The sequence below is a fragment of the Platalea leucorodia genome, assembly GCF_965183815.1.
Source record: "Platalea leucorodia genome assembly, chromosome: 2".
In the NCBI taxonomy this organism is placed as follows: Eukaryota; Metazoa; Chordata; class Aves; order Pelecaniformes; family Threskiornithidae; genus Platalea; species Platalea leucorodia.
Window position 1 is genome coordinate 120,021,006 of NC_138824.1, and position 144,179 is coordinate 120,165,184.

General features: G+C 40.2%; 3 protein-coding genes across 4 annotated transcripts; 2 read left to right on the forward strand and 1 right to left on the reverse strand.

The window, feature by feature from the left end:
• Window positions 1–3,226: 3,226 nt before the first annotated feature.
• GUCA1C (guanylate cyclase activator 1C) lies at window positions 3,227–38,302 on the forward strand (the record flags this gene model as incomplete). Its single annotated transcript, XM_082333868.1, has 4 exons — window positions 3,227–3,430; window positions 32,195–32,344; window positions 35,104–35,191; window positions 38,172–38,302. 4 exons carry the CDS (start codon window positions 3,227–3,229, stop codon window positions 38,300–38,302), a joined length of 573 nt encoding a protein of 190 aa, XP_082189994.1.
• Window positions 38,303–55,433: 17,131 nt separating this feature from the next.
• HJURP (Holliday junction recognition protein) lies at window positions 55,434–79,150 on the forward strand. Its single transcript, XM_082336544.1, has 9 exons — window positions 55,434–55,516; window positions 56,799–56,865; window positions 69,764–69,825; window positions 70,964–71,062; window positions 71,818–71,878; window positions 72,836–74,418; window positions 74,978–75,035; window positions 76,259–76,346; window positions 78,441–79,150. Exons 1-9 carry the CDS (start codon window positions 55,439–55,441, stop codon window positions 78,565–78,567), a joined length of 2,223 nt encoding a protein of 740 aa, XP_082192670.1. The 5' UTR covers window positions 55,434–55,438; the 3' UTR covers window positions 78,568–79,150.
• Window positions 79,151–81,596: 2,446 nt separating this feature from the next.
• On the reverse strand, window positions 81,597–93,379 carry TRAT1 (T cell receptor associated transmembrane adaptor 1). 2 transcript variants are annotated; one of them, XM_082303960.1, is made up of 7 exons: window positions 93,294–93,379; window positions 89,321–89,428; window positions 87,359–87,469; window positions 85,779–85,815; window positions 84,796–84,857; window positions 83,457–83,515; window positions 81,597–82,232 (listed from the first exon to the last, which is right to left on the reverse strand). In XM_082303960.1, the coding sequence occupies exons 3-7, from the start codon at window positions 87,459–87,461 to the stop codon at window positions 81,969–81,971; spliced, it is 525 nt and encodes a 174-aa protein (XP_082160086.1). In that variant the 5' UTR covers window positions 87,462–87,469; window positions 89,321–89,428; window positions 93,294–93,379; the 3' UTR covers window positions 81,597–81,968. The 2 variants fall into 2 exon arrangements, with proteins under 2 accessions (XP_082160086.1, XP_082160087.1); XM_082303961.1 differs by lacking the exon at window positions 89,321–89,428 and having other exon boundaries at window positions 93,294–93,373.
• Window positions 93,380–144,179: the final 50,800 nt, after the last annotated feature.

Below are 144,179 nucleotides of genomic sequence, written 5' to 3' on the forward strand. Positions count from 1 at the left end.
CAAGTTCAATAAATGGGTTTAACGGGCTTTTCCTCCATGAAATTGCCTAATTGCTTTTTGAACTCATATTTACTTTTAGCCTCCATACCACCTTGTGGTAATCAGTTCCACAGTATAATTACACAAACGTTCTTTTTTGAAGAAATCTGAGTGATCCTTTCTCAAATTATTTTGCAGGAATATTTCAAAGAATTCCAGAAAGGTTGTCTTGAGGTCAAAGGAAAATAAGACTTTTCAGTTTGGTGATTTTTACAGCCACAGTTAAGATCATTGCCTATCACCGTAGCAAAGGGATCAGATAAAAATTCTAAATGGCGCTGTCTTCCTGTATCCTTAAAGTCCAAGCATCTTATTCCTGTGGATTAGCAGAGACTGATGGGGCTAATACATAACACTGAGAGAGACGTAGTGAGAATTTCGCTATGGGGAAAAAGCTGGAGTCAGAGTTTACTCCCTTGAAGCCTCTCCATAAAATAGTTGTTGATTTCTCTGTCCTGATATTGTTGTCCTCATTGTCTGCGGTTTTTCTTTCAAATGCTTCATTACATTTTCCCCTATATTTCACATCATCATGCATAGAAAACTTGAAATTTCCCAGATACAGTTTATCAGAGCCTCAAGGGTCTTTATTTCATAACCTGTGTTAGTAGCTTTGAGTCACTTCCATTACACAGGAAGGTCTAAGTGCAGGTGCCATCTAGTACAGTGCTCAGAGGCTCCAGGTGACCTGGCTTTTTTTTTCCAGTCATATTCAGAGGAAATTAAGCGTATATATTTGATGCAGGCACTACTCGGGCAATAGGTTTCTGTGTAATACTGGTGATGCTGGATTTAAGCCTTTGGAATTAAATTCTGGTTTTCACTCTGATGAATAAGTTCAGCTTCTTCTTTCCAAGCCTCACACTCCTTTTATAGCAGAATTTTATGTATTTTTTTCATCCTTTCTTTGAAGTGCCTTACATTCTGAAAGTCCTGTCAGTCTATCTGCTAGGTGTTTCTTTTCCTCTTCTAGCTGCTTTCCCTCCCCTTTGCAGTACATTGCCTGCAGACCTACAATGCAAGTTCTTTCCTGCTTCTGCGCTCTCCCTCATTCTACTTCTGGACTTTGCCTGTGGGGTCATACACATGAAGAAATATAATCCCCAACTAACCTGGATGTGCAGATACAATAAGTCTGAGAAAACTGTGCTTTAACTAGAGAAGTATCTTTTCCTCAGAGTGAAAGCGAGGATAGTATTAAACTGCTAAAAAGAACAGTGTTGCCAGCACAGCCCTTCTAATCTGCGTGTACTTCATCACTATAATCCCCCAGTAAAGATATCCTAACAGGAACATGGCCTACACGAACTCCTTTAAAAGCAGTTTCTTCTCCTACTTGCATTTAATTCTAGCTTCCGTGTTTCCATTTTATTCTGGGCTACTGCACTGCTTCTTCAAGTCTTCTGGGTGTTCTCTCTTATTCCTTTTTTAATTATGACCTTTGCTGATAAGCATGTCGCGCTTGTTCATATGCTTATTTTGTCAAATGCTGCAGTGTAAAATTTAAGTTTCTTTCAGATTCCTCAAATAGATAATTTAGAACAGCTTGATGATTATCTCGAAGAGTTACTTAAATAAAATGTGGATTTCTCTGGTGTTTTAACCTTGTCTTCTGTAAGGACAAACAGAACAGAGATAGGAGAGTCTTCCATGCCATATGAAAGAAATATGCATGTTTTCACGGACTGAGATGGCTTAGTCTTTCATACTCACACTTATGCTGTCACTTTTTTCAGAAGCACATTTGAAAATGAAAATGTACAAAAAATGATTGTAGACTCCTGTATTTACAAAAAACCTAATTGTCTATGGCTTGTGAAACCTATGGTTGAAAGCTTTGGTTTTTTCCTTTGAATACTGCTGTTATTTCTGATAAAAAATTAAAGTCTGAGTAACATTCGAGTTTTAAAACACTTCCTCTTTTGGTTGAACAAGAAATTTGGTAGGTATACACTTGGAAAATTCTGTGTTGGCATTTCCAATTACTAGCTATTGAAAATTTAGATTTGATGAACAAAGATAAAAGAAAAAAGATTGCTACTTCAAGCTACCTTTCTTTTGCTTGCTGCTCTTGGTTATTATAAATACAGCATTCTTGCCTGCTAGTGGTATTTTCAAGTGGAGTATTTCCAAATGCCACTTCACACATTTCAGATTTATTTTGGTTTTATTCAGTATTTTACATAGGTAATCCCTGCTGCTTCTCAGTATTGAAAGCCCTGATGCTATAACTGACAGCATGTTAGCGGACAGCTATTGTTGCTCTGGGGAGACTGTTGAAAGCGGTGCAAAGAAAGGCTAGAGATTAGAAAAATCACCTTTCAATGATAGTTACATGTCGCTATTGAAGTCCTCCAGGCATCCAGGTGTGCTTTTTTCACCCTTCTCTCCCTTCTCAGCAGCATTGCCCTGACTGGCTGTAGACTCTGGTTTATGCAATGTAGTTATAAATATGTGCTGAAAGCCTGTTCCAGTCACAGGCCAGCTTGTTCCAGACCTGTCACCTTTTGCAGTGAAGGCTTGTACCTATTTCTGAGAAATATTTTGCAATTCTCATCTTACGTGATTAGTGTGTCTCAGGTCTTTATTTGCCTAAAGAATTAAACAGAGTTCAAAATACTGGATGACTACGTGAACCTGTATGCTGTGACATAGAGCCTGCCCTAAACCTTCTGCTGCAGGAGCAGCTCGCCCAGGTTCGGGGACAGTATATACAGAAGTAATAAAAATGGAAAGTCAGTTGCTACAAGGCAGCTGCACAAAAGGTATCCAAATATTAAAATGGGGCTGAAGGTTTAGTTAAAACCTTGTGAATTGTTAAAACAAAGGTTTAGAAACTACCCTCAAAGTCCCTGTGTGTTACTTATTCAATATTTATCCAGTTTTCGTAGCTTTAGCACCACAGATGCCAACGCAAGATAAGAATCAGCATAATCAGTCCTTGTGCCCTGCTGAGGCTCTGTAAACTGACTGTGCACAAAGACCGTAATCAGCTGATAAAACCATGGTGCACTAAAACTGGGCGCCAGTAATCTTGCTAGGGTGCTATATTTACTTGGTCTATATTGGTAGTGATCTGTAAGAGGTTTAAAGTAGCTCTCAAAGGCAGAGTTGGTGTTTGAATGATCGTTGTTGGGAAGCAAGAATGAACATTTGTATGAACAAATACTGAAAAAGGTCACCTGGTATGTTTGATGCTATGGGTGCCGCTGGATCAGCGGATGACATTAATGCTATGGAAATTCACCATTGGTACACAAAATTTATGAAGGAGTGCCCATCTGGACAACTTTGTCTGCATGAGTTTAAATACGTCCTGGATCTACACGGACTTACTCCCGAAGCTAACAGCTACGTTGAACAAGTATTTCACACGTTTGACATGAATAAGGTAAGAACTCATTCTTAACTTGTTGGCTTTCTTATGGCTGTATCATTTGATGTACTCAGCGCCACGTTTCAGAGGGCTGGCAATGCTGACCATTCAGAGGTAGTGGCAGTGATTCAGAGGTGATTCAATAGAAAACTATGGGCAAATAAGCGTGAGTGGCAGGCAAAAAATTTTGAGTGCTCTGTTCCCCGTACATTTTGCCATTTTGAAAATTGCATACAGTCATTCTAATACATGTTGAATAGCTTCCCATCTTTGAAACCTGGATTTTTATTATTATTTTCAGTGTGTGTTAATAATTGGAAGTTTTATTTATATAAGTCTGCTTGAAAAATCTTTTTTAAAGCAGTAAGTGTTTGGCTGGGTCCATAGGTATTCATGCTTTAAGAATAGGCAACATAGACACAATGTGACTCCTTCTGTCACCACATAAAATATTGCTGGAATCATTCCAAGCACCTTCTGTGGCTTAGTTTGGTATTGGTCAATCCCCCTTTTCCAAAGACACATCTGTCTGGTTTTGATCCATCATCCCGATTTTATTGTTTAACATCCTAGGTCATCCCAAAAGCATCAACGAGGCTGTTAATTGCATTGCTGTCTTACGTTCTTCCAACTCGGTGTTCATACAGGTTCCTTCTAGCCATAAGACCCATCCAGAAGACAGTGCCTTGTTATTTTCCCCTTAAGCCAAAATAACACTTTCTATCAAATGCTACAAAAGCAGTGGAGAGTCATCTGTAATTCCTACAAAAGTGTTTGTCCTTGACTGAAATAAGGTGTAGGCTAAATTGTCAATACTACATAACCCAAGTCTGCTTCCAGCTAATAGAACGGATGGGCCTATCATGGTATAAAAATTTATTTGAAAAAAAACAAAAAAGCATTAGTGTTTTCTACCCACGTTATTGATCTCCATGAATTCAGAGATGTAATGAAAAACGTGTTATTACATTACCTGAATGACTTCAGTGGCAGGTTAAAACCGGTCCAAATTGTAGCCAGCACTACTCCAGACAGTTTCAATTTCCAGAAATGGCCTTTCTGTTCTTTATTATGAAATGAATTATATTTGTTTCAGAAGATGCTGAGAGTATAGCATGAGTAAGCATGTAAATAAGTTTGTGTGTTTTTACATCCAATCTTTCATTTCTTGTATGGTGCCCAGTAGACTAAGAATTCCCAGAGTCAGTACCTTTGTTACACCTCCAATTCCGCTTGCTTTTTTGGTATCGTGTAATTCTTTCTTACACAATCTTCAAGTACTGCTCCTGTAAAATCAGGCTCACTGCATGCTCTTTTCTTCCCCCTGCCAATTACCAGATGATTAAATATACTGATTAGAGTACCATCACCTAACTCAATAAATGTGCTAATTACAGATGATGAGCAAAATTCTAGTCCATAAACATGGAATTTGACTGGCAGAAATTGTCGGTTTACTGTGTTCTTTTCAATGAATAAATAGATGCATTATGTTCCCCAGTAAAGCTTTATCAATGCTAACTTTCTTGGGTAACACGCATGGACAGTGTCTGAGCTCATCCAAGGGCTTTTTCAGTTTAGCTTTAATGTGTACTGCAAAAAGCCCTTGATATTTCAGTGCTCTTGAAAAATATTTGGAAATATTTCCAAAATTTCTTTTAGACAAATACTTTCAAAGCACCTAGTGACTTGAGGATATTTCAGAAAATTGAGCCTGCAGCTGGTTTTAGTCACTTTCCAGAAAACTGGAACGTGAAATAAACAATTCCTGAAAATCAGGCTTCTGTCAAGATGATAGCATACCAGTGCAGGACCAACCACAGGCATAGGGAAACTGAGCGTTTGCCCTGAGATTACTGAGGGTGTGGGGAGGGAAGAAGAAAGTACCCTTCAAATAGTTTTGCGCCAACAGAAATGCCTAGGAGAACTTGCCACTACTGCTGATATTGATCCATATATTTGAAAATATCTATTTGAAAATATCGGTAAATGGTGCATCCAGTCCAGACAGAGAGTACAGAATAAATTAGATACAAACTTTCAGGGCACAGTTGCTCTTTACCACCTTACCCCATTCAGCTTTCTCTACTATTTGTAGTCTCTGTAATACCACATGTAATCAAATCTGTAAGAGTTTTCTTCACTTATTACTTATAGTATTGAGAATGTGCATATAGACACTGACATTTGCTTTTTATATACTTCAAGCATTACAATCCAACATGTTAACAGTTGTGAAGAATACTTTTCTATACCTATTTACAGTACCTTTCTGTAAGGAAAAAATAATTTGCAAAAGTAGCTAGTCATTTTGTATGAACACAAGCCTTAAATGAACCTGGAACCTGTCTAAACAGGGAAAGAGTCCCAAACCAAAAAGGTGGGGAGATTTTTGGGTTGTTTTGTGGTTTTGGGGGGTTTTTTTGGTTGTTTTTTTTGGTGGATTTTTTTTTGTTTTGTTTATTTTTAGGGAGGGGGGTGCACATGTCTTTCGGTTGGTTGTTTTTTTTATCGAGTTACTAATCACAGGGCCTCCCTCCCACTACAAACAGCTCAAGTTATCTGATGAATATTAAGACGTATGCCTTAAACTTGTCAGGTTATATGCACATCAGAGTTTGACTGTTACATAGTCCTATCCATCAATCTCTGATCCCCTTCTCCTGTGTCCCCATAACTTTTTAATCAATTGGCATATCTCAGTGAAATTTCAAAGAACAGGCATTCCAGCTAATCAGTTCCTGAAGTTTTCATAAAAATTGGTAGCTGGGTAGCAGGGACACACCCAGAGTGAATGCTCCACTCATGCAGAATTCAGCTTTTAGTCATCGTTTAAGACAACAGCTGGCTGGCAAAATAATCAGGCACTTGTTTCCTTTTGCCTGGTGAGGGTACCGGGTGGAGCTAGGGTACCGGGGTGTGGAGATTTAGGGGACAAAAGACAGAGTCTGTACAAATCTAGGCTTCTGTTTTGCTGTTCCCAGAAGAGCTTGTTTAATTAATGTTCCATGTTAGGCAGAAAAAGATGTTTCAATGTTTCATCCGTTTGGAAGTCTTCCCCCCATTTTAATGAAATTAAACAACGACTTGGCCTTTAGGGCTTCATAAAATCCACTATAAAACTGCTTATGCTAGGCTTATAACTTCATTATTTAATAATGAGCTCCCGCTAAAGACCTGATATTCATTTCCAGTTCTGCAAGATGTTGTAACAATCCTTCATTAGCTACTGTAATCTAAGGCATAGATTTTATTGTATATTTTCTTAATTGAGCTGTTGCAGCAATTGGCTCAGGAAAAGTTATTTATAAAGCAGGACTGGAACAGCACATTTAGAATAGTCATATACCTGGGACTGTATAGACTGTATCCTTTTGCAGCTGGAAATAATATGAAGAATGTGGCATATTCCAGATAAAGGAATAAAGATAAAGGGCTGGCAAGTTTTATTCCTTGTGAAATCTAGTTGTATAATTTAGTGACTGGAAAGGCTTAAACACTTAGAGAAATGAATCAAATGAACCAGAATGTTTTACCTGAATGTTTTATTTTTTTCCATTTTAATAATAGGAAAAAAAATCATCTATTTTTAATGAAATAGCAACAGTACAATTTTTAATGAAACGGCAACAGTATAGCTACAAGATTCAGGTACAACACACAGTATTTAGATAAGCTGTAGCTCAGTTTTATTTTTCTCTTGCCTTGAATAAAGTCTTGTGAGAACCTCACTGAAAAAAGTCTGTGGTAAATGAGGACCAGGACCTCTCAAGCCACAGGCCAGGATTTCATAAGCTTCCCCTTTGGGATTGACACCACGTTTGTTTAGTTTGATATGATGTGTATATTTATCTGTTGTAATGTATGTCTCCTGTGAAGTCACTCTATGGGCCTGCAGGCTGGCTTAGGGAACCAATCTATGATGTAAGAAGAAGAATGAACTGTTGGCGTACCGACTTGCCAAGACCAACACATGGGATTTTTATGGCTTGGCACCGGCTTTCTCAGTAACAGTAACCTCATACTGTTCTTGATCATTCTGACTATATCGACACTTCTCTAACAAGAGCATGACTTATGTGTAGTACAATCAAAATGCATTTGTCTTCTGGATTCTGGTCTTAACACAGAAATCCAGCTCAAGACTGCTTTCCACGCTTAGCAGAGCTGAAAGATCTTATTTCAAGATGACTCAGCTCTTCGCAGGTTAGATGAACCAAGTCTCTTCACCCTCCCTTATACTTCAGTGGAATAACAACCCGACTGATTCGGTCAGTGGAAACTATTTAACCCCTTCTTAACAGAATAAGCAGATATAATTTTTTTGTGAAAGAAACTACACATAAGTCAAGGTTCTGAAGTGTTATAACATCTTGCCCACTGCAATGCAATTATATTTTGAAGTTGAAAATTGCAGGGTTAGTTTTCTTTTTTACTTCTGAAGTCTATATGGTTTTTTTCTTCTGTTAGAGGATCAGATTTTGTCTACTGCCATGATGGTAAAAATCACTGCTGATCTTTGACATTACTGAATGAGGAAAAGAATTTGGGATTTAATCTCTTGCAGCGTTTATTTGGCATTTCGGAAGTGAGATTTCAAGCAAATAGCAGACTTTGGTGTGCTGCAGGCTTCTCCTTGAACCTGAAATTGCTGAAGGTGCTTCTATCAGCTTCCAGTTTCTATGACACTGAAAGTGCTACATTTTAAATATTCAAATTTCTATCACTGTATTATCTGAAAACCCATCACTAAGACTGTGTGAACAGAATGTGTGTGTTAAGTGGATTATGCAAATGAAGCAATATGATTACTTTTTAGTGCCTCCCCACACTCTTACTGTTTCAGAATTATATAAATAAGGACATGTTCCTAGGTCTTTTTACCTTAAGATTATTTGAAAAGTATTTATCACATGCTTGGTTTAGAGGGGATGTTAAGTCAAATTCAAAGTATGTACTTTTAATTGGAGAGTCATGAAGAGTCTGCCTTCAGTTAAAAAGTCCCCTTACTGAATTTCACTAGCTCTGATTTAGATCCTTTCTTCAGGTTCGGATGTGTGAATTTTACCAGGTTTTGTATTTAAATAACCTCGTTTCCTGTGAGAGATTATCAGAACGTTTGTTTTCAGTGCTAATGTTATGATACCGTATGGCCTGTTCATATATTATCTTCCTTCAGCTGGATGAACACTTACTGGCACACACAGAGTCAACATGCACATCATTAGTATTTTGCAGGATTTATGATTCTCCCTGTTTTCCAAGGGGCTGAATGCAAAGCCCTTCAAGGAAAGCACAGCAACACCATTTCACAGTTTGTGAAGGATTCAAAGTCACTTTAGCCAGCGCATTTTTAGTGCAAAGCATTGTAAGTTTAGCAAGAGTACCAAGGCTGCAAACCTGACGCAGGACCCTGCACAATGTGAGCATCAATTTCATGTTTTGTCTTCAAGAGAGACCCTGCAGAAGCAGGTTGAGCCCTGGGAACACGTCGAGGTGTTGAGGTAGCTCTGGCCAGAGAGAAGCACTCACTATTGACAAGCCTACTTGTGTTCAAACAAGTCACGAAGGAAGATCCCATGGAGTTTCTATTTTTGCCTAATCCAGATCTGCAGGGAACTTTAAGATGTTTACGGTAGCTTTATAGCTCCTGGTTTGCTGGTGAATTCTAGCTGGAGGTGAGCCAGGGAGCATAGGAGCACTGTGCAAAGGCAAACTGTGCGGTGTGGATAAAGAGGAAGGGCAGAGGGTGCTATGGGTGCCGGGCAATCAGCTGATGATTTTGCTGCAACAGAAAACAGTAAATGGTACCAGAAATTTATGAACCATTGCCCCTCTGGGCAACTTACTCTCCATGAGTTTAAGACAGTACTGGGTTTACCTGATATGAACCCCCAGGCGAACAAGTATGTTGAGCAGGTGTTTCAAATCTTTGACAAGAATCAGGTAAGAAATTTTCTTGGACTACTTTCATCATGAAATGTATGTGTTAGCATGAACAATAGAGGATTTTGGCCTAGTGATACCCAATAAGAAGCGTTAGGTAACCAGGAATTCGTTTTTTTTCTCCTTAATTTCTAGCAGCTGTGCAGCATTACCTTAAACTGAGAAAACTGGATTTGTTGGACTCTTTTCAATGTCATTTAGATTGTTTAAGAGAAGAGCTCTCCAAAAATCTACTAAACAAGTTTTGTAGGTGGGGCTGGATGAGAGTCTTAAAACCCTCATGTTCCCCCCTTTCCCTACTGGAAGGTTGCGTGAATATTTGTGTCTTCACTCTCCTCTTAAAAAAATTATTTTCCCCACCATTTCCAAAGCACAGTCTCTTCATATCTATTGAGCTGCATCTTTGGACAGTTATAATGAATCTAATTTTTTTTTTCTTTATTTTATTACCACCATTTTTATTCTTATTTGGAAACTTTGTAAAAGAGTAATATAGCTAGTTTTACTTCCCTCCCCACCCCTTAAAAAAAGCAACATTTAAAGCTGAGCAGTGGAAGGAAGGTAGACTTGAATTATTGCATAGATCAGAAATCAGAAGACTGTGTTACTTCTTCTAAAAGATAAATGGAAAGAATCAAAAAATGCAGTGGAAAAAGTACAGTGAAAAAGCAGGAATAGGCAGAAATAAGATAAGTAGATACCAGCCTTCCAGGAAGGGGAAGAAATAAGTGAAATGTAAAACAACAAAAAAACCAAACCAAACCAAAAAAACCCAACCAAACAAAAAGTCAAATTAACAAAATTAAGGCACAAGTATAAAGTGATGGAAATAAATGTTCAACAAGTGGAAGGAGGAAACAGTGTCTCATCCCTTTTTCTTACATTAACTGAAACCCCCATGGAACTGAAATGCAAGCTGTTGGGAAAAAGTGTTGAAAAGATAGGTAAAATCTTAGAAAGAGATAAATTTTCGATCCAAAATGGAGCTGATACTTGGACAAAAACAAGATATGAGAATAAATGTGGTAGTTTGCAGCTGCAGCAAGAGGGAGAAGCAAAGGCTGGCAATGGCAGCCACAAGATCCAGCCCCTCGGGGTTTCTCTGCGCAGGACCTGCCTCTCCCCCTGGCCCAGAAAAGCACTTGGACAGGAATTACTAGATAGAAATAACGCCGTGCTCTTCAGCAACCACAACAAACCCTTGCCTTGCTAACCGGAGCCACTAGGAGATGCAAGTTGCTCAGTGTCTGCTCGGTTTGGGAAAGACTTCAGGCACCAAGGAGAACATCTCCAATCAAAACAACGGTACCTAATTAGGGAAGACAGCCTCTCCTTTTAATTAAATGTTTACGGATCTCTCTCTCTATTGGCTCGGTTTTCCCTCTTCCAAAATGCCGAACTCAGTGGATTTTATTGCTGGTGGGAAACGAAGAAAAAAAAAAAAAAGAAAGAAAAATAATACTTTAATATCCAAAGTTCTTCCAAATAGCTGTGCTGTGTAGGCAGAGAAAAACAGGAAGCCAGGATTTAGAATTGTCTATATGTAACATTATTAACTGGAAAAATCCAATTTGCCTAAGCTGAAATCCTTCATGAAAACAGCCTGTGGCATCAAAATGTTGTTGAGGTGGGGGTTGATCCAGAGATATTACCCTTAACACAAAGATTTGGGGGGCTTTTGAGGACCGTTCAAGCCTTCTTACTCGTATGCCACATTTGGAAGTATATGATATTAAACTTAACGATGTCCTTGTGGAGAAAGCTGTAGCATAGCCCGTTAGGAGTACGGGAGTCATTCTCAAAAACTGACCTGATCCTATTGATTGCTCTCTGGCTTAAGCTGCACTGGAGAGAGGTTGCCGTTTTTCATGAGGCACTCAGCACCTCACAGGACTCTGCTCTTTAACCCCACTGTGTGATTATAAATGAAAAGGATAAGTGAGTGGGAGTGTCTTGTTCCTGCATCTCATACATCCTATAGTTTTACGCTGGTATTTATAGCTCCAAACTTGTCCGTGCTATAATAATGCTCCTGAGCCGCTCATCTCCTTGTATAGAAGCTAATCAGTACATAAGTATTATCGATATCTAACCCCTTCCCTGCCCTTACAGAGGAAGAAGAAATTCAGCTCCTGAAAGCTTTAAAATAAAAAGCAGGACTACAGCACTGACCAACAGCAAGGAATCTTGTATTTAATTCACTTGACTCTTGTTAAAGGAGTTACTGTAAAAGATTCCTCTTCTGCTCAGGTTCTGTCACGAGGCTGGTGACCAAAACTGTGTGTTTTATCAGGCGACCTATGCTGAGAGGGGGGAAATAGGGTGCAATTGCACACAAATACAAGATACCACACAGCATCTTCCTGATAAGAAGTGCCTCAAGGAGGAGTCCTAAGGGCTCTGTCTTTAGGAAGGCTTAATCCACCTACAATGGAGAGAATGTAATGATGGGCATGTCTGTTTGTACTCTCAACTTTTTCCATCCTTATTTCCAGCATAAATTGTAGCTATTCCTTACAGTCAATCCAGGATTAGACTTCGACATGTTGATAATGGTCTGCATATAATTCAAAGTCAATCACTTTGAGGATCTCCTCATTTTTCTTTTTCTAATATGCATGTCTGTAGTCAGTGGGAGAGCCTGGATTTTCATGAACTATAATTTGAGCATGGCTCTCTTTACTTCTACTTTAGCCACATTCTGAAATCCCACCTGGTTTAGAACTGGGCTTTAAAGGTAATCTCACATGAGTACAGATAATCACTAAATAAAAATAGAAACTTACACTGTAAGAGGCTAACCGTGGCCATTTAAATGCAGTATTTGTCTGAGTTCTGGTCATGAGCAAGACTCTCTGAACCTCAGAGATATAAATGTGAATAGGGAAAAAAAAAAGACACTTTCTGCATAGTAACATGGGTGCCAACGAGTCATTACCAGGTGATGGCCATGCCCCAGAGATGCACCACTATTACAGCAAATTTATGAGAGAATGCCCATCTGGGCAACTTAGTCTGCATGAATTCAAGAAACTCCTGGGTCTGCAAGGGCTGGATCCACAGGGAGATATATACATTAAACGAGTGTTTGATATCTTTGATCTGAACCAGGTAAACTTTCTTTTCTTTATCTCTTTAGTCTCATAATATTGTTTTGTTTGTGAGTTGTAGCCTGCAGGCTCCTCTTTGTGCTCTGCTCACAAAACCACTATTGTGGACAGGGTTGCCATTATGGTGCACTAGAGGTGAAGAAGTGGGACTGTGCTTTGAGGGCTTTGAGTAGGACTCTTGTTAGTACTTTCCAGCGGCACTTAAAAAATGTCAAGAAACAATTCTGAAAATGAGATTAATTTGCAGTTCACTGGTTATTCTTCTATCCTTTGCTTGTCCTGCGCTTGTATGTAAGCATATGAAAACATTGGTATGCTCAAACACAAAGTTAGTACATTTTTACAGCAATGTTAGACAGAGAGGAAAATATGGTCTGCACTTAACCAATGATGAAGTGCAGCACAGATAAATGGATTTATCCAAAGTGCTGTACCGAACCTGTGGCAGAGAGGAAAAAGTGACTCAGATGAGGAGATCACACACAGAGCCCAAATTATAAGACCAAACAGACTACCGAATAAAGAGGTGAAGCATCTTCTCCAGGCTAATTTACACTCCCTGCTACTGCAATAACTGCTTGTCATTGCAATCAGCTCTCTGTGATGCAGCTGGCTCCCAGACAGACAATATATATATTTTCTTTAGGTGTACAGACAAGGACGAAGCCATGGTCATCTGATACTCATGTGTAGCACCCTTCCTGAGGTGTAGAAGACCTTCGACCATGTGGTTGTGGAGGAAGAGGGCAAAAGATAGAGACTCTAACAACCGACAGACTGGCAGACAAGCGTGGGCTGTTTTCTAGGTCTGTCTTGAGCACTGCCTCACGCTCATAAGGTCCTGGAGCTGGCCACTTTGAGCCCTCCACTCATTGCAATGCTGGAGTATCACTGCCTGTCAGCACATGCTCTGCAGATTTGTGAGACCTTCAGATTCTGGATTAATGTAAAACTGAAGAGAGCGGAATAAAAGCAAGTTTCAGAAAGAGCATTTGCTCATCTTTAGTTGCTGTGGCAGTGGCCAAACACACTTAAAACAAAATGGGAACCCTCTGCTAATTGTTGCTTCTCTATCTGGTGTTTCAGAGTTGTGTCACCCTGTTCTGCAGGCTGTCATCACTCCTGTATATGGAGTGGTCAAGTTGCCAGATAGGAAAGCAACTTTTCCCGTAAGCAGTAGAGGGCAGATGCTTGGGGGGATTTCATAGGTGTATTTTAAATGGAGAGGGACAATATGTATAGCGTGGAGGACAGAGAGGTAGGAGGAGCTGCATCAGGATTGTCAGCTGAAGAACATGCTGTCTTTTCAGCATGGCTTTCAGGATCACCATCCTGAAAGATCTCAGCTGCTTCATCTGTGTGACTGAACTTCCTCTTTTACCAGGAACTTTCTTGCTGCTTCTTTCTGAACTTTACTTTATCATTGTCTTCATCCTCATATTCCTCAGATGAACCAAGATCAATCAAGGCTAAAGGATGGAAAAATAGGGCAATGGCCAGGAATTCAGTCTCTCGAAAAACTGCTTCATCACCCATCATATAGCAATATCATGCGTATAGCATATAGCTAACCATCACACCTTTCAGGAACATATCCCTGGGGGACAGCAGGGTATGGCTGTAGAGTCAATACAAGAGAAAGCATTTCCCCCTGCTGTCTTCTCCCATGTCTCTATTTTGTAATGCTCGGGGTCACAGATACCAGACCAACAAGGGGTGGCCTGCTTGATTACAGCAAACTGGGTGGGTTGGAACAGCAGTCCCTCCGCCAGAGGTGGTCGTCTGTGTCCAGCATCTCACTATCTGCCAAACAGGGACTGGACCACTCAAGTATAGCAAATCTACGCATTTGTCAGCCTTCACGGCTAAGGTCTTTTCCAAACTATCACATGTATGGCCATTGACAGAAACTGTGATCCTTGAACACCTCTTGGAGGGTCTTAGCATGGCACCTCCACCAGTCCCTATAGATATCCTTTTTTTTATTCAGATGTCTCATACCTAGGTTTGCTGAAAATTTCAGCTCTCTGTGTAATGTGGAGCTGAGCTGTGGTTACAGCGAGGAGATCCCAACCTGTAGATTAGCTTCCAAGCTAAAAGAAAAATGAGTGAAAAAAAAAAAAAGGGAAAAAGAATGTGGAGCTGAGCTGTGGTTACAGCAAGGAGATCCCAACCTGTAGATTAGCTTCCAAGCTAAAAGAAAAATGAGTAAAAAAAAAAAAAAAAAGGAAAAAGAAAAACAAAGTAGAGGAATGGGTATTAAAAAATACACCAGCTGGGAATCAAGCTAGAGTGTACCAAAGCTCAGAAATCTATGCTGATCCAGTAGCCTATGAGCATTTGTAAAGGTATGTTGGGTATTGAGAGGATCAACCTTGCTAGGGAAGGATGTCAGGCAAACAAAACTAAATCTGGCATATTTGAGACCAGCAGAGATTTTTAATCAGAATAAAAATGGAAAGGAACAATTTAAGATGTAAGATATATATCCTGAGCCCATGACAACTTTCTACAGAGCTTTAGAGATTTGTTGTATTTTAATTTCTATTCAGTGTAATGATTGCATTTCTGTTACCATAGAGCCTTTTTTTCCTTGTTCTAACATTAACAGCATTCTGTTTTCATAAGTTTAATTATATTTTTTTTCCTTTATTACCAAGACAAATGACCACTATTTTTAAGGTATACTTTTAGAAATAACAAGCATCAATCACTTTTCAAGTACATGGTTATGATGCTTTTTATGTGGTTAAGCTGGGAATAAAGTGGCAACAGACCAGCCTCTCAGGGCAGGAGAAAGAAATATTGTATGTTATTGATGAGGGAAAATAAGAGGATCTCCTTATTCCCTACGCTCACTTTTTGTCCTATACCCTTTCTACAGCTTTTTCTCCTCCCCGGGGTTTTTGGCAGAAATGTAGGCTTTGATCCTGAAAAGTGCTTTTAGTTAAGTACAGATGTGTGAAGAGTGGTCAATGGGTGGCTGACTGGGAGTATGACACTGTCGGCTCTGAAATGGCAGCTATGATTGTACAAATAAGGGGTCATTATCCTTCCATGACATTATGTAGAACATTTAGGCACTGTGCAATATTAAACAGATGATAATCTTTCATCTCCAAGGCACAGAAGTTAATGCATGCAAGTGATTGCATGCATAACCCACGAATTCAGAAATAATTTGCTCCTTTGAGTTTTTGCTTACATTCAGTTTCCTTCAGTATTATAGCAACTTCTCAGGTTTGTAGATCAAAGTTTTATTTCCTTTGCTATTGTATTCTTGTCTGGTTGTTGCTTTCTAATAAAGGGGCCATTATCCCAGTGAAGTATACAAAACTTCTTGATAAAAATTATTTCCTTTCTCTTAATAGTACCCTTTCTATAGAAGTGCTGTTTAGCTAGACAGCTAGCAAACTTGAACCTTCTCCCATGCTTCCCCCAGCTGACTTTTATAGATATATGACCTGATTTTTTCCTTATCTAGCTTTTTGTGGCCAGACAATACCATGGTTTAATAGTGGGGCTTTTACAGTTTAAAATTGTTATGACTTCTATTGCTGAAGCTTATATATAAAAGCATATAGTTTAGGGACTAGTTTACAGTTGATCTAAATCTAAATAACTCATTCTGGAAAACTTAAGTCATTTAATAAGGTCTTCTGCTCTCAGCATAAAATATATTTTTCTCACGTAGTCTTCTGTTTTCTCACAAATAGGAATCTGCTCAGAAAGCTGTTCTAAAGTTAGGTCTGAAATTAATCTACAATTCCAATTATAGCAGCCTAATGCTCCTTGAGTTAAGCTGGGGTCATCCATGCTCGGAGGTCTTCTATCATAGAATAAGATGATAAAGCACCCCTAAAAGGTGCACAGACTTTCTCCTTTGTGTTTCATGTATGCCTGGTTTAAAACCTCTAGCAGGTAAGGTGTGGCATATTAACCTCATAGGATGCCAATGCAACTTGGCGGGGCAGGTGGTGGCGGTGTGGTAATTACAGTTGTGAACTGCATGTCACCTCCTTGTCAGCCTTGTTGCTTCCAGCTGAAGTCTGTTACAGACATCCTTCTCCTACTTAGGATTTCTATCTTAAAAAAAACCAACTTGCCCATAAACTGGAAACAGTTAAAAAGGAATTATGGTAGTGTGGTATTTTTTTTGACAATTTGTGATAGATTGAAAGCCTAGTTGAAGTTTGTTTCACTCAAGTCATCTATACAGATACCGACAGGAACTCAGTCGCAAGCTAAACCTTATCATTCCCTGGATTTCTTTAGGTTGGAGACAATAGAGTAGTTCAACTCCCCACTCATGGAAATGACTATGGTCAGTGGATGTATGACAGGGAGGGGTACATCTTCACAGCACAGTTCAATGTCAGGTAGAGACTGAGGTTACCTCGGGTCTTGGCAGCAGGCAAATCATGTAAGCTCAGAGCATTGCACTAACTTCCCGTGCCAAAGAGGCAATGCCACTGTGGCTGTATGGCTTCTTGGACGCAGTTATCTTGCGTGTTTATGTGCGGCAGAGCATAGTACTGTGCAGCTATTCACGCCTCTGGCTCAACAGAGTGCGCCTGTTCAATGCATAAAAGCTGCTTCCAGTCAGTGCCTGTTTCTGCTGGAGATTAGTGACATAGGCTATGTCCTAAAAGCTTTCTTCCCAGGAACATACTAAATAAATGGTAACCATTTCTGGTGTGTCTCTTGTGCAGACCACCAGCTGTTTCATAATTAAATGACCTTATATACCATGTATGCAGATGTCTTTAATTTTTCCATGTTTCTTAAAAACAAGGGTTCTATGGCAAGACTTTTCATCCTTTCCTTGACCTCTGTGGGATGCTTTGCTAATAATTAAATAAACAAACAAATAAATTAATAGGTTAGAGAAGTTTGAAAGTTGCTCTTCATCATTCTTAGCTCCAGTGAAAAATAAAGATGCTGAACGTTCAGAGCTGCAATTGCAAAGTTAACTTTCCTTGAGATTATCATGAGGAGTGCAGGAGGTAGCATTTAAGTAAACGTTTTATTCATGACTCGTACATTAATACTCGTAAGCATTATTTATACAATGGCATTGGCAGTATAATAAATGGTGGGTTTATCTTTTGCCACAGCTTTCCAATGAAAACCTTCAAAAATAATGGTTTTATTAAAATACAAATGCAACAGAGTTCATTTTTTAAAAGATCCCCTTTATTAGGTCATTTTAGGGAAAAATGATCTCAGCCTTCTTCACCCTTAAGCTATTTGTAATATGAAAATTAAAAAGCTGCAACCACACACAAGTAAACTGAATTCCTCCTGCTTTTTTTATTCCCTCTGCATCTCAGTCCACGCATAGCTGTCATGCAGTCCTAGTTCATGCAGCCTACTGAAGAATTTTAGAGAGGAAACAGTTATGTTTATCTAAAATACTTCAGTAGTTGCCAAGTGTACTGATGTATATTTGGTTTTCTGTGAGAGTATGTATCATATTTCAGAGAGATTATATCCTTCAAAATGAGGTTACACTAATGTTAAAGGAGAGAGCATATCTAGAAAAATAATGTCTGATGTATCCACAATATATTGGAAGTGTTAGTTGCTCTTAAACAGAACTAAGGAAACATTCCATAGTCAGCACTGCTACTACCTAACACTTATTCTAAAAAATATTCTTTCTTTAAATCAGAAACCCAGATCATTGTCATCCACTTCCACTGGCTTGCAGATAGGTTTTGCCACCACTAAAAATAAAAATTGAATACTATAAGAATTGATTGATTGATTGGGTTCTGATGATCTGGGAAGGACAAAATTTGCATAGCCATTTAACATGTGAAGCAATGTTCTGAAAATGGGATGCTGCTATTGTAGTTCTCATTGCTTATTTTGGCATTAATTGAAACTAGCTACAGGAATAAGTGTCTGTTGCTTCGTAAGAAAATTGGATTTTAAAAGCTAGGATATCCTGTGAAGAGTAAAGAAGATTAATGGTATGTGGCACCAAAGAAAAATTATGCAAGTTCAAGGATTTTCTCTTAACATTTTATAAAGCACTGGATAGTCCTCAACACAGAACGGTGTTTTCTGCTACACTACTTATGCAGAGATAAAGTTGGTAGATGCAGAAAAATGGACACTCCACAGCAAAAAGTTTAAGAAATCTATAGATAAGAAGCCACCAACTGATGTCAATCTTTAGTCCTCTTTCTAGTTTGTGCTTTTTCATTGTATTGGGTCTGGCTGAGGTGGAGTTCATTTTCGCCGCAGCAGCCCTCATAGCCCTGTGCTTTGTATGGGTAGCCAGAAAGGTGCTGATAGCACACCAGTGCGTTGGCTACTGCTGAGCAGCAGCAGCAAGGCCGTCTCTCCAACATTCCCCCCTCACCAGCAGGCTGGGGGTGGGCACGATCTTGGGAGGGGACACAGCCAGGACAGCTGACCCAAGCCGACCAAAGGGATATTCCACACCATATGACGTCTGCTCAGCAATGAAAGCTAAGAGAAAGGAGGAGGAAGGGGGGCATTTGTTATTTATGACGTTTGTCTTCCGGAGCAACCGCTACGCGTACTGAAGCCCTGCTTCCCAGGCAAGTGGCTGGACATCCCCTGCTGATGGGACATAGAGAATAAAATCTTTGTTTTCCTTTTGCTTCCACATATGGCCTTTGCTTTTGCTTTTATTAAACTGCTTTTATCTTGACCCACGAGGGTTTTTCTTCCATCTCATTTTCTTCCCCCTACCCCGTCCTGCTAAGGAGGGGAGTGATAGAGCAGCATGGTGGCACCTGGCATCCAGTCAAGGTCAGCCCACCACATTCATCTAAAATTTAAAGTAGTTCTGTGATAAACTAGAGTTCATCTGACATCATTATGCAGATCAGAAGTATAAAAAAGATTTTAAAAGGAATCCACTTTAAAATCTAAAGAAGAAAGTTAAAACAGGCTGTTTGATGTAGAACAGATAATAAGAAATGCAAAAATGTGTTCGTTCAATAGAACTTTCTTGTGTGTCAAAATGACTACATAGCAATGTAAATGAAATCTCAAGCTACATTCTCTTTTTTTTTTTCCCCCTCCCCTGAAGAATAAAGGTTTCCCTTCACTCCTCATACTTTGCACAATGCTGACAAGTGTTGGGAGGCAGACCACCATTCCTTTTTTGCTCATCTTAGCTCCTTCCCCACTGTCCTGCTGTGTCTTTATAGTTCTGATTTTCAGGCAGACTTTTCAACATCTGATTCTGTGTTCTAGCTATAAATAGATGTTATCCTCTGTGGTTAAAGGGACATGAATGGGATTAGCCAAGTATATCTTCTCAGGTATTGCAGCAGAAGGAAATGCGAATCATTTGGCCATGAAATTCTCTATGAAAGCAGTGGTTGCTCCTCATGTTCCACGAAAAGCGTGCAAATGTTCACAGAAAGATGTAATATTTTTCAGAGATGTTTTGACGATTAACGTAACTCTTCTTCATTTGACTTTCAGTTGTTTTCTCCCTCCACTTTTTCCCCCTTCTTAAGAACTGGGAGAGACAGAGGAATATTGTTTTCATTGATATGAGGTAATTAGTTGCTAGAGATTCTACTGAAGACATTATTTTGTTAAAGATTGACATGGCCCAACAATGCAACGGTTACCTAGCGCTATGTGATAGTTGCCTTCCACATTCTTATTGAAGGCATGAAGAGCTCTTAAAAGATAAAATAAAATGACTGCTAGTGAGAAATACTTCAAATGCTACCTGGAACCTGAATATTAAGTGTTTCCACCTCTTGTGGGATTAATTATAATGGCTCAGGGCATCTTTGCTAACTCTCCTTTGCTGGAAAATTTGATCTTCAGTTAGGCTTCCTTTCTTATTGTCTTGCTCTGATGTGTCCTCAGGACCAGGAATAGCTGCTGTGATATGAATTGTCGGGCTGCCTAAGGAACTGCCTAGACTGTTTGCTGCATCCTTACGTGTTTGCAGGCATTACCAGAGTCAACACAATAAAACTGGGTGCAATAGTTAATAGTTATCCAAAGCAGGTGAGAGAGGATGATAATTATAGAAATATTTTCCCAAACTTGCCTGAACATCTCCCCTCTTTTGTATCCTAAGTCTTCAAATAGTTCTTAACTAAGGCAGTAAGGTTGCAGCAGCAACATCTGCATTACACACTACACTATGGGGCCATGAGCCATAGAAGCTGGTATTGTGGCTGGCAAGACATGCTACGTTTTACACTATTCCTTTTTCATGGTTCTTGTGTTGGTCCAGCACATGTGGATAGCACTACCGCTTTGCCCAGAGAAGTCTAACTCTTGCTTTTTCTGCTTTTGAACCCTTTTTTGCTCTCATAATCACCTCTAATTACACAATAAGAAATACTTGAAAACTTATTTTCTTTTCATGACAGTCATAACTATCACATTGTAGAGTCAGCAATAAAAGCCTGTGTGTCAAAAAATTAATCAGCTTCTAAACCATGGGCTAGAAAAAAATAAGAATCAAGATATCTCTTAACCAGAAAGAATTCTTCTGTCAGAAGTAACAAAAAATCTGCAGCTCTTACTACCTGAAACTTTTGGGCTTTTGGGGGCTGACATGTACATGTAGAAATCCTTTTCCCATTAGTTTTGGATACAATCCAACAAAAGCAACAAAAACAACAAAGCCAAACCATTTGCTTCTCCTTAATCTAGAGTAATGTTGCATAAAATTATCTCAAATGCAAAGTAACTAGCTTGATTACTGTAAATAAGGAGGATGTTAAATTACGCTTTGCTATGTTCAAGGCAGCGTAGTTATATCACTTTTGTCAGCATGCTAAGTGCCTTTGAAAGGTACTGTACCCTTAAAAAAGAATTCCATGGAATAGAAACTATGAATGTTTCACCTGGTTCCATGAAACACTACTCTATTCATTTATAGACTGTCTTAAAGAATGTCTTTGTTCTACTTCTTAAGTACCTCCAAAATTTTTTTACATCCAATTTTATATATTGATTCCAAAAAAGGAATCTACTACTTTGTAAGGACTTCCCACAATTATTGGTGCAATTTCACAATCTTAATTTTGTTTTCTAGTGGTTTGGCGCAGGACTTACTGCTGTGATAGTACTAACTTATGCTATAATAATGTGTCATTACCAGCTAAAAGCCTATGTTAACATTATCATTAAAATCATCACTTGCTTAATGTCAGTACAGTTGAATTCTTGACTACAGGATTTGATGGTACAAGTTACAATCTAAAAGTTTTAGATCAGACGTAATTCCTCAGTAGTGGCACAGCACCATCAACTGTGGAAGGCTGATTCTTTACCTGGGATATTGTGGTTTAATCCAGCAGGCAGCTAAACACCACACAGCCGTCCACTCACTCCCCTCCCACCCCAGTGGGGTTGGGGAAAGAATCGGGGGAAAAAAAAAAAAAAAAAAGTAGAATTTGCGTGTTGAGATAAACACAGTTTAATAGGACAGAATAGGAAGGGAAATAATAATAAAAGGATATACAAAGCACGTAATGCACAATGCAATTTTTCACCACCCACCAACCGATGCCCAGCCAGCTCCTGAGCAGCAGTCACTGCCCCCCGGCCAGCTCCCCCCAGATTTATATACTGAGCATGATGTTCTCCAAAAGACTGGGCAAGGTGGACAGCTGTTTAATCTCCTCCGTCTCCAAGGCAGCTATACTAAAAGCCCACCGGTACCCTTGTGGGTCCTTGAAATACCCTCTCCTGAGGTAGTCTATACCAAGGATGCACGGAGCCTCTGGGCCAGTCACAATGGGGTGCTTTTGCCACTCATTCCCAGTTAGGCTCACTTCAGCCTCCAATAGAGTCAGCTCTTGGGATCCCCCTGTCACTCCAGAAATACAGATGGGTTCTGCCCCTTTATAGCTTGATGGTAGTAGGGTACACTGTGCACCGGTGTCCACTAGAGCCTTATAGTCCTGTGGGTCTGATGTGCCAGGCCATCGAATCCACACAGTCCAGTAAACCCGGTTTTCCCCTTCCTCCACCTGGATGGAAGCAGGGCCCCTCTAGTCCTGCTCATAGTATTCCTTACTCACTTCTCATAAATGCGAATCAAAAGTCCCTTTATTAAGATCAAAGTAAAATCAACCCTTCTACTTTGTCTGGGGAACTGCTCACTGGAAACTGGAGCAGCAATTTTCCTGGAAGAACCCTCTTCTGTGATTGTTTTTCCTTGCAACTCACATACCCGTGGCTCTAAGGTCGAGGTAGGTTTTCCATCCCACATCCTCATGTCCTCTCTGTGGTCATGCAGGTAAAACTACAGGGTGGCCTGTGGTGTGTACCCACTATATTCTCTCTCTTGAGCAGAGGGACACTTACTCCTAATGGCTGAGATAGTGGTCTGTACAGGTGGGGAGCAAGACATATCCTCTTTGAGTTGCTGGAAATCCCATGACAGTTTTTTGGACAGTTTCTCCACAGCCGAGATGCAGGCCTGTAGGGAGGAAGAGAGACTTTCTTCATATGGCCGGAGTTGGCCAGCCAATTCATCCACCGTTGGTTCTTCCCCGTCTTTCCAGGTCATTATCGCCAATGAGTTTGCATGCGACAATACAAATGCATGCTCTATACAAACTTCTGCCACATGGGTTGTGTGCACCTGACTTCATCTGGATCTTTGGATAACTGCTTGTTGTTCAGGTCACCATAAATCACCTCCAGCACGGCTAATTCCCTCAGGTGCTGGATACATTTCTCCGTGGTGGTCCACTTGCCTGGGTGACCTATGGGGTACCTTTCCTTCACACCTGACAGGAGTTGTCTCCAGAGGCTGAGGGCTTGTGCCCCTTTTCCAATTGCTTTGTCAATGCCCCCTTCCCTAGAAAGGGATCCCAGCTCCTTGGCTTCCCAGCCCCCTAATTCCAAGCTATTGGCCCCATTATCCCAGCATCAGAGCAGCCAGGTGACAACGTGCTCGCCTTGATCACAACTGAAATCTTTTCGCATATCTCGCAGCTCGCTCAGGGATAGGGATTGGGTGGTTACCATCTCATTTATGGGTTCTGCCTCTTCCTTCTCCTGTTCTTATGATAGCCCTAATTCATCTTCATCCCTTACTAAATGAGCTGATTTTCTTGTGTGTTTCTTCTTGCATATAGGGGCAACTGATACCAGCACAAGTTGGTTCTCTGGTTCAGCCGCAGTGCGTGTCGCCGGGGTTTGAGCAGCTGCAGTGCCTGTCGTGGGGGGTTGAGTAGTCGCAGTGCCTGTCCACCAGGGTTTGAGTAGCCACAGTGCCTGTCACGGGGGCTGGAGTAGCTGCAGTGCGCAGATCTCTGGATGGTATTCTTAAATAGTTGTTTAAATCTAAGTAAGACCTGAATCACATTCAGGAGACATAGTAATAGGACCGTGCTGGTTCGAACATCCCAAGGATATTCAAAATTTTTAAAAGCTGTTGTAACTAGCCTGAAGGAGAAAGGGAAGGTGAAGGAGTGGGGGAAAGCGTTCCTCCCCCATCTCCCCCATAGATTGATTCTCCGAGGAGAAGAGATAAAAAGTGTAATTATTAACAGTTTCCGAGAGATGGCTCCCAAAGTACGGGGATGGAGGCAGTGCTGAGTACAATCTCATGACCAATAATTTTATCATACCATAAACCAGGGTTACACAGTACGGCAAAACGATAACTTTAATCCAGCTCCCAGAGGTGACAAACAGGACTGCAGGGAGCGTGGACAGCACGTAAGGTGTTAGGTAACGCAACCCTGAGAACCAGCACAACAACTCTTGAGAGAAAATAAATCAACGTAGCGACCAGCGACTATTAACCTAATAATGAATGCTTATCACAAATTTGTTTTAACACACTCTGGCCAGATCTGTTGTTATCTCGAACCCTTCATGCCCCACACTGGGCACCAAAAAGGGCTGTTGTGGTTTAACCCAGCAGGCAGCTAAACACCACACAGCCGTTTGCTCACTCCTCCCACTTCCCAGTGGGATGGGGGAAAGAATTGGAATGGGGAGGGGAGAGAAAGAAAGTAAAATTCATGGGCTGAAATAAAGACAGTTTAACAGGACAGAAAAGGAAGGGAAATATTTAATAATAATAATAAAAGAATATACAAAGCAAGTAATGCACAATGCAGTTGCTCACCACCCGCCAACCGATGCCCAGCCAGTTCCCAAGCAGCAGTCACTGCCCCCTGGCCAGCTCCCCCCAGATTTATACACTGGGCATGACACCATACGGTACGCAATAGCCCTTTGGCCAGTTTGGGTCAGCTGTCTTGGCTGTGCTCCCTCCCAGCTTCTTGTGCACCTGGCAGAGCAGGGGAAGCTTAAAAGTCCTTGACCGGTGTAAGCACTACTTAGCAACAACTAAACATCAGTGTGTTATCAGCATTCTTCTCATCCTAAATCCAAAACGCAGCACTATACCAGCTCCTAGGAAGAAAATTAACTCTATCTATCTCAGCCAAAACTAGGACATATATTAAAGTGAGCTCTAGCTCAGATTTCTGTTACAGCTTTGCAGAATTCAGTGGCTTTTCTTTGCATTTCAAAAAGGGTAATCTGAATGTCCAAGAAATTTTCTCTTTAAAAACAAAATTTCAAAATATTGTAGGCAAGTGCTATTTAGTAATATTCCAGTTGAATTTTCCTTGCATCGCAGTCTTGATGCTGAGCTAGATTGGATTAAGCTCTGCGATGGGGCGGCGGTACTCACAGTGCACACCACGGACTGTCCCCACCTCATTGGACAGCCTCTTCCTTGCCATCTGTGCACAGCGTGTCCAGGCTCACTGAGTTTGCAACAGAGATTTGCTGCACTTGGGCAGCAGATCCATCACACTGTAGAGCACGTCCAGATCAAAGACATGGTTTGTGCGTGGTGCAAGGCCAGATGTACTCCATCCACCAAGGCTTAGGCGCCTGGCTGTCAGGAGTCCCCTTTCACACTAGGACCCAGCACCTGAGATCCACAGGGTAAGACCGCCCAGCCCGTAGGTGCTGTATGAAGCTGTAATGCCAACTACATTATACAAGAGACCTAGAGAAAATGAATCACTGCATTGGATACAGAGAAAGCAGTGGCAAAAAGTACTGACAATAAAAATCAAGCACTTAGAGGATTGGTCAAGTGATTCTTTGGCTTAATGGTTTTTTTCCTCGTTTTTTTCTTTGACATGGATTAAATTTGTATCACATACATTTTTATTGAATGTCCTGCAAAAACAAATGTAGCAAAACTCAATGTGAGTCAGTATAGAAAGGGAGGAATATGAAAGAATGATGAAGTTAAATTTTATTTTAAAATAATTTTCATTGTCTACACACTCTCCCACTGAGTTGTGCTACCTGAGTTCCTACACTCCCTGTTTTTAAAAGAAAAGAAAGCGTTTAGAGTCATTTCCTCTGCAGTTACTCAGTGACCAATACTACACATCAAACTGAAGAATTACACTTTTCTAACAACATGTGTAGGGTTCCTTTGAAAATTTCATTTAAGTGTAAACAAATTATCATGTACCCTGCAGCCTTCACTGAGCTTAAAAAGCGCTTGGAGCATATTACTGCCATTACCAGCTAACACTGTAATTTTGTCACATTACATGAACAGGCAATGAAGATGAACTTTGTACAATTAATCATAATTACTTTTAAATACTACTTGTTAAATTATGATGTAGATAAAGGGGAAAGTAATTTTAATGAGAAACTTCAGGAATCTGGTTCTTTTATTTAAAGAAACGTTAAGTATTTTTTAAAAGTGCAACTGTCTTTTTTTCTCTTTATTTCCTTATTAATTGTGAATAGAGCAGTTAGAGGATACTCCAGGTTTATGTTTTCTTCTTTTTCCCCTTTACCATTTAAGTGTTGCTTTGAAACATCTGCAACTATGCAATCGTGATTCACACATTTGTTGGGGACAATGATGTTGGTGAACCATGCTTTGGAAATAATAATTGCAGCAAAAAATGCAGCAAAAAGTGGATGATCTGTTTTAACTAACTTGGCCACAAACTCATGTAATGACAATAAATTGGTAACTGCTTTCTTGTGACAAAGCATGATCTATAATCTCCCATTTTTTACAGAAATAAAAAATGCCTACTAGCTAAAGAAGGTAGAGAGTATTAATTTTTTCCTTCCCGTAGGTCCTTTATCTGATAATACTGAGTAGTTTAGGGAATGATAGTATATGTGTTTAACTTTTAGGAGCCTTCTTGCATACATCCCTTGAGATATTAATTCCTAAAAGCATTATGTAGGAGCACCCGAGATAATCTGCCAAATAGAGCATCTTTGCCCCTAGAAGACATGTACGTTTTCAAAGTGCTTTTCCTGGAGGTTTGTCCTGCTGCATTCTTCGGTTTGCCAAAAAGAAAAATTTACTTGAATTGTCAGCAAGAACTTTGCTGAAAAATGTGTCGTGTGGTCACAGCTGCATTTTTTAGTTTTCTCTCTCTTGACTACTGCTTTGTTTTAAGTTGGGAAAGATGCTCCTAAAAGCATAGGCTCAAAATTAGGGGTGCAGATAGCTGAACCCCACCAACCAGGAATTGATGGCAGAAGGCTAGGCCTTTGAGCACGTGTTTTCCTTCCGTACAGCCCTCCTGGGCACTGCTGTGCCGTGCTGCAGGCTGAGCACAGGACCCAGCCTGATGCCTTGGGGATTTCCCTGTCTCCCTGCTTCTCCAGTAATCTTGAAAGCAAATAGTGAGCGATGGCAGGGACTTGGGGGGTAGTTGTTAATTTTAAAGAAATAAAATTGTTTGTCATCTTAACATCTTGGATTTCACCAGGTTTTACTAGGGTAGCCTACAAGCCTCAGAGCCAGGACAAACAGCTGGCTCTGCATTTCCAACTCTTCTAACACAAAGGTTCTGGTATTTTCTAAGTTCCCAAATCTTTCAGGGCCTCTTCATCTGGACAAAGTAGAACCTGGTGTAACAGTCTGGTCAATACAGCCTCGTTTCTTTATGTAACAGTGGGTATGCAACTATCGCGAAACCACTTAATCTGCAGCTCCTAATTCCCTGCTTCGTTCTTCATCCTTATCTAATAGCCTTTGCTTGCCAAGGGTCTCCCCCCACCCCGTGACAAACACCAGCTTTGTTTACTCAGGAAACTGGTGATTCTGGCCACAGCCCACAGGGGATCTGGAGCTCTCTCCAAGCCCCAAACTCCAATATCAGACCTTAGGGATGTGTCAAAGTAACAGAGTCACAAGAAGCTCTGTATTTCTTCAGTAGCATGTATGCAACCTTTGAGAAACAGCTGAAAGTCTTTGGAAGCAAAAAGAAAGGAAGGAAATTGGGGAAGATGAAATGGAGTGAAATGAATCCTCCTTTAGGTTTCTGAGGGCAGAGAAAGCAGCGCTATATTTGAAATGGGGTCTACAGAGAAAGAGAAGACCACGTAGGATTAGCTATAAATTTCACAGTTATTCTGAGCTGTTGTAATCTGCTGTTTGACCTGTGCCTCCTCCCTCTGCCTTATGAGGTTTAAGTAGGATTCTGAAAGACAGGGGGTGGGGAGGGAAGGTGGCTTAATGTCCTAAGCCTTAGGTTTGAAATACCTAGACTGTCTATATTTGCACACTTGTTAATCCTGACAAAGCCTGCTGAGCTATTTTCCTGCTGTCAGGTTGAGTTTAGAGATTTTGCAGGAGCAAATTTGAAAACAAGACACTGCTTATTGTGTATAGACTCAGTAGAGTCCTCAGTACTCCAAGTAAGATGATGAGTTCGCTCATCGTAGGGTTTTGCCGGGACATCAATCTGCCCTTTCCACATGCATAGCCATAGTGGGCTGTGGGAGGTGGCTGGCTCACTATCCCAGCAGCACTGCATCAACATGGTTAGGAAATCACGTCCAGCTAGGAGCTCGGCAGCCAAAACGCCAAGTTCAGATCATTCTGGCCCAACCTTGAATTACCATGCTGTTTAAGATCAGCTGTGTATTCACAGCTCACAAGTCAATTATTTTTAATCTGTATTCAAATAGTTTGAAGCTGTGAGAGTTTTTTAAGGACCTGTGAAGATCAGCTAACGCTATTCTGGGAACCGAAGGATAATGCCCTCCTACGGCTCCGGGGCTGGGGTATTAATTGCTGTTGTATAACGCTGCAGTCCCTCGCTGCCTGGCTTTGCCCTCACAGGACACGCATCCCCGTCCTCACCGAACAAAAGTGAGCCGCCTCCGGCAACTGCACATAGGTTGACATTCTGAAGCAAAAACATCTCATAAAAAGATAAAATTAAATTGCTTTCTCTTCAGGAGATCCAGTAACTAATGAACAACTGAAATGAGTCCTGGGTCCTGGGCAGGGGCAGTCAGGCCTGCTGGTGCCATCAGGGCCGTGAGGATCAGTTTTATGTCATCAGCAAATTCTCCTTCCAGTTTTGGAGCCTTCTTTTGTCTTTGTTTTGTAAATCAAACTGTTCCAAGAGGCTTAAAAAAATCATCCATCAGTGAAAGCAAAACAAGTTACAAAAACACAGCATCAAAGGGCACAAACACATGCACAACCATAACGCATCCTCAAGCTTCTAGTTCATCTGGTCAAGCCATGAAGAGACTGAAAAAAAGTATATATTTTTATTAAGTCTACTATGCTAAGCAGAAAGTCCAGAAGATTTGGGGGCATGTAAAAGAAGTTTTGAGCCCATTTTTTTGGTGTCTCTCTGGCCCACTCCTCAGAACTGCAGCAGGAGATTTCTGCCCCCCTATTTTACACCACATGCAGAGGGGGTACCCTGGGAGCTTACCCCAGCTGGCTCTGGGCGTATGGGCAGGGAAGGGAGCAGGACTTCACCGCCCCTCCAGGCACCCATGATGTCCCAGTGTAATTGTGCTACAGCTGGAAGGCATGGCCAGTACCATACAGACACGGAAAATAAGCCTTCACACACAAGAAATGCATCCATTACCCAAATCTGTCCCGTATCCTAAGTTGCCAAATAAGCAAGTTTTACCAGCATTAACTCCATTTAATAAAAATACCAGAAATTTGCCCTTTGGAATAACAGAGTAAAGCACCAGAAGTAAATTATTTTGTATAGAATCACAGAATCATAGAATGGTTTGGGTTGGAAGGGACCTTAAAGATCACCTGGTTCCAACCCCCAACCTTCCACCACTGGTAATCAGCTCTGCTTATTATGTTGTTGGGTTTATTTTTCATTTTATTTATTTTATTATTTTTACGGTAGCCCTTTGCTTGTGAATTACTGACTTCTTAATGAGCAACAGATACTTTACTGTGTGCGCTGCAGTGTGAGCCCAGAGACATGTAAGGATGGACCTAGATACTTGTATTGTGAATGGTTATAGAGCAGCAGATGGGTAAATCAGGACAGCAGTATACTTTTAATATCATCATAACACATTTATTTTATTATTTGTTGTACTCTCAGAACCACAGGATGATCTCCATAGGTTACTGTTATGATTTTTTTCATTATTTAATGTGTTATTCTGAGGCTCTTGGATGCCACCGTAAAAGGCACAGTATTTATCTGAGAAAGCTCTGGATACGTGTAACAAGATCTCCATAGCCTTCTGCATCACATAAATGTTTTCTTTTCTACCTACAATGTATGTTTTTTGGTGTAGAAAGGAAAACCAGCACATTTCTCATCGGTCTCTTTGTGCAATGCTTCTGGTTCCACATCATGTAGATAAACACATCTGCCTTCTCAGTATTTCTATTCCTGATGCACTGGCTGCCGAGGTTAACATGTCGCCAGTGGTCTTTGCATGTCTGCAGAACACGGCTGGGGCTTTACTGGCAACTACAATTTCTCTCAGGTGTTTTTCAGAGGTGGAGTTTTTTGACCTTGGCCTTCAGTCCCTTCCTGCTTGGGGCAGGCCAAATGATGCACCAGATCAGAATTACATACCCAAACACATTAAGCTGATTATTACGTTTTCCAAACTCTGATATTTTGTCAGAGCAACAACAGTGACACCAAGACACAGGAAGAAAGCAAATAAAATACTATTTTCCAAAATCCAAAGTGAAATGTAAGGGAGAAAGAAGAGAATTAATCTTGTCATGGACATCCAGCAAGCCTAAATTTAATCTGTAGTTTCAATAAGTACTAAGAAATGCAATAAAAAAGCAGCAATGTGAAATGCATCTAACCACATTCTTAATAGATCTATCAAATCAGATGATGGAAACTTAATCAGCAAAATAAACCTTGCCCTCCAGTAAAATACTTGATGAGATGCTTCTTGAAATAATACTTGCAAAATTGAAATTCAAGCTGGTGTGCCAAAAAGAAGCATCAAGTTTGTGGTACGTGATGTGTCATTTTTTGGTAAAGCATCTGCTTTTAATACTAGGCGTAATCTTATTTGAAAACCACATGTGGTTACTGCCAAATTTCATTTAATCTCAAACAGTGGTTGAATGGTGTCTCTGCCTTTGCTGGGTTTGCTGTGATTGCAATTACAGTGAATCTAGCAACCACAGCAGAATCTGCACAAAAAGTCTGTGAAGCAGTGGACACTCTGCACAAGTTATGCATGCATCACTTCTGCATTTACATTGAATCCAGTGTGTTTGAAACATTGGATTTACCGCTTAGGTGCCACTCTGCCAAACAGCCTTCCACAGAAATCAAAACAAGCACTACAAGTCTGGCAATGAGTCCCACCGCACCTTTACAGGACTTCTTTTAGTCTAGTACAGTCTCGAGGACAGATTAATGCCTACCGGTTGCAAAGCCTCAACTGGCAAGACGTGTGTTGATGTATGACAATAAAAATAAGTAACATGCTAAACCTACTAGATACTCATCCAACCTTCTTGTCTCAGTCACAGGCCATCTGAAACTGATGACAGTCTTTCCAAGGTTTTCCAAGCGATGATTGGATTCTGACCAATGTAAAGATCACAAGATTAAATTTACCAGCTGTTAATTCTTTTTATATGCACATGAGAAACAGTTGGAGCAAGTACTCTCCAAATTCAGCAACTGTTTCTTCCATCCTCACCACATTTTTACAGAAACAGAGGAACTGTCGCAGTGGCTTAGACCACCTGACCACGGAGGCCCATCCTTGATGGGCCTCCATCACTAGCTTCAGAGAAGGAAGCACAAAATATGGAATTAAATCGATCTGAAATGCTCTTTCCCTATGAATATCCCCCAATCCTCACTATTTAGAAACTAGTTTATGACTTGAAGGCTTTATATCCCATGCAAAATGTATTAGTCAAAGAGACCTGATGTTTTTATGGAAAATACACAGTATCCAGAGCTCATGCCAGGTTATTGGTTAACATGTACAACACTTACTACATGATCTCTCAGATGAATAACAGCTGGAGTAGCTCTGTTGCACTGGAAATCATCCGTAGTGCCCATATGAATATAAACAACTCCGCTGTAGACATGTCATTAGTACCAAACCAGATATCCCAGACTCCCCTTTTTCACATGTGGAAGCCAAGCACCAAACTGTTTCTCTTCTCCTCAAAAAATGTCAATACCAATTGCTCGGCACAGATTTGCCCCCCACCCCTGCTGCCCCCAGCTTTCAGGGGAGAACAAAACTGCCCGTGCTAACGCTCCTTCCAGGTGAGCCCATCCTTTTTAAACACCGCAGGAGATTTCTATGTTAAGGTGCTTTATAAATCAGTGTGTATTATAGCGAATTCAATGACCCGTTTCTGTGAAATTGCCAGAATGAACAGAAAACCAATGTTGTTAAATAGTTGGGTTTTTTCTTCTCTTTCTCTTAGGATGGATTCATAGACTTCTTGGAGTTCATAGCTGCAATAAATTTGGTTATACGAGGGAAAATTGACCAAAAATTGAAATGGTATTTTAAGCTATATGATGCTGATGGAAACGGATGTATTGACAAAAAAGAACTACTAAGCATATTCACGGTAAGCAAGTTATGACCAACAGCAAGAGCATTTGACGTAGTGCATTGCCTCTGAAACAGTGGGTTCATCATGTGTTGTAAACGGATTGTCTGTACTGTGCCTAATGTTTTACCGTTGTAAAACTAGAATTGTTCTGGCTAGCGACACTCCTGCCGTTAGTTTCTTGCTTATTGAAGGAAACATATCTAAGTAGTATTTTACTTAAACCATAGTTCTACAGCTATAGTGCTTTACTGAAAGTGAAAAACTGTAGAAACTGTAGAGACATTATTGTGATAAACTGTACTATAGGGCAGGGTAGAACTGAAGCAGCGTAGTGAATAAAAGAGCTGGTTACAAGTGTTTGTGCCAGTCTGTTGTGGGAAACGGGCTTCTCAAACTGAACTTGCTGCAAGAAACAATACAGGTGTCATCAAAATATTCCAATATTTTAATTTTTTGAAAGGCTTTTAGATTTATTTACTACAACTGCCACTACACCTATTTTAAAATTAAATTGGGGAAAATTCATTTTATCATTAAATCATGCAGCGGCATTTGGATACAAATATTGTAGAAAATTTTGCAAAAAATGGGTCCATTTCAAACCCATAAAACCGAAGCGGTGTAATTCTTTCTTTGAAATTATTTTTGTATTTTTCAACTTGCTCTAGTGAAATATGTTTTGCACTTCAGTAGCTGCTTTCATCCAAAAGGTACGATAGCATTCCTTGCAAATATGAATGACAATACTGCTCCCTAAATGTAGAGGATTTGTTACAGATCAAGATTTTGCTGCAGGGAGCATAAAATCTAAATAGGGATTTAATGTCCTAATAACCAAGGAATGTACTTTGCCTGGATTCTCTATTACTGCGGGTGCCTGGCTAGTCACTGCTAGAGACTTTCAAGAGCTGCTGCCCAAGTTAAAAGGAACTGGAGCCACACGGAGCCACGGGGTCAAACAAATAAAGTTGATGCCTCACCTTCTAAAGAGCAGCTTTCTAAAGGAAGAAGGAGAGGCTCCCAGATTTCTCCTCGTTTAAGACTAATGACATCTTTCTTTTGCACATATTCTCCACCATTTTTCACCCAGCAGCAATGAGGTGACTGTGTTTTGTCTTGGGCTTTATCCAAAAAGAGAATTAAAATCCTTTTAATGTAAAGAAGATCTCGTTTTCAACTTACTTGGTTTTAAAACCAGTTTAAACCTCTGTGTATTTTCTTCTCTTTTGGAGTACGAGAACTTTAACTTAAACCTGCCTAAGCCATTTGACCTAGGCTAGATTAAAATCAGTGGGCTCTAAGCAAAAATAAAAACACAGGCTCATAGCCATTAAGAGCCCTGCTTATACTAAGCATCAGTAAACAAGGGCTTGTCTAAAAAGATATGTCATATCTGAGACATTAATTTAAATCACAGAAGTCCTATTAAAACTTCATCTGTCCCTACAGCTATGCAAACTTTGGACCAGCAGATCATGTTCAACCATCAGCATTCCTTCCAGACAACCATGCACCCTCTCAGTGCCTTTTAACAGCCGTTATTTTATTTTACTATTTAAGGTGATTCTGTGGTAGTCAGTGATTCAAGTACTTCAGGAACCACTGCTTTACTCTTAGCACTATAACAAATTTAACTGTGGCAGAGGTACAACCTTCTTCTGAAGAGCGCATCAGTCAGACATATAAAACACCAAAAGTATCTAAAGTATGAATTAGTCATACAAACAAGTTTATGTACCTATTTTTGTAAAATTCTTGCTGCCTTTTTGAACTCATTTGTGCAAACTAAGATAAAGGCAGTGATGGTCAAGTATTCCACATCAGTGCTGAACAGGTTTAACTTATGTTTTATTTAAATATAATGAGTTCTGAAATAATATCAGGAATATCGAAGGAAACAACTGGCACATACAGTGAATTACCTTACACTCCACAGTTCATCTCAAGATAATTCAGGTGTAGAAAAACAAATTCTATCGTATGCCCATTATAGAACATACGTGCATGTGTGTTTATACATATATATGTATGTATTTTCCCAGTCACTTACTAATTGTGATATTGAGTCCAACTCTGTAAACATATGCTTGTTGCTTCTGGACCACTGGCTATTAACATATAGACTCCTATTTTACTAACCCGAATGATCACCATAACGCAAAAATTACTGTCTCAGTGAATGGGACACAATTTTGCAAAAATATTCATGTATACCTTTACTCCAAATATTGGGTCCCTTTGCCACAGAAAAAGTAGAGGGGAGACTTCTAGTTTTCTTAATTTCTTTGGAGGACAAGTAAATTTTGCCAACTTCCAGGACTGCTGGTCTGACTTTATTTGTGATTACTAAGTTAAACACGTCTTAATAGAAAAATTACTTAGGCTTTCTCCTCATGTGCCTTCAGCTGTGAAAAATAATACTATATTTAAATCACACAGACAATAGGGCACTCTCCGAAGACACAGAACTCTCTAGGGCAACATAAAAACACTGGTGTGGAATCTAAAGTGTATTGCAGAGCAGAGGTGCCACATGGTTTCAGAAGACCTTCAGAGATATGTAAATTAGCCTGTAATCTTCAGGCTGTGTTATGTTAATTACATTTTCAGTCCTCACTACTGAAGATTTACTTGAAATAGCTATTTATTTAGCGATTTTTGAAAGGGTTGGTGAACTAAAGAGCTGCATGGCAATTACTGCCTTTGCCAGTATATTGTTTTCACAACTTGATGGAAAAAAACTCTGAAAGAACTTTCTGCATTTCTGCCTTCAGGCTATCCAGGCTATTAATGGCCACACCAACATGTCTGCTGAAGAGTTCACAAACATGATATTTCAGAAGATAGATGTGAACAATGATGGTAAGAATCTAGGTTTTCTTGGCATTGGCAGGGATTTTGCCCCGTAAGTACGGGATCAAGAGGGGAGTTGAACACATTACTGAAGAACTGACTGGTTTAGACGAACTGAAAGCCTGAATCTGTTCTTTACCCATATTACTCCAGCTTTACAGTGAAGCGTAAATCAACTGACTCTATTAAGCTGACACAGGAATTACATGCAGTAGGGCCTAAAACATGGCGGTCTTGCACTGTTCATCCAAAATGCCAGTACTCTGGTTGCACGGCAAAATGAAAGTGTGAATGACGAGTTTTTTTAGTATATTTGTGTTGGCTTAATCTAACTAAAATGGAGAAGAAAACCAATTAAGATGCATGGTTGCACAGGCTCTAGCATGTTCTAAAGATTGGACAGCATATTGGATGTCCCTTGAAGGCTGATCGTTAACACATGCTAAGACACATGCTACTGTTTTTTCTCAAGATAGCTAGATTAAGCCAACTGGATTTGCATTTGGAAAGTAAAACTTTAATTCACTGCTTCAGAGTTGTTTCTAATAGAAAACCTGTCACATGTGAATGTCTCCTCTCGTACTGCTAATCATGAAGTTCCTCCTTCCACTGGCAATTATGTTTTACAGTAATTACTGCAATCATTGACAAATTAGGAATATTAGGAAAGCATTGCAGAGCAAAATCAGATCCCAGCCAGGAATTCTGGGCATTTTTTTGTTCATATTTCTGGTCTTATTTAGTGTGTTAAGTTACTTTTAAAAAAGCGGTTTGCAATATATAATCAGAGTATAAACAGTGATCTTGTGATGCACGTGAATAACTCAGAGAGGATTTTTTCCCCACCTGCTTAGCCCATCTTTTGGGTGAAGGCAAATTACTAAAGGACTCCAAATAACATAAAGTCATATTCTAGAATCTAACCCAAATTCTATGATTATTCATACTTTGGCCCCTGCTTTGACCATATGTTTACTGCAAGTAATAACTGTATCTGAGCTAGACCATCAGCTGAAAAAATAACTTTTGCATCTTATGTTTTAGTAATGAAATGCCAGAACATGAATTATTCAGAATTATCTTCATAATACTCCCATTTCAAACTGCTTTCCATAGTTAGTTATTTTTTAAATAGCTGCAAAGCAGCAGGACTAGCTCCACCTGAGGAATACAACAAATTTTACCAAGTTTAGCTTAAACTATGCTACCTCCTTGTAGCTTCTTATTAAAGAAAAGGGAAAACAGACAAATAAGTTGCAATGTCCTTCCTCACATTAAAATATAAGAAATAATCCCATAGTCGTAGAGAGCAATTCTTAAAACAAATCTCCTGATGGCTTTGCAATTTATTTTCATTAGCTCAAGGAAATCTGAGACCCATCACGGTCGCAGTGAGTCTGGGCATGCCAGTGTAACCACATCTCATGGGTAACTGCAGTGGGTTTTATACGCTTGCACGCTGGTATTGGTGCTTTGAAATACATAGCCTGGGATCAAGAGGAGGGAATTCAAGGCCAGTTGACCTGCATAAGCAGTCCAGAAACCCCATCCAACCAAAGATCTCAGTCAAAGGCAATACAGAGGGAAGGGGATGGGAAATAAGAGGAGTGCCTGGGATAGGAGGAGAGATCGGAGGAAGCGAGTGGATGAGTGGCAAAGCAGGAGGACGCAGACAAGCGTAGAGAGGCGGCTTGTTCTGTCTCTGCTCCCGGGATGAATATCTAAGGGCACCGGGGTTGAAAGAGGAGGTGTGAGCACCCTCAGGGCACTGCACGCCAGCCCCTGGAGAGGGTCTCACTCCTCTCACTGAAGCCTAAGAGCCAGGACTGCTGTCAAATGATGCCTTTCCACTTTAATAGTGTGCATATGAGCCTGCTCACCAGTGCAGTGAGGACCCATATGACTAAAGAGGATGCATCCTTTTACTGCCCATGGGTAGAAAGTGGTTTTTGCATTTTTCAAATGCTGATCATCTTCCTTTTTCACATTGGGGAGTTAAATCCAAAAATAGCCAAAAGTCATCTAGCTAAGCATTCACCAGAAGTGCACGCAACTTGAATTGCTGCCCCCCCTGCACCCTGGGGCCCTAAGGCATCCAGCTATCTTCCTCTTTGCCTGGCCTCTTGTCATTTATTTCAGTGAGAAATCATTCATTGTTGTGATTTTAACAAGAAACTTTAAACAGTTCTCAGAGGAAAGAATCAAGCTCCTCCTATTAAACCAAGCTCTGTTTCCCCTTTCAGAGAAAAGCAGTATCACTGGAATAACTTCTAACCAGAGACCTGCGTACACTCCTGTGTACCGTGTGAGCAGGCACATGCCTAGGACCGGCCTTTGCCTCTGCTGACAGGGAAGAGAGCAGGGAAAGCAGAAGAATGCTAAATGATATTCCTGCTCCTCAGTAAAAGAGATTTTAGAGTTGTCTCACAATTTCCAAGGTATTACCTGATTTTGACATAAGCCCAAAAAATCACGCTCCAAATGACCATTTCAGTTGCTTGGAAGAATTTATCTAATCAAACCATTTAACTGATTTTTTTACTATATCTTATCGTGGCTCTAAATAATCCTAGTAGTCAACACAGGGAGCATGCCTGGTAATCCTCAGCAAATCATGCCCTAATCTCTGGTAAAACCAGCTATAAGATAAATTCCAGTTAGCTCAGTGAGAATTGGTCCATACCTCTAAACTCAGCCTTGATACAGGCTTCATTAGCGCCCTTTTTCACACATTTCTGTCACCATAGATACTGAGCACTCATAGTTGTCTTAGACTTCTGTGAAAGGTGTGTTTGACCTCTTTTACGAGAAAAAAGCAAGTCTGAGTTCTAGGATCTGATGCAAAGTGCGAAAACATTAGAAAATATTCTGCCTGCATTTGCCTATCAGCAGAGAACGGGGAACCTTCCTGAGGGATTCAATCTGGCATGAATGGCCTTGTGTTGGGCTGGGCTCCTCCGTTCCTCAGGAGTATCTGATTTTCTTCTAGGGGAATTGACTTTAGAAGAATTTATCAACGGTGTGGAAAGAGACAAGGACCTAATGGAATTGATTACAAAAAGTTTTGACCTTTCCAACGTACTCAAAGTCATACAGAGCGGCAGGAGACACAGCATCTGAAGGATCCAGTGACGGACGTGGCATCTGTGTCGTCATTTCAAGGAAGATAATATTTGATACATTCAGAGAGCTTAATGTCGTCAAAGCCTGCCCCGGCAATGCCGAGCAGCTTGCTCCAGGAGTAACAATTTTCACCCTTGACTCCATATCTCTCCTTTTCTTTTCTTTATTCTTTCCCTCGCCAATGACTGTGGCAGCCACAGAACACAAACCTTTGCCCACATATAACAGAAAAGCTATTTGATGCAGTACAAATAACTTATTTAGTCTCTATGAACACTGTTCAGAGTAATCAATAAAACAACGAAAATATCGCAAAATGCAACCTTTCTACAAGACACGGAGTTAATACATTTCTTCCTTTAAGTATGGGCTCTTCAACGTACTATCTAAAGTGTGGACATAAACTTCTAGGTAGAACTGGGTTCTATCCGGATCAATTATGAATGAAGCATGGTTTGCATTAACTTAACATTTGCTCTAATCGGTACTCAAAATTGGAGTAGGTTCTCTGGGAAACACCTCAGTCAGCTTAATATTCCTGAGATCTGCATCCTCCTTAACAAGCTGTCTAACACTTTTGATTTTATTACATCTGTAAATTAAAATAATGTGATGCTTTGATGGTTTTGGCAGGGTTCAGCTACTGTTCTTTCAAATTAACCTTTTATAGAAGCACTGGAATGATATTTTATTATGTTTGTAGAGTAAAATTAGAAGTTCAAAGAATAGCTAAAACCAAATCATTTTGTAAGCACTCTGTTTTCCCAGAGATTTGCGTCCTTTGGCTTCTATGTCCTCCTTTTCAAAACAATTCCTTTTCACTGGGCTCTTTGCCACGGCTGCATGAGACAAAAGGTAAGAGGTATCGTGACTAGTTCCTGCTGATGGGACTGCTGGCTTCTGCCAAACAGACTGCTTAACAGCTGAATTCTTCCTGCCTTTCCCTGACAGGGAGTATTAATTTAGGTATCTTTGCCCTGCCCAGATACCTGGGCAAAAGCTTTTAGCAATTTACTCTCTTTCAGTCTTCTACCTTCTTTCAGACCGGGTTGCAATTGTCTCCGAACATGGTAGCTGTTAGGAGTGCAGGGAAGGCATTCACAGATGGCATCCTCACATATGCCTCATTTTCTTAGGGAACTAGGCTAAAAACAACTCAACCTTACTTTATAAATAACAAGATTAATTCTATAAGCTGAAATGGGACTGCATGAACTGTCTGCAAAGGGAAAATTATAGTTCTCTCTGGTTCTGTTGGGATTGATTCTCTCTCAAGTCTGCAACAAGTTTTATCAAATTACTACATTGTATCGTAAATTATCCTTGGCTGACAGTGCCCTGAAGGCATCACACTAATATTAGTTATTGTTAGGAGCATCAGCTTTATGCAAAATAATTTGTGCACAGATCAGTGCAGGCTGAACAAAACAATTATTAAGACTGCAATATGAAAATGTTTTTCTTCCAAATTCACTTCAAATCCATGCCCATTTGTACAAGAAATGTGCTCCATCATCTGCAATTATTATCCCAGGTTCTGGTTTGATCAATGGAATATAGTAAGAGTATGCAACATGCATTGCTTGACATTATAAACAGTTCTGACATTATAGTTCTGACATTTGAATCTTTTATATCCTTTCAAAAAAAAAAAAGAGAGAATGATGTATGAGATTGCTGGTGGTTCAAATTTTAAGTTCTTGTATTTATTCATCATTGATGCATTAATATGTCATTGTCAGTATTCGTTCTCACACCCAGACTTCAAAAAATCCCTTTTCTTAATCTAACACTTTTACATTTAGATCCTATGCGGGTGGTGTCCTTCAGAATTGGCTTTGAAATACTTAAAATAAAACAGTCCAACTCCAATCTAAGCAATTTGGGTGTATAGGAACAGCTGTGGTTTGGATTTTTGCTTTTAAACTAATGAAGTTACGGACTTTGAAAAATGACTACTATCTATGTACACAGACTTTTTATAAAGGGATTTTAAAGAGAGTATTTCGATTTAAACTTGTCTAATTTTTCTGTGTAACTGTAATTATATGAAGTGAATTACCAATTCAGGAGGAGTGTTGTGTTGTATTAAAAAATTTATGTATATAAGGAAGTTCTTAGCCATTTTTTGTCAACCTAAATTTTAAAGGAGTAGCTGACATGCTCATTCTCCACACTTTAATCTAAAATCATTTAGCAGAAACCCGTGTAATTAAGAAGCAAGTATCTTTTCTGTTTAATGTAAATGCTCTGGCACATCATTTCCAAAAACATTTACTGACAGTAACTCCACATGTGTTTGGGACTAGTCATAAGATTCTATCTAGTTTTTTATAAGTTGATTAACATACATTTCCTTTAACTACTTAAGCACCATTTGATACACAGCTGCTTGTGATAAATGCATTACGGCCACAATTTTCTATTGGTCTCATTCTCCTGTGTTTGACAGCTGCTCATCAAGTGTCTCAGTGAAATCAGGTGCCATGTGGAAAAACTCCCAAGTGTGACTCCCCAGAGTCCTCTTCTAAACCAACGTGAAGCTGCAACTTGTTGTGGTGGAGGCGCTTTGTAGTCATGAAGGTATATTGTAAGTTGTCCTGATTATTGGAATGCTAATTGATAGTTTAACGGACAGCAGAAAAAGAAAGCCTAATGTTAGGTCACGTTATGTTATACCCCTTAGCAAATAGATGAGTGGTTAAGGGGCAGTGCTGAGCTGCTGGTCCTGAGGGCTGCCAGAGCCCACGAGAATGCTTTTGCTTCAAAGCCCTGCATGGGAGAGAAAAAACATTATAGCACATTGTCTCAAGAAGTGTCTTTGTCAACATGATTGATGCAGATGCCAGCTGTGAGTGTCTGGAGAAGCCGGGCTGCCTATATTATCATCACAGGGGGGTAGATTTTAATTAAGATAGATGTGTACTGAGAATGGCTAATGATTTTGTCACCATATTCACCTTGGAAAGAATCACAGGTTTCAAATCCACTCTGTGCAGCTGGGTGAGCTTTGCCAATCAACGGGGTAATTGGGAGTTTCTCTTCTAATATAACCTCTTTTACTGTTAAGAAATCATTGTGACTTTATGTTCTTTTTATTGCATCCGAACAGCTACAGGTAATTAGTGTTACAGTCCCCTTTTCCAAACAGTTCTTAATTGTCCTAAATTATCTCCTTTTCTTTTCTGGTAGCTCAATATGCTAGGAAAATAAATAGGTACTTTTTCTTCTGAGAATCTGGGAATTCAAAGCCACAAGCAAATTGCCTTTTCTTGTAGATATGAAATTGCTTAAGCATTAACAGGCATGATTAAACCTTATGCCATAGTTATGCATCCCTGACAAAGTGGGAGGACAGCTTGCTGTGGCGTGGAAAAGATCTCGGAGCCGCATTTAATTTTTGACCTTATGTAAGATTAGCTGTACCATACAGACCATAACAGCTAAATATTCAACTAGATTTTCAAAGCTCGGGTTCCCTATGTGCAAGGACATGTGTACATTTACTTGATACTGACTCAAGATTTTCCACATGGAAAGATTTCTAGAAGTCTTGCATGATTACAGAAATTGCTGAAGAGATCAGGGAGGGATTTTTAAACACCATTTTAAAAACTTCTGCTAAATACAGTAGAATATTCAAAAACTAGGAAATGCATGTACCTTTACACTGTACTTTTTGACCCGCCCTTATTAGAAAGCTGAGGGAGAAAACAGCTCAAGTGTGTGATTTTAACATGGCAAATCTAGCTGACTTGAGGTTGTAAGAGCTCTGTCTGAAATAATAAGCGTAATGACCCATCTCTGGCTGGAACAGGCTCTTTTTTCCAGTCTCTGCCCAACCCGTTTGCACTGCTGGCGTTTCTACATTGATAACCAGGCTTTGGTGAACCCTTGCTTTATTCTCTGGTAACCTGACAACTTCTTCTGACCTAAAGATTAGGAAGGGAGCCACTGCTCAGGTGGTACATGTAGCAGGCAGGGAACTTTTTACTTCTACAGACCAACTGGGACACAGAGCAGAAGACCAAGCTCCAGCTTTGAATGAAGGTATATGGATCAACCTGAAACGTGATGTCTTATGCTTAGGCCTGCACTGATTTTTGCCTTACAGCAGCCATGTCAGAGAAGGTTCAGCCATCAAAGGTAACTTAACTTCCAAAGAAAGTTGTTCTAAAAGTTTTCGTGTACCAATACTTATTTTTATTTCCACCTCCTCTGCAGCAGAACTGTAAGAGAATTTAAGGCAGCTCACTACACAGCTGTTACTGTGCTTACAAACAACACTGCAATGAAATACTAGCTTCTGAGCTGCTAAACCATCAAATACTACTGGCTCCAGTTTGAATGTCTAGTTGCTTTTAGTAAGGCCTGAACTTCTCATCTCATTTAAAGCTGCACTGCTTACAAAAAATGTAGACTAACCTACGTCCCGTGCAGAACACTAGAGAGACTGAGAGGGCAGACAGGAGTGAGTCACAGAACACCCAAAAAGACCATGGGGATAAAGAAGCAGGGGAAGAAACCCCAAGAGGGAGATGAGGTACAGGAGATCAGGCCCCATGAAAGGGACATCACGCTGTGACAACCTCTGGCCCTAAGGGACACGCTCTAAAGGAAAGTCTAAATGTCAAAGTATGGAAAAGAGGAAAAGCAGAAGAGACTAAGGCTATGAAGAGGCATGTTCGTGTTGTGACTGTTCTGTGCCTCAGACAATACTTGACAACTCAATTGCTTCTGCAAGTGCTCAACGAAACCTGAAACAGAAAGTATATAGTATTTCACCTGAGACTATCTGAGATTTGGCTCTCCTCGCTGCCCTAATGGAACTAGAAAACTTTTCCAACGATGCGCTGTTGAAGGAAGCGCCTGAAAGAGGTCATGCGTACTACCCCGTATATGCCTATGTCGGGCACAGAGGTACAAACCAAAATTGCCTTCTGAGATTGTCTAGCATTCAGAAAGATTCAGATTAGTAATGTTACAAATAAGGAATTTGAAATCTGCACCGGCAGTTTTTTCTACCTGAGCATAGTGCTGGGGCACTACTGCTATTGCACTTTATTTCTCAAATGCCAAGGGAATTAACCACTCAAGATGTCTTCTGTTTCTTCACAGAGGATGTTCGACAGCCCAGCAAAACAAATATACCTTTTGGTGTTCCTCTCTATATTATTTTCATTAGCTCTCCAAGTTAGTAAGGTACCAACAGATGCAGAATTTTGCACGCTGTGGAAAACTATTGAGGAAACACAGTAATTTCTTCCATCACAGGTCACTAAAAACCCTCTGAATGGCAATGATTCTCAAGCACTGTTTTTCACAACTGATCTAAAGAGAAAATGGTTGGTATTCCATTCTCCTGTCCCATGAGCCATCTAGTCTTCTGGCTTTTTGAATATACATAGCAATAACAGATCTTTTAAACTCCACCTTTCTTGGAAAACCCAAAGTACACTCAGAGTGATAAATGAATGTGGACTTATGGACCGTTTGCAGTCCCATATAAGTCAATGATCCCATTGACTGCAAACCGAAACAGAATTTCTTCATGCTAACATCTAAAGAATATATTAAATTCCTGATTTATGCAGAATCTTATTAACCTTTTATGCAGCACAGTATTTCTGTGGGCTACTGCAGAAGGGTGTAGGGATGGAGTGAAATAAGTATTTTGAAAACACTTTAAAACCAAAAAAACCACTAATGTATTAGGGCCATGATCATTTTCTCTTTAAAAATGAATGAAATATTCATGGAAAGGGTTGACACAGTTTTGAGCATACCAAAAGAAACTCCCATCAGGCTTCAGGCACAGCTTTTCATTCTTAGCATTCCTTCCATCCCTCTCCCCAAAGCAACAAAAATGTGGTTAGTTTGTTTGTTTTTTTTTTTTTTTACACTGGCAGCACACCTCTGGCACATAGCTTTAATGGTGCTGGACAATATGGGACTTTGCACTTTTCCTCCTCTTTTTATTTAGATTACAAATATTTGACAAAGTCCTTCTATCCTAGAGGATTTCCAATCCCCTCAGAATTAAAACACAGCTCACTTTTAAGAGCTGCTAAGACTTAGAGGAAAAAGTTGAACATTTGCAATTAAACAGGTTTTTATTGTGCTTTTATTATACTCAAGGTCCTTATATCAAAGGAGGATCTTTATGCCCTTGCCCTCATTTATTTTGTAATTAGGTCAGTCTTCCCTTTGGCATCGTATTCACCAGCTCAGCCGCTAATGGCCATGTCAGCTAGCAATCAACTTCTAGTGAAGATCATAACAATTTAGTCATCTTCGAAGTCATGCAATGACTTCCAATAACATTCCATAAATAGTGAACATCAAACAGCTCGCAAAAAACAAACTGTAACTTATGACCCGAACTACCTCCAAGCAGAATACTTTCTCAGTTTTCCAAGAAAGTTTGGGCTCTTCCCTAGAACTTCAAAGTGCACAGGGAAAATAAAGACACAAAAAATCCAAGCCTTTTAATTATCAGTCAATTTTTTCTAAGTATCTAAGCTGGTGGGATTCCCAAGCACCCAAGTTAGCAGCTGACTTTAGATAGTCAGTGGAAAGAGGAAGCTCTTGTAGTGGTAGGTCAGCACATCAGAACTACCATCTAAAGAAACTGATATGAATAATCAAGTAAAATAAAGGCATAGAGCTGCTCCCCAAAAAGGGAAGCTCCAAATAATGATGCCTTCTGCCCACCAGGCTTAGTAAATGCCTCTGGAGAACACAACTGTATATCTTAACTTAGTGCTTCCTGGTGGTTTTGATTGTTGGAGAAAGCTCATTTGTGCCCACTCAGATACGGGACGTGTTCTGCTGTCACCTTCTCGGCCTCCTCTCCAGAAAAGTGCCAAACGCTGCCGGGTCTCTGAACAGAAGCCAGATGGGCACGATAGGCGAGAAGCTCTTCCCAGGGCTAAAGGGAAGTGCCAACCCATGATCTTAAGACAGCCCAAAGCGAGGGTGGACATGTAAGAAATTACTGTCTTGCACGTACAAAAGTTAGGGGGAAATGGTTCAACAACTAAACTATATCAGTTTCAGGTGGAAGAGAAACCCTTAAAGCAAAATCCTCCTAGCCCCAAGAGTTTTACCTGAAAGTGGCGATGGCAAAGTATATTTGAGGCAAGACAGTCTGCTGCTGGCAGGAAGGAATATTTTATGTGAAGAACAAGTAAACTGGATATGAACGGAGTATGATGGGTTGTTTTTCCATGACTGTTTTCCTATTCCCACTGTTTTGGTCTGCTGGTGGCTGAACTATAGTTTTTTTCCCTCCAAATTGTTCCTGCTTTTTTCTACTTGCTCAAACTGCTACTGGAAGCTCGAGGGAGAGACAGTCAGACGCTGAGAACAAGCAGGAGAGGACAGATAAAAATGGCTTTCCGGCATCTGGGGAGTAGCTTTGTGCTGGAGAAAAGTGTTTACTCACAGATGTGCTACTCCTGCTGCTTATTTTGATTTCTTTCATTTCTGCATTGCATTGACATTCAAGGCGCACTGAGAAGATGAACTTTCCTGTTTACTAGAGAGATATAATAAAGCATATTTTCCTACATATCTAAACCAGAGACATCTGGAAATGAAAGCCATGGTGCAAGGAGGCCTTGTGACACTATTCCCATGACAAGGCTCTGCTCATCAGACTGAGAGAAGTGTTCCACATGCTGTGGAAATTTGCAGTAAAAATTGCCACAGATGGTGTTAGTTAGTGTTTGTGGAGCTTATGAGATTAGTATTTGGCTACAGATCTATCTCCACATGTTTCTGTGATACCAAAAACAGTGCAGAGATAGAGAAGCCCGAATAAACACAAATTTTTCTTAAAGGAGATTTGTTGAGAATCAATTTCACTATAACCTCTGTAGTAGTATGGTGACCAGATACAGTGAGCTATATAAATCCAGCCCTAGTTTCCACTCTAAAAGTAATCCTAATCTATTATCTGTAAATGACTCCTGATCAGCTTTTGTTTTCCCACATGCTGCTAATCTACGTATGGTACCGCTTTTAAAACATATAAGCAAGAGATACAACCCCTTGACTAGCAGCTCCTTTGCTCCCTCCCAGCACCCATCTCCTTGTTGAGATGATCTTACCCCCACCTCACAGTACAGGTCTGTGTCCGCCTTACCAGACCTTCTCAAAATGCACAGAAATGTCTAAGCAAATAAAAGTTAACCTCATGCATCACAAGAGTAAGGCAGAAAATTAGTTCAAAGCAACACTTCCTTTTTATTTCTAAAGTATGTAGGTATTTTGTGCCAAAAGGCAGACCTAAACTTTCAGTTTAACTGAACATGGTGATGTGTGACGCTCTAAATATTGGGTTAAGTGATGGGGAGCGCAGCGTTCAGCTTGTCAAAGCAACCTGATGAACACACATACAGCTCAGAGTCATGCAATAAGCACATGGTGCCGGATGATGTGTGAAGGACCAGGGTATAACAGTGTAGACTAGGAACATGCCTTCAAATGGGGCATTTTTAAGCCTAGGTGCCGCTAGGAAGCACTGTCCTGGCTTGTGTAGCTGGAGCTAGGCGTACTCTGCTACAAATCCATGAGTGTTAGACGCCAGATTGGACACATGGTGCCTCAGGACACAACAGCTCTGCAGAGCCCTGTGCTCTGCACTTGTCACTTTGACTTTTTCCTTCCCAGATAAATTGGGAAAGGAATTGGTCTAAATCTTCCTGTTGTATTTTTTTTCATGTGGGGTGATGTAGTTCCTCCTCATTGTCCTGAGAAAAGGGCCTCCAAGCATCCACATTGTGTGCATCTGTTGATGGTTCAAGAAAGTTTTCCAGGCTTTCCCTGCTCCTCTTGGCCCTGCTCCTATTTGTACCCACCACCACCCAAGCTACCCCCATCAATGCATCAGAGTGTTTTATTTTCTACCCAGCACTTTGCTACCATGTCTTTATCCATCCCCTTTGATTTCTCTTCTGCAACCCAATCCTTCAGCCAACTTCACACAGACCCTATTTTAATTGTCAAGCCTTCTTCACATATAAAATTTCTTCCCACTTCCTTGAAGAGAGCCCACAGAAGAAGGGTGGGGGGCAAGAAAGAGGAAGGTCAGAAATTCAGAACTCCACGCACCAATGCAACTGTTCTATGTGCCTCAGAAGCAGTAAGCCACCCAAAGAAAATTGAAGCCTACACGTCCAGATGAGTCTAACTCCTCACTTTTCGATCCACAATGGTCAGAAGTCAGCGGTTTGAGACAAACCGGACATGTCTGTAAAGCTATGCTGCCCACTGACCCCATTCACAGCCATGAGTTCTTATGACTTTGTAATGGGGGAAGGATGCCCACCACACCTTATTTTGAGTAGGATATAAATGAATTGTGCAACACCTAGGCGTACATGCCATGTAACTCTGATTTAGCCAGGTACCTGCTATACAAAAATCCTTGAGAACAGAGCAGCGTGTTTGAGGGCCTCCAGGTGTGTACGGGGGAGTCCATGCCCTGCGCAACCCTACTGCTCTTGCTAATGCTACAGTGCCGGCTATTTGGAAGCCAGCTGAGATACTGCTGCCACTGCTATGTTTACATCTCCCCTTGCAGGACAGACCCAGCAACACTTGTCTTCCATAAAGCTTGCCTCAGACGTAAGAGCAGCAGAGGGTTGAAAGAGGAGGGGAAATAACAGCTCAGGCATAGCTCCATTTTCTTTTTGTTCTCCACAGCAGCAAATCTAGCTTAGAAAGGTGTGAATCTTCACAACTGCAGTCTAGAAAAACATTTCCTGTTTTCTCCCGGCAAGCATTAACCTCTTTTGTGCTCTAAAACCACATACCGCTTCTATAACCAGACACTGCCACAGCACTTGTGCCAAAATACGCCATTCTGAAGATGGCTTTTCACTCTCTGCGTACAGTAATTCTCTCAGGCAACTGCAAACGTTTATGAGCAGTTTTCTAATAAGGATGTGGACACATCCTTTTAATGAAACTAACCTTTTCTAGCTGAGGAACCGTTACAATTTCATCTGGTTCAAGCGACCAGGCATATGTTGTTGAATCATGCAGACCAAATATTTATTTTGACCACTTCAAAAATACCTTGCAGGCTAACTCGTTTGCCCAGCTCTTTGTTAAACAATTGCAAATGAGAACCATTCAAAAAATCACAGCTTGTTTATGCATAATTTGTACGCTCACAGTAGAAAGGGCTATGTATCTCAGCTAAATCATTTGCAATGAATAATTCCACATTCGGTACAGATGCAGAGTGTTGCAAGTTACAGAACATTATGGAAATGTATCTTCCATCCTCAGGAGATGGGAGAATTTTAATTCCTGGCACTGAAGGCAGGCTTGAATGAGAATATGATTAAACTTTTATAACTGCTTGATGTTTTCTTGGCTCAATCAATATTCTTTTCAATAAGCCCCTGGCCTGTTTCAGAAGCGCTGCCAATATTTGTTGTTGAGTAAATGTGGTTTTATTTTTCACTCCTGCTGATCTGATCAACAGAATGACATTGATCACAATGAGCACTGTGTTCAAACATTTTAAAACAATTTAATCTGCTCATGTAGGACAGAGGTTAGGTAGCCATGCTGATTATAGCACATCTTTTAGTGGCGGGTAACAGATGAATATGCTTTGATATCACCTCCAATGTATTTGACTGCAATCGTTCATTTGTGCAAGCTGGCAGGGGTCGTGCAGAATGGTTGCTTCCTTCTTTCAAATGAAGACCTAAAGGGACACGACAGGTAGTCACGCGTTCCTCAGGAGGACTAGCATACTGGGGATAGACCCTGAGCCTTCCATCCTGCTGTGTGTGAAAGCGCTCAGAGGAATTGGCTATGATTATTTAGATGTTAATACTGTCAAGCAGAGGGATGCTAGACTAGAATTTAGGATGTGCCTACAGCCTATTCACCGATCTGCCAACGGCATGTGCATAATCTTGGGCAAATCACTTATCTCTGTGCCTTGGGTTTTCTGTCTATCAAGCAAGGTTAATTCTTACTATGTTTTGTGAAACAGTTTGACATCTATGCAAGAGAGGCTTGACGTGACTGTTGAGTTGTGGCATTTGTTCAGCACATCGGTGACACTCAGTTCTTTGCCAATCCAGGCAGGAGCTACTTCTACAAAATGCCAGAGGGTGTTAAGGGTGTGGAGCAAAAGTCAATCCGGACAGTTTCAGCTGATGCTGAGAAATTGGGGAAAGTGGTGAATAGTGAAAGAGGCAAGAATTGCTCATTCCTTTTCAAGGAAATTCTCATTCTTTGCTTCAATGGTAGTACAATCCTACAAGGTCTGATTCCTGAGCTTTGTGCCCCAAGTCCTCAATGGTAAAAAGTGACTTTTGTTCTCACTTCTCCATTTCCACATGGGATGGAAAAGAGGATTGACCTTTTCGAGGTAATGGCTGTCCTAATAATTGCTTGTCCCTCTATTCACAGATGTGGTCGTTGAACTTGGGACCTGCCTTTATAAATGAGCTTACAGTCGGACATATTTCAGTGATCAGAGGCTTCAGAAGTAACGAGGTGCTGTGAGCTGAGTCCCGCCAGCAGCCAAGCACCCACACGCACCTCAGTGGCACAGGGAAGAGAACAGGAAGAGCAAATGAAGAAAACTCATGAGTCAAGATAAAGACAGTTGAGCAGGTGAAGGAAAGATGGTGAAAAAAAACCCTACAAAAACCAAGTGATGCAAAGGCAATGATTCACTACCTCCCACAAGCAGAGGTCTCCAAGCAATGGCCAACATGGAAGAATAAAAACCTCACCTTCTTCCTCTACCCCAGATTTTATTGCTGAGCATGACATCATATGATACGGAATATCCCTTTGGTCAATTCGGGTTACCTGTCCTGCTGTGTCCCCTCCCAACTTCTTGCACAGCCCCAGCCTACTCATAGTCACTGCAGGGGGGGAGGCAGCAGAGTGGGGAAAAAGAGGAAGCCTTGTGCTTGCAAGCACTGTTCAGCAATAGCCACATAATTAATGTCTTACCAACACTGTTTTAGCCACAAACCCAAAACACAGCACCACAGAGCTTCTATGAAGAAAGTTAGCTCCGTCCCGGCGAGACCCAGTATACCAGGAAAGAAATGAAAATAGCAAAGTCCCATTCTGGCAGAGGACTGATTAGGCTGGAACTGATTAAGTTACTCCCCCACAAAATTAAATATGCTCTTGAACGACTGAGGGCAGTAAAAAACCTTCAGAGAGCAAGCGACCCAGCAAGGGCAGCCTTAGAGCCTGCCCCGATTCCCTTCCAGCAGGGCTGCATACAATGTTCAGAAGTGGGGAGCTAAATAATGTTACTCAGCCCAGTACTGAGTTTGGGAGCTCAGCAAAGCATTTGGCTTGACAGGCAAGATTTTTGATGGCTTCCTGATGGCCAACTGCTGTTGTTTTTTTGTTTTGTTTTCTTTTATGTTTTATATAAGCAGAGCTATGGAGTGGTTGGGTGTGTTTAATTATGATAAGGTTTGGAAACAGTTATCTGTTTAATAGACACTCATGCCTTATGTGAAGGAATGAATTTGTGACTTCGGATAGAGTTGTGAGTAAGGAGGAGTAAAACACCATTTTCTGTCCTACCTCTAGGAAAGCAGGGAAGGCAGGGCTCCTCTCAGAGGCGATGGCAGACAGTGCCTGCTGCAGCACCTGGCCTGTGCTGACTAATTTACAGTGGCGTTTTCCCGGGATGCTCACGCTCCCTTTTCCACAGGCAGCCAGCTCTTCGCATGCCTACAGCTACTCCCCCCTCCACACTTCTCAGTGGTTTCATAGAATCATCGTAGAATCGTTAAGGTTGGAAAAGACCTCTGAGATCATTGAGTCCAACCGTTAACCTAACTGCCAGGTCCACTTCTAAACCATGTCCCTAAGCACCACATCCACAAGTTTTCTGAACACTTCCAGGGACTGTGATTGCACCACTTCCCTAGGCAGCCGGCTTTTCACAGTCTCTGAATCTCTAATTATATTCACTGAGTTGATACAAGCTGAGCTGTGCAAGGGTTTCTGCAAAAGAGCAGTTATTTTATGCTTTCATACTCCCTTGTACAAAGAGTGAGAGCAGCATGCAATCCGGAAGAAATATACTGAAGAGAGATGAGTTTGTCATTTCAATCGTGAATGGGATGTTTTGGCTGTATCTGAAGATCAACATTTACAGAGAATAGATGTGTAAATCACTTTTTATATGGTTCTTCAGAGGTTGCTTTCAGAAAATGATTTACTATTCCAGATGCCTACATACTCAACGATATTGACTGACTGGAGAGAGTTCAGAGCAGATTAGTAAAAATGATCACTTAGTGATGATGTTTTGATTTATAAAAAAGTGATAAAAAGATTAAAGGGATAAGATACAGCTTGAGGCTGGGCTAACTGAGAGGACGCAGCCCTCTCTAAATATAAATAAACACCACGAATAAAACAATTACATATGGCAGTGTACCACGGGGTAAGCAATGGCACACACAACTCAGTCCCACAAATTATTCTTCTATAAGCCAAACTAATCAGAGAGGTTGAGGTTAAATCTTCTGTCAAACATTTCTGCATAGACCTACTCAACAGAACTGCACAAGGTGTGGAGCTTGGACAGAACAGAGGATGAGCTTCAAGCACTATACAGGCACCAAAGAAGTTTTCTTCTTGAAATGTCTGTGTTTCTGCATCATATTAATTAACAATACTGTCTTTTATAGCAAAAAATGGCACAATGTTCGTTGCTTACTTCATCTTTTAAAAAAGATGCTGGCTGTCTTCGTACCATAGGAAATTTCTTGCTGACATCAGTATGCCCTTTCCCAGTGGCAGAGCAAGAGTGAGAACCTATCTAAGAGCAAAGCCTCACAAGTCTGGCTGGGTACTGACCGCGGGACCGGGACATTTTCATCTCTCCGCCGGTACTGTCCAAGACCCAGGCTTCCTCATGGCACATAGCACAATTACACCTTTACAACCCAGCCACCCCCACTCAAACAAGGACTGCAAACCATTCTTCCCAGTACGCAGCTTATTTGTGACTTCAGAAATAGTTTTAATGATTTTTTAAGTATCTTTATTGGAGTAGAACCTAAGACAAGGACTTTGTTATGCTAGGTGCTGCATAAACACAAGATAAATGGGTAGTCCCTGTTAATTTACAATCTCAAAAATTAAGCAAGGAACGGCAAGCAGCAGACACAAAAAGAAGTACAGAGGAGCACTAAGACAAGATAGGCCATTCTCTGCTCATACAAGAAAAATGACAGCTGCTGTTTCCTATAGGGACCTTAACATCAAGGTTTTAACATTACGGTTTTTCCTTGTTTCCTTTCTTTTGCTTGGTTACAGCTTGATGCGCTACTTTTCTTTGCAGTCTGCATAAATGCATCCTCTGGGCAAAAGCATTAGCTAACATTTGTTGACTTTGTGATTCCTAAGGTCATGGAGTTTGAAATTTTTGGTTATACCTTATCAAATATACCAGTTCCTACTGCTATAGGACAGTTTTCATGCACAACTGCTGAATGCCACTCTCATTTTCTCACAGGGGTGGTGGAAGAAATTCTTTGCAATTGAGTGCTCCTGTCACTCCAGTCAAGTGTAGCATGAATTCAAAACAAAAGTAACTACTGGATAGATTGGCTGAAAGACTCATTTTCTATCAACAAGTCTGAAATAACAGGAACATACTTTTATTTTTCTAGGTTAGTGATCACGTCGAATATAAAATAAGTCTGGGGCTATTTCTATTATTTCTAGTATAAAATTACATAGCAAGAAATTAGAAGACATTAAGGTTGCAAGTGAGTGACTCCTATGGAATGTCAGAGGAAAGTAATTAATTTCATACTATGTGTGCATTGCATTCAGTCTTTAATTATTCAAGCACTGCAAGGGGATCACAAAACCCCACAATGAAGGCCATGATGACCCTAAACCCTAGAGTGAAAAAACAGACTTTATGATGCTTTTTTTTTTCCACCAGCAACTTTATGATGCATTTTTTTTTTTCCGTGGGAATAGCACTTTGTTGAAAGAACTGAATAGTTAGTTATCCAGTACTTCCTTTTATCCTTCTTTAAGTGTGAGGCTTCAGGTCTTTTTTGCTACACATCATCTAAAGCTTGCCCTGAACATACATAGACTTGCTTGTCTGCTAATGAGCTTCCTACTAATATTCTGGCCTATTCCAATATTTGACCATGTTGGAACTATCACAAAATTTATTTTTCCAGTATTCAGAGGAGTAAAAGTAGTAGTATTATTCCTCTTTTACCCACGGGAAAGGAAAGATTATAGGCACTTGGTTCGAACTACTGAGTGCCCACCAATTTTTTCAGTTCAGTCTGAGATACACAGAATCTGATTTATTCAGGGTATTTACACTTTTTTTTTAATCTTAGGAAAAATCTTTATGTAAAATCTTTATGTGAGCTTTTATATATTCAAAGCATAGCTTCCATCAAAGTGAATAGCAAGAGAAAGTGCTGAGAGCTTCTGCAAATACACTCCCAGGTGGGTATCAAGAAAATAAAGAATGTGCAGTTAGGTGATCATCAGTGAGATTCTGGTTTTTAGATGATTTGTCCTGCATTCATCCCAGTGGGAGGAGAGTGACAAATGTAGGAGCGGGATCTAGTTCGTCAGCTTTGAATTACCATGCTCGTCCTTTCTCTTCCTGCTAACTCAAGTCAACACTTTTCTACTTTTGTAACTGGCTTGCTCACCACACGCATGTGATTCAACTGCTGAGCACAGGGGTTCATGCAGTGGTGGCAGAAAAATTGTACCTTGAAAAAGGGTAAGGCCTTAACGCAGAACCAGAAAAAGGGCAAGACCTGCCAGAAACAGGGTAAGGCCTTAATGCAGAGCTTGTCAGCTGTGGAAACTTCACAACCACATAATAGAAAGAATGCTTAAAAATGGATGAAACGATGTATTTTTCTTTAGTTCTGCCATTTAAAAAGATTATAACTGAACTAATAAACAGTAAGTAGATAAATACAAATCAGCTTTAGACAATAAGCCATTATGAAAAATGCATGTCTTTATGTTAGCAAAATGGCGTCTATGTCTTTACGTTGGCAAAATGGCAAATGTTTTTGTACCAGGAGGTTCCAGGGAACTTGATGTGCTGATTGATAGCATTTTTTTAAATCTTTATTTATAGAAAAGGAATGGTTGCTTGAGCAATATTGGAGAGGAATGGGATGATATCTAAAATATCAGTGCTGGTGGGCAGGTCACTTCAGCGGTGCCAGTTCCAGCCCTCCTCCTCAGCGGCCTCAGGCCTGCAACTCTACGGGACCCGTTGGAGAATGACTGGAAAGGTCCTGACTCCTGGCAGCCCTTTAGCATCAACTTCTCCAGTCCTTATTCCTCTGACCGTTTCTGTTGAACCCAACAGAAAAGTTGTATTCTGTACAGCTTTGCCTGGAGCTCCCCGGCCTGCGCCGCTCCTCAGCGGGGGTGTGGCAGGGCCTGCAGCCCCGAGGAACCGCAGCCCCAGGGAGACCTCGCAAAAGCTGGCTTAAAAAAAAAAAAAGTGCCTATTTTACATGAAGTGGCTCATACTACTTTTTAAATATTGGCTTTTTGCTGACGCCAGGGCAGCACCCTTCGGCTGCCTTCACAGCAGCTACCCGCGGGGCCCCTGGGCCGCCACCATCACTGCAGCACGGCCGCCGCTTGAGGCAGCGCTCCTCACAGCGCCCGGCCCGCCACTGGCCCCGCAAGCACCCAGCTCGGCGGGCCAATGGGAGCTCAGGGTAGGCCACTGTTGCTAGGTAGAACAGCGACTGCGTGCCGCGCCCGAGCCCCGTACCCAATGGGAAGGCTCGGAGACGGGTTGACTGCGAGGAGGGGATGGGCGCTCGGCAGCCCTAGCAGCCAATCAGGATGAGAAAGGCGCCCCGCTGCGTACTCGGATATGCTGCGGCGCCTGAACTGACGTGAGCAAGACCCAATCAGAAGTGGGAAGCGGGGCGGAGGCCGTGGAGGGGTGGCGCGCAGTTTGAATTGGCGTGGGGCGGGACGGAAGTGTCTGGCTGGGGTAGCGGCCGGGGCCGGGGCCGGGGCCGGGGTGTGTGGGTATGCGGGGAGCCCGCCGGCGTCGCGGAGGAGAGCAGCCTGCGCGACATGGCCTTGGACCTGGACGAGCGGTTGCGGCAGAGCAACGCCCGCTTCGTGGCCTCCATCAACCGCATCTTGGAGCGGGTGAGGGCCGCGCTCGCGCGCCGCCCCGGCCGTTGGGCAGGGGCGCTCGTCGCCGTCCTGAGGCGGGGGCGGCGGGGAGGCTCTGTCACCCGGGGGGAGGCCCTGTCACCCGGGCGGCCGCGGCCCGCGGGGCCTCCCGGCTGCCGCCGCCCTGCCTCGCTCCTGCCTGTCTGAGGAGCGCCGTCCGCTTACGGTTTCTCTTGCCGACATGGCGTGTGGCGGGGCCTGGCCGCCCCTGTGCGACCCTCTGCCTCTGGAAGGCTGCTGGGCAGCGCGGCCCTCTGCCCACCTCGCCTGAGGCAGTGGCAGCGCTCTCTGCTCCCCTCCTTCCTGACCACCTCTGAGTCCTGGTGTGTCAGGACTGACACGTTCAGTTTTCTTTTTGTGCACTAATTTGCAGGAACTGACATTGCATTCTCTTCATCAATTAATTACTTGTGGTGTCACAAGCTCCTGTTTTTCCTGGCTACCAAAAGCAGCTGTCACCCAGAGCCTCATGCAGCTTTGCGGTTTGTGCTGAGCCATGCACTCCTGTGCCTTGGCGTGAGTACACTGGTAAAGAGCCAGCTCCTTGAATATGTCCATAAAACTTAGATCTGGGATCGCCTGTATTAAATAATTAAATAAGACTTAAATGTAAGTCTGAGTTGTCTTTAGAGTGCCCTCAACGCAAATTAGCTAGCATTAGGTGAGGTTTTTTCAATGAAACTACAGAAAGAAGTGGGACACTCCCTCCACAAATCCGCCTTACTTTAGAACTATTTTGTGTTAAAGATGTGGGAACCGTACACCTCCATCCAGAGCTGCATGTATTTATTCAGGGATGTCAGCTTTCCAGTTCAGGGAAATGTTTTGTGCTAATGTCTAGGCATAAGGCTAAGTCTGGTTCTAGAAAATTTTTCTCATCTAGCATTAGATTGGATATTTTTATATGACGTGAGCTGTAGGTCTATGCTAAGTGGCTACTTCCAGTTACTACAGAGTAATTTTAGAAGAAACTCTGTAATAAACTTAATAAACTTAACTCTCTGAAGCCTCATTTTGTTAGTGACTGGCTTATGCTTTGAAATTGAATGATTTATGTACATGCTTAAAGCGTATGTGTTTCCTGTAGGAATTAATATTTCCAGATTGCTGACTTCTAACTTCAGCCAATAGAACAACATACTGATAATTTCCCGTTTCAGTCAAAACAAAATTGTGTAAAAACAATACTTAAAATGCATGTTAAAAACATTGTTTTAGTCATTTATTCTAATCTTTAATGGTCCTTTTTATTTAGTATAATCATCCTTTTGAAGATGATTTACTGATTTCCATGGAAACTCTCACTTACGATACGCCCGATGGTAAGAACTTTCTAAAGCTTCAATATTTACATGCTGTATATTTAGACTTAGTGAAGCATGCAACTGTTGGGAATTATATAACATTTACTTGCAACAGATACTGAATTTTGTCCACTTAGGTGTGACAATTCGTATGTAAACTTTGATACATGCATGTAATACCTGGAGGGTTTGTTTATATACACCAGTTTAGTCCATTGCATGCTCTGTTTTAGACAAGAGAGTTATTAGCAAAGTTGAGGATAACAATGGTTAATATTTGGATGTCTTGTAAGAAGAAGAATCAAAATGGAGAAGACTGAGGGGAAAAAAAGGAATGGAGGTATTAGCAGGAAGTTGATGCGCATGAATGGATTGTATAGTTTCATCTCTGCTTAATATTCTGAAGGCTGCTGTGCTAAATTTCTCTTATGTCAAATGTCAGGGTGGAGAGGGTAGGTAGTGTCTTTAACTTTTCATTGAATGTTCATGTGGTTAGCATAAATCTATACCACATTATGCCATGTCATATTTTTCCAGTGTCTCATTCTAACTGTCAATCCCTTATAGAGTTGATAATGCTTATAGAGATCTTATTGTGAAAAAAACCTGTTGTTCTAAAATACGTTGCTCAGGGTTTTAGTGGGACTTGTGACTTAGTATCTTGGTGGCTTTAATGGGAAATGAAATGTTCTGCCAGTTTTTATCATCACTGAAGCGAGGATTACGATACATAAATTGCCATATCAGTTCTTGTAAAGAAGAACTTACTGGACATGAAGTAGTACCGCAGTGTCAAGCCCAATGTAATCATTGCACCAAATATGATTTACGTTTTAAAGGCTTTTACAGAATGGGAAGTTTGCATTTTATATATATTGTCCAATGGGAGAGGGAGGAAACATGCATACAGCACTGTAATACACAGTCTTGAATTTGTAAAGGCTTGGTTATGCTTTTGGTTTAGTAACTGTTGTTCAGTATGGAATGAGTATGGTTCTCAGTCTTGTAAAGCCTTGATTATGGCTTTAAGTAACCTAAGATACCATGTAGTCTGCATGCATTAAATAAAATTTGAAAAGTAAAATAATTTTCTTTGTTTTTTTTGCCCCCTCTGCATAGCATCTGGGGCTGTAATGCACTTTGGATTTTAGCCCAGTGTTGTTAGACTGAGCATGTGATTTTTTTTTTTTTTTTTTTTTTTTTGCCTGACTTCTCCATTAACTTGAAATTACAGTATTCTCTTGGTTTGTTTTCCTAGAAGTTTTTGTTTCAGCAATTGTATTGTTCAGATTTGATAATGTTTTTTTACTATGGACTGTGTTCTTCCTAGATGTTTATGTTTGTTAGAATGATACTCGGTATAGATAGTGTTATAAGAAAAGCTACGTTTATATTGATATCTCTTGTTATTTCTAGGCCCAAAACAATGGGGGGAAGTGTCAACCAAGAAGCTTAAAAAATGGAAGAAGGAAGTACTTGAGGTATCTAATAATATAGTCCTACTATGCAGTCAAAATGTAGTAGTGTTTCTTTATATATATATATGTAAAATATATATAGGAATACATTCTAGTCTTGCTGTGGCATATAATATTTGCAAGAGGTATTAATCAATAAAGTCAACATCTGCTTTAAAATAGCATTTTAGGATAGATTGGTTAAGACTGTCAGATCATAGAATTATAGAATGCTTTGGGATGGAAGGGACCTTCAAAGGTCATCTAGTCCATCCCCCCTGCAATTGGCAGGGACATCTTCAACTAGATCAGGTTGCTCAGAGCCCCATCCAACCTGACCTCGAATGTTTCCAAGGATGGGGCACCTACCACCTCTCTGGACAACCTGTTCCAGTGTTTCACCACCCTCATCGTGAATAATTTTTTTCTTGTGTTTAGTCTAAATCTACCCTCCTTTAGTTTAAAACCATTACCCTTTGTCCTGTCACAGCAGGCCTTGCCAAAAAGACTATCTCCGTCTTTCTTGTAGGCCCCCTTTAAGTATTGAAAGGCTGCAATAAGATTTCTCGGCAGCCTTCTCTTCTCCAGGCTGAACAACCCCAGCTCTTTCAGCCTTTCCTCATAAGAGAGGTGCTCCAGCCCTCCGATCATTTTTGTGGCCCTCCTCCAGACCCACTCCCACAGGTCCATGTCCTTCCTGTGCTGATGCGATAGACTAAAACAGATGACTGTTTACCAGTGGTTAGCACCACTGGTAAACCTGGAAAATACATTTTTAAATGCTGTCTGATGGGGACACATACTTTTGGATCTCATCAGAATATTGTCATTGAAGTTAGCATGCGTCGAATCAATTTATCTTGGTTCAGGTAATTAGGTTTTTGATTCTGAAGGGCTTACTGGTTTCATCTTTAGATTTTTTTTTCTGTGAAATAATGGTAGAGTAATTAAAGTATCTTTGGAGTCTCAGCACTCGCTGTCTGTGTTAAGCTAAAGCCAGTACTGTTATGGGCATATGATCTGGGTTGTTTGGTTGTTTTTTTTTTTTTCCAGAGTATTTACATTAAACAAGCAGTTGTTTCTTTTTCTATTTCCTGAACTCGCCCGTAAGAACTCAACAGTGAATTTCATCAAAATCTCAGTGTTTCTCACATAACTGTCAAAAGTCACCTTCCTGCTACATTCCTAATATGTGTCTAAAAAGCTAAGTTGTGTGGTGTGCCTTGGTAGTTAACACAGAAGTTGTTTCGAACCCCACGGAGTGAGGGGATGAGGAGTGAAATTCAGTCTTGGGGAACAAGAGTGCATTTAATGGAGACGGAAAAGAGCTGTATTTCCCTTTCCTTTTCCACTCCTGGTAATACCTTGTGCGTCATCTACTGAGCATTGCAGCACAACTTTACAGACTAAATCCATTAAGGACTGTAAAAGGAATTCTCTGTCTTAGCCTCTTATGTGGGCCAAGGTAGCTATAGCTTATGTTCTTGTAGAGATTTTAACAGCAACAGAATGGCAAGAAGGGAATGATCAGGTAAGTTTTACCATGTATTTGTGGCTTTTCTAGTCAGGCCATTGGAAACCTGAAGGAAACTGAATGATTATTTAGGAAATGCGTAGTTGTGAAATATACCAAAGTAAATAAAGGCATCGGTTAAAATAACTTTACTATTCTAAGAGTCTTCTGACTTTTTTTTTTTTCCCCCTATTTCTAATTGCAGCATAATAGAGGAAGTCAAAGGAATGCAGGTAAAGTGTATAAAAAAATAAGTGCTATAAATTATCTTATCCAAAGTGTCTTGACTTAATAGAAGACGTCCTGGTTTTATGCCAAATTCTTTAGGATACTCACTGTTTTTTGGGGGGGAACCACCCAAAAAAACAACATTACTTATGTTCATAAGGGTTCTGAAATATAGTTTAAAATGTTTAAGATGAGTAAGTACATTATAATTGATGTTGCTATCATCACAAATTGATTAAAATATTCTCCCCTTATTAATTAAACAGTAAGCTTTTAATTGTATTTGTCAGTTTTGTCAGATGTTCACTGAATCTAAAAATTCCAACCCTGACTTATGTGGGTGTACAAGTGGAGCAATTTGGAAGTTGCTAGCTTTTTGAAAATAACTAGATAAGTAAACATATTAAAAAAGTGTGTTAAAAGAATTTCATGAAGTTGCATGATGAAATCTCAAAAATTTAGCAGATTATTGTGTATACTGAATTAATCAGGCTGCCAGCAGGAAAAAGTAGTGTGTAGCTATTTCATTAGAGATCAAGTATCATGATGGAAGTCAAATCAAGACTGCACATCGAAGTGTAACTCTGGTACTACTTAGGGAGATGTATGATATTTGAAGATTTTCTCATTGTTCTGAAACAGAGCTGTATGTTCCAATAAAAGACATGTTTTTACTGGGATAAATAATCGGGGAGAAATTATGATGTGTAGTACAGTGAAGGTATGTTGGGCTTTATTTTCTTAAGGTTTTGAGGTGTTTTTTTGATGTTGCTTATTTTATGACATTCATCTGAGAAGTTTTTATGCTGAACATCTGAGGACAAACACAACCTAGTGTCTGTCTCTCTCTACAATCCTGCCAAAAAATTTGTCCATACAGGGTTCAGGTATAGACTTTGAATCAGCCTATGAAATTAAAATGTTAAGCCAGGAAATAAGGGTCTCTTAGAAAAAGATTCAGATGGTCCAGACCTTTGCCGCTAATTTTTAGAAAATATATGCTGATGGGTCTGAATAGTACAAAAAATGACTGGCTGCAATCTGCAGTAAAACTCGGAAAGAAAGAGCATCTAGCAGTTGGTTTTTTAAAAGATACAGTATTTGAAGTCTTTTAGAAGTAATTTTTTGTTAATCTTTGTGCTTTGACCTAAGGTCTGAATGCCTTAGAAGTTCTTATTGAAGGAATTTACTCGGAGTTTCTTTAATGCTACAAAGGCTTGATCTAATTAATTTTAAATTTAGTGTACTGCATTACAGATAAGGTAGAAAAGCAGAAAAATTGATACATTACATATTTTTTTCCAACTTTTAATATAATTTGAGCAAAGGCTTTATTATCTAGTTATATTTTAAGTTATCCTAGGGAAGAAATATTTAACTAAATATTGGGGAAGTAGCACTAGAGTTAACAGCTTTTGTTATAAGGAAAAACCCATTCTACAGTTTTGTATTTATATGTGTATATTTATATATGCTATAGAAGATAGAATCTCATGGATTTTGTTCAATTTTAGCAAATCATATCTTGCACTGACTTTTTTATTTGAAACACAAATGTGCATGCAGTAAGCATTTGAACTGGCTGGTTGTGGTTGGTGTTATGCTTAAAAAGACAAAAACAAAAACAAAAAAACACACCAAAAGCACCCCAAAAAACCCCAACCCAATACCCAACAACAACAAAAAGATTCTTCTGGCTATGGATTATTAAAGCTAATGTGCAAATTTTACCTATTCTTGTTCTATACTCTTAGGTGGGCTTGTTTTCAATTAGGATATATAAAGTTCTGTGCTGTTAAGTGTGAACATTTAAAATATCTTTATAAGACCCAAATACTGATTAATGAATCCCTTCCCTTGGAATATAACTTGTGTTATTTTTTACTATTTGGATAGCATGCCCAGTACCCCTATGAAGTTTGGGTAAAATGACAATCTTTTGAGTGTTTGGGGTTTTTTTTTATATGAGGCAGTTTTGAGTATGAGAGGACCAAGTATGTTAAATTTCAACCTCCAAGAACAGCAATGATTTTATCATATATTAGCCACTTTAAATTCTTTCTTTTCTTGAGAATTGTTTTTGAAACAAAACACCCTCTGGTGTTTCATAGATCTTGCTCAGTAAGGGATTTCAATGGGACGTTACCTTGTTATTCTGATTTCCCGTGTTCCCAATCCAGAACTGTTTGGAAAATGCTTTATTCAGCTTCTAAAAAAAATGCATTGCTAGTATACTCTAAAGGAAGCATTACAGTAGTTTTTTGCAAAATAGTGAACATAAATTTCCTGAGAAGGTTACAAGCTGAAGCCAGAGCCTTCTAGTTATCTAATATGCCTCATTATATGAGAGAGTGGTTTTATAGCCCAGTTTCTTACTGGTTGGAAAACTGTGCTTAGAATAGTTATCAATGGTCTGTGTCCAAACTGAAGGGAAACATGAGAGTTTTTTTCCAGGGCTTGTCCTGAGGAAATTACTAGTTTATGTTTTCATTAAGTAAATAGTAAAAGAAGGAATACCCTTAATTAACTTGCAGATGATACCAAGTAGGGATGACCACTGTGAAAGATGGTCTGATAAATTGGGGCTAAAACTTAAAGTAAACTTTGTGTGATTTCATGCAGAGAAGTTCAAAGTAATAGACTTATGTAGGAATAATCAATTGCAGGAAGAGGCAATTTTGAAGGCTGGGTGAGCCAACGAAGAATATCACTCTTGTGAAAATAGCACACACTGTGCTAGAAGATAGGCACAGGTGCCTAGTATGTAAAGCACACAAAACAGGTTTTCTGCATTGTTCAACAGTGATAAAACTTGTAGTGGAGTACTTTCTTTTGTATTCAATAGCAGCTTGACTAGCTGGAGTGAGTCAGAAAAAGAAAAAAATTACTAGAGCCACTAGTGATAGGTCTTAAATGGGGGGGGGGGGAAGAACAAAAGAGAGCCTCTAGTTTAAATATTAGAAAAGCTTTCCAAATGTAAACATAAGAAAGTCCTGAAATATGTTTCTTGGAGATTATGGAGTTGCTCTTAAGAATGGGTTAGACTTCTCCTAGAGGTAGGTTACGTATAGTTGTTCCTGCTCTAAAATGGAAGAAGGAACAAATGACATCTTTAGGTTCCTTTCCATATGCTTTTAAGCCTTTAGAAAACTGGAAATCTTTAGTGGTATGCTTGGCACTATTAAATAACATGAAGTGGTTATAGGAGTAAATAACACACATGTGCCTGAGTTAGGTATGAGATAAGTTTTCTCACCATTTAACCAAAAAAAAGTAAATTGCTTGTGATGTTTGACATCAATTTATCTGGAAACAGAAATGCCGAAAAAAGCAAGGACAACAAATTCTGCATTAAACAGAAACTTGTTTAATGACAGTCTTGAGTAGGGGAAACATCTGCTAAAGCACATGTATTGTTTTTATTGTCTAAGTCTATCATATGCATCCAATCACGAGAAGTCCCACTACAGCTTTAGTACCAGTAGAGTCATGTATTTGGAAATATAGATCTTCTCTTTTGGGAAAAATTAAATTTCTGTAATTTATGCAGTATTAACGATAGATTTAGGCAATAATTTTTATGTGTACATCATAATCATATGGACTGTATACAGACTTGAGAGATTGTAGCTTGTTATAGATAACTTTTTTTTAAATCTAACAAGGCGATTGTTAGAAATGTAACTTTTTGGTGATATCAAAACAGTTTTCAGTCTGAGTAATTTTAACAGCAACAATATCAGGCTCCGAAGCTAATTTTGAAATAAGCTTATGTGGAAGTCACATTTATTTGAAGAAAGCTACTTCTCTGTGGGTCTAATATATTTTGGGTTTTATTTAAATCCATTTGAGTTGTGATAGCTAATGAAGAACAAAGTATAGATTGAAATGTAAAAAGGGGAGATACTGCTAAATTAGCTTTTACGCTCTTCATATTTCTTCTGCTTCTTATGAAATAAATGGCGGGGGGAGGGAAGAAAAAAAACCACAAAGATTGTGGCTGGGTCTATCTGTGCAGGAAGACAGGCATAGCAGTTTTGGAAGACCCCTTTGCCAAAAAGCATTAAAAAGATGCAGTAGAGGTTTGGGGCTCTACCCTCAGGCTTCAGGAGTAGTTAGTCTTTTTCTTATCCTTTTCAATAAAGAAAAATGCACAAAAAGTTTGCAATTGTCTTCCTTTTCTACAAGTGATACCACCTGATAAAGGGGCAAATTTTATTTTCTGTGGTGCTTCATGGGTTAAGAAGAAAACATGTAATATGGTAGATGTACATCTCTGATGAGAATTAGTCTGCTATATTTGACTAGAATGTTGTTCTGTCACTTGTCAGTTCTTTGTTTCAGTCCTATGTATGTTCTTCATTTGTTAAATACTTGTGTTAAGTCTTTTTCAAAATAAATAAGAGTATATATAAATGAAGAATTAACGAGTTCAGGTACAACATTGCTCTGTGACCTATCAAATTAAAATAGAATTATTTTTTTCCTCCCATGCTTGCTAAGATATGTCAAAGCAACAGACCAGTGATTTTGAAGATGGACATTCAACAATACATCAGGTATGGGCACCACATTGCATCTACTTTTATAAAGCCTCTTTGGGAAAATGCATTTATGTAGTCAAAAGCTAAGAAATTAATCATGAGCCGGTGGTCCTGTACTGTAGCTATAAAGTTAGATTTTAAAGACTTACTAATTGCTGAATTGAATCACTTTATTCTCCTTAAACAAGTACTTCTGAAAAAACTGAGGGCTTAAAGTATTTTGCTGCAGTTCTTTCGCTGCAGTTCTTCAAACTTCAGGTATCTTATTAAACAATTGCTTTATATTTCCCCTCATGTAGTTCCCCACGTGTAGTTGCATTACTTCAGGAAAGATGTGTCTTTACTTAGAGGTACATGTTCATGTAAAATTAAAATCTTCATGTTCTGCTTAATGTTGATCATCTAGTGTACTTCCCATGATTGTTTCCTCCCCTGATAGGTTCTGTGCTTTGAGATGGTGATGAGTTCAAGTTCTGGACTTCTGTGTGTGGTGGTCTAATACATTTTGTGATGGATTAATGTAATTTTTTAAAAATTTTTACTATGTCCCTACTCATGTTGTTTATGTGGTAGGCTTTACATACATTTCATATAATTACATATCCTTCCTCCCATTGTGATATTTGGGGTATTGAATAACAGTCGTGATATCAGCCATGGATTTCAGCTGAATTCTACTCTTCTTTTAAGTTCATGTAAAGGGAGATAGAGCAGTTGGACATAGGCTTTAAACCATCAACCATGTCTTTTTTAGTTAGGCAATATGTGTCTCTAACTTTTTTAATTATTATTTGTAAAATCTGTGGTTGTCTAGAATAACTTCTTTTGACTCCTTATCTTTTTAAGGAGAAAATATTCAGCATTTGAAGAGTGATATGGGTCATCTCCCTGGTCACTCCTAATTATTTGTTCTATATAGGTACTAGTTAGGATTGTCTCATTTTATTGATGTAATTTTAACCCACAATACATTAATTTTGTGATTGAACTGGACAGAATAGATTTAGACTTTTTTTGAAAGAAATTCTAAGAACGTGATGTCAGATATAGATTGTAAGCATTTGGAAAAGGCTCCTTATCCATATGAATGAGCTTTTTATGCAACTGTCAAGACTTCTACAAAATAGAGAAAAAAAAACATTTGAAATACTATTTATAGGTTGTTTGAAGTATGCAATTAAGAATTGTTTAAAGTGGGCAGTTAAGAAACTTTCCTTGTACGTTGGAACAGAGAAAAAATCCACAGTAGATACTGATAAAGATGTGGTGATTAGAATTAATCTGTCAACTCTTTTTTGCTCTTGTTGTATAATAGCTTCTCCTTGCATTATTTGTCTGAATATAGCAGGGCTGGAAGAAAATAGTTTTCCCCATTGAGTAATCAGATGTGAATCGAGACGAATTTGTGTACAGGTTTGTTAATAAAGATGGTGTCATTTGGACATAGTTTGTGGAATACAATTGGGTTTTTTCACCACCACCACCACCCAAAAAAAACTGAACAAGTAGTGAGAGCAGAAAATTCTACAGACTAGTTAATATAGCTTATGCTACCACATCTTAAAATTCCTTTCATGTGCTTTTAAGGAATCTCCTGAGAACTGTCGTGTGGATACATCTGACATAGGTGGGTTTTTTAATTTCCTTTTTAGCTACCTTTTTTTTAACTTTTTTGAAAAAGATTGCAAATAACTTTTTCATAATTTTCTAATATAGTAAAACTTTAATGTGTTTTGTCCCTTTCAGAAAGTAGATAACAGGAATAACAAGAGACTGAGGTACTGGTAGTACTATGAAATCAATATCCACATTCCTCTTGAAAATCTCGGTCCTGAATCCCTGATATGTTGGAAAGTCAATGTGGAATATGTTCAATTGCCTTTTCTTAATAAAGAAAGTAACAGTGAAATCAAAAGTTTGGCATACGTGGCAATAGAAGTTTTATTAACGATTAGAATATATGCATTAATTTCTAGTGGTCTGGTGAATACAGATACTGCATTCAGCTGCAACAATACATCTTCAGTAGTGTTTCTAACAGTATCAGCATCAGTCTTGTGGCCTGTCTGCAAAGCCTTGGGCGGTTTTGACCTTGTATTCCCAAATAATTATTTGATTGTATTAATCAGTGGTAACAATCTTTGAATGACTGTTTTTAAAATATTTAAAACTTGTATTACTCAAGATCTTTTGATTCCTGTGCATATAAAAACTTACTATTTTGCATAAATTAAACTATGGCTAGGTGGTAACCAGCATTTAATGATGAAAAGAGCAGTTGCAGCAAAATATGGTTAGCTGGTGTTTAAATACTCTGGTATAAATTAGGTGCTTCATACAAATAGCTGTCTCCAAGGCAGATGATTACCTCTCTGTTGAGGGAAAATAGAAAATAGCAATCTGAAATTTGTCCTAGCATTTGAGAGGATAATTTCAAATATCTATTTGAATGATAAAATAATTTCTGCAAATTTAGAAAATGTGACTTCATTTTTTTTCTCAACCTGTGCAATGAAATATGGGAAACAAATCTGAGAGGCATCTGTAGCTTAGCTTCTGTAAGTGTCCTTTGTGTCTTTTGCACTCATGGGATAAATGAGTGATGCAGTTCAGACTCTGGTATCTTCATAGCAGCATACAATAATATGATTATCCACTCCTCCTCCTTCTCTTGTGAATATTCTAGGAAGAGACTGGAGAGAATTTATAGCAGCCTCGGTGAGTCCCAGCTATCTCCAAATACAGTAAGACCTAGAAATTAGCTTCTTAGAGATGTGGGATTGGATTCCTCACTTAAAGATGGAATTCACCTAGGTGTTCTGGGGTTTTTTTTTTGTTTTGTTTTGTTTGTTTTTTTAAATATATAAAAGGTTATCAATAGGGCATGCTGTTAAGAAAAAAGTGTATCTTTAGTTGCTTTAGCTAAAGCTTTAGCTTTGGCAGGTTTTTTCCAGCTTTAGTATTCATACAGAATGCTTCACACTTGTCAGTGAAGGCAGTGTTTCTTCCAGGTATTATACAGTATTTTTATTCTAAAAGTATGCAAAGCCTATCAACAGCAGGTACAAATAAAGTGAAACAGCTCTCACCTGTACTTGCAAGTTTTGCTCTGCCCTTAATAGGGAAAATTGTTAGATCTACCTTCTTTGGTTTCACAGGAAGGAGCATGGCAAAGTATAGTGATATCTGAACAATTTCTTCTATCTATTAGGATAGTATCACAGAAAAATGAATTTATTTGGAGAGAAAGGGGAAAGTTCAATCTGAATTGCATATTTATCTAAGTGTCTTTTAAGTTTAGAAGATCACATCAAAGTCAAACCTTAAAATTTACAGTAACCTCCTTACGAACATGTTCATCTTTTACATAAGATATATCTTGTAGGTAGTGATAATGTATTGAGTCTGTCTCCAGTGAAATAACTTCCTGTATTATAGGTCAAATTTTCCAGAGAGAAAGGTGGGAGTTTTCATTTTTCCTCTCTCTTCTGCACTTAAGGAACAAAAGTGTTCCTGAATTTCCCTTTTGTCCCTTAAAAACACATTAAGGTTCCCTGGAAAAGATACTTCACTTCTTTCCATTCTGTGCTGTGCCATGGACCTCTGCTAATAATTAATGTTCCAGTGATTTGAAGTATGGTTGTCAATACATTGAAGACAGACTAAAATTACACTTTTGTGAGGTTTCACACCTAGAAGAGTATTCAATTTATATACAGATCAATTCATTCTATGATACAAGCTATTGTCGAATAATTTGTAATTGGCATGATGGAGTTGGACCATTCCTGGACACTGGAGTTGCTACCTTTATCTCAAGAACCTCCCATTTTTGTAGCAGTCTAGTCTGGTCATCTCAGTGACCATTTAGGGAGCGGTCTGCCAGTTTTGTGCCTGATTCTACTGGAGGAAGAAGACTGTATGGCAGAAAGAGAGTATCAGCTGTTACAACAGAAACTGGAGCTGAAACTTTTCCAGATTAAAACACTAACATTCTTACTCCTTCCTCCACTGTTGATGCTTAGTAACTAATTTCCTGTGGTTAAAGCGACCACAACTTTGTCTTCCGTTAGTCATGTGGGAAGAAACTTTGATAATCTGACAGGTATGGGTTTCAGTTCTAATAAAATAATTCTACTGGGGTCAGGTAGACTGTCAAAGCCAACCCTCTGATTGCTCAACATTTTCACCAGAAGATGCAAAATTGCATTGTGTCCCACAAACATAGTGTTTCTTTCATACGTATCTTTATCCTGGCTCTATGGCAGCAGCTGTCCACAAAGCTTTAGGTGATGATTACACTGACAGGGAACAAAAAAGGAAGATGGGATTAGCTGGAAAAGATTTTCATTCTGTTTTTAGTAATTTAAGAAAAGTATGAAGAGGCATTGATGTGGTAGGTATCATAACCAAGATTATTTTTACTCATTGTTTTCCTTTTCAGGGTTGTTCTTCTCTCCTCTTTTCTTCCCTGTGGTGAACACGATCGTGGGACAAAGATGTAACAGCCAGGGAGATTCAGAAATCAGGGCTTACAATGCAGTCACGTGGTTTATGATTGTGAAAAACTGAGGCTTTAGCTAATGATGAATAGGAAGGTCCAGCTACATCTAGCAAGAAAAAATGTTTTGTTGTGTTTCATTCACAAAAATACCCATAGAATACCTAAAAATTGAGTTGGAAGATTTGGACTTGCTTTTTAATATTCTCAAGTCTGTCTTATTTCTCAGCTTTGCAGTTCTAAGGCAGTCTTGACAGTAAGAAATTAAGAAAAGGAAGCGTGATAGAAGGTCCTTACTATCCTTGTTGGGATATTTAGGAATGTAGTGGGAAATAAGTGGGAATGATACATTAATGAATAGCAAATCTTGCAGAGCAGGGCTTTGAAAATATTTTACTCTCTGAAATGGTTAGCATAAATCTTGAAGAACTGGTTACAAGCAAGTTATCTTCACTCTTCTTTGTTCCCCTCAAGTCATTTATGAACCTATAAACCATGCTTTTTGATTGGACTTGAAATGGAAATGAAATACAGATAAAAAGTTTTAATGTAGAAAACTGTTTTCTAAAATGAAACCAGTTTAGTCAATGTTACACAGTGTGTGTTTAAAAACATTTCCATTTTGGTTTTAAGTTCAACTAGATTTTATTTAGTATTTATCTTCAAATTGTAGATGAAGAAAGTGATGCCGATATCGTTTCAGTAAGAAGAAAATTTGAAGACATTCACTTCCAGGTAAAAATTTCTGGTGTCTAATGTCATGGAATAATTTTGTGTTCGGTAGAAATGATTGAACTATTTGAATAGTTTACACATGCCTGATGAGTTGATGCACTGTCAGCAGAAGGCTCTATGTAGTCTGCGTCTTAATGCACATTTTTAGTAAGTATAGCAAGCAAGAGGTTCAATAAATAATGTCATGAAGACCAATATGAAGTAATATTATGTCTTGGTATTATTAGTATGCCAGAGAAAGCCATACAACGTATTGCATAGACCAGGCAACTCTAAGAAAGGCTAATATAGGTATGGAAAAAAGAATAACCAGATGAATCACAAAGTGAAAACGCTTACAAAAAATATGATCATTCACCTGAGAGTCTAGCGTAAACAGATAACATGATTTAAAAAAAAAAAAAAGTAAATCTGAAATAATGGCTACCATAACAAAAGCAGACTGGTATCTTCTGCTGGTGTTTCCCCAACTAGACTATGGGTATCAGGACTACCCAGGGCAGTTACATTGATGAAGAAAAGTACAACACACACTTTGCGTGTGCAGCCATTCTAATCCTGTGTTCGGCTTGCTCAAATACAATTACCAAAAATCTAATTTACTGTCCTTACTCGTTTAGCATAGTGCTAGGCATTGTCATGTCTCTGACAACAGCTAATACAAACTGCTTCAGAAGGTGAGAGTTTCACTAATGAAAAACGTTTGCCATTTATCACCAAATGCTTTTAGATTTTTACATAGAGGTGCATTATAGAGTAGACCTTAATTTGTATATGAATTCATGGGATGTTAATAATACATGTAAAGATTTGCAGACATAATTACCAGTGCTTTGTAACCTAACGCTAAGACTTTTGGGGGGGGGTGGGGTGGGAATCGTCTTCTGAGGCAGTATGTGCTTTTCCCTGTGTCAATAAACTAGCTAGTAATGTCTTTTTATTTGTCTTGACATACAGTTCCTTCTTGGGATTTTTTTTTTTTTTACATAAAATGTATGCATTAAAAATAAGCTTATGCTGTTTGGATATCCTCATCTGAATAATACTAGTTTGAAACAAACCTAAGTTATATGTTTGAGTTTGTCAGTGTCAATAACTTCTATGTGTTTTAATTAATTCCTTTTTTTTTTTCCCTAAGAATCTGTATGTAGATGATGGGAAAACTCAAGAGAAAGTAAAAGTTCAAGTGGATGTCATAGTACAAGATTATGCTAGAAAAATTCCCAAGTGGATTACGGTAACATAATTCTCCTGTTCTGTTATAAGTTACTAGCTAATTAGAATAAAATAAGACCTCTCTAACTGTGCAGCACAGTGAATTCTAGTACAACTCCTCTGCTGTTCCATCATTGTTCCTCTGCTGCTTGCTGTCTACATAAATATCACAGTATCTCAGGTCTCTGACAGCAATGATTTGTAAGAAACAGAGCAAATGATGTCCAAATATTTCTTTTTTTTTTTTTTTTTTTTTTACTGTTCTACTTTGTTCTTTGAACCCTGATGTGCAAGTTGATCTTTACTTCAGTAAGTTTTCTGAAAAGCCTAAATTTGAGGTTTGTAGGGAGAGGAAAAAAAAAAAAAAAAAAAGGAGTTTTAACTTTATTTTTGTATTGGGGTGAGGGGTTATGTTACACGGTACAGCTTCTGTTTCCTACTGGAGTTGTCAGCGATATGTAGATTATACAAGTATATATATCCATGTATAAATTCTCATATTTGGGAAAGGGATTAAAATATCATACATAATGTAGAAGTTGCAAAGATGATAAATAGATTTCCAAGATTAAACTGGTTAAAGATTAAAAATTCTTACTGAAGTCTTAGACTAGACTTTCCTCCTTGTCTGAAATTTCCTGAGCCCCTTAGGACTGTATAGGACCTAGAATAGTAAGGAGAGAGTACGAGGAGTCATAGATAAGGTTTTTGATGTTACCTTTGATGTGCAAAAAATTCAGGATATTGGATTATATGTCTTTTTTGTTTGTTTTTCAGATAACACCTCAAGGATCGTCAGAAAGTCTTCATTTAGCTTCGCCAGTGCAAGAACTGATTGGTACAACTAAATCTTTTGGGTGTTGGTCAAATATGTTAGTTACAAAATGTGTTTTTATTAAAGTTTATTAAAAATAAATATTTAATTTATTGAAAACGCAGAGGCACTATTTATCTAACAGAAAAGTTCAACAGGCTGGATTCTTGAAGAGATGTTAGACATGATTTTGCTTATGGCAAAATGTATTTGAAAAATAGAAAATAAATAACTTGTATACATAAAACCAGCTGTTCTTAAATAGCCTCAGGAAAAAAATGCAAAGTTACAAAATTTGGCAGCATTAAGCTCAATTAAATGAAAGCATAATTTTTTGGTTCTGCTTATTTTAAATTCAAGGAATGTAACGAATGGCTTTGGGTCTGCTGGTAACTGGTACTCAAAGTGGTACTTCACTAGTAAACTTCTGCAGAAGCTCTCCAGACTTGATGCAAACCTAAGACAGAATTTTGGTGTAAATATTTCAAGCCTAACAACTACAAAAAGCATTATCTTCATCATGCTTTACGGCAAGCAAAGCTGCACTGGTACTAGCCAAGTTCAAAGCTTTCAAGTAATATGGAAATAAAGTAACAAAACCTGTAGGATAAGCCTGTTCTTCCTGGTCAGAAATCACAAAGAGCAAAGCAGTCAGTCTCTACAATGAAAATATTTTATATCTATATATTAAGCTATTTTACAATAGGGGTTTTTTTCCCCAACACATTTCTTCTGCTATCTATAGCTTGCTAATTCAATATGGTTAAGAAAAACCTTCTAATTTTTTCTAATGGATTGTATGTTAATCATCCATTTAGCCTGGCAAAAAAGCTTAATGAAATATGCTATTACAGTAAGACTATCTGTACCGCATGCAATTGTTTCTAAGTCATGTAATACATTACTGGAAGTGCCCTAATAGGTTTGGGGTTTTTTTCTTCTTATGGCTTTGTTTTGTGATTAATTTGTTTTTTTGAATAGGCAACCAACCCGCTGTTTGCAGAAAGAAAGTAGAATTTTCAAATGAATGTTCTTCATCCAGACCTCTACAGTTACAATTTTCTGGTGCTCCCATTTCGCCAAATACAATAACCATACCCAGACATCAACCTTCTCCAGAACTGGATAAAACTTGCTATGATAGTACCTTGGAAGAATACCAGTCTGCAGATGAGGAATGCTCCTGGAGCAGTGTAACTCTTGCAGATTTGTATCCAGCGATGGTAGAGATACTTACAAGGCTCATGACAAAGCAGTCTCGGAGAAGAGTGTTAAAATACATGTTTGGACACTTAAGGCACAAAAGATGGCATTCCAGAAGACCAAAGCTTAATGTCACTGTAGACAAAATAAGAGGCTTCAGACCTTTTAAACTGAAGCAAGCACTACCCACCATATGCAGCAGTAGAAGTGAAGACATCCAGGATCAAACTTTTGGAAATGAGAACAGAGAACTTTGTGATGACAAGTGTTCCATTAATAATTTATCTGGTCTGGTACCTTATTCTTACACTGATACAAATGAAATCAGAATGGACTACTCTGACTCAAGTTTAGAACATCATTTGGTATCTGGAAAAGGCCAAAAAGTCTCCAAACAGACTGTTTTTCCTAATGTTATGGCTAGAATGGGAGAGACATTTCTAGTTGAAGATGAGTTAGAGAGTACTGTCTCACTGAAGAATTCAAACTGCAAAGGAAGTGAAAAATTGCCTTACAAATGCTCCTCAGAATACCGTTTTATAACGTCTACTGCCAGTTCAGGGTCAACAGCGCTTCATCTGGTAAAAAAGAGTAAAACTCAAAAAATTGCCTTTCCTTGTGGTGATACCTCAGAGTTGTGTTCATCCATTTGTAGTTCCTATGGCAGTAGTAACACTTTTACACCTGTCACAAACTCCTCTCTTGCAAGAGGATCAAATACTTTGCTCATAAATCCTGAAAAAATCATTTCTGAAAGACGAATTTCTTTCCAATGCAAGAGTCCTTCAAAGATGCCCCAGAAATACGAAGACGCATTTGAAAAACTCTACTACAAACTGTGTTCCAAAGAAATCCAAAAGCCTTTGACACTGACAAGACCTCTTTCAAATTCACAGAACCTTGAAGAGAAAGGAAGATTAATAAAGAGTAATTTAAGTGATTCTGTGAGGTCTGATACACAGTATGATAGAGAATTTGACAGGATCTATGAGCAGTTGTGTAGTGAGGCTGTTCCAAAACTTCCTGGGTTTCAGAGAGCTTCAAATTTAAGGAAATATGAAGGAATACAGATGTCTGAAACTGTAAATGCTCTTGTTAACTCGCCTGTTCGTACTTTATCTGCAATTCCCAGAGTTAAAAGACTAGGAAATTTTCAAAATGATCTTCTTTGTTCACCAGTAAAGAGACTGAAAAATATACCAGAACGTTACTTTCCTTCAACAAAATGTCAACAGATTTCTCACAAAAAAAATGTTAATCTTCAGACAGTTGGCCTGGATTTTTTGAGCACATACAACGGCAGCACATACAATGACACATACAACCCCAGCTTTTTTGAGAGTCACAGCTGTCAGAGTCAGGTACTTAAGGACCTTGTAAAAAAAAGATTGTGCACTCTTTGCTGATATTTGGAGAAGGGCTTAAAAAAATGGATTAGAGCTGGAAGCTGTTTAAACTAGTGACAGCATACTTCTGGTGCTATTTGATCAGTAGGGTTGTTTTACAGGTTTGGGGTTTTGGGGATTTTTATTTGCTAAAATATAAGTTGTATCGGGTCCCCTGGATCATGTGAGGAATCTCACTTCATTTAATCACCTTGAAAATCATTATAAAATGCTCAATAAAAGATTTTGTTACATTTTAATAGACTGTATCACTGGTTAAAATAATCTCAAACGGTGACCCTGTTAATTAAGGTGTTGTCCTTCTGAAATGATGACGTTTTAATCATTTTATAGATGGACAAGGTGAGGCAAACAAATTAAGTTTTACTAGGTTCCATTGGAATCATTAGACTTGTTGATTTAAATATTAAATCAGGCCCTTAATTTCAGGTTGCCAGTCATTTGTTCTGAGGCAAGCTGTGAAATAATACATGAGTTTTTCCATCGATGTAATTTGTTGATGCTTTGTTTTCAGGACTCTGGATTTCATGCTTCAGACAAAACTCTTGGTATTCCTGGTACTTCTCTGCAAGGTTAGTTTCAGAGACTTTATGAATTACTACTTTAGCAAGCACAAGCACTTCTTCAAAGGGTAAATCTACAGATCTCAATAGACCACTCTCTAGGTGACAGCTCTCCTTCCTCAGTAATAATTTGGTATGTTTAAGTGTTCCTTTAAGTCAGGATTCTATACAGAAAAGGGTTTCCTGAATCGCATGTTAACAGCTGTTTAAGAAGGTTTTGTTTAGGTTAACTAGGACTTTTCCTATTAAAGTGTTGCTTATTATCCACTGGTTTTTCTCTCTTCCTTTTTTATTTTATTTTAAGTTTGCTGTTGCTTTTACTTTCTGTATCTCTGTGGAAATGCATAGCTTGTTAATCCTACACTTGAATAACCAAATGCTGTTGTTTGCATTCTTCAGCTTTACAAAAATTTGCAACTGAGTTGTTGCATGGCTACTGTCACTTGCTTTGATGAATTAGATTATTAATCTGGATAAAAAGATTTTTGCTCATTCACGACAGTAGAATTGTATTATTTAAAAAAAATAAATAAATAAACACAAAATTCCATTAATTTAAGATTTTAGATTGTAATCTTTTAATTTCCTTCTAAAAATCTGATTTTGGTTAAAGCATGTTTATAACATAACCTGAACTTTTTTCCTGCTAAGTAAAATCACCAATGTTTATTTTCCATATTTTATTTTTATGAACCTTGTCATCAAGACAACAACTAACTAACATGTAAAGGAAAATACTGAAGAAGGTGACTTGAAATATTGTCAACTGGTATACAAGAAGAAAACAGCAGAAGAAATGCACTTGTTGCATGGTTCTTGCCTTGTTGCATTTTCATTACTGATTAACTGTAAATACTTTGATTATTTGAGGTGGACTTATCCTAACTGTCTTATTTTGCCTTCCTCAAATTTTAACTCATACTTTATATTACATTTTTTCTGGTATCAACAGTTTCTTCTACTTCTACCTGTTTATAATGGTGATAAATTATAAGTATTTTGAAGAAACCTAGCTTGTACTTAAATCCATTCAATGTATAAAATGTATTTGAAATTAAGTTTTGCCAGAACCTTTTGCATTAGAATATTTTCATAAGGAAATTTGCTCATTGAAGTATGCCAATGAAGTATTACCAATGTCTTAATAGGCTAATATTTTAACAACATACTGTAGTGTCCATGCTACTCAGCATTGTTCTGATCCTTTTCATACTACTGTTTTTCATCACCAGAACCTGGGATTGCGGATGCCTACTCTGCTTGGCCTAGGGCAATGAAGAATTACAGCTGTCCCGGAAATGCACAGAAGCATCACCAAAGGTAGGTGCCTTTTGAGAGAAGAAATTTCAAAAGAAATTCTTGCTGCTCTATGTCTACATTAAAGGTATGGAGGTTGTTGCTTACATGCATACTTCTAGAATGAAATTCAGCATGGATGCCTGGGGGAGCCCAAGCTAATCAAACCTGCAGATTGAACGCTGGGAGCCTAGCCAGACTCCAGCATGGATGGCCAGTGAACACGAGTTAGTAAGATGGCCTAACTGAATAGCTACTCTAGTCCTTCTTTTGTGTTCATTGTATAGGCATTTATTATTTTAGATATAACTATAGAATTGTTTTGATTCTGGCTGTGTGTTTGAGCTAACAAGTCCTCTCAGATCCTTAGGCTGTGGAGAGTGCAGTATATTGCCATTTAAAAGGACTTCCAAAAGTTAGCTTCTGTGCAGTTGGGCTTAGTTACCTGTGTTTCGGCTATGTGTACACAAGCAGAGGCTCTGTTTGGAAGATATCTGAGATCCTCTCCTCTTGCTGTCGGCACTATTGGCCGTGTATGTAGATCTCTGGAAGGAGAACGCTCCTTCCCGCTCCCTGGATACTGTCCTACTACATCTGCTTTTCTTAGAAAATATGTGACTTTTAAAGGATTATCAAGTTTCAGATCTCTCGGATTTTTAATTGCAAACTAATTTAATAGGCAGCAAGATTAAAAAGCATTAAAAGTTCTCTAAACATTTTCTCATTTTATTTTCCAAAACATTTTTACATGCTTTTTTGCCAAAAAGCCTAATTTGGCACCACAAGATATGCTGCCTTCCCAAACTCAGTCGAGAAATATTTTCACTATGCTTGAGATGATCATACAGCTGATATAAAAATTTTCTGACAATGTTCAAATTAAAACTTCAAAGGAAGCCTGAAGGCATTTTTAAACTACATCTATGGAGAACTTAACCAGAAAAGAGGCTGCATGATTTAAAGAAAAAAGGTTCAGTTTAAGCAAAGATGGAATTAAAACTAGAGGCTTATATTACAAATATATAACAATATTGGTAAAGATTATATTTGGATTATTTTTGATATAATGGAAGATTGGAGGCAAGCTGGTGAGTATACAAGGATGTTACTGTGAAGTTGAGTGTGCCCACTCAGCTGAATAAATTTCTGCTCAGTTCTTGGATTCCCTCTTTTTTTCCTCACTTTTTTCCTGACTCCATACAAAGTAGCCCTCCCTATGAGATTAGTAATTGTTCTGAAGGAAAAGGTTTTCCTTAATGCGTGTAAGTAAAGACGTTTGAGAGAGAGTAGGAAATCAGGATTTCATGAAGTGCTTTCTTGCCAAGCCATCTGGAATAAAATCTATGTCTTTGTCCCTTAATTACACAAATGCATGTTTGCTGATTTGTAGCCAAAATGGACTGTCAGCTAGCAAGCTTCCTGGGGCTTGTGGTGTGATATTCTTAGCCTTCTACAGTTCCCAGGAGACAAGCTCTTCTTCAATGGCTTCACAGCCCTCAGAAGTTTTATGCCTTAGCCATGTGGCAAAATGCTCTATGCTGTGATGAATGGTTGTGGAAAGAAAAAGAATATTGTGTTCCTGTCTGGAACTTGATTGCCTTTATCTAGAAGATGATTATGAAAGACAGATTTCAGAAAAGGAACTGTTCATAACTAATAAACTTTTCTTCAGCTCTGTGTGAATGCTGTTCTAGAGCTATACTGCTATACTTAATTGTCAGATGTAAACCAAAATAGTTTAAAATAGATGTTAAAAAAAAATATGCCATTTCTTAAGTAATATGCAAGGAAATAATTTTATTCTCACTTGTATCTTTCATTTTTAGCTATTTGTGAATATATTCAAAGAATACATCTCCAAGTTTAATAGATATTTGTATAATTTAGGTCAATGTAGTAGCATTACTGAGACATTAAAATGACATAGGATGAAAAGTTTCCTCTCCAGCTGAAAGCACATAGGAATGCAGACAAGGAGTCCTGCTGCTGTTCACAGTGAAGATGTTCAGATACCTTGCTTTGGCGATTTGTTTCGATTTCATTCTGTTCATTGGAGTTTCAGCAAGCATAGTATTTTCGTGTTATTTACTTTATCATCTAAATAATTCTTTTCTATAGAGTATCCAGAAAACTAAGCTACACTGATGGGAAAGACCAAAATCCTAGCAATCCCTTGGACGGCTTCCTGGTCAGAACTCACCAAGGAGCATTCATGGACTGCAACAGAGAAAACATTGTTTTATAAAGTTTTGGGTTGTTTTGGTTTTCTTTCTTCTTCCAAGAATCAAGGGTGTATTATATGTATGTAATATACAATTTGTCCTGATTTATACTTCCCTGTAATATAAATCTTCAGGAACTGGCTCGTCCTTTCTGACAGGGCGCTTCTTACTCCTTTGGCCTCATCAAGTATTGCGGGGAATCAGGGTTCCTATCTATGGCTAAGTTTAAATTATATATTTGGTAGCGTTTATAATAACAGAATGTAATCTGTATTATCTTTTTATCTGCTGATAAGCTTTGATTCTTAATGTATTAGTAATAAGCTAAGTAACAAGCTCTTTCTGCTAAATTCCTGCCTATTCATGCTTTATAGATGTATCTGTACTAAATGAATGAAAAAATGTAAACTGGGCTGGATGATCCAAATGCAGTATTATACGCTATGACTTGCAATATCCTTGCTACATAATTTTAATTTTTTGAAGTAGGTCACCAGAGTTGATTGTTCAATAAAATTTTATAATTTTTAGTGGATTTGATAGTTATATTCTGTGTTCTGACAAAATTCTACCTGACACAAGATATATTCTAAATAAAAACCTATTCTGAACAAATACCTGCTTTCAGTATTTTATTTCAGGTATGTGAATTCTCAGGAGGAGTTTCTATACCCACAGCAAATACCTGAGAATGATGTGGCAGGGTCCCACAGGTTTTCATTGCAGTGTTCTTTCTTGGCAAGGAGATTGTTTTAGTGGTGTCAGGTCAAGTACACTCTGTTTTATCAGCATTGCCCGTTGTCAGTTTTCTGAGCTCCAAAAAAGGAAACAATCATTTTCCTTTGGCCTTACTTCATTTCTGAGCACACAGGAGTGTTTTATGTTATTTTAGCTCTTAAAACCAATATCTTATTATCTTAAGTGGTGGTGTTCTTGAACGGAACAAGAAGCCAGCTTCAGTGAGGTTTACTCTGCGATAACACAAGAACTTCTGCAATACACGCACGCACAAACGCATTCTGTCCCTCGTCATTTGTATATTATGTTTCCTTCAACAACAGCAACGAAAGATTGTCTTTTAGAAATGCATTTGTGGCTCATTTTTCTTCCTGTTCCAGGAAGTTCATCCATGGATGAGCTGTAGGGAACATGCTTTCTGAACTACCTTCTTGGATTTGTTGAGGTAATGATTTCCCAGTATTTCTTGATACACCAGTACTGAGAGATGACATAACTCCATTAATCTAAAGGAAACTAGATGTACCTAAGTCCCATGAAGTGGACTTATTGTTAGATGTACACTCCATGAGAGAAGTGTGTACTTCATTTCCATTAAATTAATGATCAGGCTGAAATGACAGGTTGAATTTAGGTAACTCGTAGAAGTTCTTTGGCTTTGGAGTTTTTAGAGGAAAGGCATAATCAAAAGTGCAAATGCTGTGAGAAAATTGGGAAAGAGCATCTCTTGTACAAAGTGTACACAAATTGTATTAAATGAAAATACAGCATCCCTTGTTACATGCATATGTTGGAAAATAGTAACAAATAGACTCTTGGGCCTGTGCTTATTTGCTTGACAGATTAAGAAAGCTTTTTCTTTTAATTGTCTCAGAGTGCTGAGTATTGTATTTGATTGGTGCCAGCTAAATTGAAATATTTTATATAAATGTTGTACATATTAATGCTATTCAAACAATTTTTATATGTGAGTCTAAGCAAGAGTATGTTGATAGGTATTTTATTACTTATTTTATTCCTACTATGGAACAAAGTATAATTCCTTCCAATCTAATCAAATTAAGTTAGTACTTCATGCACTGATATCTAGGTGTTTAGCTTTGGATCTTTGGCTTTGGATTTGCCTTCCTCCTTTCCCCCCTTAGGGTCTTACTCAGGGTCGTCATTTAATATAGTTCTCATTAAAGTGGTTTTTATCGATTCTTCAACAGTATTTGTTTTTGCTTATCCAATGATAGTTGGTCTAAGACTGTGATAGCACAGTGACACTGGGCAGCTTTGGCTGCAGGGGTTGGCCCCTTCCTTTTGGTCTAGCGTAGAAGTTAAAACATGCTAAAGAGGCTCATTAACCATGAGCCAAAGGAAACATGAACCAGGCTGTCAAAGAACTGTTTCTTTTACATTGATTTTTTTTTTTTTTCCCCCTTCATAAATTTGTCCCATCTCTCGGCATCCACTTCTGCTTTTAGAAGAGATGGTGGCTCTCTGTACTATGGGCTTTTTGTTTGGTTTGGTTTTTGTAACTGCTTTCAGGGCTATCTCCTTCAGGACCTGAAACACTTGCAGGACTCTCTATGTGCTTGTGAGTTCCAAGCTCCTTGACACCGTGCTCTGTGTGGATTTTCAAGGCACTAATATCCTTTTTTTGAGATGACAGAACTGTCCAACACCTACAGGTAGGCCTATTATATCAACATCCCTTGCTGTTCCCTGCTATTGACTTATTGACTCCCTGAATATAAAAATAAATCCCCACTCTATAAAAGTGTACCATCTGATGAGTTTAAAGTCTTAAGATGAATGTGCACACAGTATATTAATTGTTTGGGGAAATTAAAAGCTGTTTCTACTTTTGTAAAATAGTTGGTAACAATGGCAATGTAAAACCCAACAGGAATTTAAACATCATATAGAATATTAGAAGGAAAAAATCCTCCCTAGGAGATTTATTGTTACAGATCATCTGCCGGCATCTTTGTGGACTCTTGAATACGGCTGGTTACAACATTACGTTAGTAGAGGAGCTGAGGTTTGAGCTGTAGTCTGGCATTGCTCACAGGAGAAAACTAAAGATATATAAGGATATTGTTAAATCTTGCGAGATGTGCAATTACTTCTTTAAACAAGCTGTTAAATTATTCTCAAATTAGCTTTAGATATATCATGTTATTGCCATAGACCAGTCATAGTGGGAAAGTACACACTGTTGAACAGCAGATCAGTTTTTAATTGGGAAAACAACCAAATCATTAACTGTGCAAGTATGAAACACAATTTCCTTCCAAAAGTACTGTTAAAATCTCTATAGAGGAATAGTTATACTCTGCTAGAGCTCTACAGACAACAGAGTGGGTCTTTTGGGACTGTTTGAAAGTTGATGGTTGTTTGAAACAAAGCATTACTTTTTACAGGAATCAATACCGTGTGGATGCTGAGATACCAGCTTCTACAACTCCCTTTCAAAATGTCTTCAGAAGGGCAGGCCCTTCACAGTGGCAGTCTGGATCTTATTGCTTCCTTAGTCCGTAAATGTGCTTGGAAGACACTTTGGAACACAGCTTACCCGTTTTATCCCATTGTTTGGTATGTCAGTTTGCCAGGATATTACCTCTGATCATTCACTGTTCCTCCAGAATGAACAAGCAGATCTCATTTTATGATGATGTATTTGGTTCGTGAAGCCACTTCAAATGTTCTCGCCTTTGGTAGTATGAATCAAACCCATTAATCTGATGGGATCATCATGAATGGCTTCTACGTTCGCCGTGTTTTCAGCAGCCAGCTGCTCGCTATTGAGGTAAATGCTAACTTTGGAAGCCACGGTGGGGTTAGATGATCTTTCTTCTTCATCCTCCTCTAATGAAGGGTCTGTCTTTCTTCTTGGTTTTCTGCGTTTTCCCTTGACGCTGTGGTCAAGTGAGGCATAACACATCTGATTGGCAGACTCCACCTAGAAGGAAATGCACTGTATATTTAACATTCGGTAATTATGCTTGCTTTAAAATTACGTCTAAGACTTTGAGTACATCTACACTGTAATCATACTAGTGCCTGAAGTTTACCCAAACTAGCTGTAAACGAACTAATTAAAAGTACAAATGATTAAGATGTGGCAGCACAGAAAACAGACCGACATAACCTAATGGTAAATGACTCATGCTCTTAGGATAGTGGCAGTAAGGAAAAATTCATCAAGGTCTTGGAATGATTCTCTATGGGAATGAGCGTAGCTTATATAATCAGTCTGAGTTCTTTGGGATGCAAGACATTATTTGATTTGTTTTTCTTCCCACTTTTTTTCTTTTAAATCAGAATCCAGTTGTTAGCAACAACATTTTTCACAGGCTTTCTCTGTGCAGAAAACCAAAGATAGATGATTCTTGTCTGTATATATAATCTCCAGTTATATATAAACCAGTGCAAAAGGTGTGCTTTGTATGTCTTTCCCCTGCCTCTCTCTGTGTTTTTCAAGCCAAATAGTCAAACACTTTTGACATTGGAATTTTCACAGATTATTCTGTTTCCGTGAAGTTAATGAAAACAAATGTCTAAATAAAAAGATATTTCTACCCCCTGGAAGTATCCTGAGAGAGGCTGGAAATCGCTTCTTACAAAATACCTCGAAATCAACTCAGGAAATTGATGCTAGGAATGCTTCAAATACAGACAAATTTCAGATGAAGCTTGCATGCTTTTAGGCATCCAAGTATCTCAATACAAATCAATAGAAAAAGTCTTCTTTCATTCATTAAGGCATATAGATTTTGTGCTGGGCAGGAGAGGGCCAGTCAAACTCATGATTATCATGTGACACAGCTTGTGTTTTCACTTGGTTGATGTCCAAAATAAATAAAATTAATTCTTTACATAAGCCATAGCAGTAGACGCAGGCTTAATTCAGCCTGATCTGCATGCCTGTGACTGAGCTTTATCATGCCATATGGATGGAAATGAGCTGTCTATAATTCTTCTGCTCCCTCATTAATGACCCAGATTGAACGAAGGGTCAAGTCTGTGCTTAAATTCCCTGATGAACTGAGACAGTAATGCATGGTAATTTTTGTGGTGAGCAGTGTGAAGATTTTTGTTGTATATTGTCATGGGATAAACACAAGAACTCTGAGACAGACCACATTACCCTAATTCAGAAATCCAGAATTAAAATTAAAGGTACCTGTAGTTGGTTAACTGGCCTTTGAGGCTGGGACTTCATCTGCTCGTAACAACATTCCTCTATAATTTATCAAAGTAGAAAAATGTTTTAGTTAAGGCACACTACTGAGTCCTAAAAGATCAGATCAACAGATCCTCCCTGTTACAGAACTAACTCCCCCCAATTTACTTTGGTAGAAGTTTGTTTTGTTTTGAAATCACACACAGATCTCTTCCTCTATAAATAGAGGGGCAAAAGCTAAGACATTCAGACACACATACTGTGAAAATGAAAATAATTTTCTGTTCATATGGATGGGAAGTTTCTCACTAGTCACTAAGTGGGCATCCTTTTAGGCTGCTAGGAGGACATCTTGCAATTAGCGGGTAACCACATACTTATGTATTTTTCAGTATAGGCAATCTTTGCTTTGGCTGAGGAAGAGGCTGTGAGTGCAGCAGCTGGTGATTAAATTCTATTCCCAACTCTGCTTTCAGTGTTCTGTAAATTTGGTGCAAGTTTTTTTCTTATTTTAGCCACCAGTAAAACAGATTCCTTCCTTACAGTTTTCAGGCTTTTGTAGTGTCAATACATTTGAGTGTTGGCTTAGTTAAATTTATGCAAACCCTATATGAAGAAGTTGGGTTTGGTTTTTTTTTCCCGCAGTTCAAATACTTTAGTTCAGTTTTGCTTAATCCCAAATAAGGCTAGCAAAAACGTTGTGTTCGTGTTACTTAAATACTACTTTAACACCGTAAGGGCTTTGAGAAGCATACCCTCAGCATATCTAGCTCCAGCTGCAGTTATATGATGTTACTGCATGGAATGTGGTATCTCTCAGCCAAGGATTATTAACTTCAGCCCAGTAAAGCAGAGACAAGCTACGTCTGCCCGCCATTCAGCCACTGGGCTTGTTTCAGCATATTTGTCCACATCGCTGATGATCTGTGTATAGCCACAGCAGAGAACTGGTATGCATCTGTTTCTGCCAGCTTCTGCGGGAGCGTTGACTTTGGGCAGTAATATGTGTCTTAGTTTGCTTTAACACACGTGGATCAAGCTGTTATTTCAATTGGCGCAGCTTTACGTGTAGAAAAGCTGTTGTTTTGTGAGATATTTGGCTGAACAGGACCATTTGGACAGTAAAAAGTCAAATACAGTATGAGATCTGGTCTTACAAATAGTAGTGCAGTATGATGGCTTGCAGTTCTATCCCAAGTAGGTATTAATACAGCAATTGAAAAGGGACAGATTCTCAAGTTTGCTGTTTGAGAAACACAGAAACTGTTGGTCAGTCAGCTTCTAACCACACATTTATTATAGCCTCTGACCAGACACGTGTTCTTAAAGTGAAGCTTACCTAAAACATCTTGATTGAGATTGCCATAAACTGGGTCATCTTCTGTGTAATAGTCATCATAGCTAGAAGAGGAAAGGAAAAATACTTTTAATTCACAGCATATGCTTTATTTAGGACAACACTATTCTACTCTAAACATTTTACACACATATAGCAATAGCAAATTGTATGTGATCTAAAAAACAAGACCAAAAATATTGGGGGGGGGGGGGGGGAAATGCCAGTTTTGCAGAAGGAGAAGGAATTACAATGTCTGTATTCTGAAGAGAGATTTGTTATCTATCCAAGAACTGAAGTCTTCTTTCCTCTAACTTAGCTAAGTATAAAGCTAATCTCAAGACTACTAAGCTACTGTTTGATACAGTTCTAGAAATATTAATGATCACTGAAAGGAAGCCAGTTCATGTCCTCTGAGACCAGTTTGCAATACAAGCTAAAGCACTAAATGAGTTTTTTGGGGAGATGTTTTATGTATTAAGAGAAACAGACTTGTAACAGATCATGAGCTCTCCAGCAGCTGTAAACAGGCTCCGGTTTATTGCTTTTGAACATCATGTGTAAAAGAAAGGTATGAAATGTGAGTACATATAAATTATTGCTCCACAAGTGTATTAAATATCAGACTATAATTTATCCTTGTTTTCTGAGAGTTGTTTTTAATTATTATAGATTTATTGAGTTTGAGTGATAGTAAGTAGTGGTTTAGCTCAACATCTTGCACTTCCTTCAGGATATAAAATTGTCATATTAGCATGCAATTATTTCATTGTTGATAAAATGACTGGAGTGCATCTCTCCCACGTAAATTTTTTTCCTTTTTTCTTTGGAAAACTTTTTTTCCACAACCAACCTGCTCTCTGACATTTCCAGGCAGGCTGCATGGGATATTGGATTTTCCCCTATGGCATCCCTCCAAAGCCATCTGTTATTATTTATTGCTTATTTCACCCTTGCCAGAAAGAAACTTTTTTAATCCAACTTACCTTGGATTGTTGTCTTCATAGTCTTTATACATTTTAGCTGGAAAATTTGTTAAAAAAAATTAAGTGAAGAGACAATGAAATGTACTATTTCAGAACACTTCAGATAATTATCTTAACTGAGAGTAAAACTGAAAGCTCTTGGCTCTCGGGACCTTCAGTTGTCCCCCTGCTTTTCTCAAATATTTTTGACTAATATGAGAAATGCTTGTGTTATGAGTCTGTGCTGTGGCTTCAAAATCTACGTTTGTTTACAAGACCCAAAAAATGTATTGTAACACATTCCTTGTTTCCTCCTCCTTCTGCTTCTACCTCACCTTTTTCTCTGCCTAAGGAGGTGCATCATGTGCTTGATTTACAAGGTTTGCTTTGTATTACAAAGAGATTTATTGCTAGAGCTTGATTAATAACTCAGGAAGGCCTGACTTTCTCTCCTCTGCTCCAGGACTCCAGAATTCACCACGGTAAGCTCCGATTCCATGAACAATGCAGCATCAGCCAATCTGACCGAAACTTTGCTCAAGGATAGTTTTGTAAATGACTGTGAGTTTTCATTGTAGAAATATCTGCCTACTAGCACCAAAAGACAAAATAAACCGAAAAGGCACCCCCCATCACACAATGCTCAGCAGCTCTTTTAATATCCTGTAATAAGCTAACTCTCTTATACTTGGTGAGTTCAGGTTGTAAGCATAGGCCTTCTGTTTATGTAGATCACATATGTACATGTGTTTAACGTAGCTGAATCCACCAGTGTGTGCCTGCCCACCCGTACGCGTATAGCACAGCTGCAGTTCTCCCTGTGTAAAGGCTTTTTTTCCCTGAATGGGGGTGGTGAGGACTGTACAACTTAATAACTACAGAATTGTGTGCATAAGAGAGGTTGCACTGGCATCATCAATTCTGTTAAAAAAGTCATAGTTAATTTTAACCAAAACCAGAGTATGACTGTAGTCACCCTCTAACATAAATTAAACAAACCAGTGCTTTATTGTGAGTGACACATTGGTTTAGGAGCTACATTAGGATCCCATGATGAAAAGCAATTAGAACTTTTTTTTCAAAATAAACTGAATAAGCATAAAATGTGTATGAAATCTGAAATTCAAATAAGCATTCAAGAATTTTGGGAGCAGAAAATTTTCTCAAATATATTTTGTATTAGTGCAGCTACTTAAAATAATTTTTAAATTAAAGTACAAATGATAACCAGTTACATGAAAAGTACAGTTTAAAAAAGGCAATTACAGATGTTAAAAATATACTTTAAAAATTAAAAATTTAACCAGAACTAAATTCTTCACCTTGTACATGTTCTGTTGGTTTGTCTTCAGAGAATGGATTTAGGTGGTTGTTTTTAGCAGCGGATTGGGCAGCTAGCAATCATTCTGTAATCATACCTGACTCTCCTAAAAACTTTTAAAAGTTACATCCTCTCACCTGGAATCATTCTTGCCAAAAGATAACTTTAAGATTCAAAAGAATCAATTTGTTGGCTTGAACTCTCCCAGCAGCGATAGCGTTCTTTTCAGACCCTTCAAACACTCAAACTCCATTCCTTACAGAGAGACAACATTACTTACCTTGCTTCTTTTTTGTATAGTGTGAAATATTCAGTATCAATGAAACAACCAGGGCCAAACTCAGAAAGGCCAAAACTCCCCACACAGAAAAATGGCAGTCCATTTCTGTAACTGAAAGAAAATAAGTTTTAGTTTGTGTTGTCTAACAGTTTTACTGCATTCTTTGTGGCTGGTTGATTTTTGCTTTCTGTAATGCAAGCTCCTATTTTGTTGTTTACTCTGTGACAGCCATTGCTATACAAGCTAAATAATTAATATCAAAACCAGATGCTAAATAATAAGAAAGCAATGTCAATAAACTGTTAGCAGAACTACCGTTTTATAGCAATTCAGCCAAAGGTTGGGCTATTGCTTTACCTGTAAAATGCAGTAAAAATCAGAAATTGCTAAAGAAAAAAGTCATTTTAGTGAATAACTTCAAAATTATTTTTGTAATTGTCTTTAACTTACTATTTGCTGTAAATTTTTGGCTAAATTCTAGAGTTCATGAATGTAGTTCTGAAGATTAATTAAGTCAAAACAAGTGACTTCACTGGAAATGTCTCTGAACAATAGCTAAGAACATCAGGTTATAACAATCCCTACAACAAATTTCAAAGATTGGTTATGTTTTCTTGCATCTCCTATTAAAACGACTTACTTTACTCATATCCTTGCTCTCCTTCCTGAGAAAGCAGAGGATGTAGTGGCAAAGGATGAGCAGTAGCTGGGAACCGGTGAACCCCCCCAGAACTACTGCAGAGAAAGACCCGAGCCGCTCCTGACGGATCCCTTGGCAAAAGGTGGCTCAGCTTAGCTGAACAAAGCCTCCCTCTGCACCGAACTTGCCTCTCCTCGGGCTCCTGGTGGGAACACAGGAAGGAACCCACACACACCAAATGTATTTTGCCATTTAATTAATTCGTCGATTAACCTGGCTCATGCAAATTTTCCATCGCAAACCATGCTGAAGAAAATAGCCTATTTGTGACAGTCTAACGGCCAAAAGCATCAGCAGTGCTGCAAATGGCCTGTGAAACCCTTCCTTAACAGAGGAAACGCTAAGCCAAATACATGAATGAAAGGAGTTTGAATCTAGATTTTTCACTTTCCCCAGAGGCATGTTTCATGTTCTTCTAGATTTGGAGTGTTTGAAATAAAGCCTCGTCCAAACAACTAACGAACTCCACCAATACCACATAAAAAAGTCAAACCAGAGCAGAGCAGTCATGGGGAGAGATTGGATGATACTGTCCGAGTGAGATTTGAGCAGGTCCATAATGCTCTTGTTTGGTTTCGATGTAGCAGGATTCCTTCAGGAGGCTGACATTTTCTTTGCTTCTTAAAGGAAAACTGAGGTAAAGGAGTACAGGAATACATATTGCCATGTTGCCAGCCGGGGGGGCAGTCAATGCGTTTGCTCCTGCTGAGAAGACGGAGTTTTGTTCCTTGGCTGAGCGGCTCCACTCGCCTCAGGAACTACCCCTTATGGGTTTTGCTCCCTAATTCTACTGGTGTTGCAAAAGCTCTTTTAGTCGTGTTTTATTCCAAGCCACAGAAGTTTTTATGATGATGAAGCAAGATAAGATAGTCCTTGGTAGTAAAACATCACAAGTCACATGGGCTTCTATGATGCAGGTTTCCCTCCTGGTCAGAACGCTCTTTTCAAAGGAACAAACCAGAGCAAATACGCTGTAACTTTCTGACAGACTTGTAACTGGTTTTTGCACGTGCTGCTTCCAGTGGCCATTTATCCTTCCTTTTAAACTAAACATCCGGTTTCCATTCCTTTCTTTTCTCCTACCCGAGTTCTCCCAAAGGTGTTTGAGGGTTCTCCATCACTGCAATACTACTTTTCATGTTGAGAGGCACTTTTTTTGCAATGACATACAGACATTCATGAGGAGAGACAACACCCCCATGAAGCGGCTATATATTATTCCAATTTTTCAGAGTAGGAAATAAAAGAAAGGGAGATCTCACCTTGAGAAGATGTTATCAGGCCACATCAAGAACCACCAGTGTTTGGAACCTGGTTACTCTACAATTAGTCGCTCAACAACATTTGCATCCTACGCAACCTGTCCAAAACTACAAGAAGTCTATGTCAAAGTCAAGAAGTTTTAAGTCTCAATGTAATGCCTGAATAATAAGTCATCCTTCCTTCTTCTCCCATCCTTTTATCTTTTCTGAAGTGATTCCCTTCCATTTGTCTTATGTTCATTTCATATTTCTTTTCCTACAAATTCTTCTTTTTTTTTTCAGGGAGTAAAAGCAGTATTGTGGCCTAAGAGAAGGGAAGCACACGTAACTGTGAAAGAAACTACAGACCTGTGATTCATTAGAAGAAAAAGAGTGAGTAGATACCTCAAGTACAGCTGGAACCTAAGTTTGTACCTTTTTCTTGATACTGAATATCGTAATTTATCTTTCTGATTCAGGAATCCTATTTTTCCCTTGTGTTTCCAGAGTAGGAGAAAAACTCTTAGTTTCAAATTGAATATTTTCAGCCCTTAAGTGAAGCGAAGGAGGTAACAAAATTCTTGATGACAATTATGTTTTTCAGGTTTCAGTTTCTGATTTGAATTGGAATTATTATCTGGAAAATACTACAGGTTGGAAAAAAGTTGTTGCCCTTTTCCGTTTCAAGTTTAACTTCTACAGTACTTGAGCAATCCCACTTCTCTAGGACTTTAAAACTATTCTAGCAAAACAAAAGGCGTGAAACTTGGAGTTCTAATAAAAGGTACCAATGCTTTAAACCTCACAATCTATAGCTCTTTCTTAAACATGGTTTAGAAAACTGCATGGGTGTGAGGAGATTAAGAAAACAACACTTAAATTTATTCCTAGCTGAACACTACTTAGTTTATTTTTAAATTTATTTTCCACAACTCTGACGTAAACATCTGCTTGTATTTCAGTAGAATGTATACAAACACACGTGTGACTTCAGTATCTCAATTTAAATGTTTTTCTTTGAAATACGAGCTATTTGTTTGTCAGACAACACTACTTACGTTTCAGAAACAAGAGCAGCTTTCATTTACCCTGTAAAACCATAGTAAAGACCTTGATCAGAGCCATACGAGTGGCGCTCTGAGCGCTCTATGCTTTTCTAATGTCTTCTTTTGATTTTATATCTTAGCTTTACAGATATACAACTCCCAGCTCTTTCCCAGGTGTTCTTATACTACCATTAGCATTGTTGCCAATATGCTAGCTATCTACATTTATAACTGCATTATTTAAAGATTTACTATTTTGACAACAGCAGCAGTAGAAGGAAAGCTGAATACCTGTGTGAAGAACAATTTGTTTCCTCAGACAACTACGCTGCTGTCCCTACATCATAGAATCATAGAATCGTTAAGGTTGGAAAAGACCCTTAAGATCATCGAGTCCAACCGTTAACCTACCTCTGCCAAGTCCACCACTAAACCCTGTCCTCAAGCACCACGTCTACCCATCTTTTAAATACCTCCAGGGATGGAGACTCAACCCTTTCCCTGGGCAGCCTGTTCCAGTGCCTGACTGCCCTTTTGGTGAAGAAGTTTTTCCTAATATCCAACCTAAACCTCCCCTGGTGCAGCTTGAGGCCGTTTCCTCTCGTCCTATCACTTGTCACTTGGGAGAAGAGACCGACCCCCACCTCGCTACAGCCTCCTTTCAGGAGGTTGTAGAGAGCAATAAGGTCTCCCCTCAGCCTCCTCTTCTCCAGGCTGAACAACCCCAGCTCCCTCAGCCGCTCCTCACAAGACTTGTGCTCCAGACCCTTCACCAGCTTCATTGCCCTTCTCTGGACACGCTCCAGCACCTCCATGTCCTTCTTGGAGTGAGGGGCCCAAAACTGAACACAGTACTCGAGGTGCAGCCATATGTATAATAGCAGATGCAACCTGTGACTGCTAACTGGTTATGCTAAAGACAAAAAAAAGATAAGGTGACCGTGGATGGAGAGTGAGAAATAAAGAGAAAGGGAATTGTATTAGATTAATTATAGTCTGTTCTGAAATAGCATCTTCAATTCTATTCTCTAATTTTAATTCTCATTCAAGTCATCTACTGTCAAATGTAAGAAAACCAAGTATTTTTTTTTTTTAATATTACATATTTATTCCAAAGAACTAATAGCAGTGTGTTCAGGGGCATTCACACTCAATTGCTGTCAAATTGAATATTTTAAAAAGTTTTGTTAAGTCTTTGGAAAAAAAGTCCTAATGAAAAATTAGGCCCCTGGGAACAGTACACTACGATTCTAATAGGATAAACTCAAATTCCATCAGGGCTTTCTGCGATAGTCTATCTGTGATGGGAAAAACCTAAGAGTGATAGTATTTTGTTCATAAGAAATCATATTGAAGTTGTTCTTAAAGTAATGTGCTCCTCTGAAAGAAAAGGGTTCATCGTATAGCCAAAGGTTTCATGAGAAGGACAACAATTCCCATTTTATTTTTAGAAGTTGGGATGTGTGAGTGGGGGAAGTACTATATTTAACCTTTATAAAGATGACAGTATTTTGAATACCTAGTGCCAGAATCTCTCTAGTATTAATGATACATTCCTATTCTGCTGTTCTTTCATTTCTATTTGGAAAGAGGGGCAAACCTGGAGTTGCATCCAAGTAGAACATCTACCTTAGGTAATTTACTCCATCCGGATGAAATTTTTACTTTTCTGACTTTAGGGATGGGGTTACTCGCCTCCTCTTATTATATTTTACACTGCTATAAACTGAAGGTACTATATTCACACAACAAAATATGGACAAACAAAAGACCTTCTAAAGACATGGTTAATTGTACTTTTTCTCCTTTTTAAATCTATTGACAACTTTCTCCACCAACAGAGACAAGACATGGGAATAAGCAGACTTTTGGTCACTTGTTCTTAGGTTTTCTCTTTGCATGCTTCATTATACTGTAATCGGATGGGAGTGGAGGGGAAGAAGCACACAAACAAACAAAAAAAAACAAAAACAAAAAAACCCACCCCACCAAACGTGCCCAAAACATTCTAATCTTTCCTGGATTAATTTCTGCAATTCAGTGTTATTGCAGCTCAAAGGAGTGGACCTAATCATGTACTGACCTTTGGGGAAAGGGGCCAGATCTAACAATTCAGGGCTAGAAATAGGTATTTATCCTCCTAAGAGCATAAGAATAGGTAGCAGAAGTACTAAGTTTCATTCTGTCTTGTTCTAATGTATTTTGTTTAGAGAATCCATCACTAAGGACAACAGGAAGATATCACACTTCTACCAGTTTTTCCTACAGAAAAGGAACATGAGATGGGGAATATAGATACCTCTCTAGCAAGAACTGGACATGCCATCCATGGTATCAACAGATTAATTACTTTGGTCACTACCAGATTTAAGATGATGATCTGGAGCACAAAAACAATTTGTTTCCTGCTGTTTCAGTCTGCAAATTTGTCAAAGATGAGACAAAATTAGCTTTTTTTCCCCCCCTCTCCAATTAAATGGTGAGATAAATAATATTCTGTACTAATGACCCTTAGAAAAAGAAACCCATTAAGAGACTGATGAATGTTAAATTGACATTAAAGATGCTTCCACCTGTGTGAGCTTTTAAGACAGGATTAATTCTCCGGAAAGGATTCCTTAAACTGCAATTAATTAGTGCACAGCTAATTGCTTTGTAAGATATCAACTTCATTCTTCAGAAGGGAAGCAGCACACTGTAAAATAAGAAAGCCCTCGGCACAGTAAATATTTTAAGCACAAAACTAACACCAGTGCTTAGTCTTCATTAACAAACCTTGATTAATGAAGGTTTAAGCTGTTGATGATGACTCATCATCATCATGTTTATTATTAATAATTTGACTTCAGAACCCTGAGCAACCTTCTTGGAATACTGGCAATCTACGATAGTATGTTTTTACTGCTCCTTTTTTTACACGATTATAATACCGAAAAGATAAGTCTTACCTGGTTTTGTTGTTTCTAGGAATACTCCCCACCCCTTTGTCCAAGAGGAAATCAGGTTATGTTGGCAGACCTTGGATGCTCTTTTGGTTTGGACCTGGCAGCATGAATCTCTCTCTAGAGTTGCCGTCAATCTTAAAGGTCTCCAGTTTTTGTTTTTTTTTTTTCACCTGCTTTCTTACAAACAGGAAATGTGGTTCAGGCTAGCAAACTGACGGTCTCCTTCAGTGTTTGCCTCCAAGAGAGGAATACAATATTTATGTGTGCACTTGCATTTAGTATCCACGTGCCACAGAAGAGCACGTACAGGACTATTAGTTCCATTTTGTGTGATACAAGGCTACTTTTGTAATATTCATATGAGACCCATACTCTAAGTCTTCCTGTTTGTGATGTTATCTTGAATTCAACAAAAGTATTTAGATACCTCTTAAACTAAATTACAGAACTAGTTCACCTAGGAGTGCTATTTGACTCTTTATCTCTTGAGTTTCTAAACCAAGTCTGAAAGTCCATCGCTGAGAGAGCCTACAGTTTAGCTGAAACAGGATTCAGAGGCCCGATGCAGAAATTATACCATCGCCAGCTCTAGAAGGTCAGGCTAGGATATCATAATATGCTTCCTCCAGTCTTTTAAAGTCTATGAATCTGGGCCCACAATCCAGAACAGTTGTGGAAAGAAAGGGTAAATCAGCTTGTGGCTTACTGTGTGTATTTAGCTTTAAAATTGAATGAAACATGCCTGTGTCTGGGTAGAGAAGCCATTTTATTCTCAGAATCGGAGTAGCTTCTTCCAGAGGAAGCTTGCACTCTGATCACTCTCAAAGCAGCTGTTAACTTCTGAGGGTTTGGGAGGGGTTTTTTTTGCAGAGCAAATGGTTTTATTTCCAATTACACATAACGCAGAAGCAGGAAGGGTTGCTTAAGAGAAAAAGTGAATCGCATAACTACATTTGTCTTTTTGGAATGCGTACATTGAAATAGCCCTAAGTGTAGTCTAAGGAGCAATGTAAAACATTGCTCTTTGAGAAAGGCTGTTATGTGAGAAAATGTTCTTTGCAGTATATTTTTATTTGGTATGTTACTACTTTGGAATATTATTTTTATATTAACCACCTTAGATCGATACTTAAGAAATAATTTACTGGACTAACATCTTATTTGAACATGAAGGAGCAGGTTAGTCTTGATTAATATAATATACCCTTCCATTTGAGTCTAAAGGTGAAACAGACTCGTAACTACTCAGAGCTTTATCATAATGAAGTGAGTTGATGAGAAGAAATTAATATAAAAATACTGAAAATGCTGGGAATTCTTCCACTTTATACTGTTTTTGAGGTTGTAATTATCATGATGAAAAATTGCATTAAAAACAACACTATTTTAAAGTGAACATAGCTTTGGTGTTTGCCAGCAGCTGAATTTAGACACCCCACTCATAAATATGGGTAGAATCAAAATTTCTCATTGTTAAACCAAAAAGCATAGATCCATCACGTTTCACTGGAAACCAGGGTATAGAACTAGAGCTCCTTTCAGTAAGTGATGCATTCTATGATCTGTAGTTTAAACTGTGGCTTTAAGCAGGGAAGAGATCCAGTTTTGTGAAGTGGAGACTGCAATTCACATGTTTGAAAGTAAAGGATTTCTCACGAGCCTAGGGAAGGAGAAGGTCTCACCAATTATAACGACTGGATTTAGCAGTTCCATATTGCAGGCTCAAGTGAACAGAAGAGTCCTTGGGCCATCTGATGAGAGTATGCATCTCAAGGGGAAGCCTCTTGTCAAGAAGAAGAAGGATCCTGAATTGAGTGAGAAGCTGGAGAGTGTGGGAGATAGGTATTGTAAAAATGGGGACAGTTGCTTAGTTTCTCAGCTAAGAGCATGAGGAGTAAATCTGAGATCTGCAGAGGATTCAGAATGAAATACTTATCAGGCTGAACAAGAAGCTTACAAGGAATAAACTCCTTTGGAGATAATTAGGGCCATAATGGAAAGGTGAATACAGAGAATGCAGCAGGGGATTTCTGGGTTTGTAATCCTGGTGGTGTGTTAATAAATCTGCTCTCCAGTAGCAAATCATTGTTGTACAGGATCAGCTTTGACTGGCTGCAGAAGCGAAGTCTGTTTGATTGGACATGAGCTTGGTATGCTCTTTTGGGCAGCCTGCAACAGACTGAAAGCTCTGTTAGATAGCAAGAAATTATTCGTTGCGGGCTTTAAAATCCATCATGAATACAAAAGACTTCCTACTTTTCTTTCTTGTCCTTTCTATCAGTGCTACATTAAAAAACTTAGTGAGCCAGCAGTCTGCTTAAAGTGCTGTTATTTGGGATAATAAAGACAAGGATAAATCATGGCTCATTTTAGAAAGACAGGGCATAAGGTAATGCTACTCCATCCACATCTATTGTGTACAAAGACGTTTCCTCTTCTTTTGAAAGTCTCCGAGCGATAAACTGCTGGGTGCATATTCTGGGGAAGTATCTCTGACTGCTTAGCTACTTATGTGATCTTTGGTAAGCATATGCTGCTCGTGTCTCCAGGATAAGACTCTGTGTCAAATGGATGTCTGACTTGGCTGGGAATAGCTCTTGCTATTTGAGTTCCTGGAGAAGGTAAATGGAGTGCTATGAAATATTGATGTGCACAGATGTATATGAAGGATTAAGTCTGTGCTCAAATGGAGTCAAACAAAACGTACCATTTGACAGAAGACTTGGATGATCGAGTGAAGCTGACTGAGAGATCACTTGACAAAGTAAAAAAAAAAGAACTTATAAAGTAGTATTTTGTTTGTTGTTTTAGGGAAAGATAAGCAGAAGAACCCTAAAGTAGGAATGAAAGACAACTTTATGTTTGGAAGGGAAGCCATTCTTAGGAAGGGACAGGGTGGATATTGAATTTCTTTCTTTGGGCTTAGCTGAGCCTTCCTAAGCTCGATATTAGTGTAGAGAAAAAAAAAAGAATAAGCAGTATATGATGGATGTTGGGGGGGAGGAGTGTCTTAAAAATGCATAGTGCTATCTACAGAATGGAATAATTAGAAATCCTAGAAGTGCTTGTGTTAGGTACTCATGGTCTAGGAAATGGTAACTCACATTTACCATGAAGTTCCTTAAAGTTGTATGTTTATGCATCTGTGGTATATATGGACTTGGAAGGTTTACACTCATTTTTGAGTAAGGAGACATGTGGCAGCAGCCAAACGTGTTAGATGATACCTATATCTAATTTCTGTGATGAGATAGCAGACTGTTGCCACAGAGCATGGAGCTAAGGCAGTGGCTGACCAAGGGAAGATTATAATATTGCCGACCTCAACAGAGGTCAGCAAGTTTCCAGATGCAAGACCAATACTAGAATTTTTATATCTAAAGTGCTTTTCTAGGTCTGGATGAACCTTGACAGGATGGAACGTTTTACTGTGGTTGCTTAAAAAGATAACAATCCTTAGCGTTTCCCAGCAGTCCCTTCCAAGCCTCGAATTTGCTGTCCATGACTGGAAAACTCAAGGGAAAAGAATTTTCAGCCTTATTGACCTGAAAGTCACTTCAGAGTTTGTACTTTCCTTTTCCTCCACCCTAAGAAATCAAAAAGCCCTCTTGAATCCTTCCTCTTTGTTTTCAAAGAAAGTCTTTGCTATGCCACTAAAAGATTTCTGGGGACTGCCTTAAATGTTTCTTAGAAAATGGGTATTAAAACTAAATATTACATTTTTCAAGTGTAGTTGGAGAAAATGCATATTTAACAGGGAGTTGGCACAATGCTCCAATGCATTTGACTTGATAAACCTTCATCTCTTATTTACTGAAGAAGTCAAGTAGTTCAGTACATTTTTGCAATGCATGCATGTTGCCAGCAAGCTGTACTTTTCTAAGACCGCAGAATGCATATTTGTTCTAGCTTCCTGAAGGGGAAATAAACTGCTGCATAGCTGACAACAGTCAGGCCTCAAATGCCTACTTTCTCTATCACTACGCAAATTACAACTTTTCTTTGAAAAATGATGTCATTTTCAATGCTAAGTGGTGTAGTGGAAACCCCCGTGCAAAGAATGAAAGAGAGACTGTTTGTAGTAAAAGTCTTGAAAAGCGTAGGTATTCCTGTGAGATGTAAATGACATTTCTGATTGAAGTGGGAATATATTTTTAATCATGAATCTTCTAGGATTTGCTGGGGAAAGTAACTACAGCAGAAATGCTTTGAGGGGAGCTTATGCTGAAGTGGAGTCTGCTCTGGTTCTAATCTCACAAACATATCGGAGAAGTAGAACAACTGTTTTTTTAAGCTTAGCACGTGGCGCTCTGCTTAGATCGCAGGTGCAGACCTGGTGCTCCTTGTGTAGTGAACATAAATGAGCAACAACGCTACAGAAGCGAGGTTGGCGTAAAATAGCTGCCAGAAAGAGTGAGGCCTTTCAAGCCAGCTTCAAAGGCTGCAGAGAGCTCTTCTGACTCCTACAGTGAATTTTGTAGTTGATGATAAAATAAAAAAAATAATAAGTGTCATTTGTGCATTGTAGACAAAAAGTCCTGAATTCCGCTGTTTTACTTAAACCACTGTTAAGCACAATGCTACTTCATTAACTGCCCCTGAAATTATGGCTGCTATTACAAGCAATATCATGGGTTTCCTGTGGGGAAACCACAGGGGTTTTTTTCCGAATGCTACAAAACCTTATTATCAAGGACTGTAAAGAGAAAACTTCTTATCTTGGTAATTCTGCACTGTCAAAATTTCCATTGAAAGCTAACACTGCACACTTGTGCAGCTTTGGGTGGGTTTTTTGTGTTGTGTGCTGTGAGATAGCTGAGCAGTCTCTGCATGACTAGCAAAGAGAAAACAGAACAGATGCCACTTCATCCAAAAGCTGCAGAAGTAAAGTGTGGCCTTTCCATTGACTCCAGTGGATATTATTTTCTGTTCAGACAGATGCTATACCCTGAGAGAGATGTAATCTCTAGTGGTATTTCTTTCAATAGCCACAAGAAGAATGAATTTCCCGTTAAAGTTGCTATAATCCACTTACCTGGTTTTAGGATTTTTGTAATTCCCCCTTGACATACTCACACAGAGAGTGTGGACAAATATTTTCCCCTGGGCAGCCAAAGACCTGATCCTGCAACTACTCCTCATGTGAGACACCCTAGTGAAGTCAGCGGGCACCACTCTGTGCCTGGTAGCAAGCTTGCAACTCTATCAACTTTGATTGACCAAAGTGCATGAAGAATTTGTGAGCAAGATAGTGTCCCTAAATACTGAGCTCATGCTTTTAAAAGTTGCTTAGGACTGCCACAAGCATGTCCGCGTGGCTCAGCTGAAGCTAGTGTAGAAAACCCAGATGCATGTGTATGTGGCCTGGAGCCTCGCAGAGAATCTCGCCAAACAGTGTAAGTCCCTTCCTACAACGCTACGGCTGATCTAATAAATGCAACTCCTCAACTGTGCTCATTGCTAAAGTGATTAAGCCGATTCCAGTTCTGCAGTCCATTCTTTAGCCAGATTAGCCTTCATGGTGGGCTTTCTCATCCATTGCTTCTAGCTTAAGTGTTTGGCTAGGAGAATGTCAAAAGCTTGTCCTCGATGCTGCAATGAGATAAACTTGCTCTACTTTGAGTGAAGTATTCCCAAATACAATTTTGAATTAAAATGCTTTGAGCAAAACACCACCTGCACTCTAGTGAATGACTGGGATCGCCGCTAATGAACTGTCATAACTCAGGCTGCTTTTTTCTGTGGCTGAACTCTCAGCCTCTTCCACTGCTTCTCCAAGCCTGTGTTATCACAGCATGGTTCATGTTGGCTCTTAACTGGACTTTGGCCTATCCCTCTTCTGGACACAACAGAAATTCTGAGCTCTTTAAAAGCTGCTGGAGACCTAGGCTAGGCTGTCCTGTTGGGGGTTCTTGTTAGAAGTCAGACTCTGCTGTGTATGTGTCTGCTCCCACCTCCCTGTGCCATGACAATGCAGGTAAAAAGCATTTGAACTACTTTGTTTTCTCCTCTGGCATCCTTCCCGCATTTTACCCCTGAGGGACACTGGTCCCCTGCCCTGGCACCGCTGCCAGAGGGCAGCAGGAGAACCACAGCACTGGGAGTCAGGGGATGTGCTCGCGCGCACGTCTGCAAACTCACAAATAGCGATGAGGAAATAAAAAAATGCATGAGCCTGCCTCTGTGATTAATCTCTGTGATTGCATATACCTACCAATAAGCCAAGGTATCTCTGCATTGCAGCTGAATGACCGCTTAGATCTAATTAGTGTGCATGTAGGTTGAGATGAAGGTTTGAAATAATGACTGTGAAGCTAACTCTTGAAACGTGGACATGGATGCATTGGAGTAGTGAATTTGAACTGAATCACTCAACTACTGAACTTTTCAGCTTAACAGTGTTGTGGTTGCATCTCTATTTAAAGAAATATCTGGTAAGGAGATAAAAGCGCTCGTCTTGCCACATTTACGGCTGTTAAAACATTGTTTTCTTACTGCTTCCTGCTCAGCAGTGCATTTGGGTGCAGCAAAGTGTGGGCTGCTTTCCTTGTAGTATAAACTGTCGGTGACTTGTTAGCATTTGCAGAAAGTAGGAGCACAGGTGCGTCGAAAATGTCTGTCTTGTCCCACAAAATGCTGTAAGACTATAAAGTCATTTTTCTACATTGACATGCACATTTTGGCATTTCTCAGAGGCCAAAATAAATATTATATATGTTTAAGGTGTTTTCTCTGGACATCGCAGTCTTGGGTTAAAGTTTCTGTGTGGAGAAGGCAGGACATGGTCTGAATTTCTGTCTCCACGCGATAGCTGAAAAATGCAGTCATGGACCCTGTTGGGTGCCGTGGGCGGCTTTACTCTGTCAGGCACGAAGGCTGCATCCTCAGTGGGAGGAAGTTTTCCCAACAGAAGTCTCTTGGCACGTTTCACCAAGCTCCCTGGCTAACAAGCTCACGTTCTCTCGGAACTATGGCGTTGCTGAAAAACTGGTCGGCTCTAAGGAAGTTCTGTTGTTGCTACTTCAGTTTTATAAACGAGCAGAATAATCCCATTATTGCAATTTTGGCTTTGTTTCTAATCTAGGGTACTATGGTCTTTCTATTCATGTCCCATGCTTAATAACTCTTATTTTGAGTCTATTTGACTACTTAAGAAAAGTGCTTTTCTCTTTTATGAAAATGTACTATTTAGGAGTATTTTTTGTCTTCTTTTTTGTGTGGATGCAGCTACCACTTCCATAGTTGATGCTTAGGAAAGAGTTACTCTATGTGCTATTATTGGTGCAAATAAATTCTTGCTATGCTGCTTAGTCAGTACTTTATTTGTAGCACTGTCCAGGGATGCAGAAATATTTGCATGAGTGGCTTTTCTCCTTTTATAATCTAAAGAACAAAATTACATAGTATTTAAAGATGATAGGCAATCGTGTGATTTGATTGCTATTTAGAAACTTCTGTTCAGGTGCTGATTTAACTGATGAATAAAAACCACACATCCTTCTACATCCCCAATGATGTACGTGTATGTGTATGTTCAGCTCTCTCTGTCAGATATGACCAGGTGGAGCAAAGACATTGTGACTGGGATGGGAGTGAATGACCCCAAAGCGGCCAGCGGTGCTACCCCCCTACGTGAGCCCTGCAGAAACAGATGGCATTTCTGTCTTTAAAACTACTCGTGGGTTTAGCAGTAAGTGTGCTAAAGCTGCGTAGCTCGTAGAATACTCTTTAGGCCGTGCTCTGCAGCTGCTGAAAAGAAAGGCTGTTCTGAATGGAGTTCAGCAACTTGCCATCATTCCCTTCAAGTGGAGAAGGCAGGTAGAGCAAGCCATTTTCCAACCTTACCTCCACCTCCCGAACAGAGGTGGCATATGATAATGAGTAGTATAGGTGGGCAGAGGGCGGTGGATTCTATGCTGTAGCCACACCTCCGTGGGGGGTGCGGGGAGAAGCACCAGCATCCCTGAAGCTTAAAAATGAAGGGAGGCAAGCAAGGGAATGGTGTTAGTGTTGCGATTTGATCTTTGTGCACTGAACCTTATTTTCTTCTCGGCACATAACTAAGTGCGTGCTTAAAACTGTTCATCTTTGCTGTGAGCCAAGCGTCCTGGATAAAGGATTGGTTTTATACCTCACTCTACCCTTTACTTGAAGTGAAACTTTATTTTAGGAGTTATAGCACCATAATAAAATGGAGAGAAGAGTGTAAATTATTTTCTGTGGTTCTTGGAAACAATTCTCCATTTTAGCTGAACAGTCACAACTTGGGTATTGCTGCTACTTGGGAAGAAAAAACATTGTGGTAAAGGCTGACCATTCTGGTTTGCGGCTTTCTACTGAATGCTTTTATTCTGTGTTTGAAACATACACATCATGACTTTACATCACGGGGCAGGTCACAGAGGGTCATTTAATCACATAGAGATGGCAGCTTCTGACTTGCCTGGCACCAGTTTTCCTGGAGCTGTGCTACAACGCAGTAGCAGTAACAAAACTGCAGAGTACAAGGAAGAGCTGGAATTTTCTGCATAGATATATTACTGCTTTTCTTGTAAACATTATTAACGTCCGGTATACATCAAAAATTTGCACTGATAACACTGTTGAACAAACATGCCGCATTTGATTGACACGCAAACCCCAGAGTTTCTTTCTCCATAGCTAGAGCCCAAAGAGGTTCTTCTAAAAATAATTGACAGCTTTTTTTTTTAATCAAGAGAAAAGGTCTCTGACGGAGGCGATTTGTAATTCACAAAGGTTTCTGTTTCATTGGTTAAACTTGTATAATTGTGCGTGATTCATATGCTAATGCTGCCACTTGGTGCTAACTTTTTTTCCCTGCTATCATATAATGGAATTCTATATGTTAATGTGTCCATCCGCTCAGCTTAGGCAATGCTGAAATCCAGAGAGAAGCTATACAGAAATGAATCTGTATTGAAGTGCTTTTCAAGGCTTGATATAAAAGACTTCTTACAGGACTGCCTATCCTTGAAACATATCAAAACCCTTTATAAAGTGAAATCAATAAATGCCGTGCATCATACACAGCATGATTTGCAGTCAGTTCTGATACAGAATACACCTCTTACCCAACAGCAGCTCTGTGAGATTGTTTAAAGCCATGATGGAAGGATGCCATCAAATGAGGAACGCAGGTTGGCTTCTCCTGAGTAGAGGTAGTAACACACAACTTCCTCCATACACTGGAGTAACTTTTTCTCTTTGTGCAAACAGATCTATGGTACGTGTCCGGAGTCTTGGCTCTGAATTTCCCCTGAGCATTACTATATTTGCAAGTTCAGACCTCCAATGGCTTACTGAGAATGCTAATTAACATCTAATTTAAGCACAGGACAAATCTGGCGATTTAATGCATTTAAAGCTAAATGTGTCCAGGTTTTTGTGGACCTTTTAGAACAGATCCAGAGGAGGGTCACAAAGATGGTCAGAAGGCTGGAGCACCTCTGCTATGAAGACAGGCTGAGAGAGCTGGGGTTGGTCAGCCTGGAGAAAAGAAGGCTTCGGGGAGACCTTATAGTGGCCTTCCAATACTTAAAGGGGGCCTATATAAAAGAGGGAGAGAGACTCTTTATAAGGGCAGATAGCGATAAGACAAGGAGGAATGGTTTCAAACTGAAAGAGGGGAGATTTAGATTAGATGTTAGGAAAAAATTCTTTACTCGGAGGGTGGTGAGGCACTGGAACAGGTTGCCCAGAGAGGCTGTGGACACCCCGTCCCCGGCAGTGTTCAAGGCCAGGTTGGACAGGGCCCTGAGCAACCTGGTCTGGTGGGTGGTGTCCTTGCCCATGGCGGGAGGGCTGGAGTTAGATGCTCTTTAAGGTCCCTTCCAGCCCAAGCCATCCTATGATTCTCTGATTTCAGGAAGGGCATTATACCAGGACTTCTAAAATTCCTGGGGCAAGAGAGTTTCTACCCTACCTAGCAGGCTTGTATTTTATAATGACTTAAGTATCAACTCAGTAATATTTCCCTGTGGTTGTAGAGAGCCTGACAAAGTAACTATGAAATATTACCTGTACGTCTTGCTTTGATGCCAGTGTTTTTACGGATGTCATACTGATGATTTAGATGGTTAAATTTTAAGTTTGGAGAAGCAAAGGAGAGGAGCAGAGCACTATTATGAGGAATTTCACTAATGTGTGGCAAGCAGTATTTACGGTACCATCCTTGTATGTCTCTGCTTTCCCGATGTGACACGTGCCGCTTTGACCATCCTGGTCCCGAGGTGGGTGAGGGCCTCCTGCCCTGGGCTGCACAGCTAGTAGTTTGCTATGGGCAGGCTACATTTTGAGCACTGTCTTTCCTGACGTGACCTGCCTCCCTAGCTGCAGTGCAGGGCTGGAGAATCTCTCCTGCACTGATTCACGAGGTAAAGCTCTAACGACAGTGAAGCATGTGATGGGAGACAGTTGGGCAAGGTTGTCTTACCCCATATGAGAGGCTTGACAGCACTAGCAGGAGAAAGCAGAGAGGCTTGTCTGCATGCATGAGCCTTTAGCAGCATGTCACTGGTGTCTCCTATTAGGAGGTGGAGAGGAGGGCATGCAAATCTTTAAAACTTAGAAAATGCTGGCCAAGTAATGAGATGTCACCGATGCAATTAATACTTCTTAGAGTGAGCTAGTTTCTTCAGTGGTCAGACAGATCCTATATTGCTGTGCTGCAGGGTTATTTTGTACAGATCGGCCATAGCCCTTGCTCCCCTCACCAGCACACTGAGGCTGACAGTTAATTGGCAGCTGTCTTGCTGTAGCTCAGAGATGAAGATGTTTGTTATCCTGGAGTGGGATCAATAACTGTGCTGCTTTACTTCCAATGTCTGTGATTTCTGGCAAGCATAAGGACTTTTCTGCTATCTTAACCCAAACTACAATTTAATTAGAGGATTTTAAAACGGTCGATACAGCCATCTGTCCTGTGCGAAGACTTTCTTATGATGATAAGCTGAGCAGCCAGAACTTCAGATCCTTCCAGAAAACACCTGTGTTAACTTGGAGAGCTCTTCAAGCTCTTTTCTTTCCGGACAGCTCTGTTGTGGTCTGTGCTCATCTTTCTGCTTTTAAGCACAGAACCCGTCCCGTGCCCCCAGCAGGAGCTAGCGTCTTTTCCCAGGGCCAGTGAATTGTCTCATCCTCCTTCGCTTCCATTTCCTCCTCCCATCTCTGTTCAAAGGGTGGCTTATCTTGAGAGAGCAGAGCATGGAGTGGAAAAAAAAACAATATATAGGTACAGTAAACGTCAGGTCAAGATACTTAATTCAGTTTACCACAGCAGGGTAGCATTTCTGAGACAGGTGTTTAAGGTACAGAAAGGGATTTTCTGGACTGTCAAATACATGGTTTCTGTTGGGAGAAAAGTGCTGGGGTTTGTGTTGCTTCATTAGAATGACAAACAAAAAAGCACAGTGCACTGAGTGCCAAAGCTGTATTTATCTTCGTGCCATATTCAGCGCTTTCTCAAAGTGAATATTCTAGCTCAGAAGGAAATTGTGAAAATGCAGACTGAGGCAGCAAGTTCCTAAGTCTCTGTGCATGCTTTTCAGCAGCACATTTTGACGTTGAATGCCTTAGCTTTCAGGAAATTCCTCAGGTTATGGATGCTTGAGTTTAATGATGAACTTGATGCATCAAAGATTGAATGGGAGTGTCGGTCTTGCTGGAAAGGTGTATTGGGTTTGCGTGGAAGGTTTTGGTAGCAGGGGGGGCTGCAGAGGGGGCTACAGGGGTGGCTTCTGTGGGAAGCTGCTAGAAGCTTCCCCTGTGTCCGACAGAGCTGATGTCAGCCAGCTCCAAGATGAACTCACCGCTGGCCAAGGCCAAGCCCATCACCGGTGGTGGTAGCACCTCTGGGATAACATATTTAAGAAAACTGCGCAACTGCAGCTGGAGAGAGGAGTGAGAATATGTGAGAGGACCAACCCTGCAGACACACAGGTCAGGGAAGAAGGAGGGGGAGGAGGTGCTCCAGGCGCTGGAGCAGAGATTCCCCTGCAGCCCCTGGTGAAGCCCATGGAGAGGCAGGCTGTCCCCCTGCAGCCCATGGAGGTTAACGCTGGAGCAGAGATCCACCTGCAGCCCGTGGAGGACTCCATGCTGGAGCAGGTGGATGCCTGAAGGAGGCTGTGACCCTGTGGGAAGCCCACGCTGGAGCAGGCTCCTGGCAGGACCTGTGCACCTGTGGAGAGAGGAGCCCAGGCTGGAGCAGGTTTGCTGGCAGGGCTTGTGACCCCACGAGGGACCCACGCTGGAGCAGTCTGTTCCTGAAGGACTGCACCCCGTGGAAGGGACCCACGCTGGAGCAGTTCATGAAGAACTGCAGCGCATGGGAAGGACTCACGTTGGACAAGTTTGTGGAGAACTGTCTCCCATGGGAGGGACCCCATGCTGGAGCAGGGGAAGAGTGTGAGTCCTCCCCCTGAGGAGGAAGGAGAGGCAGACAATATGCGATGAACTGACCACAGCCCCCATTCCCCGTCCCCCTGTGCCACTCGGGGAGAGGAGGTAGAGAAATCGGGAGTGAAGTTAAGCCCAGGAAGAGGGGAGGGGTGGGGAGAAGGTGTTTTAAGATTTAGTTTTTGTTTTCTCATTACCCTCATTTGATTGGCAATAAATTAAATTCATTTTCCCCAAGTCGAGTCTGTTTTGCCCATGATGGTAATTGGTGAGTGATCTCTCCCTGCCCTTACCTCAAGCCACAAGCCTTTTGTTATATTTTCTCTCCCCCGTCCAGCTGAGGAGGGGGAGTGATGGAGCGGCTTTGGTGGGCACCTGGCATCCAGCCAGGGTCAGCCCACCGCAAAAGGGCAAGTGGGTAATACTGCAGGGAAAAGAGAGGAGATAGATAGGCAGGATTTACAATGAGGAAGAGGTAAGAAATAAAGAAAGAGATGTGGGAAAAAGACACAGAGCAGAACTCGAATTGTTTCAGTAAAGGACAGATAACAAAGTTTCCCATGATGCAGACCATGCTTCTTTAAAGTAGCCAGAGGCATTGAGCCTTGGATGGTGGTGCTAACGTATCCTTCTTGAAATCTTTGGGAGGCCTGCTACAAGAGCAAATCTGAGTCCTGATATAAGGACTGTGCTGGGCTGGGGGGGTGAGAGGGCAGGAGGTTGGAAGCAGGTAATGAACATATAAAGCACAGATACTTATGTGGAAAAATCTGTGGAAGTGTTGAAACTTGCTACTTGAGAAAGAGACTCATGTTCCAGCTACTTGCTTCTGCCCCTTACCTGCTCTGGGGAAATACTCCACCTCCTGCCGAGGGCACAGAGCAGGCTCTGTACACAAGGGCAAAAGACTAGCAGCCAACAAAAAAACAGAGGAGCTTTTCTAGGTTTAAAAAGGATGCAGCTGTGGAGGAGCTAATTCTTGAGGAAGTCTTAGTTCTCTCCACGTGCTTCGTTGTGGGTTACCTTCACTGCCAGAGATGAAAAGACTCATTCTCAGGTCTCTGAAGAATAAGACCCCGACCAGGTTTGCTATGGAATTAAGGTAGTAGTAAATATAACAGATGATACCCCCTTGGGCTTTTGGGGCAATTTGGGGGTTTGGTTTGGGTTTTTTTTTCCTCTGGTGGGAAAGCTGATTGAGAAGCACTGCAGTGTATTGCTACCTCAGCGGTGTCAGTGCCACTGTTTGTGGTTTGTGGTCTTACTGTTATTGTCATGGGCTGGATGCGTTTTGTGGTATAGGTTAATTCCTTTTTAATAAATCCAGATCAATTCATACAACACACTGTCTTTAGAGCAACTTCTAGTGCCAGACTCAGTAGGAAGCCATGAGAAAATGAATGTCAGTTGTGGAAAGCTACAGACATAAAAGGCAAGTAGGAAAGGACAGAGTCCTGCAGAGTACTGCATCATTTATAGCACTTTTATGTAAGCATGCCAACTTGCTTGATTTATGTGTGTGTATATTTGGACTTATTTTCCTCCTATTATCCCAGAAATTGATTCCGTTCCGTCATGCCTCTGAGGCTATTTAAAGACCGCGTGATATTCCGTCACCTGCCTGAGTTACAGTGAGTACACTGGAACAAATGCGCAGATGCTCCCTTTCCAGAGGACAAGGGCATCTGTGCCGGCCTGCAGAGACGAGGACAGCTGGTTCTGCTGCTGGCTGGACCATGGATGCCTCTGTTCTGGGGATCAGAAAAGGGGCTGGTATTCCTGTGGGTTTCCCAGGACATGTCCTCCCTCATTCTGCACTTGGAAATTTTATCTGAATGTGATGGTTTGGGGTGTTTGGCATTCTGGTAGCCTAATAGGAGTAAGTGGTGTTACAGAAGTGTGCAGGGTGGTTTTGATGTGTCTCCCATGTGTCAAAGTTATATGCTGGCTCTAAACACCGTGCACCCAGAAGCACTGCGTTTGGGCTTTGTCAGAGGTGGTGTCACTGCTACTCAGCACACTCCTGCCAGGACAACCATGGACAGAAGCATGGAGAGACTCCTTCAGTGGCACTTACAAAGGAAGGATCACATTAGTATTTACTGAGTGGTAGCCTTCCGGAGAGGCATTGAAATCCTCCATGTTCTCTGACTCCTTTGGTTATTTACCATGACAGATTAATCTAAAGTTCCTGGTTGAAGCCATTGAGCGCTAATATGATTATTGTCCAGCCACTTTAGAGGGAAGAAGGTCTGGCAATTTAAGGAGATGAAGAGGGGCATGTGGAAAAAGATTTCTCCCCCAGGCGTGCAAGCACTATGCCTTCGAAGTAACCTGCAGTAGAATATAAAGAGCACCATCTACTGGTGCAGAAGAAAATGAACCATTTGTAGACAAAGCCTCTTTTTTCTTTTCCTTCTCCTCAGTCAAGATGTTGGTGGCTTTCTGAACGCAGGCTTTAATCTGGATTTTGGTTGTCAGTAGCAAGATGTTTTAACTATTGACTCCCCTTGCTAATGGTGCTGATAGAGAAGGTGTTTTATGCATACACGGCCTGTTCTGTCCCTCAGCAATCCCAGCAAAGAAGGGGCCTAGTTAGCACCCTCAATAGGCATAGATACGCTTGCTGAATATATCAGCTGCCTGCCTAATCCTTATTGTCATGGCAGTTTCTTTCAGTATCAGCTTAGAAAAGCACGTTAAGCTTCCACAGACTGTCACGGTCTCTTTCCAGCGCCAGCTTCCCTCAGCCTCCTAGCTGAAAGCTGAGGGATTTGTGACAACCTCACCCGACAGCTTTACGTGCTCCACGCTGGAAACACTCCACAAACTTCAGGGACTTCATACTGACATAGTTTGTTGTGCATGGGAGTAGGTCATGAGTGTTGTCTTGCTGTCAGCTCCTAGGCAGACCGCACTGTGTTCACCTTAGAAATTTGGCATCGTCTTAAAATGAGGAAAGAGTTTCTAGAGTACTCATCACCTCTCTGGATCTTGGTCAGCCTGACCCGCCCCCCCTCTGCTGTGGAGGAGTATCTGTATTTTTAATCTCGTGTCCTCATCGCTGACTGGTTGTCCATCATCAGGGCCTCTTGTTCAGTGCCAGAATGGGCATGAAGTTGGATCATTCAGAATCCCTAATTCCTGCATTTAAAGCATTTGCCTGAGTATTCTTTTTTGGGGAAGAGGGCGAGTACATCACCCTTGATCTAAAAAAAGTTCATATTTAAAGATGTTAGAACCTTCCTTTATCTTTCTGATTGAAAAGTTTGCCTTAAGTGAGCTCTGACGGGAATGATGAGACCTTCACAGATACCCAGGTCTCATATGTTGTAATCTCTCTATCCTGTTACTACCTGATGATACATGAAGAAGGAGCATGGCCTTGCTTCCTATTTTACAGAAGCACAAGGCTGCCTCTTTTGTTGTACACCAGCACCACTTAGTGCTGAGATGTTCCAGAGGTCGCTAATGGAAAAGTAACTTTATACATGATAGTATTCAGCTTCTAAGTGAAGCCCAAGTTCATGAGGCTTTGTCTTATAGGTAAGTTTGTGGGAGCACCTAACTATTTTTTGTTCTGTCTTTGCTCTCTCTTCCCTCCCCACCCCTACTTCATACAGCTTGCAGCATCTTTTCCTACTGTTAGCGGTACATCTCTCAAGTACACAATTTTTGCACTGGAATCTAGGGTACGATTCATTTCTTGGGCCACCCCTTGCCAGTCAATTCCAAAACTATAGATCCAGTAACCGCTGCAGTTACAAATTTAAAGATTCTGGATGTTCTCCATCTCTAAGTTTCTGTGACCTCTAATGGATATGGACAGTTTAAATAAAGTCAGAACATAAACAAGGGAGAGAAAATCTTAGACTGATTATTGTGGTTGGGGGAAAAACCCAAACATGAACTTCTGGATAGTGAAGTGCTACCAGCTTGGGGTTTTTTTCCCTCTGTTAATCAGCTGGTTTAGTAAGAGGGATTTTCTTCTTACAAACCTTGTTTTACAGAAACAGAACAATCTGTTGGGTTCAGTTTAGTGCAGATGATAAGAAAGAGAGATTGGGGTTGATTGGTTAGTTTGTTTGTTTGTTTTCCTGCTTATATCCATTATCTCTAAACTAGGGGAAAAAATCTGATTTAGAACCATAGTAACATCAAGCATGTCCTTTCCTGGGAGGGAAGGAGGAAAAGGGACAAGTAACGTTATTCTGAACCATGCAACTATTCTGAACATGTTCTTCCTGATTTCAGGGGAATGTAAGATTTGAATGAAAGTACTGCTGCTTTACCTTGCTCTGACTCATAAACAAACCTGAGCAAAAGGAAACGTGTGAGACTTTTATGCGTGTAAGCTTATACTAGCTGACATTTCTGTCGCCTGATGTATTTAAATATGACACTTTGAATACAAGCACAAGATGTTTCATAGCTGATTATTTCCTTCATTATTGCAAATAGCATTTGAGAGTTGCTTCTTGACCAAGAGCAAATCAGCTAATGCTTGTCTGCAAACAGTAGTCCCCAAAACAAGACTGGAAGAGTGCACGCAGGTGACCCGAATGGAACTCTCCTACATAATACTAGGGAATGGAACGTGTTGTTTGTGGCACACGAGGTTCTAAATGTTTGGACAATGTGCAAATGTTTTGATTGCAATTTTCTGAGTCCAAATAATCTTCATTGTCCTCTCCAAAACCTCCTCGGCCTGGTACCCGTGTGTAGTAGAAAACAGCAGAGTACAGAGGTAGCAGCTGCAGAAAGACAGCGAGATCGTTGGGATGCGGGCATAGGGGGACTGGAGACTCCTCTCATTTAATGTGCAGAGCAGTCATGCATCAGTGGGGGACTAGGGCCTAAATACCTTCAGCTGGTATGAAAATCTATCAAGCTGATGAAAGCACTGCTGCTTTTTATTTCAGTATGAAGGGAAGGATGTTTGAAAAATACTTAATATCTTATTACGGAACAGCCCTTATGCTTATATAATTCTCTCTTTAGACCTGTTTTTGACTATCATCCTGCCCTGTGTTTTTCATCCAAGAGTGGGGAAGTGCAGAGATAAAACTGTGTGAAGTTTCTAAGTTTGTCACAGTGATCTGACAAATATCTGCCAAAGCCTGCCAGACAAAGGCATCATTTTTTTCCTCTATGCTCTATTTAGGCTATTTTCTTATTTCATAGTAAGAGTTCGTTGCAACTTCCTGTTCACTTAGCAAGGGAGCTGAAAGAAGACTTTGTTGCTTCTTTTTTTTTCTATACTAAATAATTTGGTTGTAGTAACTGTTTTGTCCAGTAAAGAAAATCAAATGGAGAATTGGTAAGAGATTCCATAGCTAGAAAAGAAGTTCAACGTTTCACAACAAAATGCATTTAGGACTAGAAATTGGTCTCTAGATTGGACAGAAGAGTTTGTGACCTGTATTACTTTTTGCAATGAGTAATGCAGCTATGGTATCTTTGCATACTGACTGGCAGGAAATAACGATATAGTTTAATTTCAAAAACTGTTTCATGACCCTAAAAACTGTGGGTAGGTAAAAAAAAACAAAAAAACAACAAAAAAACACGTTTGTTTGGGGGTTTTCGCTTTGTGTTTGAACTTTGTATCTCTTTCTTCAGGTGTGAAGCTCAGGCAGGTCTTGCAGCAGACATTGTGCTTTAGGCACAGCAGTGTGAAATAGTCTGCTTCATGATACTTTTTTTCTGGTAGAATTTAGGGGTTTGGTCTTGAACTGCAAGGAAAGATTTAACCTGCAAGATATAACGCTCTAACAAAGTAAAGCTAATCAGAAATACAAAAGTGTTCTAGCTGCGTATTTGCCATTTGCTCCATGTCAATGAGTCCACAAGACTTAAAATTTTGTCTTGAAACTTGCGTTTTCTCTAGGAAATACTTTTCTTGTACTGTAATTCTAGTCCTGGGAAGTTTTGGGACCATGTAGGATAGTGAGACTTCATGTGTTGTTTTGGTTTCAATGTTGCTTGTTTGTTTAGTAAATTCTAATACTTTTATGGATATTTTCATTTGTATCTAAGGCCAAAAAAAGCCATCTAGATAAAATGAGCCCTGTCTCAAAGAATTCCTGGTTGCTGCCACACATGAAGTTTGTGGAAGACTGATTCTTTAGGTGGATCCCCGCACTGCCTGTTCAGGCACAAAGGTGGGAGGGGGAACAGTGGAGGCCCTGGCAGGAAAAAGAGAGATTAAATCTCTGCATCTGAAGTCAACAGCTGATCGATAGCAGCATGGGGGAGGCAGGACCCCAGTGCCTGTTCATGTTTTGCGTGAACATCGGTACCTTAGTTAGCCTTTATAATCCACTGGGCATTCAACAACTACCAGCTCTTTCTGTACTGCTGCGGTGACACATCCTTGATCTCTGCCCCATGTGTCCCTGGTGGGGACAGTCTGACCTTCCCATGGGGGTCTGAACTCCTCTGACATCCCCAGTCAGAGCCCTGTGGCCACGTCCAGGGCAGGCTGGCAGTACGGGTACTGCAAGGGGACACAACCGTGCTCTGCCGGGGATGAGTCCTTGGTGCCCTGCAGCCGGTTCTCGCTCTCGCAGGTCCTCCACAACCTTTGATGGAACGCAGAGGCAGCAACAGCCATTTCCTGGCTGGCAGAGCCAGAGCAGAGCCATTGGCGTCTCGTGTCTAGCACAAATGGCTTGTATAGATCTGTGTGCCCACGATAATGCCATTCTTTTGTGATGTCAAATTTTATAGTTGCCAATTTTATATTTACCCAAAGACTATATGAAAGGCAATACGCACCTTTTTCTGTTTGACTAACTTGCCTAGAAAGCTCGCAATTAGAGTTGGTAACAACATTTACAGTAAGAGTTTTCCACTAAAAGGTCAATTCAAATAAGATCTAAAATTTTCATTAAAAATTGTTTTGATGTTTCATTTTAGAAAAGCTTGAGCAAATATTTCTTGAAAGCTCCCCTGTTTCAGCACCATTTCACAATATATTTCTTCCCTTAACAATTTTTGATAAATACTACTTACTTTTCAGAATCTCACTTTAAATGGTTTACTTTTTGTCCCCTTTGGGGTCAATGCTTTTAGAAACCTTGAACTTCTTCAAAGGACAAAGTGTCTTGTGACTACAACTAGTCATACTAATGTGCCTTTACAGTGCTTAGCACAGTAGAAACCCTTATTTCAGTGGCACCCTCTGGCTGCTACTGCAACAAGTGCATAACCTGTTTTTAGCAAAAGGACTTGGGAAGAAAGTCAAATGCTCTTCTGAGTTTATTATCAAAACAAGTATTTATTACTTGGAGTGGGTCTACAGGGGAAAATAAGAACACTAAATGGAACAAGGACTGAAGAGATAGGAGGCTATGAAATGAAAATAATACATAAATGTAAGGGAAGAGGAAAAATATGTGGCAAGGAGCAGTAATTAGGGCAACAAAAGATATATGGCCAAACAATGAATAGCGCCAGAGTTACCTGGATGAAAGGGGACACTTCTATAAAAAAAGAGGACCCAAAAGTAAAGGGAAAGAAATATTTGTATCACTGTTGAAATGAGATGTGAGGAGATGTAGGGAAAGAGAAGTGTGGTGAATTGAATAGGAAAAGAAGGTGAGTGGAGGAAGCAAAGGGAGATCTGTTGGTGCTTTAAGCAGGCTTGGGCAAGCTCTCCAGGGGCTGGAACATTTCCTTTTCTTACCTGTAGCAAGCAGCTAGCGTGGACTGTAGCTGGCTAGCCCCTGTTGAGATGTTAAGTGCCTTGCTGAACACTTCAGTGAATTGGTGTCAGCTGCCTCCTTACTGTTCAAAATGCTGCCTGACTCTGCATGGTAATATTTCTCAACAAGCCTGAGAGCACCCCAATGGAAGATGCTTTTATTGGGGCATTAAGTAATGGGCCTAGTAGTCAGCTTCCAAAGAACATCTCTGGGACTCCCAGTGGGCAAGAACAGTGTCTCAGAAACCATGAAGGGATTTGTGAGGCCGGATTCTGTGTGACACGTTGAACACAGCTAGGCGATTTAGAGGGCTTAGATAATGGTTAAGAAGATAAATGTCAAAGGTATGACAAAAGGTCATTTACCTTTCATGATATCCAACCCTGGTTAGCAGCACTGCTGCATAGTGAATAATCTAGTTTCTTCATCTTGGTTGCCTGACTGGCCAATAAACCCATTTAAACCTTTGTAATTCAAGCCAAAACAATTCACCATACCTTCTTCAATCTTAATTCAGTCCTCTACTCCTATTTCAGCTCTGTTAGAAATAAGCGAGGCTAAAGCTTATATTTAAGTTTCCTGCACTACTAAAGGCTAGCTAACCACACTGTGCAGACTCCTTGGAGCAGTAGCTGAGCAGTCCTTTTGCCAGCAAAAGCAGTGTGTGGCTGGAGATATGGTGTCCTGGAAAATTAACTTCCTCCTGAGGGTGTTGGCAGCATGGTTCCTACGGGGACAGGCCCCACATTAATACCTCTCAGCCAGGGTCTTGCACCTTAGTCTTTCTCCTTTTGATTCCTGAGAGTAATTTAGGTCAGGGAAGAGAGTGAGAAACCAGCTCCCTTTTGAGGGTCAGGAAGAAAACAACTGTAAGAGTTCCAAGTGAAGCAAGGTCGGACTCATTAACCAGGAGCTGCACAAAAGATAGGGAGTTGCTTGGTGGGTGCATAAACTAACTGCTGGAGGAGATACCAGCAACATCCATACAGAGGAGGGTTACCATGGCAATTCTAGGCTAAAAAAGGGACCCAATTCAAAAGTCCTTCACTACTGGGGACTGTGAGAACACTATGTGAATCCTGCTTCCTCCTTCACCCACACTTTCATTTTGAATGACAATTTGCAATGAAGAAGTAAACTGGCTTGTGGTGAAGGGAGCAGGCCCCAGGAGGACTGATGACGGGATGCCCTTTGCCTGGATGGCTTGAGCAGGACGTAGCAGGGCAAATGAATGTCCCCTTCAGTGAGCTGTTTTGAACCCAGAGAAGGTCTAATGTGATCCACTGAAATACCATATATTAGGGCAGGTATTGTAATTTCAATTGAACTCAGCCATTAAGAGCTCTCATCATTTGGTCAGTGCTGGCAACCCAGGGCCTAACTATTCTTAAAACAGTTCTGTATATTCTTGTAGCTACACTTCCAGCTCTGCTCTTCTTGGCTTTAGCATTTGCTTCATTACTGTGCTACTGTAAGAGGGAGCACGAAGAGCAAACTCTTGCTTTTACCCTCAAGTGATCTGGAAACGGAGTTGCATTTGGAGAATGCTTGGGTTTACTCCTAGAGTTGGTCTGAAGCCTAAACATACATGGAAAAGGAGGTGGGGGGGTGCATACAAATCACATGAATACTAAAATCTGGTATTAAAATGACAGTACTAGATAAATGCTGGATATTGGGCAAATCCATTACCCAAGCAGCGACAAAGTTTGGAAATTCTCCGGCTGAAGGAAATGGCTTGTTTACCTAATCTGTTCCCTTTCTGCTTTACAAGAAATATCTGCCTTGTAACTACCTAACTTAAGTAGGTAACACAACCCATTTCTTCCTGCATCTTCTTTTATTCCTTCTCATGCAAGGCTGTCCAAATTTGAAACCTGGATGACTTCTCAGTATGTGCGTATCCATATTTGTTTTGAATACCTAGCTTTTGTAAGCTACTTCAACACAGCTTACAAAATTAGCTTACAAACAGAAATTAGCTTACAAACCAATCGGGTATGTATGTGGGTTCTGGGTTGGGGTGTGTGTGTCTTACTTCAGGTAAAACTACGGCAAATAGGAGAATGCCACTGTGCTGAAAATGACTGTGAGGAAGACTTGGTTTTGATGATCATCTGGCTTCAAAGTGTTTTATGAAAAATTCTATATTAATACTCCTGTTTATGTTTTACGCTTTGGTGCAAAACAACTTTATTTCAAAGTTTTCGCTACCTTGGACTAAAAGTTATTAATGTTTTCAGGAAGCTTCCTTGGACTGACAAACAACAACAACATTTTCCTCTTATTTCTTAAATTTTTGTGTCACCATGAGTTTTCTGAAAGTCTTCTTATCCTAAATAAAAAAATTCTAGAGAGTGTAGTAAAATGCAGTTCCATGCAGAGCTATCTTTTCAGTAGGTTGCTCATGCTAGCGACAGTAGATTGTTGTACCTGTTACATTCAAATTCTGCCACATATGAGGTAGACATGACTCCTGTTTCATTGTAGGGATAGAAATTAAACAGCTCTATAAGAGCTGTCTGTCTCTTGCTCTACCAGCCGTTATCCTGCTAGCTGGTGTGCAGTGTGTCTAGGCTGTCATGGCTCCTGGTCAAGTGACTGAGAAACAAGCATTGTTCTGTGATATCCAAAAGCAAACCTGCATGGAAGACAATAGTATGAAGTACAGTCCATGGCATGGAATATGCACGGTAGCTCCATCGAGTCCAGGTAAGTATGCAAATTCCTGACTACTTTTACAAATGCTGGCTAATATGAAACTAAAAGGAATCACAGGAGCTGGTAATTATTTCTGGTGATAGTGAATAACGACACATTATTTTAACAGGAAGGGAAAGAAAAAGCAGTGATTTGCAGTGTTCAGTGACTATTGCATGTTAATGGATTGTCCTGCAAGGAGCTATGAGGTTGGTCCGTAATCGCTGAGTATTGCTCTTGGTTTTTTAGCCCTCTCTAAGAGCAGTAATACCTTCACAGAAGTATTACATATTGTTTGAAGTCAAATGGAAAAGAACATAACATCTAATCAAAAGTCTTAATGAATGGAGACATACTGAAAGCAAACATCCAGCTGGTACTTGACCTGAATGGTAGGTCTAAAAAACTATGCTGCTGTGAGAAGCGCCCACTAGGTCAGCTGAGTGGTCAGCGCAGCATGCAAATGATATTTGCACCCTTACTGTTCGCAGAGTTCAGCTTGGTATTTCATTATTTTGATTGAAAAAAAGAACTGTCGATGGTTTGTTAGGATAATTAACATTTTGTCGAGGCCAAAGAACAAAAAACACCCTGAAATCTACAAAATACTTCTAAGTAGGTCAACATTTGCAATAAAATAACTAGTCTCTTTATATCCATAAGACTTGGGGATCGCCTTGATTCCAGGAAACTGAAGTATCCTGTTGGCTCTGAGCCTGGCTTGAAAGTTGCTATACAAAATTAAATTCTAAGGCTCTCAAGAAAAAACAAGTGAGGCTTATGCTACTTGTATGCAGTGCTAAATCAGTAGGGTTTTTGATATAAAATGCACTACATCTGTAACTTCCCTGGCAAGGTACAGAAGAGTAGGAGAATGTCATTATTTTTTTAGTTCAAGGTCATTCTTCTTTCACTCCCGGTACTCAGTCTTCTAATGTTCATGTCCACATACATCAAGGAATCTCTTGATGGCTGTGACTGTGATCTAGCAGATGGAGATTTTCTTTGAAGCTGGAAAGAACATAAAGGAAACGTTAAGTTATTTAATGCATTATTGTGTACATGCAATGGTACAGGTGCAGCTTAAAAGACTTGGGAGTTAGATTTTATTGTAACTAAGTTATTACATGTAAAGTTTAGGCAAGGATGTTGAAGTTCCTGGGATGCCAAAAAGAGGAGTGCTGTTTCAAAACTAGATGCTGTACATAAGTGACCATCAGTATTACGTTGCTTGCCAAACATTACCACAAAAACATGAAAACAGGAATGAAGGACAAAATTTTTATGCATTCTAAATATTGCACAGTCTACTCACGTGACTATTTTGCACTTAAAGTGTTCTGGACTAATATACATTTGCATGTATACATATGCATATATGTTTACGTATACATACATATGCACGTATACACACATATGCATTTCTTCACATTCCAGTTCTCAGTGTCAGGCTCCCAGAGTAACTCAGCTGTTTGCATGCACCACTACTACAATATTTATGTAATATCTTGTCACTGTTACAATTTATTGCCTTGTCTGCCCAGCAGTCTCCTTTCTCTGAGGTCAGAAAGCATCCTGGAGGAGGGACTATGTTTATCTGTGGTTGTAAAGTGTCAGACACACGGTAGGTAGAGCTAAAAATGAACTGATAATAGATAATTCCTTTGTGTGTTCTGTCCCCCTACTAAGTAAAGGTTTTGGGCTCATGGAGGTCATAGACAATATCTATTAAGCTATTTTCAAGTCATCTTCTTTTGGGAAAGCATTAAGTTGAAGTACCTTTTAGTTACCTTTGTCTTCTTCAGCAGCCCAGCTACCTAGCCTATAAATGGTACCTATTTTTCCCCTCATGATTAAATGTTTCCTAAAGTTGGAATGTGCTAATGCCCAAACCTGTTCATCTAAGACGATGTTCCCTCTCCAGCACTTAGAATGCAAATGCGGTGAAATAGCATTGCATTAGAAAGTGCTAATTAGCTCAACATGAAACACTAAAATGAAGAGAGTGTAGGTAGGTTATCTCCATCAAACTACTAGATTTCTCCTAGTAACTTTCTCATTGATTTAGAAACACGTCTTCTAGTCTCTTATGACTATTGAATGAGTCCTACAATAGTTAAATAATATTAAAAGACTGAATGCTTTGCAGATCTCTAAATGGCCACTTGAAGTTATTTAAATCTTATAGCTTATATCTTTTCTTAGATAATATCTTCTGATAATGAAACAACTCTAAGCGTTTTGAAAGCTCATCTTTTTTTCCTTTTGAATATAAAAGGAGATCAAAACATAGTATTTAATGGGAACAGTAAAAGTTTAAATTATGGAAAGTTCCTGCCTCCCATTAATAAACCAGAGATTGCAACAGACTTGGAGGGGAGCACACTGAGCTTTGTAGCTGCCAGTGAGACCCTCCCTGCTTCAGTGATAGGAAGGAAAGGAAAGGGTGATTCAGAACCATTCCCAGTAGTCTCACATCAAAAGGGAATCTGTTCCCTGATTTTCATCATCAGTAGTCAACAGGAAATATTCCCATTTGGATATTTTAAGGTTTGAGGTGGACTCAGAACTTCCCAACCATTTTCCTAAAGCTGTCTTAAAATACTATTTTACGTTTTGGTGGAACATTGGAATAACAGGGTTAACAAGAGATGGTTGAATCATAGAGAAACTTGAGGCAATGTATCGTTCAACAGCTTAGGGTTGAGTGGTTTATAATGATAAACTGACTGAACTTTCTTCCAGTTTCCCAGATCAGAATAACATTGCAAAACAGTTCTGTCACGCTGAAGTTTTAAGACACAACTTTAATTATGCAGCATACTTCTTTTGCATTTAGGCAACAAGGACAGAAAGAGAGAAAGCAGCATGATGTCCAGCATGAACATTGCTGGGTGCATCTTTGTTCAGATTATCAGGATTTTGGCAAAGCAACAGGCCAGGAAAGGTAAAAAATTCAGAAGAAAAGAAGGGACCTGTAGCAAGAACTGGAGCAATACAGAGTTTGAGTTAATTAATCAAATCCTGCATTGCTTGTAACTGGTCGCCTCCATGCACTCAATCAAATTTTCCTTAATTTACACCTGCCAGGGAGCTGCATGTAAGAGACATTAAAAAACACATTTTAGACCAAAAAGAAGCAGCTACTTCTTAGTAATATTTGACTTGTTTTCTTTAGCTCAGCAAAGTGTTGTTCAGGTCCACCAAGAGGGTTCAGAAATGCTTTGTGAAGACTCTTTGCTTTATCTCAACTTTTATTTTTCAGACTATTTTGAGCCAAAGTAAGGAGCGTGCATTTTTGTCATGACGAAGAACAGCTGTTGCAGGTGCTGTGCCTCAGAATTTGTGGGACCTTACATTGGTCATGGCATGAGAAAGGAATTGCTCAGGAAATTACGTTACATATGTCCATATGCAAACAAGCCATTGCTCAAATTTAATTGGGTAGGATTACAAGTAAAAATCGCCTTCATTAGCATAGTGCTATTTTCAGGATACTGTTAGGGATTAGGAGTTTCTCCAGAGAACATGCAGACCACATTCATCAACGGAATGCAACAGCATTCTCACTTCAAAAAAAACTTCTGATTTACATAACTAGCCTTGACTCATGATGCAGGTTTTATAAATGACTTTGTCAATCTAAAAGATGCTTGCTATTCAAATTATAAAACCCTTGTGAGTACAGGTCCATTAATCTGAATAGAGAGGCCATAAAAACATCAGTATCTCTGACATAAAACTGATGTACTATGTAATAATGTTTCGTGTAGAACCTGGAGCTTCATTTATCAGATATGTCTGTTGCTGGGTTCTGTACAGGTTATGAATAAAACCATGAATGCTTCAGTCATGTGACAGATGTTAATAAAATGCCATAACAGAGAGGCTGAGCGAGATGGATTTGGGATGTAATGACTCTTTCAAGCCAAATGTTCCCAAAGATTAGTGGAGGAGGATGGATGGGAATCTTTACTTTAGAATGATGCTGAGTGTCTTCCTACTGATAGCAATTTGAGCTATCTGCTGTGGGAGCTGCTGAAGTAAATGGGTAAAAGGCGGGTTTTTTACCTAACTGTCAGCTTGCATAAGTCAGCTCATTCCAGCAGCTTTGACATTTCACTAGTTGCTGTTCTTGACCATTAAATTTCCCTGCATGTAGATGAAAATTATAACTGGGAAAGCAAGAAGTTAAAATCCAGCAGAATGCACCTTTGGAAGGAAAGGTGAAACAGGGTAGAGAACAGGAAAGAAAGGGTGAAAGAGCCAGGATTCAGAGAAGTCTAAGGAGGATAAATTTAAAGCTCAAATGCAAACCAACCCATATAACTGAAAGCTGCTCTTTTTCTCTTACAGTAATCAATGTTTGTATTGACAGATTCAGTGACTTAGAGAGTAAAGAGTTAAGCCTTCTCGACCACAGCCTGGAGCTGGAACTCCTCTGATCAAGCACTCGCAGTTTTGTTTCACTTCTTTAAGAGCTCTTGGCATGGGTCTGCAGCGTGGGACTAACGCTGCATCCTGATAGCGCTGGCTCGTGTCGTGTGCGAGCAGTTCCGACAGACAGTAAGAGACAGCAGGTCAGGCCTCTTTAGTTGCTAGCCAGTGTAAAAGCCAGCTGAAGCCTGGCCACTTTCCTAAGTAAATGCAGTCTGCTTTGTATCGGAAAGCAGCTGAGACAAAATTAAACTAAGCGATGCCTCCTGTGAAGCGCACCTGCCCTTGCCTTTATGTCTCTCTAAATATTCCATGCCCTGCTCCTTTTTTCTCTCCAAATGCTCTGCTCAGGGGAGAGATGAAGGTTTTCAGAGGTATCCATTACAGCAGCATGTCCTTACCTAGAACAGTATCTTATATCTGTTGTCATGTAGATTGCATTTAGACATAGGAACGTCAACAAGGCTATAACAGGATTGCTAGGTAATATATCTTAATTTCTTTAGGAGGCTGTGTAGATGGATCTATGGGCTCCTATGCTGGTATGCTTCTAATTAACTAGAAGGCAGTGGGGTTTCTTAACATCTCATTATTCAACTTAGAAACTATTTATTCTTAGAATAAAAGGAAGTAGGTACATAAATGGCAGAATTCTTTCAAATGTATCAGGCTCCTTTTGAATTGCTTCTGAAATACAATGATAAATCTTACCTGATGTTTTTGCCACTGTCTTTCTAAGGAGAAAAATAGTTTTACTTTTAACAAGAATGTAGAAGAGCATACAGTTTCATTACTCCTCACATTGAAATCTGAGATTATAGTTAATCCTGTGCTTTTCAAATTTACACTTTTGATTCCCACAGTGACCACAAATCTGCTCCTGAAAGCTTTTTTCTCCTGCCTCTCTCATCTAGATCCCACATGCTGTTTTCCAAGGTGACACGCCGCTCTTCAAACATGGGAGGAGGTGGGGAAGGAAGGGAGGGGAGAAAACGTTCCATTATAACTTGGTGCAAAATGAAATAAGACTTTAAAATGTTACAAAGAAAACATTTAATCTCCCAAAGTATTACAGGAGCAGTGCATCCCCACCTTCTGCATCCCCCTAATCCTATTAGATAACACCAGGAATAAGCAGCTGACACAATAACAAATGCCAAATAAATGCTTGTGAACTGCTTGAAAGTATGAGCAAGAAAACTTGAGATGGATATAAGGCACTGGGAGCGTGATAAGAAGCTGGGAGGATACGGCCTCTAGTCTTCTCCATAATGGCTATCACTCAAATGTGTCCAGTTTAGACTTGGGAAGATTCTCCCAATGGTATTAAATCCACTGGAGACTTTTTGATCTAGGTATCATCTTGCATGAAAGTCCTTATGAATTTTTGCTTTCTTTCAGTATTTTGATGATGTTTCTTTCTCAGCTAAATGAAGAAACGTATTTATCCGAGCTCTGCAATTTGAATATGTTTTCAAGTAATATGATCATCTGGGTGCATACCTGTTTTTCAATGTGTCCTGCAATTTCCTAGGCAAGACCAAGGAGGCCGTGAGGTGCTGCTGTTACCTGGGTGCCCCCTTGTGCAGCAGAATGCTCTGGTGAGTGTCCTGAGCACCTAGTAATTGCTGGGCTTTTGTTGGTTTTCTTTTTTCATCTGCCTCTCCATTCATGAAGTTGAAAATATTTGCGTAGCCATCGTTTCTGCCTCTCATTCCACAGAGGAAACTGAGGCAGAGAAGAGAGGAATGAGTTGTACTCAAGGAGGCAATGCTAGTGCCGAAATACAATTTACATCTGGGTCCCTGTCTTTTCTCTGTCTAGCGTATCGTTCCTGTCTTCCCCTTCTCCAGCAGAATAGGGTTAGTCACTCTCTAACAAAGGGAAGCGTGTTGAGGCCGTACAGCGTTCCTTTCAGATGCAAACTATAAGAAAGTTTCCTAGATATCTAACCGCAAACCAGTGAACCTATACTTGTAAATCACACCTGTATTAACACCGATTTTCCAAGACAAAGTTAATTTGTAACCTAACTGAACTTGTGAAAAGTTAGATGTGACTGAAGATCTCCTACTTCTCCTGTTCCACTCTCGCAATATGGATAAAAACAGGTGCTTTGAAAATTTCTTAATAGGGTCCCTTTTTTTAAGGTGAGTTGAGACCTCAGATGAGGTGTTTTGGTTTTTTTCCATCACCCTGCCCCCTTCACATAAAGAGAAAATTCAATGTGAACAGCATCTTGTTGCCAATAAAATACCACTCTGTTACTTAGGACATGCATGACTTTAAAGCAAAACACTTACCCAAGCACGGACTAACGTGGCTGAGACTAGGACAGTTGCACAGGTTACCACAATCGTAATGCAGATGACAAACTTATCTGATGTCTTAGAAGAGGCTTGTGATCTCTCTTCTACTCTTAAACAGAAAGTAACACAACTTTAAAACTGGGTTCCAGTGCAGGTAACTTTCAGTACACTCTCCTAAAATTAGGTCAAAGTATATTCCAGCTACAAGCCGAGCCCAAATTCAAGAACTAGGGAGGAAAGAGGAGGAAGGGTGAAAAGGCTTCATTGTACCAAATCAGACCCATAGACTGGAAAGGAGGTGAAAATGCACACCTGTGTTAGGAATGTTATTAAAAAAATCAATGTCTCTAAATAGCAAGTACACACACCTTTTCTTTAGAAGTCTCTTTTGTTTCAGAGCACCTTGTTAAAGTTTTATGGTAGTAAAAAGGAAAGACTTGACCAGAGATCTAGACACCTTTGCAAGCTTTAAGCCAATAGCTGTATGTATGCAATCGTTTGCTGATTGCATAGCGTAAGTGTGGCAGGGAATAAAGGATATGGTTTCCAAGAGGTAAACTTTTGCTACTTCGATAAATGAGAAGTCACTCTCAGTGAACTGCTATGTGAAATAATGATTTGTCCACCACTTCGCCAGAGCCAAATTTCTAGCAGCCACAGGGCTTCCACCTGCTATAAGCCCATGACTAGAGGACACCTTTGTGCCAAAACAGGAGCAATGTATAGGACTGTGGGGAAACTTGGGAATTATTCATGGTCACACTGGATCTCAGCCTGCAAGTAAGCACAGGATTTCAGTATCCATGGCTACCATTGCAGGTTTGAAGATTTCAGATTATGGTGAAATTATCTTTCATTCATTGGCTTCGAAATAATTGCATTTTTTTTCTCTTGTGCAAGAACCTCCTGTTACAGCTGTATGTTGGGGAGAAGGGCTTGTAAATGGAGGTTAGCAAAACCCTACCATATACATATGTTCCATTGCTGCTTGCTTCCAGGTATGGAGGTGGTATTAGGTGTGCTGCCTGGCATGTGTAGAGTCCCCTATCCCTTGGCTGGACGTTCTTCACTTCCAAGAAGACTATGCCACTCAGAAAATTGCCTTCCAACTTGTATTTCCCATCATCTTCAGAGACGATGCCTTTAGTTCCAGCCTGTACATGCTCAGATTACAAGGTTAGTTTCTTCTGGGTGTTGTTTAGGAGCTTGCATGTTCCAGTAGACTTCAAATTCAGTCTCAGATAGAGACTTGAAATCACATGTACAAGTAAGTAGTGCTGATGTACTATATTTAATATACGCTATGCTGGGAAATTGCTTTATTGTCATATAGTCTGTAGAACTACAAAGCACACGGATCACTTAAAAGGTTTGTGCTTGTTGTTCTGCTCGTTTTCTAGCTCTTCAGTTACTGTTTCAAAATTATTCCTAGGTTTTTCTGTTAGGTTAAAGAATCGTTCACATCCTGGTGTCATCACTTGCTAGTGTTCCTGTACAGTGGCTTAAAAATAGCCTCTATTATAAGCCTAAAACCTCTGTTTGTTAGGATTGTGGAAGCAGCGCTGTTTATATTGTATAGCACTTGTCTGCTATACAGCCTTGGAGTGGGGAGAAGCTAGAGAGTCACACAACTGTTGTCCTACAACAACTAATCTAACATCACTGGTTTTTGTGGAGGTGGGTGGGAGAATCCTGTTCAGTCTGTAATTCATACAAATTATTTATTTTGTAAAAAGAGAGTTTTTGAGGGGAACCTACATAAACTAAGCCTCACACTTCTAAAAATGGTCTTAAATTAGCATTGATTAAGTACCAGAACTGGATAGTCAGTCCTTTTCTATACTTCATCCACTGAAGAAAGTTTGCATAGTCCACCTTTTTAGAGTCCAGTGCAGTAGCACTCGTCATCTGGAGCACTTCCACTAGCACTGACCATTGTGGGCAAAGCAGCAGGTACCTGCATCATGCTCACCCCTCAGAGGGATGTTAGGCATGTGCCCGTCATACTGAGATAAGGAAACGATGGATCACTGCTTAATTTTTATTAATGTCAAAGCACTGGGGAAACCTAACTCCAAGTGAGCATCTTTGTGGGAAAATCTTTTGAGTTGTTCTTGATTTCTTTGGTGAGAGAGGTATTGCATTTTTCCAAGCTATTCAAGGGCTTAGAGGCTTCATAGTGAATTATTTCAAAGTTATCACTGTGCTTAGTTTAATGCAGAGCTGTAAAGTATACTTCTAAGTACTAAGCAGTGCTTGTGCTACATGGAGTGTGAAGTACTTTACAGCAGCAAAATACCCCCCAAAATCAGCACACCTTTGTGCTCCTAAGGCTCTGGAGCGTTTCTGAAAATGTTAAATTCAGATTCAGCTGCTTAAATGTTATAGCCAGAAACTGTCCTATCCACATTAGTTTCTTGATTCAAGAAAACTGTGCCTTTGCTGCACATTTTTTAGTGAAAAATAGCTAAAGATTTCTTCACCAAAAGTTAAGAGCCTACAGAACTGTCCGAGAGGTGAAGGATTCAGGTATCTTGGGAGAGCACACAACCAAGGACAGGGATCAAAATAACTCTGTTTGCAAGTTTATCTGGAATAATCACTGCAATGAGTGAAAGGTGATTTTTAGGTTAGGACCATGGAAAGCAGCTGGCTGGATGTGGAACAGACGAAAGAGCATATTAACAGTTCTGCAGGACAGGTATAATTCCATTTCCCCCTTAAATCTTCATAGCCAGAACAATCACCACGTTCTTGTGCAAGAGGCATTGAAGAAGTAGGTGGAGAAAAGATGGAGCATTTCAGCTAACTCATGAGAACTGAGGTTTAAAAGTAAACTCTTGCTTTTGTAATCAAGACAGGTGTATTTCCTAAGAAGAAAACAAGATTCCTTTTATAATCAGTACACTTCTCCAAAAATTGGGCATAATAATTAATCTGAAAGCTTTATGGAATAACAAATGTAAACTTTTATCATATAATATTTAATTACAAATGTCATGCTTCCATTTTTTTAATTGCCTTTTATTTATAAGGTTCTGCAGATCACTTTAATGGCTTTTCAATCATTTTTCCATTAATTGGTTTTAGTTTCCATGCTCCCTTATTATGGATGTCTGCAAATTCCTTTGTGGATGAGTGAGGAGGAGTGTTGCAGACGGTTCTGCTTCCATTTCTTTTTCTGAAAAACAAGCTGGTGAAATGGAACAAGCATTCAACATAAATTAAAAGCTCACACACATGAAATTTGGGAAGTAGTTTGTAACTATAATTTTAGCTGTTATGATAGAACTGAATTGATGCCCTAGAAACAATATACTTGGTGAGTATTTGAAGTTTATAGAAATTGCCTTGCGGCCAGGGAATGGTTTGAAGTATAGGGGTTTCAGATCTAGCCCAAGAATCCCACCCAGCTCCTGGACTCTCATGATTAAATCAGAATGTGTTTTATTCTCAATATTAGGAAAACAAACAAACAAACAAAAAAACCCCAAACCACAAAGTGTAAATGGAATTTTTAAAATATTTGAGACAAAAACCCAGATAGAGGTAAACTGCCTTCATTTACTCCAACTCTAAAATGGCTTCCCAGAAAGCTGTCATAGCAGCAAGGATACGGTATGCAGTTATACAGTAGACATTGCTTGTGATGCCACATCGCCCTTTCACTGCCAAATGAAGTTTTTAATTACTGAAGTGCTGTGTCTGAAGACAGCCAATATTTGATATTCCAAGAGCTGATAAACATTTCCTGTGACCCATAAAACTGTGGGTTTTCTCTGAGGTTGCAAACAGCCTGAAAAAAAAAACAAAAAACCAAAAAAAAAGCCACCACCATTTCTTTTCCTAGACTCTGCATCCCATTGGTAATCTGTAAACCATTTACTTTGATTATTTCTGGTGTTTTGGCTTCCTCCATTGCACTGCATTAGTCCTGCACAAAATAATAATGCTCTCCTGAACTAGAGAACAGTAAATGGCAGGTGGGAAGGGGTAGCTGTTCAACGCTCTGCAAAATGTGTATGAAAATGATCAAAATTCTTGAAAGTCACTAAGGTTTTCTGAAATAGCTGGAGGTTTGCTAAGCTGAACCACGAGCAGTGACCTGAAGGAGGCACTCATCCACAAATGGATTTTAATAAGTATCTGTTCTACTTCAGAAGCAGACAGACCAAAAGCCGAGCTGATTATAATTAAATAGACTCCAAAGGCAATAAAAAAATCTTGTTTTGGCATGTGAAACTATGGAAGGGTTACCAAATTTCAGATTTCTCTTACAAAACTGAATGTCTGGTCAAGAACATGAGCTGTTTGCATGAAACTGGAACAAATGGCAGTGCCCATCAAGAATTCTAGAAATTCGAATATGCCTCATCCTCAGAATGTAAAATGTATCAATATTGCAGTTGTTTTTATAAAGAAATGCTAGTCTTTCCTATGATAAACAAAAACTTTTAAAAATGTTTATCTGAGGTCTGGAGATGGAGAAAGTACAGACTCCTAGCAGTGTAAGAGGAAAAACATGAAGATTCCCTGAAGACTGAAATGCAGAGCCTCAGACGAAGTTTGAGGTCATAAAAGGTGTTGTTGAAAACTAAGGTTTTTAAAAAAGCAAGGCTAATGCAGAGATTATTTCAAGTTCAGATGAGAGCAATTTGCTGTAATTTTGTATGCACAGTAAGTCGTAAGACAATTCGGGGGCGGGGGAGGAGGAGGTAGGAGCAAGTGAAACATAATCAGTTGCAGACTAATACATCCCACATTGCACTAAATCGAGGAGAAAAAGGAGCAAGCTGGTATGGACTTTGAGCATGGCCTGCCTACAGCAGACAGGCAAGCTGCTCGGGAGCTCCAAGCCTTGTGTGTTTCATGCTTCACATATGGTACTTTAATATAAACTGCTATGAAAGTATGACTTAACGACTAGAATGGGGCCTGTCCCTGGAATCTGAAAGTGAAGGAGATGGTTCAGAGCCATGTCAGGAGCTGCTATTCAGACTGGGTAAAAAGGACAGATTGCAGTCCATGCATGAAGCAGGTTACCTCCCAAGTCCTACGGTTTTACACATACCAAGGACTATGTTTAGTCTGTCTTCACTGCAGTATCCAGGTCTTAAAGTGCATGTATAGATATGATGTTCTTATGATACAGAGAAGAGCCAGCATCTCTGTTTTATAGATAGAAATAGAAATGCAGAATTGTTCTCTGCTCATTCCACTGCTAACAAATGCCTTCCAAGACTAAGTTATATACCTCGTACCTCAAATAGCAGCATCTCTGAGTCTGTGAGAAGGTGCGGGATTGATTTTATGTTTTTCAGAAAATAAGGCAGACATTTCAGATCTTAATAGTGTCAGTGAGATGTGAGAGTATGTTTTGAGGACTACAGTCTTGAATTAGAGTATTAACGGAATGTAATTCTTGTGTCTAAAGATATACATGATACATATTGTGTTCCTCTACTGCAGTCCCCTGAGGATTTGATGTAATAGGTGTGTCCTGGCAGCAGTCATTCCCATGGAGCATGATAACTTCTATTAAATTTAACTAAAGCCTGGTTAATTAAAAATGACAGAGAGATGCTTGTAAACATCACCTGTGTGATCGCATAGCAGCCAGTTCACAGAAGTGGGAGATCTGCAGCTGGAGGGACTGAAGCTGTCTTGCACCTTTGCAGGTGATTGCACTACAGCCTCAGTGGTCTGGGTGATGGATGCTTCACCTGGCCTGCTGCATCTCGGCTGCCACGTCATGCTGGCCTGCTGCTGGGCCAGAGAACTGCAGCGTGGCTGCCTAAACCAGCCATCAAGAAACTTCAATAAAAAGGCCAAACTGCTGTAAATCCTGTGGAATTTCCTGCTCCAGTGGAAAAAGAGTGCTGCTCCTGCAGGCTGCAGCACCGTCCTCTGTAATGGACCTTTAGGAGCCACAGCCTTCAAAAGGGACTTTAAGGTAAGCTGTAGCATGAACTGCAGGGATTTGGAACAGACCTCTCTGGCTGCCTAAAGAACAAAGATTTCTTTAAATTGGAGAGCCCTCAGGTTTGGTAAATTATACCCTGCATGTCTTGGCTCTTCTTTACCTTATCTCCATCCCTCTTTAAAGACTTGTTAGGGTTATGGGGTGGGGAAGAGAGGGGCTGGCTGTATGCAGCTTAGATCTCATCAGCAAGCTGTTTGCTTAGTGTCATCTGATCTGTCACTTCTAATCTGAGATTCACCCCTACCTAGCAAAGCAAAGCAAATGGCCAGTAACTCTTGTATCAGTACTGCTATCTGCTCCTGAGACTAAACACGATTCCTCTAGCCTCTGTCTGTTTAGTTGGCTGTTGCTTGAGCTAATGTTAGCATAGGACACCAGAATGAAACACTACCGACTCCATTTGAGCAACTCCTAAATAACCGTGGTTGCTTCAATCTTGGTAAGTATATCGGACGCAAACTTCACTGGTCAGTGCTGAAGGCCCTCTATGTGCTATGGCCTGTGCTGGGCTGTTCCATCAATACAGAGTAGTGAAGGGAAATAAATACCTACCTATTTACTTCCTCTCCATCCTCAGAGAGGAAAACTCTCTGTCTAAACTAGGTGGTATGAAATCCTCTTCTCCACAGAGTAAAATTTTTTTAGTTAGTGGGGAAGTTAAATAGTATGAATGCTTCAAGGTATCATCTTGTTGATTATCTCCTACAAGCAGCAGGATTTTTAAAAGTTCATTTCCTAGCTAGAGTGCACTTCTTGCCTGAAAGAAAGCATGCCTGCAACCAAGAAGCGTGCATCCTGTTGCATCTCACTGCTTCATTACATCTTAATTCCTGTCTCTCCCCACCAACCCCAAGATACTTCAGACTGCTTCACCAAATAGCGCTGGCTTCTTTTTTTTTTTTTTTTTTCTCACTAGCAAACCATTCTCATGCCCAGGAAAATATGAAAGAGAAAACTGGCAGCTGAGGTGACAAGTCATTGCAAAAGCAAGACAAATGAATTCACCGAGACCCTACCCACGTTTCAGTAAATGAGCAGAAGAAAGGTTTGAGTGTTCCCATGGTAAGTTAAGCTTGTTTATCAGTTTCCAGTCTTTCTTGCCAAAATCTCTAGACCACCCTTAACTAAAGGAAGAAGGCCAAAGAACAGGAGATGTAAGGTACTCGTGGATGGAAATGTTAAGTGTTCCCTTTGCTAAGGCCATCTTTTCCCAGTTTGTCTTGCTGAGAGACTAGAAGACCTTTAGAGCTTTTTCTCCAACATGTGCTTTTCCACTTAGGGCTCATGATGGCCACCTCAGTCAGCACAGGAACCTCTTTCTGTGGCAGCCCAATTTAAGTGGAGCCAGACATGCTGTTAATGACACAATTCAGTCAAGCTACCTCTGGCTGGAAGGAAATTCTAAAGACAGGGTAGGGTAGGCTGGGCTGTGCAGGGGTCTTGGGGTATCTCTGCAAAAGCTGCAGGGATGAAGAGTCCGATTTATCACTCCTCTAATTGCGCCTCTACTCTTTCCTGCCTAAAATCTTGCTCAGTCTCTTCCCACCCACCCCAACTGATGAATTTCTCTTCTGTACTCCTGCAAAAGCCCAGAAAAGGAAAAGGTAGCATGTAAGCACTAGAGAGCCTCAGAGCACATAGGGGATGGCAAAGGTATTGGAAAATTGAGGGACAGTCTAGACCAAACAAATCTATTCTATTTACTAGACTAACAGCAGAATCTCTAAGGACTGCTGTTAACCTACAGCTGAGTACAAAAGTATATCCTGGCTCCCACTGAGACACAGAAGACCACAGGCAGTTTTTGTGCCAATAGAAATGGCTCTGCAGATTGTTGCACATGTGAAAACACTTCATACCACTGAAGTAGTTGTAAGTATGCCTTTTGCCTTCCAAGTTGAGCCATGAAAAGTACTTTAGATTAAGGCCCATCCTAGACTGTAGCCATGGGGACTGACTTGCTGTTTATTGAATCTCACGGATCCAGAGATAGGCTGTTTGCAGGGAATGCGCTTGCTCCGGCTACAGAGAAGGTGATGCATGAGCCTGGCCACATCGAGGCCTTGCTTTTAGGCCTACGTCTTTCATGTGACAGATGCCTGAAATCCTTTTCTCTTTGGGGCACTGACCATTTCTGTCACTACTGCACTGGAAGAGTCTAAAGGAGGCTGGACAGGTTCCTATCCACTATGGCATTCTTCGCAGTTTTAAAGTCGTGAGTACCAGAAGAAAAAAGAGTGTGTGTGTATGTATGTATGTATATATATATATATATATTTTAATCAATAGTGAAATGAATTCTTTCATAGTTCTCTAACCGTATCAAACCTTTAATCAATGCTCTTACCAAACAAATGGCTATAATTTGTTTTGTCAGGTAAAAGAAGATCTCTGACTATGCTATTTCTGTAGACATCACCAAAAAAACCAAAATAAAAGTTCGAGTTGGTAAGAACAGTAGCCAGCTGCATGTAAAAGCAATTTTCTGTCTGGAATTCTTGTTCTAAAATGTAAAATTCCACTTTCTCTATATATGTTCACTAGTGGCAAAACATGCAATATACGGTCTGTTGAAATTTTAAATTGCTTAATTTCTTAGACTAAATTGTTATACTTTGCAGCCTGTATTGGCCTTAAAAGTGATATTCCCATAAATATCAGTAAAAGTATTAAGGACCATGGAAATAAGCCCTGTGTGATGTAATCCTGCAGGTTTTGTGCATTCCAGTCATGATTCAGCAAAGCACTTAGGAGCATATATTTTGTCTTGCATGCATGTATTGAACTCAGCAGGGGTATTTGCATAGTTAAAGGTAAGGCTGCATTTGAGCACTCTGCTGGATTGCATTCAGAGCAATTCTCACCTGTCAAGATCCTGTTTACTGAGAATAACGTAGCAGATTTTGCAAGACAGAAACACTCGAGTTGCACTGGAAAGCACTGCTTTGCTCTTCAGAAACCACCAAAGTAACTACATACGTATAACCACAGTTCAGTTACAAGTGTTCCTCCCAGGCTATAAATATGTACTTAACAGATAGGGGAGTGTTTATGAGCTGAACAGTGCCATGCAACTAACTACTTAATTCTCAGTCTTGAAAGTTGCTATGATAAGGACTAATTTCGAGAGAAAGACTTCTACTTACTGAAATCCACCTAGTGCTGAGAACAGAGAGAACGATTCTAAACAAATGCAAATGTATGATCAGATCTGGACCAGTTCCTCGAGAGCTGGATTAACAGATCACTGTTACTTAAATGAAGATATCCTCACCACCACCCTGCCCCACCTTGATAGATTTTCTTCTGTTAGCATGTCACTACCCATCACTCCATTTCTCTTAAAGAACTCGTTCTATCCTTTGTTTGTGAATCAGTAAAGTTTGTTTCTAGATCTTTTCTTCTTGACTTGCATGCAAGTCACAGCAAAATATTTCCTTTGTTCTAAAATTGTTATCTTCCTCAAAAAGTGAAAGTGGAAACAGTTTTCAGACAAAACATTAGGCAAGTCTTTTTAGTCAACAACTGTATCAGGCTTTGTTTTTTAAAATGTTTAGCTTTGGTATTATTTTGATATGATCAATCGCATGAAACATCAAGTCTTTTCAGTCTATTATTCTCGAAGTTTAAATATACCACATTGAACAGGAACATTTGACTAGCCTAATGAGTTCTGCTAATAAATAGACAAACTCGTGATATAAGAATCCTGAAAATCTCCCCTTTCACTGAAGAAAACGCCCAAATATTCTTAAAGAAGAAAAGCATGCAAGTTAAGTTTGCCCCTAACCATTAGTAATATAAAAAAAGCACTAATAATACTTTGTTCTTGATTAGAATCAACATAATATTGATCAAGTAAAAGTTCAGACAGTGCTAACAGCTAAAAAACTATATTTGTAACAAATATATCAGGACCGCACCTTCACACTGGACGCGTAAGCTCTTCCAACAAGTTTGAATTACAAAAATGTAAAACAATGCAAAGACAGCATGAGAATATGTTGCTTTACCGTAGCTGCCTGGTTAGACAAGTGGCACCTCTCATACAAATGCAAAGTGGAACTTAACTTTTTTCCTCAGCTCTGTTGGTAATGCAGAAAGTACACAAGTTTTTCAGTCACTTATGCGGGGCTTCTCAGTGAAAAAAAGAAAGTGTTAACCCTATAGGAAACATAAATATAGACTGTTCTTACGGAGGCTGGTAGGGGAGGGCAGAGATGGAAGGATTGTAATGAACAACCACAGAGTAATGAAAGAAGCCCATAAAGTTGCTGGGGTAGGGGAACCTCAATCCATCCCATTCCTACCAGTTTGATGCCAGTGCCAGCAATAGATGTCCAGAGCCTGGAGAAGGATCACAGGTCAGTAGGAGAGCACCTGAAGAGCAGCACAAAGGAATTCCAGCCACTCCAGCCAGTAAGTCGGCTTCATCGGGGTCCCAACTTAAATGCCTCTATGCAAACGCACGTAGCAGGGGGAATAAACAAGAGGAGTTACAGACATACGCACGCTTGCGGGGCTATGATCTTATCGGCATCACGCAGACGTGGTGGGATGGCTCCTATGACTGGAGTGTTGGGATGGAAGGACAGAGGCTTTTTAGGAAGGACAGGTAGGGGAGATGAGGAGGGGGTGTTGCCCTCTATGTCAATGACCAGCTGGAGTGCATGGAGCTCCACCTGGGGATGGAGGAGGAGCTGGCCTAGAGCTTATGGGTCAGGATTAAAGGGAGGGCAGGGATGGGTGACATTATAGTGGGGGTCTGCTGCAGGCCACCCGACCAGGAAGACCAAGCAGATGAGGCCCTCTATAGAAAGACAGGAGCAGCCTCACGTTCACAAGCCCTGGTCCTCGTGGGGGACTTCAACCACCCTGATATCTGTTGGAGGGACAACACAGCAGGGCATAAGCAATCCGGGAGGTTCCTGGAATGCGTTGATGGCAACTTCTTTCTTCAAGTGACAGAGGAGCCAACGAGGAGAGGTGCTACGCTGGACCTTGTTCTCACCAACAAGGAGGGGGTGGTGAGGAATGTGAAGCTCAAGGGAAGCCTTGGTGCAGTGACCGTGAAAAGGTGGAGTTCAAGATCCTTTGGGTAGCAAGGAGGGCGCACAACAAGGTCACTACCCTGGACTTCAGAAGAGCAGACTTTGGCCTCTTCAGGGATCTGCTTGGTAGAGTGCCATGGGATAAAGCCCTGGAGGGAATAGGGGCCTGAGAAAGCTGGTTAATATTCAAGGATCACCTCCTCCAAGCTCAGGAGCGATGCATCCCAACAAAGAGGAAGTCAGGCAAAAATGCTGCCAGGAGGCCTGCATGGCTGAACAAGGAGCTCCTGGACAAACTCAAACACAAAAAGGGAGCCGACAGAGGGTGGAAGCAAGGACAGGCAGCCTGGGAGGAATACAGAGAAATTGTCCAAGCAGCCAGGGATCAGGTCAGGAAAGCTAAAGCCCTGATAGAATTAAATCTGGCCAGGGACATCAAGGGCAACAAGAAAAGCTTCTATAGGTACATCACTGGTGAAAGGAAGACTAGGGAAAATGTGGGCTCTCTCCAGAAGGAAACAGGAGACCTGGTTACCTGGGATATGGAGAAGGCTGAGGTACTCAATGACTTTTTTGCCTCAGTCTTCACCAGCAAGTGCTCAAGCCACACTGCCCAAGTCACAGAAGGCAAAGGCAGGGACTGGGAGAATGAAGGAGGAGGAGATCGGGTTCAAGACCATCTAAGGACCCTGAAGGTGCACAAGTCCATGGGACCTGATGAGATGCATCTGCAAGTCCTGAGGGAACTGGTGGATGAAGTTGCTAAGCCACTACCCATCATATTTGAGAAGTTGTGGCAGTCTGGTGAAGTTCCCACTGACTGGAAAAGGGGAAATATAACCCCATTTTTAAAAAGGGAAAGAAGTGAGACCTGGGGAACTACAGGCCAGTCAGTCTCACCTCTGTGCCTGGCAAGATCATGGAGCAGATTCTCCTGGAAACTATGCTGAGGCACGTGGAAAATAAGGTGGCTGGTGAGAGCCAGCATGGCTTCACTAAAGGCAAATTGTGCCTGACAAATTTGGTGGCCTTCTACGATAGGGTTACAGTGTAAGTGGATAAGGGAAGAGCAACTGACATCATCTACCTGGACTTGTGCAAAGCATTTGACACTCTCCTTCACGGCATCCTTGCTTTTAAATTGGAGAGACATGGATTTGATGGATGGACCACTTGGTGGATAAGGAATTGGCTGGATGGTCGCACTCAAAGTGTTGTGGTCAACGGCTCGATGTCCAAGTGGAGACCAGTGAGACAAGTGGCCTTCCTCAGGGGACAGTATTGGGACCAGCACAGTTTAACATCTTTGTTGGAGACACAGACAGTGGGACTGAGTGTACACTCAGCAAGTTTGCCAATGATACCAAGCTGTGTGGCAAGGTCAACACATTGGAGGAGCGGGATGCCATCCAGAGAGACCTTGACAGGCTTGAGGGGTGGGCCCGTGCTAACCTCATGAAGTGCAACAAGGTCAAGAGCAAAGTCCTGCACGTGGGTCAGGGCAATCCCAAGCCTAAATACAGGCTGGGTGGAGAATGGCTTGAGAGCAGCCCTGAGGAAAAGGACATGGGAATGTTGGTTGATGTGAAGCCCAACAAGACCCGGCAATGAGTGCTTGCAGCCCAGAAAGCCAACCGTATCCTGGTCTGCATCAAAAGAAGTGTGGCCAGCAGGCCAAGGGAGGTGATTCTCCCCCTCTACTCTGCTCTCGTGAGACCCCACCAGGAGTACTGTGTTCAGCTCTGGAGTCCTCAGCACAGGAAAGACATGGACCTGTTGGAGCGAGTTGGGAGGAGGGCCATGAAGATGATCAGAGGGCTGGAGCACCTCTCCTGTAAAGATAGGCTGAGAGAGTTGGGGTTGTTCAGCCTGGAGAAGAGAAGGCTCCGGGAAGACCTTACAGCAGCCTTCTAGTACCTGAAGGGGGCCTACGAAAAAGCTGGAGACAGACTTTTTATAAGGGCATGTAGTGATAGGCCCAAGGGGTAACGGCTTTAAACTGAAAGAGGGTAGTTTTAGATTAGATATAAGGAAGGAATTCTTCACTGTGAGGGTGGTGAGGCTGGAACAGGTTGCCCAGAGAAGTTGTAGATGCCCCCTCCCTGGAAGTGTCCAAGGCCAGGCTGGATGGGGCTTTGAGCAACCTGGTCTAGTGGAAGGTGTCCCTGCCCATGGCTGGGGGGGGGGGGGGAGGTTGGAACTAGATGATCTTTAAGGTCCCTTCCAGCCCAAACCATTCTATGATTCTATGATCCTATATCATCAGTCTGTAGGTAAATAATTTTAAAACAACCTTTAGCCTTAGGAGATCATGTTTCATTTAGACATTGAATGAGTTAGCTGCATCAGCAAATCCATCTCTCAGGCGTTACCATTTATTCCCGTCTGAAGTTGAACTCCATTACGGGCTGCAGGCAATGAAAATTACCGATAAAAATTTGTAGTTTAAAAATGTTTGCACTGGGGTGATAAACTTCAGTGACCTATAGCTGATGCTTCTTGGGATAAGGAAGTATATGAGTGATACAGTGGTTATGGTTTTAGTTGTTTGTGAACCTCTCTGACTTGATCACAACTCACCAATACAAGTTAAGAAGAGAAGAACTCCAAGTGCAAACCATCTAACCCTCATTAATCCCAGACATTGCTTATTTGTTGGAAGCAGTTCCCTCTGAAAACTGAAACACTTGGAATTACAGTGGATTGGTAAAAAAAAATTATGCACTCACCAAAGGTAAGAGATACCATCTCCAATTTCAACTAATGTTGTACATTGTCTCTCTTTGACCTCTTGTTCCTCCTTGGAAAATAAGTCTTGGAATCCGAGTTGTAAAAAGTTTTCCTTATGAGCAGTGTTGAGGGATGTTTTACTTCTGTAGCCCAGCTCTGAGCCGACTTAGAATTTATGACGGACTCTTTGAGGGTTTAATCCTCTATATTTTGGCAATAATTGTAATAGTTGTCACAGTGAGCCTCAAACCAGGGAACAGAGTGCAAACGGTCCTGCTTTACTGAGGACATTTTACTGTTGGGCTTGTCTATGCTGAATTGAGCTCAAGCAATTACTCTGGTATATAAACTGCTTCAGCGGTATCTGTGTGCCTAAGGAGAAAGATGTAGCACAATGAAGTGCTAAATTGTTAGGGAACTCTTTCTAATGTAAAGGGCTACTCTGTACCTTCTGTGTACCGAGCTCTTCCTTCAACCAATACGTATGTATGACGCACAAGCAAAAGTTTAGGTCTGCTCCTGAATGGTCCCAGGAACTTGACGGTTTAGGACTTCCATTCCAAAAGCAAAAATATGGGACAATTCCAAGCCATGCTTGGGCATGTACCTACTTGTCCTCTTTAGCACATGCCCCAACATCTTCCTGCATTATTTTTTGTAATATAGTTGAACATGCTTTATTAAAAAGTAAGGATAAGGTGTGTAAAGAGCTTGAGAACCCTTAACTATCATGTGATTGTACAAATGGTTTTCTGCCATATTGCTCTGCTTTGCTCCATCTGCACTGGAATTTCTTTCTGGGGTCAACGCTTACCTGTAATGGGCAGCCTGGTAGGCTACATGAAGTGTAAATGATGCATATCAGACTAGAAAGCATCAGCTCTTCCTTACTGATCTGGAGCACATAATCATAGTCAGTCTATGAAGTCATTCTGGGCAACTGTGGAAAGGTTAGGACACCAATGGGGAATATATTTTTGAAGCTGGCAGAACAGGATTGTTGGGAAATTGTCACGCTAAAACACTGATATAAAGAAGAAACCTTTTGAATTGCACTTGCTTTGTGCCCTGAGCATGTGTGAGAAATTTCCACGAAGTAGCTGTTCCTGCTTTTACGATCATTGTGTGTACGATGTATGGCAAGACGGCCCTGGTGTAACACCTGTAAGGGCTGAATTTATTAACCAGCAAGGCTGGCTGAAAGCTTTTGCTTTGTCTCAAAGCACACGATGGTGGTATAATTATAGTATTCAGTACTGACACCTGGAGTTATTTTGACCTTGGTGACATTAGCAAGGTTATGTATGGCAATGCAACTCTAGATACAAAGAACATATCTAAAAGGCTGGGTAGGGGTACAGAGGTCAAAGGCATTACGAAAGGACCCACTGACCATATCACAAAGTCACCTAAAAATGTGATATAATGCTTAGCTTGAGAAACTGGGGAAAAGCCCCAGTTTCATCTCCTTATTTTCAATCACGTGCTGTTGAATCCTGTGCTTGCAAAACAAAATGAGCACTAAATATTTTGCTGAAAGTGATTTAAGAATAACTCTCCAGCTTTTTGCAAGCATCTTTGGTTTGATGCATAAGTTTGCACTTCTCTAAGGAAACACTGTGATTGCTTGAAAGAGGTCCTTCTACTTCTTAAAAACCAGCTTGGTTTGACACTTGAGACAGAAGTTCTCTCTGCACACAAAAAAAAGTTGTGGTTTTGTCTCCTGAATACCCTATTATATAGGGTATATATACCCTATTATATAGGGCTATACGGAGCCCGCGTCCCTTCATTTATGCCACTTTTGCACCGTTATTTTAATCCCCCAGATGACCTCCTGACTTGTAGGGGAATAAAAGGAAAATTGAATCCCTCTCTCCATTTAGCTGTGACTGATATTACGACTGAATGTCTGTATTGGCAGAGATCTAGTGCCTAAGTTACAGATTGCTAACTTTAGCAACGACAAGACCTTTCCTCTCTTTACTGATTGTCGTGGTTTAACCCCAGCCGGCAACGCAGCCCCACACAGCCACTCATTCACCCCCCCACAGTGGGATGGGGGGAGAGAATCAAAAGGGTAAAAGTGAGAGAACTCCTGGGTTGAGATAAAGACAGTGTAACAGGTAAAGCAAAAGCTGCACATGAAAGGAAGGCAAAACAAGGTATTCATTCACTGCTTCCCATCGGCAGGCAGGTGTTCAGCCATCTCCAGGAAAGCAGGGCTCCATCACATGTAACAGTTACTTGGGAAGATAAAACACCATCACTCCGAACATCCCTCCTTCCTTTTTCTTCCCCCAGGTTTCTGTGCTGAGCATGACACCATACGGTGTGGGCTATCCCTTTGGCCAGTTGGGGTCAGCTGTCCCGGCTGTGTCCCCTCCCAGCTTCTTGTGCACCCCCAGCCTCCTCACCACTGGGGTGGGGTGAGAGGCAGAAAAGGCCCTGACTTTGTCTAAGCCCTGCTCAGCAGTAACGAAACCATCCTTGTGTTATCAACACCATTTCCAGCACAAATCCAAAACATAGCCCCACACTAGCTGCTATGAAGAAAATAAATTAACCCTATCCCAGCCAAAACCAGCACATTCTCCACCCCTTATTCCATACCATTTACATCACGCTCAGGTCCCACACTATCCGATACATCCTTATTAACCATGCCCATTTCCCATCCTTTGACATAATACACAGATGTCATTCCCCTAGTCTATGGACCATCCCTGTAAAACGTCTGTAAAATGTCCACTGAGTTCATTTAGTCCATGACTTTGGGCTCCATCTGTGATGGTGGTCACTCAGGGCAGGAGATGTGGTGTGTTGCATGGAGTTACTGGGCACCAAAGCCAGCTCAGGTTGGGTCACTGCTGTACTTGCACTGCTTCTTGTAAGGCTTGTCCTCCATCAGTTCAAGTGGTTCCTGCTATAGTAATTCCTATACAATGCAACTCAAATCCTGGGTTACAACAATTTAAAGGTGTCAGTCCTTTGGGGTACTGCAATCCCTGGCTTGTTTGTCCCCTTCCTACTTTCCAGCAGGCCACCAAAGTGTTTCCCCGTCACTTATCTCCTCTTGCACCTTCCCAAGTCAAGCTGGGGACAGCTTCTCTCATTGCTTCCTCGGTAGGATTGTGTTTTCCTCCCTTGATGCTGACTGCAGGCTCCTGGTGACCCGGGGCTGTGCGCTAGGCTGTGCTCCCAGTCACACAGAGCTGCCCGGCCAGCTCACCCCATCCCTGTCACCCTGCTCCTCAAGCCCTTGGTGCCGCCAGTCTGCACAGCGTGCCCGGGGACGGAGGTGCAAGGTTCGTGCTTAGGCTGCTCTGGGAGCCCAGTTCTCCTCCCGTGCTTGCCCTGGGGAGACACCAGCCAGGGTCTCACTGCTGTAGGTTACCACTGAACCTCCAAGGCTGAAACAGCCTGCAGAGATATCAAGTGCATCCAAGCAGGGAAGTGGTTGTAGGTGTTGCGGTTGTCCATCCGTCTGGAGTGGAATAGTATTTCTCTTTTAGGGGTTTGAGGGTTTAGTGGTTAGATGCCACAGTGTATGCTTTATGGTTAGTTTTGCTAACTGTACAAATGAGTGACAAGCTAGCTGATGGGAATTTGTGCATGCAATTAAGTTTATAATTTATTTTTTTTTTACTTTTAGACAGGCAAGAGAAGATCTCTGGATTTTCCTGAGGCACAGTAAGACAGAACTGCAAGAAAGGCTTCTTACAAGCTCTGATCATTCAATGAGAGAGAAGTCATCTAATCCAAGGGACTGCTTCTTGCTTGGGAAATTGATTACTGAGATCCCACGTGAGTACTGTTAATTAAACCTCTGCCATGACAAGATAAACTGTAGTCTAGTCCCTCTTAAAGGTGAAAGGATTATTCCTATATCCTACATGGGGGTTACACTTGGGATGTGACTGCTGCATCTGCTAGTGTTAGCTGGTACCAGGAAGCAGGCAGGCCTCTCGTAACCACTCGGGAGCATGCATATTCAGTGCAGGAAATCAAGAGCCACATTGAGTCTTGGTAAGCCACATGTGATCTGGATGTGGCCTTCAGCAGAGTGAGGTTCACACTTATCATACCAGAGTGCAAAGGAGCTGACATCAAATGCAACCGTGCTTGCTGTACAGCAAGACTAAAAAGCACATTTAAGGAACAAAATGCCAGACAGCACTAAGACAGCTAACAGCAATCAGCTAATAGAAAAGACCTTATCACAACAATTTCAAATGGTACTAGAGAGCAGAGCTCCAGTTTTGAAAAGCTGGACTCGCACAAGCACATTCTGATCCCCTTTTATGCTGTGATGTGAGAAACGTCGCTATGCTAATGGCTTGGGTGGTTTGTTTTGGTTTTTTTCAAATGAATTAATCTAAAATCTATATTAAGAAAGTAAACAAGCAAAGGCGAGTCTTGTTTCTTCTGTGAACACCTGCAAAAGAGACAAAAAAAGACCGCTGTAAAACAAAGCACGAAACACAAAACGCCTCAGAATAACATCAAGGAAGCTGAAGCAGCTGCTGAAGGAGGTGCAGCAAAAGACATTAGTTATTCAACAACACTGATCAAAACAAATAGGCCGTAAATTTGTACTAGTACAGTACCTCTTACAGATAAACAAGGAGACACATGGACTGAAAAAGAACCGAGAACAATAGCTGAGACTCTCAGGGCATGGTAAACAGGCTGGACTCCAAGAAACTGTTGCCCTTCAGTAACTACTTGCACTCAACTAACCCCATCACATCATAAGCAAAGAAATGAAAAATGAAATTCAAGTAAAAGCCAGGGAAAGCCCCAGGGGAAGTTCCAAGTTAAAATGCTGAAAGCTTGTAATGAGTCCTTTGATTTTGGAAGTTTTACACAGCTACAGCAAAGCCTGGGCTTGTGAAGAGTGTCCTGACAAAATAGAATAAAATGCAGGTTTTTCCCTTAGGAAAAAAAAAATAGTAAGTTGAATTAATTTATAGCAAATGTTCAGTTGTAACAAATCTCAATAACTTGAATCTTCATTATCAGAAAAGAGAGGCAAATATTCAGGTCCCATGTTCGGAAATGTGAGCATGCTTAATTAGATGGCTGGGACAAACATTACCCATTCTCCACTGCCAGCTAGGAGGGATTACTGTGCCGCTATCTAAATGATCACAACCGGTACCCAAGGGCTGCTCTCTTTGTAAACTCCCACAGTCTCGTTTTGCATGCAGAAAGCTAACATAACCTTCCTGGGACAGTCAAAGTGCAAATAGGCATGATTTATAATATCAGGTAGATATCAGAGAAGCCTCCCAAAGAAGGTATTCAAGTGTTTCCCCGTCTCCGTGCCTGGGGTGTGAGACGGGGCAGGTGCTCTGGGAGCAGAGTGCCAAGATGCCTCAGCCCTGTGATGTCCGCCAAAAACCATACATCCACAACGTAAGAACAAAGCAGCTGCTCGCCGCTTCTACGGGCTGTTGCACACCGGTCCTCAGCATACAGGCAAGGAGCGCTGTTTGTTAGGCTTCACTGAAGGTGGCAGCGTACCAGTTGGTGCAGCTGGTACAACCAGAAGACGCTCTGCTTAGCAGCGTGCTTACCGAAAATTGTCAGCTAGCGAGAAGGACTGTAGTTAAACCAGCTGATCCAGAATTAATCCTGAGGATCCTGGAAAAAACTGACTGTAGCCGGTGCAAGCTCAAAAACATGGCATAACTTTTCTGTGATGCAAGTTCCCATTAACCTCCTCCCCAGATTTTCTAATTATTCCTACATTTATTTCCCCAGGAAAGTTACAGTGTAACCATGACTAAGGTCTCTGTTTACGCTGGAGATTTTGTTCTGTCATCTACTTAACTGAGGAATACTTACATCAGTTTCCCCTTACTTAACTGGAGAATGTTTTTCAATAATTGCTTCATAACAAGTTCAAGCAAAGTTTGTTTAACCAAATGGAAGAAAATCCCAGCAAAAATCTGGACATTTGCAAAATGGAATTTCCAGCAGGAAAAGGCTAAAAGCTGATATATTTCACTGTGAAGCGGAGCAATGGTTAAAACATTATTGCGTCTCAGAGCAAAGTTATGAAATATTCAAATCGCAAGTCTTGAAACAAAATAATCTTTTGATATCTTCAAACAGAAACAAAGTGTTCTATGTCGATTTTTTTTTTTTTCAGTCAGGATCAATATCTCTAGCCTTTTAAAGAAGTGGGTGTGGATCAAAATCTGAACTTCATGGCGCAGATATATTAGAAATAAGGCTTTTTTTACCCCAGATATTTCTCAATGCAACTTTTATCCTTTATAATGACCTTTTACGTTTTCCACTGAGTTGGAAGCGTGGTTTGTGAATTTGCTTTGAATGTTACTTCTCTTCCTTAGATAAAATATACTTCCTATCTTGGCAGAGAACAAGCTTGGGTTTTGTTTTCTGTATTGTAGCAAAAAGCCAAATGTGAATTTGTGTTCTGGAATCAGGAGTGTTAAATTTCAGCCATAACACTGAAATTAAACCTGTAAGTAAACGGCATTTAAGAAGAAGCAGCAGGTAGACCTTACTGGCATGTCATTTGTTGTAGCTTTTTGGTATGATATAGCTCATTATAACCAACGAATCTTCAGGTTTCTGAGGAGCACAGTGTAAATTGATAAACGAGAGGCAGAATTACTGAAGGCCCATTTTTTAGTTTACCTGTGCACCGTCAGTTTCTTTATTCTTGTCTTTGAATGAAGAGGTGGGGAAGGGGAGCTGGGACCAAAAAGCTGCAACTGCTGTTGCAGCAGAACAAGAAGTTCCTTCACTTTTGTTTCTCTCTGGACATGGACAGTAAAAAGGTGGTATTAATTTTGCAAAATATTAACTAGATTACTTTGGATTAGCTCCTCATTGAATTCAAATTTCTAGCTAGGCATAGGTCAGAACACAGTCTCATTGACACTGAGGCACGAGCCAGCTATAAACTGATTTATTGCTATAACTCCATGCATGTCTCGGTCCGTCTGTTTCCACAAGTTATATGGCAGCTAAATTGCATATCATGCCTAGTTGTTGAAGATGTTTTTTGATCTTCAAAACTCAGCTGGTGGTAATCAGTAATTCCACCATGCTACTGCTTGTATTATTATAGGATTGGATTATTATTATAGGATTGGAGGAAGATTTTCAAGGGATATCAGAAGAATTACCAACTTTGCTGGGCTGTTCCCTCACTGTTGAGGAGGTGTGGGGGGGTTGTGCACACATATACAGATATCACAGCATCATCCGATACTCAGGTAAGATCGAGGGGCTTGCTTTTCAAAAATGTTTTGCTGCTTATGTGGTTTAAAGCTTTTAAAGTTTTTTCTCTTAATCTATTCAAGAATTTACTAATTATATCTTACAGTTGGTGTGTCTCATTTTCCCACTGAAATCTGAAACACAAAATTATGAGTCAGCAGTATTTATTTACAATATTTGTATGGATTATCCTTATACCATAAAGGTCTCTGGTCCCTTTTGGTTATTGTAAAGAAATTAGCTACATGGAGAGATTTCTCTAGGACTTGAATGGAATTCAGTTGCGATCA

Coding starts and splice junctions, on each gene's coding strand:
- HJURP (XM_082336544.1), top strand. CDS start 55,439: ATGGCCTTGGACCTGGACGAGCGGTTGCGGCAGAGCAACGCCCGCTTC. Junction 55,517..56,798: donor TCAACCGCATCTTGGAGCGG/GTGAGGGCCGCG, acceptor CTTTTTATTTAG/TATAATCATCCTTTTGAAGA. Junction 71,063..71,817: donor AAATTCCCAAGTGGATTACG/GTAACATAATTC, acceptor TTTGTTTTTCAG/ATAACACCTCAAGGATCGTC.
- TRAT1 (XM_082303960.1), bottom strand. CDS start 87,461: ATGGACTGCCATTTTTCTGTGTGGGGAGTTTTGGCCTTTCTGAGTTTG. Junction 84,858..85,778: donor TATGAAGACAACAATCCAAG/GTAAGTTGGATT, acceptor TTCCTCTTCTAG/CTATGATGACTATTACACAG. Junction 83,516..84,795: donor TCTCAATCAAGATGTTTTAG/GTAAGCTTCACT, acceptor GATAAATTATAG/AGGAATGTTGTTACGAGCAG.